Source organism: Papaver somniferum, chromosome 7 (genome assembly GCF_003573695.1).
Source record: "Papaver somniferum cultivar HN1 chromosome 7, ASM357369v1, whole genome shotgun sequence".
Taxonomy (NCBI): Eukaryota; Viridiplantae; Streptophyta; class Magnoliopsida; order Ranunculales; family Papaveraceae; genus Papaver; species Papaver somniferum.
Genome location: NC_039364.1, coordinates 170,521,664 through 170,665,842, shown reverse-complemented (window position 1 = coordinate 170,665,842; position 144,179 = coordinate 170,521,664). Strand labels below are relative to the sequence as shown.

Genomic DNA, 144,179 nt, shown 5'->3' with positions numbered 1-144,179 from the left:
TAGTTGGACGAATTATATCATCCCATGAATGATCATAGAATCGCTAACGCATATGTTAGCGGGCCCACTTCACCCTCACCCGATCGGTTTTCTCACAACAAGGCCGTGGAGCAATGAAACGGTTGATCAAAACCACAACAGGCGTGATGCTTCTAAGGGTCGCGAAAATTACACTAATGTCTTAAATTGATCACAACCATCCAACTTAGCCAGCAGGTTTGGATGGCTTAGATCATACCTAGGACCATCATGGAGGTGCACATATGTTCACCATCAACCCAACGTGGTCCCCGCACGATCGGTCTTTCCAAAGGAGAAGCATAGCTCGCCAAACCGTTTGGCCAAAGTCACGGATACGTGACTGTTTCAAAACCCTAATTAGAGTTTGCGGCGTTGCATATTTGTCGTAGTTCGATCACGACCATCCATCTTCGCCAGCCTGGATGGAGGGTGTAGATATAGACTTAAGAGGTCCCAAGAGTGTCAATATGATCACTTTGGTCCCACCTTTACATGTAGTCGGTCGGCCTAGGCAGACTAGGATTCGGCACCTCGAAACGCGCCCCCCAAAGTGGCATGTCACACATCCTTTAATCCTTTGTGGCAATGGATTTATGTCGCAAATCGATCACGACCACTCATCTTTGCCAGTCAAACTGAGTGGCCTAGATCAAGCCTTCACGGGACGGAGAGGTATAGGCGTGCACAACAACGAGTCGTATCCACGCATGACCGGTCGGTCCCACCAAAATCGGGTCCCATGTCTGGATTCGGTCAAGCCAAAGAGGGATGCTTGCGCACCTCCTAAAACCCTAAAATTCCATCAACGGTCGCGAATATATACCGTAAAGCATCTCGTCCGTCCAACTTTGCCAGCTTGGTCGGACAACCTAGGTTAAAGACTAGGCAACCAATGAAGCATCTCGATGATCATTTTCCGCCACTCTGCCACAGGAGTGATCGACTGGGGGATGGCTCACCCGTGTGGCATCCAAACGATCACTCGAAGATGGTTGGACGTGATGTTGTTTTAAGACGCTTAATCCGCGACTTATTCAGTTCAGCTTTAAAACAATGATGCTTCATACATATTGATTGTTTTCGATGCATTACATGCATCGAGCATACACGATATTTCATAAATATCGATTCCTTAAATTAATTAGTTATTTAACTTAATAGCACCGCATGCTATTTTATGCAGTGGGTCCCACGATCCGCTCATTCGAGACATCAAGCATGTCACAAATTTGGGGATACTTACTGGGGTATTGGTATGGCGGTTTACAATGTGCAGCGTGCAACATGCCATTACAAGAACGTGTCAGGAAAAGGTGGACGGTTAACAGTGATGAGGAAAGTGGGCAAAGGTGTGATCGTGTGACAATCACCACTCCTACACGACCCCACTACTCCATCACTTCACCTCCCCCACTTCCTAAGAGATGAGGGTTGCGCTCAATGACTTGTATAAATAGGTCCTTCACCTATTTCCAAACAACACAGAAAAACCAAGTGTTGTCATCAGTATCCATAAAACACCCAGAACCGATAGCTTCCGCTGTGCAAGCCAGTTCATCATTCTGATACAAGTCATAAACAGCCAACACCTTCACAATCTCAATACCTTCTTCGCTTCCCTCCCTAAGGTCAACCCCATCTCCTTCACTTTGTGACCGAATCAAGTCTGGAATGGCCATTTCTTGGTTTAGGCCAGAATTGTATATATTGATCTCTCGAATCAAAAGCACTCCCGTGTAGTTCATTTGTTTAGGGTTTAGATTCATTTCTCATCCACACACACCCAAAATTACCAAAACCAGCAGAATAGTTGTCACCCATAAACAGTGTTGGTAAGCTTTCGCTTTAGCCAAGTTCATCTTTACCTAGTGATGAAAGTTATGACAGGTTTCAATCACTTTGAAAATTGCTTAACGAAAAATAGTTTGTGAATAACAACTATAGAATATCAATGTCCTCTAAGAATGTTTCAATGATTTAAATGAGAGTTTAGATAATATATACATTGGAGGATATAAGCATTGTTGTGGAAACACATATATGTATAAGTACTTATTCCTTGAACCGAAGTTTGCGAACTTTGTTGATCAAGAGAACCGGAATGGTGGCATGAGCCAAGTCCGCGAACTGGCGGAAGTTCTCGACCCGAGAAATTCTGCTGGAGTTTGTGAACTCTGTCCGGGAACTTAAGTCCGCGAACCCAGTCCGCGAATTGAGTAGGTTATATCTAAAAACGATGTTTGTGAACTTATTCTTATATAAACTAAGAAATGCAAATTGCAAACTGTGGATATATAGTTCATGAACCGATTCGAGTGAATCAAATCGTTTTTGCTTCGATTGTGTCTTGTATAGTTACATAAGATTTCCTTGCAATTGAACAACTCTCTAACTAGTTCATTTGAGTCACTTCAACTAGTTATGGTGAAGAAGAATATGATTGATATGAAAGTGGTCATATGGCTAACCATTTGGTTGATTATTGTTGAACAAACTGTTTGAGGGTGAAAACAGTTTCTGCTGATTTTGGTAATTTCGAGTGTGTGGGTGAGAAACGAGTATAAACCCTAAACAAGGTACTGTAAGGGAGCACTTTGATTCGAGAGATCAATCTGTACAAATTCGGCCTAAACCAAGAAATGGTCGTTCCAGACTTGCTTCGGTCACAAAGTGAAGCAGAAAGGGTTGGTCTTAGGGAGGGAAGCGAAGAGAGTGTTGAGACCAGAATAGTTGATTCTGGAAGAGTAGTTGTTTGACGACTTGTATCAGAAAGTGGAAAGCTAACAGATGGGAAAGCTAACAAGTAATTTCTGAGTGTTGTATTCTCCTGACCCAAACTTGTTCTTTGGTGGTGTTTATGGGTGAAAACTATTCCTGCCGAATTTGGTAATTTGGGGTGTGTGGATGAGGAATGAATCTAAACCCTAAACAAATGCACTGCACGGGAGTGCTTTGTGATTCGAGAAATCAATCTGTATAATTCTGTCCTAAACCAAGAAATGGCCGTTCCAGACTTGTTTCGGTCACAAAGTGAAGAAGATGAGGTTGATCTTAGGGAAGGAAGCGAAGAAGGTGTTGAGATTGTGAAGGTGTTGGCTATGTATGAATTGTATCAGAAAGCTGAACTGGCTTGCAGAATGTAAGCTATCAGTTCCGGTGTTTGAATAAGGTTGTATCAACACTTGCTTCTGTTGTCTTGTCTTGTCGAAATAGGGAGGAGAACCTATTTATACAAGTCATTGTGCCTTATTCACGTATCTCGTGGGAAGTGGAGAAAGTGGAGTGATGGAGTAGTGGAGTTGCGAATGTTAGTGTTACACGATCAGTCTTGCCCACTTCTCCCATCATCACTAACCGCCCATGACTTCCTGACACGTTCTTGTGATGGCGCGTTGTGCGCTGTACACTGTAAACCGCCAGACCAATAACCCAGTATGTATCCCCCAGTTTGTGACATGATTGATGTCTCGAGTGTGTGGATCGTGGGACCCACAGAAGGTAGCATGTAATGCTAGGTTAAATAACTAATTTATTTGGAATTTGATACTTGTAAAATATCACGTGAATTCTATGCATGTATTGCATCGAATATATTCAGCATGTATGAAGCATCGCTGTTTTAAGGCTTAATGGAGTAAGTCACGATTAAGCGTCTTAAAATAGATGTGTGTCTAGCCATCTTCAAGTGATCATTTGGGGCTGTACAGGTAAGTCCTGACTTGACCCGATCACTTGGTGTGGTAGAGTGGCGGATGGTAATCACCACAACACCTCATTGACCAGTTAACTCCTGAACAGGGTTGTATAACCAAGCAGGTGAAGTTGAACGGACGATATGATCTTTGAGACACTCATCTGTGACCGTTAGTGGAATTAGGGTTTATGAAGAGGTGCGCAAGCATCACTCTTCAGCTTCGTCGAAACCAAGCTTGGGACGCAATTTTGGTCGGGCCGATCGTGCATGCATGTAGACGACATGCCGGTGTAGGCTCCCTTACCTCATTGTCTCGTGAAAGTGTGATCTAAGCCACTCAATTTGTCCGGCGAAGTTGAGTGGCTGAGATCAATTTGCGACAGAAATCCGGTGCCGCAAAAGACGCGCGTCATGCCAACTTCGGGCGCGCGTTTCGAGACGTCCAAACTTGGTTGGTCTTGGCCGATTAGTCTGGTATACAGACGGCGGGCTGGTGTACATGTTCATACCTTAATACCCCATAGAAACGTGATCTGAGCCACTCAATTTGTCCGTCAAAGTTGAGTGGTCGAAATTAGTTTGCAATTGGGAGGTGTGACCACGCCTAGCTTGGGCGTGCGAATTGAGACGACCAGGCATGATATGCCTTGGAAGATCGGATGTGGAGATAGGTGGGCCCATAGTGATCGTGTTGATACTCACTGGACCTGCTTAATCGACTCCTAGACCCTTCGTTTGGTCAGGTGAAAATGGACGCTCGTGATCGAAAACCCTAATTAGGGTTTTGCCAGCCATGCGTCATGCCTTGTTTGGGCGCACGAATTGGGACGACCATCCATGTTTGGTCCTGACTGATGGGTCATGTATGTAGGCGGGCCCATGGTGTTTGTGTTGACATGCTCTGGGCCCTTTGAATCTACATCTACGCCCTCCATTTATGCCTGCGAAGATGGATGGTTGAGACTGATTTGCGACACATGTAATGTGCTGCAAACCCTAATTTAGGGTTTCTCGTCCACGCTGCTTTGGCTGGACGAATTGGCAAGCCATGCTACCCTTTTGGGGAGGCCGACCATGCGGGGTCTGCATTGGTCCGGTGTTGAACATTCCAATACCTGCTTGAGGGTTATGGGTTCGATCTAAGCCATTCAATCATGCTGGTGAAGTTGGATGGTCGTGATTGTTTCTGAGACTGATATGGACAGTCCAGATGTTCAATCGGGATAGTATAACACACCGAGAGATGTATACTCAATCGGGATAGTATAACACACCGAGAGCGGCAGCCTGTACGGGTATTTCGTATACGCTTCATTGTTAACGCTTGGAGATTCGTGTTGCTCTGCTGAGAGCAACACTCAGTCGTCATGCCGCACCAATAATGAGAGTTCAGCGGGAAATACAAGTCTAATCGTGTATTGATTAATAATGGGATTGTTGCTACATGCTCCAACCTGGATGAATTAGTAAAGTGAAGAAGTATTCATCACTTATCAGTGGCTCTATCCTTTGCAGGATGTCAGCGCATAATTTTGGCTTTTACAATTTTATCCCTGAACTAAAATCCACCATCAACATTAAGTCCCCTGCCTAGCGCATAATGGTTGCATTATTGTGGGGTAGTCATGAGATGGTGACAGTTAAAGATAAAACTTATGATACAAAGTTAGATGTTACCAGGAGAGACGGGTCGTCCTGTCCTTGGAGCATGTCAGATTCAAGAGGCGTCCAGGCAAGCGTTCCCCTAGCATGATGTCGGTCTTTCCTGCTTTTATCGACCTTGCTATGCCTGCTTCGGTCGAGGGGCTATTGCGCCTGCTTGAACGAACGTGAGCTTGATGTGCCTAATCGACGGACTGCTGCGCCTGCTTTGTTCGTGGGAGTACGCCAGGTGTGTGACGACGCCCTTGGTGGGACATGTAATCCTGAACGGATGTGGACCCCACCATGTATATGCTTCTACCAAACGTCACCATGTTGCACCTGTTTGATAGGCATGTGGGCCCGCCTACTTCGCTCAACCGTGGGACTCATCATGCGCCTGCTTGATAGAACGTGGGCTTGTTGTGCCTGCTTCGGTTAAACGTGGGTCCACTGTGTGCGCCTATTTTATCGGCCTTATGTCCTTATCAATACCATCCTTGTGACTTGAGCAATACCAGCCTTGTGGCTTGATCAATACCAGCCTTGTTTACTGACGTGATATCAGTATTGCTTGCATGACTGGATATTAGCCTTGCAATCTCGACTAATACCAGCTTCGCGGACTTGAGCAACACCGGCCTCGTTTGATGACGTGGCCCAATACCATCCTTGCTTGTTTTTCCCGTACGGTTTATGTGCTTGATCAATGTGGGACCCACCGCGTGCCTGCTTCGACAAGACACCAAACCTGTTGCCTCACCCAACACCAGACTTGTCTCTTGACTAACACCGGCCTTGCCTTGACGAACACCGGCCTTGCTATCTTGTTTCACTCGAACACCGACCTTGTCCCATACACCAGCTTTGTTACTTCTACCAACACCGGCCTTGCTGCTGTGACCAACACCGGTCTTACTGACTAACACCGGTCTTGCTAATTAACATCGGTCTTCCCTTTGCTCGAACGTGGGACCCAGGCGTGCTTTCTTTTCCTAAACGTGAACCTTGTATGTTCGAACGTGGTGTGGGTCCCATTGAGAGCGTTGAAGAAGCTCTTGACTGATGGCGGAGGAATTTCATGCTGAGCCTCTGTCCCCAAGCGTGGTCTAAGTGTCTCTATTTTGTATGCCCGATGGGTCTTTTGTACGTAATGATCGTTGATATGGTGAAGCTCTGGATGGTATCAATCAACGAGCAACAACAGTTCTTGGCAGCAGCTGTGATCAGAAGAGACTGGCAGGGAGAGACGTGATAGCACGAACTTGGAAGTCTTCATATGGTGGTAGAGCTCGTCTCATTGTTAGAGGGATAAACTAGAACTGATGGATTACTTGACGTTTCTTCATGAAATAGAGAAGAGGGAGACAGTCCCCTGCCCACGAGTATCCAGAGCTTTCGACTTGATAGGTGTTGTCACACTAGATTCATGAGGTTGTCTTTGAGATGGGAAGTGGTAAGCAGTCCCAGTCATACTCCTTTGGTAACGCAACTACTTCTTCTACGGGAGAGCGTCTCTCATTGATGTAGTTACCATCGATCAAATATGGAACATCTTGGACGTTGTTTCACCATTACGGCAGTCGCGCATATGGTACTAGAGTTGGAGTTGGCGATTTTGGACGCGCATGATATTGTATCTCGGTGGCTTTCCTCTTGATGCTTTGAAGATGCTTACGAAAGGCTGAAGGTTGTATTTCCTGTTCGTGGGATGTATGCTTCCACGAACATCATGAGGCTCTTCATTACTGGCAGGCCTGGTTCTTTCTAGAAGGGCAGATGCTGTCGTAGATGAGCGTTCAACAGCTTCACGAAGTCCAGAGGATGACCAAAAGCGCAAATTCTCCAACATAGCACGATAGACATGCACCATCGTCTGATAGAGTGATTCGCCCGGATCTTGATAAACATGACGCGCGGACATCGTTATCTTCTTGAGACTGCTCCTTTGAGGTGTCGGCTTCAGTGGATCTGAAGATGTCCCATGCTCTCTCTTGTCTGGGATGACATAATAGGCGAACCCTTTGTGATGATTCAGAGATGACAATATTCGTTGAATCCTCCGAAACGCTTCCTGTTGTAGTGCGGTCCAGACGAAAGTTGCTCATTTCTTCAGCAAGGGGTGAATGAAGGAAAAGTTCACCTTGCCCATGAAATTTTGGAGCTCCTTCACGGTTCATGGCAGCGACATTGTGAAGATATCTTGAGTCTTGGATTTGACTACTATATCATCCACATAGTCTTTGACTTGTTGCGTCATGCTCATGCATCCTTATCTGATTATAGCCGTTGTAACCATCCATGAAGGAGAACATGTCGTGTCTGCTGGTGGCGTCTACTAACATGTCGATGTTAGGCAGGGGAAAGTCTTCCTTGGGGCAGCATTCATTCAAGTCTTTGGAATCATGCAACACCTGATCTCGCGCCTGAATTTCCTTGGAGATTGTTTGACCGGTTTGGATCGGAGATTGTACACGAGGTTGAGATGGTGGAGATCAGCCTAGGAGATTCCTCATCGTCGAGCTCATCATTTGTGGAGTTGGTACCATCTTGCAGCTGTCGTGAAGCGTCTAGCACTTCTTCTTGTGGCTTGTCGTTATTGTAGCATCCTGTTGGGAGGAGAGAAGAATTGAGACGCCTTGTCAGCAAGGATACATCATGGGGCCTAGCCTGATGCAAGTCGGTCCTCCTCCTGGATTGACGCCCACGTGGGGAGTGGGATGTAATGGACTTCGTCTGGTCCTTCCCACGGAGCTTCCCTCGGTTTGAACAGTTCCACTCCGCATATTCATGCGTAAGGAGACAATGATGTAGGAATACAAACGACTTATTTATTCAACATGGTCTTCAGGCATTGGTGATACGTTAAAGGGACGATCATGTATGTGCTGGTCTGGTTTCCTTCAAAGTCTTTCATTGTGGTAGGATGCCATACGATCTTGCCTGAGCGAACCTTGGCCGTCCTGAGAGTCTTGAGAGTAATCACATTCGAATACGTCCCCGTGTCGATGAGGGCCCTCTTGAACTCTGAATCCTTGATGCGTGCAGTAACATGTAGGGCCCGGTTGTGACCTTCTTCTGGTTAATTGCAGCAAAACATCTCTGCCCGCTGATTCTTCGAGAGGTGTAAAAGTTCGCATAAACTTTCCACTAGAGAAACCGCTTCCTGATCCACCATCCTCTGGCTCATAGTGAGACTATTGACTCGAGGAGGATCGTTGTGAGGATCAGTCCCCAGTGTAGGAATCTCCATGAAAGGACCGTTCATATCTGATGTCGCTTCTTTGATCATGTCCATGTAGGTCCGCGCCGCTGAAGTGTCTTCTCCGGGTGCGTTGAATGCGTTCCTTGTTGGCTTCATGGGATGTCGCGGCTCTTATGGCAATCGATCAGTTAATGTCTTAAGAAAAGTGAGTACCGCTTTCTGAGTTGCAGCCATATCCGTTTGAGTCTTAGAAAGGACTTCCTGCCTATCCATGCGATGGTATTGGGAGATGGTCCTCCTCTTTCTCCTCCAGCTCCTCGTTCTGATGAAGGGGTGGAAGTTGTTGCTATGGTGACCGCCGGAGGCGTTACACTTTGAGGAGATGTCGGGATTTGCGGCTGCTCTGGATCTGGTGATGGGAGGTGTTACACTTACTGGAACATCTCCTGCTCCGCTGGTGCTGGTAGTAGAGGAAGCAATTCCACGAGATACATTGATGGTATTGACTGGATGCACGGTGACACCTGAGATATCAACACTGAGAGTGTTGTCAACGCTAGTCCCGTCAGGATTGGTTGCTGATCCAGACCTAAGTTCAACCATTTCGAAATTGATAAGATTGAATTGGATTTGAAAATTGATTTTGCAACCGAGAGATTAATCCCACTGTGGTCGCCAATTGTTTATGGGTGAAAACTATTCCTGCCGAATTTGGTAATTTGGGGGTGTATGGATGAGGAATGAATCTAAACCCTAAACAAATGCACTGCATGGGAGTGCTTTATGATTCGAGAAATAAATCTGTACAATTCTGGCCTAAACCAAGAAATGGCCGTTCCAGACTTGCTTCGGTCACAAAGTGAAGGAGATGGGGTTGATCTTAGGGAGGGAAGCGAAGAAGGTGTTGAGATTGTGAAGGTGTTGGCTTTGTATGACTTGTATCAGAAAGCTGAACTGGCTTGCAGAATGTAAGCTATCAGTTCCGGTGTTTGAATACGGTTGTATCAACACTTGCTTCTGTTGTCTTGTCTTATCGAAATAGGGAGGAGAGCCTATTTATACAAGTCATTGTGCCTTACTCACGTATCTCGTGGGAAGTGGAGAAAGTGGAGTGATGGAGTATTGGAGTTGCGAATGTTAGTGTTACACGATCAGTCTTGCCCACTTCTCCCATCATCACTAACCGCCCATGACTTCCTGACGCGTTCTTGTGATGGCGCGTTGTGCGCTGCACGCTGTAAACCGCCAGACCAATAACCCAGTATGTATCCCCCAGTTTGTGACATGATTGATGTCTCGAGTGTGTGGATCGTGGGACCCACAGAAGGTAGCATGTAATGCTAGGTTAAATAACTAATTTATTTGGAATTGGATACTTGTAAAATATCACGTGAATTCTATGCATGTATTGCATCGAATATATTCAGCATGTATGAAGCATCGCTGTTTTAAGGCTTAATGGAGTAAGTCACGATTAAGCGTCTTAAAATAGATGTGTGTCTAGCCATCTTCAAGTGATCGTTTGGGGCTATACAGGTAAGTCCTGACTTGACCGATCACTTGGTGTGGTAGAGTGGCGGATGGTAATCACCACAACACCTCATTGACCAGTTAACTCCTGAACAGGGTTGTATAACCAAGCAGGTGAAGTTGAACGGACGAGATGATATTTGAGACACTCATCTGCGACCGTTAGTGGAATTAGGGTTTATGAAGAGGTGCGCAAGCATCACTCTTCAACTTAGTCGAAACCAAGCTTGAGACACAATTTTGGCCGTGCCGATCGTGCATGCGTGTAGAAGGCATGCCGGTGTAGGCGCCCTTACCTCATTTTCTCGTGAAAGTGTGATCTAAGCCACTCAATTTGACCGGAGAAGTTGAGTGGTTGAGATCAATTTGCGACAGAAATCCGGTGCCGCAAAATCCGTGCGTCATGCCAACTTCGAGCGCGCGTTTCGAGACGGCCAAGCTTGGTTGGTCTTGGCCTATTAGTCTGGTATACAGACGGCGGGCTGGTGTACACGTCCATACCTTAATACCCCATAGAAACGTGATCTGAGCCACTCAATTTGTCCGGCAAAGTTGAATGGTCGAGATTAGTTTCCAATTGGGAGGTGTGACCACGCCTAGTTTGGGAGTGCGAATCGAGACGACCATGCATGATATGCCTTGGCCGATCGGGTGTGGAGATAGGTGGGCCCACAGTGATCGTGTTGATACTCACTGGACCTGTTTAGTCGACTCCTAGACCCTTCGTTCGATCAGGTGAAAATGGACGCTCGTGATCGAAAACCCTAATTAGCGTTTTGCTAGTCGTGCGTCATGCCTTGTTTGGGCGCACGAATTGGGACGACCATCCATGTTTGGTCCTGACCGATCGGTTATGTATGTAGGCGGGCACACGGTGTTTGTGTTGACATGCTCTGGGCCCTTTGAATCTACATCTACACCCTCCATCTATGCCTGCGAAGATGGATGGTTGAGACTGATTTGCGACACATGTAATGTGCTGCAAACCCTAATTTAGGGTTTCTCGTCCACGCTACTTTGGCTGGACTAATTAACAAGCCATGCTACCCTTTTTGGGAGGCCGACCATGCGGGGTCCGCATTGGTCCGGTGTTGAACATTCCAATACCTGCTTGAGGGTTATGAATTCGATCTAAGCCATCCAATCATGCTGGTGAAGTTGGATGGTCGTGATTGTTTCTGAGACTGATATGGAAAGTCCAGATGTTCAATCGGGCTAGTATAACACACCGAGAGATGTATGCTCAATCGGGGTAGTATAACACACCGAGAGCGGCAGCCTGTACGGGTATTTCGTATACGCTTCATTATTAACTCTTGGAGATTCGTGTTTCTCTGCTGAGAGCAACACTCAGTCGTCATGTCGCACCAATAATGAGAGTTCAGCGGGAAATACAAGGCTAATCGTGTATTGATTGAGAATGCTATAAATTCACAAGGTATATGGGATTGTTGTTACATGCTCCAACCTGGATGAATTAGTAAAGTGAAGAAGTATTCATCACTTATCAGTGGCTCTATCCTTTGCAGGATGTCAGCGCATAATTTCGGCTTTTACAATTTTAGCTCTGAACTAAAATCCACATCAACAGGTGGAAATAGGTGAGACCTATCTATACAAGTCGCAACGAAACGTACCCTGGTCTCGTAAGAAGTGGAAACGGTTGAGTAAATGGAAGGAAGCGGTAACGGGTAACGCCTGGAATTGATGTTTCCATAATGAATGAAACGTTTCACCATTACTCCTTGTATTTACTAACCGCCTCACTCTTATGACACTTTCTTGTAACGGGAGTAGTGTACGTCGCACGCTGTAAACCGCCAGACCAATACACTGATGAGCATCCCCTAGTTTGTGACATGTTTTGATGTCTCGAGTGTTTTCGCGGAAAACGTGTAACATGTTGCTATTGTTTGGCAAGTTAAGGTTGAGAGGCTTGCCAGTTCGGTGGTGACCTTCGACGGTCGAGATTTTGCATCTTGAGAGGAAGATTAGCCGTTGATTGTTGCAACCTTCCGTTTGGCAGCCAGCGGCATGGAGCCATGGCTGACATGGCTTTGGCGTGGCCAAATTAGGGCTTTGGAACCGTGGTCAAGAGTTGGCACCGTATCCAAGAGATTTCCACAAGTCGTTTGGTGGAAAGTTTGTATGGATAAGATCTGCATCTCAGGAGGAAGGATAGCCGTCGATTGTTTCAACCTTCCATTTGGCATCCAGCAGAATGTTTGCATGGCCGGCATGGCTTTGGCTCGAAGTGGAGCCGCTGGCAGCGTGCGGCTTGCAAGGGAGCCGCAAGCAGTGTGTGTCTTTCAAGGGAGATGTTGGAGGCTTGCGGATTGCAAGGGATCCGCTGGAAGCTTGGAAGGGAGCCGCTGGAAGTGTGCGGCTTTGTCTAAATTAGGGTTTGACATGCCGAAACCCTAATTAGCGCCCTTTACTAGAATCTCCGTAGAATTCGCGTACGGACTCGGATTTTGACGGTCCTCCCCTCCATTTCGATCGTAAAAGAATTCTATATCTCCCTTCGCGGGAATATTTAGGTTTTGAGCTCGTTTAGGGGGTTAAAACTGCCCGACAGTAAAACTCAGGAAGAATTCAGGAAGGATGGCAGCACGTCCAAAGTTAGGTTTTGGTGGCACAAGCCAAAGAATTTGGCGTTGTGGCCGAAAAAGTCGCCACAAGTCTTTTAGCTCGGTGGCGTACTTGGACGGCTGAGATTTGCATCTCAGAAGGAAGGGTAGCCGTTGATTATTGCAACCTTCCGTTTTGGCAGCCAGCGGCATGGTGGCATGGCCGGCATGGCTTTGGCATGTTTTAGGCGCGGCCAAAATTAGGCTTTTGCCATAAAATGTGATGTTTTGCCTTGGTCTGGAAGTTTCCATGCGTTAGGTGGCGAACTTGTACAGCTGAGATTTGCATCTCAGAAGGAAGGGTAGCCATTGATTGTTGTAACCCTCCGTTTGGCAGCCAACGGCATGGTGGTAGGGCCGGCATGGCTTTGGCATTATTTAGGCGCGGCCAAAATTATGGTTTTGGCATAAATCGTGATGTTTTGCCTTGGGACGGAAGTTTCCATGCGTTAGGTGGCGAACTTGTACGGCTGAGATTTGCATCTCAGAAGGAAGGGTAGCCGTTGATTGTTGCAACCCTCCGTTTGGCATCCAACGACATGGTGGTAGGGCCGACATGGCTTTGGCATGATGGTGCGGCTGGCATGGTTGGCATGCCTTGGCGTGGAGATGTGGCTGGCATGGCATGCCTTTAGCACAGTGGTGCGGCTGGCATGGTTGGCATGCTTTGGCGCGGAGATGTGGATGGCATGGCATGCCTTTGGCACAGTGGTGCGGCTGGCATGGTTGGCATGCCTTGGCGCGGAGATGTGGCTGGCATGGCATGCCTTTGGCACAATGGTGCGGCTGGCATACCTTGGCGCGGAGATGTGGCTGGCATGCATGCCTTTGGCACAGTGGTGCGACTGGCATGGTTGGCATGCCTTGGTGCGGAGATGTGGTTGGCATGGCATGCCTTTGGCATAGCGGTGCGGCTGGCATGGTTGGCATGCCTTGGCGCGGAGATGTGGCTGGCATGGCATGCCTTTGGCACAGTGGTGCGGATGGCATGGTTGGCATGCCTTGGCGCGGAGATGTGGCTGGCATGGCATGCCTTTGGCACAGTGGTGCGGCTGGCATGGTTGGCATGCCTTGGCGCGCAGATGTGGATGGCATGGCATGCCTTTGTCACAGTGGTGCGGCTGGCATGGTTGGCATGCCTTGGCACGGAGATGTGGCTGGCATGGCATGCATTTGGCACAGTGGTGCGGCTGGCATGGTTGGCATGCCTTGGCGCGGAGATGTGGCTGGCATGGCATGCCTTTGGCACAGTGACGTGGGAATTAGGGTTTGGCATGTCGAAACCATAATTAGCATTAAAAAAAAGGTACCCTAGTAAATTTCTCACAGACGTATTGAAGGGTCAATAAATGCGCTTAGTGGAGACATTATTACTCAAGTTATGTTTCTTTTTAGAGTGACGTCACTGTTTGACTAAGGTTTTACGATTTTAACCCTAAGTTAAAAACCACCATCAACATTAAGTCCCCTGCTTAGCTTGGAACAGGGGCATTGTTGCGAGGTAAGCATAAGATGGTGACAGACAAGGACAACATCGAAACGGCAAGTCATGAAAGATTTTCAGGAAGATCCATCTAACCTTTTTTCGGGAATTAAGGAGAATCCGTGATTCTTGCATTTGGCGTATTTGCGTAAATTCTTCTCGTGGCGCTGAGGGTTAGGCCACGGAGTGGTAGAGGCGATTGCTGGCCGGGATGCAGACTGTTGGCATCGGTTTGGAATGGTTGTGCATCATCTGGGCTAGGCTTGAAAACGCATAACGGAGCCACTAGCATAGACTTGGCGTGAAGGGGAGCCATTAGCATTGGTCGGCTTGGACTTGGAGCCGTTAGCATTGGATTGGCTTGGAACGAGCCGTTAGCATTGGTCGGATTGGACTTGGAGCCGTTAGCATTGGATCGTCTTGGAAAGGACGTCGTCTTGGCACGGTGTTGTCTTGGTGTGGCACGGATTGTTGGCACTGTGAAGCTTGCCCTTGCGGTCCCGGTTGCCTCTTTTCATGCGTAGCTCAAATAGGAAATCCTTTCCTTATTCGAGTTCCAAAAGTGCCACGCCTATATAAAAGGGGTTAGCTCTCCTTTTTATCTCGTATCTTTGTTCTCACGCCCTGGTGTTAGCGGCAGCAATAAAGCGGGCAAGCATATTCTAGGTATGTACTCCAGCGTTTCTCTTTCAATCTCTTGTAGCTGGCATGAGCGAAGATGATGCTAGCCAATACTAAGGGTTCTTTTTCGGGAGGCAAAGAGAATTCGTGACTCTTGCGTTGCGGCTTTGCGTAAATTCGGCTCGTAAAACTTCGACAGTGATGATGTTGAAATCAGAAATAACATGGTTGAGGGGAGTGAAAGTGTCCCGTGCTGGTAGTCCCCGTGTGTAGCTTACTTTCATTTAATCGTCTTGGACCCGCGTCCACGTGATTTGATACTAGCTTATTGTACTCTTCTAGATGTGACACTGGGATGCTCAGAATATCATATGGACGAAATATTATGGATAACGAAGAGGTAGAAATGAGAGAGTTATGTTGTTTATCGTGGCTCCCTCTGTTTCTTCAAGAAAATGTTTCAGCCGCATCTCCGGAGTTATCTCATGAATCTTTGATGGTCGCCGGGATGGACTGAGATGAGCAGTCCCCAGAACGGAGTCTGTTAACAATGGATTATCACAAGATGTCTTTAGATCTAACAACAATTCTAAAGATCCTGTCGATACTTCGATCTAGTTTGAGTGAATCTTATATCAGAAGATAAGATTTTCAAGAATAAACAAACTAGGTGCAATCAAAGTTTCAAAAACCGTTAGTCAATCAAATCAATCGCAAACTAATAACACTGCAATTATCTAGTTTCCCACCAACGGTACTGATAGACGCATTTTTATGTGTCTATTTTTTTGATCTCTATTATGTGTATTGTTAGTACTCGATTTTGTACTTATTTGTTTGTTTATGTATTTGTAGGTGGTTTTGGTGAAATAATCTTTTATGGAGAAATCCGCTCGAAAAGCTACTAAGGGCACCCCAGAAATGCGTCGGAGGGACCCTCGGAATGTGTTAGAAACGCCCAGAAAACTTGTTAAAAACACCCTAGGAATTTGCTAAAGTAACCCTAAAAACTGCTAAGGGACATCCTAATTACTAAGGGGCACTCTAATTGCTAAATGGACACCGGAATTGGTTAAGGGGCAATCATCTTCAACATTTCAAATATTGAATTCGGCGAGAAAATCTATTATCAAAACAACAAAACTAGGGTTTGGGATTTGAAGGCGTTTTAGAGTGATTAAATAGCTGTAATTGTTTGGGTATCTTCCTTTGGGATAAACAGGGATGGTAAGTTGTTGGTTTCGATTAGAATTGGTTGTAATCATAGATTTGGATAGATTATCATTCTTAGTCCATTAGGATATGTTCATTATGGCACTGGCCTTCAGACATATATGGGAAACACTGTTCATCTTAGTCAACATCAAAACCATCTACGTTTTTCTCTAAAATCCATCTTCTTAATCTATCCATGTGATTTGTTGACTCCGGATATGATATCCATTGTGATACTATCTGAGTAGAGCTCTGTCATTTATATATGAATTTTAGTATACTTGAGTGCAAACTCGTGTACAACAATTGGAATTTCGTATCAGGTTACTTCCTCCTGTAGTCAATGAGAGTATGCCAACCAAGGAGATTCTTTAGTTCCTTTCAAGGTTCTGCGTAGATAGTTAGGGTCTGGAGTAAAGGTTTTATGGGTACACCTCTTGTAAACCCTCCCGAGACTATAACTCGGCCACTAGGGACACCTAGGGGTTTAAAGGCTTGTTGCACATGCTAAGTGTAACTGCGATGCCTGCGACAGTGAGTCGGGATTTCATTTTCTAGATTAGATTTGCTCGGGACTAGCAAATAATAAGTTTGGGGGTATTTGATAGACGCATTTATGTGTCTATTTTGATCTCTATTATGTGTATTGTTAGTACTCGATTTTGTACTTATTTGTTTAACCTTCTCCGGGAATATGTGCTTGGACCTGTGAAGAGATTGGGTGAGATTAAAGTGCAGGAGTTCATTGGGCTAAGCCTGTTAGGACAAAACATGACTGGTAAGTCCTTTGGAATGGAGAAAATATGAAGGAATACGTGGATAGGACAAAACAGAGGTGAAACATATATTCACGGGATTGTCTTTGGTTTAATAGTTGAGTCTGCGTGTGTATATCTTCTTTACCCGAGTTGTACTAAATACAGAGACGTGCATCATCGTGTTTGTGGTGTGTGAGATGTTAACAGAAGCGTAAAAAAAAGATAAAAAGGAAATTATTCCTCGTGGAGAATATTTGTGATTAATTAAGAAGATACGGAAATTAAACAAGGGATTTCTCGCATGTTGGGTATAGAGAGCTGCAGGGGAAGAATCAGAGGTTGTAGGAAATTCTTATGTTGCTGCAGCATCCAAGAACACGAAGGACTTGGACGTCTTGTGTCAGTCGCAGAATCAACTACACAGACAACTGTTGTTCTCTAAGCAGTCTTATATTCTCTGTTTCCATTGTAACAGTCAATCAACAACTCTTATAAACGTTGTTGTTGAGTTGTTTTTACTATTATCATATATTTCTTCAAATAAAAACACCTTTTGAGCCATGTTACTATATTTTGAGAGTGTTTTCACCATGAAGAGCTAAACCCCATCACTGGGATGACGGAGGAAGCCAATTCTCATCACTGTGGTAACTTTATTTAATTCTTTTTTATGACTTTTGCATTAATATAAATTGAATTATGATTTTAAATTAATTAGTTGTCATTTAGTTTGATGAGTTATGCTTAGCTTTAGTGTTTTTATAACCCATGCTTACCATTTACAATTAATGTTTTATAAAATCTACCTTGGCAAAGATTTAGAGTCAATAGTTATTATTTTTGGAGCTACAATTGTCAAAGAATTAGTAATTGAACCATAAGAACATGAGTTTGGTGGAACCTTGAGTCCTAGTAACTCTTAATCTTGTTACCTTCTTTTGCATATTTTTGCTAGTTTTAATATTTTCTTTTATTAAGTCTAAAATCAAAATCTTTAAAAAGTCCGAGCGAACAAAACTCTACATACCACTGTAAAAACTACATTAGTTTTTAGCGCCGCCTACACGGACTTGCCTTTAGGTAAGGTTTTAGATTTTTATTTTTATTTAGTTTTAGTTTTTATTTGATTTTGCTGTGGGTATAGTCTTGTCTTTTTTGTGCAGGTTATATTTCGCATTTATTGTGGATTTGCCTGCCAAAAAGGTAAGTAGCGTACTCAAGATTTTATTTTTGTAAATAAGGTAGTATTATTTTTTAGTTTTTATTTATTTGTACATAATTATTTCATTTTTTTCTTTGTAAATATTTTATTTCATTATTTTTTTTATTTTTATTAATTAAAAAAAAAATACATGTGCACACACCAATTGCATTTTCGTCTGGCACCGATTTTAGGAAACCACGTGGTCTAGTACGGTGAACCCTCTGGGCATTATCATCCGAAAAACCACAAACCTTAGCCTCTTACCATTGACCAGTCTCTGACTGTTGGTATATATTCCTAAAGGTAACCCAAGCTTACCTAAATTAGTGAACCCCAGCATTTGCATGTGCACAATGTTTTGGTTACCACTAGTGGTTCTACTTGTGTATGCGCCATTGGAAACGGGTAGGATATAGACTTGAGGATAACGACCTTTTTAATTTGAGTCCAACCCGTTACACAGATTTATGTGGTACTTCTATTTTTGCCGATATGGTTAATGAAAATAATGATGAGGTCCCGGTAAAAACCCTTAGGGATCGTTTGAACCCGTCTAGAGTAATGCGTGACCCAGGTGTAGTTATACCAGCTTATACGGTTCAATTTGATATTAGACCTGAGACTATTGGAAGGATTCGTACTTTTAGGGGGTTAGAGAATGAGAACCCGTATACCCACGTAAGAGACTTTGAAATTATTTGCGACACAATGAACTATCTGCATGTCTCCAAAGATGTGCTTAGGTTACGTTTGTTTCACTTCTCTCTCGATGAGAAATCCAAAGAGTGGTATCATTCTATCCCTTCTAAAAAAATTACCACATGGGATGGTCTTGTAGAGGTATTTGTTAAAAAATTCTACCCACACCATAAGACTGCTGATGCTCGGCAGTCTATCCAAACCTTCAAGCAAAAATTAGGTGAAAAACTTCATGATTATGTAGAAAGGTTTAGTGAATTGTTATACCAGTGCCCACATAACGGCTTTGAAAAAGCCCACTTGGTCCAAATTTTATATGAGGGCCTTGATGGTGAAACCCATATGCAGGTAGAAACAAATAGTGGTGGAGAATTCACCCATCAGGACCCAAATGCTTGTTTTTACGAGTTCATTGAGTTAGCTGAGAAAACTAGGCAATGGGCCTCAATGAGAGAACCAGAAATACCTAGAAATCATATCCATAGGGTCGATAGAGTTGATTATGGGTCTGATATTCTTAGGAGTCTAGAGGCCTTAGAAATGAATCAAAGGTCACAACATGCTAGATACGAAGAGCAAGCCCATGCTCTTTATAACAACTCTAGGTTTGAAAACCCTCAGAGATTTGATCCATATTCAGATACCTATAACCCTGGTTGGAGGAACCACCCTAATGTTTCTTGGCCTAAGGGCCATAGTCAAGGTCAGACTAGTAGTTCTCAGACTCTCTCGGGTTATGGGTATACTAAGAATCATTTAGGGCCAGTTCAGTATCAGAACCTGTCGGATAAAAAAATCATGAGCATAGAAGAGTCTCTCACCATCGTATCTCATAACAGTGCAGAGTTTAAGCAAACGGTAGAGAAAGGTTTACAGGAAAACTCTCGGGCTATTTCAGAGCTAAAAAATCAGGTTAGTATAATTACGGAGTTTTTGAGCGAAAGAGAAAAGGGAAAATCCCCCAATCAACCACTACCCAATCCCAGAGAAATTCATGAAGTATCCACTAGAGAAAAAGAGTTCAATCATGTGAACTCTATAACAACCCTTAGAAGTGTTAAAAAGGTAGACAACAAGGTAGCCATGACTGATAGTGGACATAATGTAGTTCCACCCTCTACTTCCGAAGAAGAGCCCATAGCTGAAGAGACTGATAAAGTCTCTAAAGAGTCCAATGTGGTCCCCGATGGGTCTCACTTTGTTCCTAGAGCATATCCACAGGTGTTAGCTCCAACCAAGAGGGAATCAACTTTCAACGAAATAATGGAAATATTTAAACAAATAAACATTAGCATTCCATTACTGGAAGCAACAGGCAAATGCCTGCTTATGCCAAGTTCCTTAAGGATATTTGTACTCGAAAACGTAAGCTTAATGTCCATAAGAAAGCCTTTTTAGCTGGTCAGGTAAGTTCAATCCTTTTGAACCAAACATCCCCCAAGTATAAAGACCCTGCATTCCCCACCATATCTTGTACGATTGGCAATCATATGGTTGATAAGGCATTACTTGACTTAGGAGCTAGTGTTAACTTACTCCCGTACCATGTGTACACCCAGCTAGGTCTTGGTGAGTTGAAACCGACAAAAATGACACTACAATTAGCTGATAGGTCTGTCAAAGTCCCACGTGGTGTCATAGAGGATGTACTGATTGAGGTTGATAAATTTATTTATCCAGTGGATTTTGTTGTTCTAGACACTCAACCTGTTCAGGACCCTAGTGCTCAAATATCAGTGATTTTAGGTCGCCCATTTTTAGCTACATCTAATGCTATCATCAATTATAGGACCGGACTTATGAACATATCCTTTGGTAATATGACTACTGAACTAAATGTATTTAATGTTACTAGACAATCTTCTAATGATTTAGAGGAAGTGAATACGATTAGCATTTTAGGTCAGGATCTAGTTCAGGATAATTGGGACGACACTTTATTGGATGATTCTTTGGATGAATTTGATGAGATTCTCTTAAGTCAGTTAGGTGACCAAACTATTGAACTAGAAGAAGCTCTCGAGTACTTTAAAGACTCTACAAACCCTGACCTTACGGAGAGTAGTGTTGACCCTAAGTTTGGGGGTAATGATCTAAAAGAAGCTCTTGAGTAATTCAAAGACTCCAAGGATCCGGAAATTCAATCAATAGTTAGGAGTTTATCAGAGAATACTGACTACCCTAAGTTTGGGAGTAGTGATGGTCAAGTATCCCCATTAGAAGTCCCTAACTTGGGACTCGAGCCTAGTATACCCGAGGTATTACTTGAGTTTCCCCTGATTCCTCAACCTGATCCTCCTGATACTGTCCAGGAGGAAATCCAGCTATTAGAGCCCTGTAGTGCGAAATAATGTATTTGTCAAGACACCCACATGAAGCCCAAGTGGGCGCCACAGATGAACCTTGTTGTCTTGCAAGAAATTTTAGATCAGGTTGTGCTCCGACTGTTCATTTTTCTAACCCGGTGCAGTTGTTTCATAATTGTGGCAGTTTTATTTGGTTTTGTTGATCCACAGTTGTTTCGACTATTGATATATGATTTGAAAGGTAATTAGCCATTTTGTGGTATTTGACGTCTAGTTGAAGACTTCAAACTTAGCACTTCTTGGGAGGTAACACATGCCCATGCAACAAGGTAATATCTTTCCTTAACTCCTTTGCTTCAAATGGTAACTGTTTCTCCTTGTTCATGTTTTAATTTTATCTTTAGAACATTGAGGACAACGTTAGATTTAAGTTTGAGGGTATGGGAGAAACTTTTTGTTAGTTGCAATAAATAAACTTCAGAGCTGATGCTTATTAAAGATGACACTAACCAATCTAAGTGGATGGAAGCATCTTGGTTGTAGGAGTTGAGGAACCAATCTGAGTAGATGGAAACATCTAAAGAGTAAAAGCACAGAGCTCAGGTGTTAGAAATAACATGGTAGTTTCGCCATATCTCGTTGAGTCCTTATCACTTCTGTTTTTATTTTGATTTCTTTTTAAAAATATGTTTCTCTAAGTGATTAGGTGGGGCTCACGAATCAAATTGTTATCACTGCTAGGGTGAAATAGAGTGCTCGAGATACCATTAAAAAAAAACAGACCACCAGACCAACCGGAATAAATTCAATAAAGTCGACCACTGGTACCCTTGTATATGCCAGTTGTGTTGACCTAGAGTTAGGATTATCGACCACTAGTTCCCTTGTATATGCCAATTGTGTTGATATTAGTCAGACTAGTATCTCAGTCTATTAGGATAGGTTCATTTTGGCAGTGACCTTCAGACAGATATGGGAAACACCGTTCATCTTAGTCAACATCAAAACCATCTACGTTTTTCTCTAAAATCCATCTTCTTAATCTATCCATGTGATCTGTTGACTCCGGATATGATGTCCATAGTGAGACTATCTGAGTAGAGCTCTGTCACTTATATATGAATTTTAGTATACTTGAGTGAAAACTCGTGTACAATAATTGGAATTTCGTATCAGGGTACTTCCTCCTGTAGTCAATAAGAGTATGTCAACCAAGGAGATTCTTTAGTGCCTTTCAAGGTTCTGCGTAGATAGTTAGGGTCTAGAGTAAAGGTTTTGTGGGTACACCTCTTGTAAACCCTCCCGAGACTATGACTCGGTCACTAGGGCCACCTAGGGGTTTAAAGGCTTGTTGCACATGCTAAGTGTAACCGCGATGCCTGCGGCAATGAGTCAGGATTTCATTTTCTATATTAGATTTGCTCGGGACTAGCAAATAATAAGTTTGGGGGTATTTGATAGACGCATTTATGTGTCTATTTTGATCTCTATTATGTGTATTTGGGGAAAATCTATTATCAAAACAACAAAACTAGGGTTTGGGATTTGAAGGCGTTTTAGAGTGATTAAATAGCTGTAATTGTTTGGGTATCTTCCTTTGGGCTAAACAAGGATGGTAAGGCTGTTGGTTTCGATTAGAATTGGTTGTAATCATAGATTTGGATAGATTATCATTCTCGGGTTTAACCTTCTCCGGGAATATTTGCTTGGACCTTTGAAGAGATTGGGTAAGATTAAAGTGCAGGAGTTCATTGGGCTAAGCCTGTTAGGACCAAACAGGACTGGTAATTCCTGTGGAATGGAGAAAATATGAAGGAATACGTGGATATGACAAAACAGAGGTGAAATAGATATTCACGGGATTGTCTTTGGTTTAATGGTTGTACTCAATATAGAGACGTGCATGATCGTGTTTGTGGTGTGTGAGTTGTTAACAGAAGCGTAAAAAAAAGATAAAAAGGAAATTATTTCTCGTGGAGAATATTTGTGGTTAATGAAGAATATACGGAAATTAGACAAGGGATTTCCCGCATGTTGGGTATATAAAGGCTTTTCGGATGTCAGAGAATGGGTCGAGAGTTTGGGGAAGTTTAGACAGCTGCCGAGGAACAATATGAGGTTGCAGGAAATTCTTCTGCTGCTGCAGTAGCCAAGAACACGAAGAAGTTGGATGTCTTGTGTCAGTCGCAGAAGCAGACGCAGAATCAACTACACAGACAACTGTTGTTCTCTAAGCAGTCTTATATTTTCTGTTTCCATTGTAACAGTCAATCAACAACTCTTATAAACGTTGCAGTTGAGTTGTTTTTACTATTATCATATATTTCTTCAAAAAACACCTTTTGAGCCGTGTTTCTATCTTTTGAGAGTGTTTTCACCATGAAGAGCTAAACCCCACCACTGGGATGACGGAGGAAGCCAATTCTCATCATTGTGGTAACTTTATTTAATTCTTTTTTATGACTTTTGCATTAATATAAATTGAATTACGATTTTAAATTAATTAGTTGTCATTTAGTTTGATGGGTTATGCTTAGTTTTAGTGTTTTCATAACCCGTGCTTACCATTTACAACTAATGTTTTCTAAAATCTACCTTGGTAAAGATTTAGAGTCAATAGTTATTATTTTTGGAGCTACAATTGTCAAAGAATTAATAATTGAACCATAAGAACATGAGTTTGGTGGAATCCTGAGTCCCAGTAACTCTTAATATTGTTACCTTCTTTTGCATATTTTTGTTATTTTTAATATTTTCTTTTATTAAGTCTAAAATCAAAATCTTTAAAAAGTCCTAGCGAACGGTACTCTACTTACCACTGTAAAAACTGCATCAGGTACTTGTAGAGCTTCTTGATCCCACAGAAGTCTTTAAACGAGTGGTCGTAAGAGATTTCACCTAATTAGGATACTTTCCTCTCCAAATAGACGACTCCACCAGAAACAACAAGAAATGAAGTTTGCCTGGATCTTAGGATTGTTTGCTAGAAATGCAAACTTTGGTATTTATAGACCAAGGATGTTTGGACACCAATGAATTTCCAAAAACGAAAATATTCTCAAGATATGCAATGAATGGCAACATTCGGTTTTCGTAATTCCAATAAGTGCTTGTCCAATATTTCCGAATTCTCTCAGTAGAAAATCTCCAATAAGTAAACGCACATTACTAATTTTCATTCTTTAGAGATATGCATTTAATTGTTGGTAATTAAAGCATATAAAACCTGAAAAAGCGGGGGTACAACAACCACACCCAATATTTCGCTTAGCAATCTGTATGGACAAACTCCAATATACTTTTTTGAGAATCAACTAGACAGTCAGACTCAATCTAGATAAAAATTATATCAAAGAGTTTATATCTCAATCTCTCGATTTGATATATACTCAAGCAAATAGAAATCTGCGAGTCTTTATCAAATACTAGAGAGATAACTTGGATGGTGCCAAAGACCAATATCCAAGTGCCAATCCATTTAAATCAACAACCAAAAGGTCGGATATTCTTATTGATTGAATGGTGCACGTCGTTTACACAACAAATTAATTACTTCTTTCCACACAATTAACTGGTAATATAATGGCAAGGAGTTCGTTCCCACGAAGAGCAGGGAGTTTCTAGTTGTTAAAAGTAACCAAAAGGAGGGTTTTTAGATTTTTAAATTAAAGTAACTAATAAAAGAAAATAATAATACTTTGTTGTAAATAATAATAAAGAAGATGATTAGGGAATCATTCGCCGTCACTGAACCGAAGCTTAATTAAATACAAATTTATTTCTTGTTGAAATTATACTGTTTCCAATCGTAGAATAGCAATAAGCTCTGCTATCCCCCGGATTCCCACTGCCACTGGATACGGAAGCGCTCGACTACCAGATTCTATTCAACTAACCCACCAAGAATAAGCTCTCAAGGTGTAAATTAGTCGAATGCTTTACACTCTGTGAATCTGGTTGATCCTAGCATCAGACACATAAGTTCGGCCCTCTTACTAGTGTTATCTTTACACACAATTGTTTTACAAAATCCCTCTGTCAGCTCTTGCGATTTACTACTGTGTAAAGAGTTGATATGACAATTACACGTATCACATAACCCTAAACTAGTAGAAGAAATATTGATTGGTTAATTTAATTGATCATTTTAAATAATCCCTCAATGTTTTTAGACAATAAAAATAATAAAGATAATCAACAATAACATAAAATTTGAAATAAACGTGATTAAATAAAATAATGATTCATTGTTCAAGACTTTGAAATTATCCCTAATCAATTAAAAATTTAGCCACTCATAATTAAACAGTACTAGCAAATAAATAAAGAAGAACTTAAACTAAAAGCTCATAGTGGAAACCAGCTCTCTCCGTTTCTATCTTTCTCGCTCGCATAAAATGATAAAGGAAGAAGTCCCGAAGGAAGAAGTGTCCCATTGCTTTTTATAGCCTTTGAATCCCTCCGACAACGATCCACAAAACCCGTAGTGGGAAAGGATTAAAGACTATAGCCGCCCCTGTCATCTCCTTCGCGTGCGTAGTATCACTTCACGGAAACCCCACACTTGATAACTGTATGAAATCAGTGGCACATCTTATCTGTTCTGGGAAGGTAAATACTTCTGCTACGAAGTTGCGTGGAGCAATTTAATAAAATGTACATCCCTTCTCATTGGATCAAAATGTAGTGGGACCCGGGTAAGTTGATGTGTCTTCTTTCGGTGCTAGCTTTTCATCCAACTTGATGATCCTTGTTACGCCAGATTATCACTTTCAAAAGCTATCAACTGAGAAAAGTCAGAACTTGTCTTCTTCCAGTCGGCTCCACCACACTTCTTTTCATTGAACACGTCCTTCCTTGTTCACAGCTCCATTATCGTTACAGCCCCATTTACCTCCAACAGAAACTCCTATCGAACACTGCTCCTCAACAGATCATAGTCATTGCTGGGAGTGGCAGCAGCAATAGTCCATCGCCAAACTTCATCGTCTTCGTGACTTTCTCGAACAGCAGCCACTCCATCGGACATCAATAATGGCAGCAAGCCATAACAATCATTCACCATCGACTGTCGTCTGTTCACAACATCATTGTTCATCACTTCCCTGCCATGATCATCAACCCGAGCTCCAATGGTAGCAACATCTCCCTGAACTTCATATCGAGCTCCATCATCACCGATAATGGTAGCAGCTTCATCACTGGATCGAGCACCATCTCTGCTAAGCTCGATTTCATCTCTATATTCTTCCACCGATGATGATCATAACCCATCTCTCATCGAGCTCTCCATTATCATCACTGTCGAGCTCCTTAACAGTCATCAATGGCAGCAGCAGCATTAATCACGATATTGGCAGCACCGGAATAATCGAGTCTCTGAATTGAAACTCATCACCAAGCTCGGTTCAATGGCAGCAACCAATAATTCTCTGCCAAACTCGAGTATGATTTGATCAATCAAAATCAGGATAGTACCCATGCTTTCTATCGTCCCCAGGAACCTAGTGATGTATTCAAATTCGAATATCATTGATGATCAAATCCATCACCATCGTGATCATCATGATGACCACCATTAAGAACAGCTCATGTTCTTCATGTTCATAATAAGGATGAAGAAGATGTGCCCTGAGTAATTAATAAGGTGCCTTTAGTATTATTCATATTTTGGAAGCCCCCTATTGTAAAAGACTCGACTGCCTCTAGCAGTTGCTTTGAGATTGACTGCCCCTTAACATGAAGGTGTCCCTTAACATTCGGGTGGGATGCCAATAGCACTTTTCTTATAAATTGACCATCTTGACCTTTAGTCTTATGAGTTCTTGTTTTGCTCGTAACTTCTTCATACGAATTCAGAATGACTCCGTTCTTTCGCCATTGCCTTTGTCTTCTCGTCCTCTACACTTGGTCGTTGGCCCTTCTCCACTTATAGCTAGCTTCTTTTATTGCAAATTCACTTCTTTTGGATGATTCATCTAATAAAACACAAATAAGAGAAAAGAAGCGTAACATACAAAAATTTGCAAGAAAACCAACAAATACTAGCATGGAATTGACACCAATTATATGTGAAATATGCACTTATCATTGAACAACGCACAATCTGTGATATTTCAATTACATAACAAAATATAATGCGGAAAAGAAATAACACAGACACCAGAAATTTGTTAACGAGGAAACCGCAAATGCAGAAAAACCCCGGGACCTAGTCCATATTGAACACACACTTTATTAAGCCGCTACAGACATTAGCCTACTCCAAATTAACTTCGGTCTGGACTGTAGTTGAACCCCAATCAATCTCACACTGATCCAAGGTACAGTTATGCTCTTACGTCTCTGATCCCAGCAGGATGCTACGTACTTGATTCCCTTAGCTGATCTCACCCACAACTAAGAGTTGATACGACCCAAAGTCGAAGACTTTAATAACAAAATCTGTATCATACAGAAAAGTCTACGATAATAGATAAATCCGTCTCCCACGAATATACCTACGAGTTTTGTTCGGTCTTTTGATAAATCAAGGTGAACAGGAACCAATTGATAAACCAAACTTATATTCCCGAAGAACAACCTAGTATTATCAATCACCTCACAATAATCTTAATCGACGCAGCGAAAAAAGATATTGTGGAATCACAAACGATGAGACGAAGTGTTTGTGATTACTTTTATATCTTGCTTATCGGAGATATCAATCTCAAGCCAATTATACAATTGTACTCGTACGATAGAAACAACAAGATCAGATCACACAACTACAAGAAAGTAGTGTCGGTTTGGCTTCACAATCCCAATGAAGTCTTTAAGTCGTTAACCTGGTTTAGAAGAAGAAACCAAAGGTTAAAGGAGAATCGACTCTAGCTTAGCACAACTAGTATCACACAGAAGGTGTGGGGATTAGGTTTCCCAGTTGCTAGAGTTCTCCCTTATATATTCTTTCAAATCAGGGTTTGCAATCAATGTTAACTTGGTAACAAAGCATTCAATATTCACCGTTAGATGAAAACCTGATTTAGATTCAAGCTAATATCTTTCAACCATTAGATCGAAAACTAGCTTGTTACACGCAAATGAAATGCACGCTTCTAGGCTGTGTAACCGTACCCAAATTTGTACATTTGTTGGTTCAACAATAGTCAACCAAATGGTTAGCCATATGATCACTTTCATATTAACCATATTCTTCTTCACCATAACTAGTTCAAGTGACTCAAATGAACTAGTTAGAGAGTTGTTCAATTGCAAGGAAAACTTATGTAACTACACAAGACATAATCGAATCAAAAACGATTTGATTCACTCGAATCAGTTCATGAACTATATAGCCACGGTTTCCAATTTGCATTCCTTAGTTTATATAAGAATAAGTTCACAAACATCGTTTTTAGATATAACCTACTCAAGTTCGCGGACTGGGTTCGCGGACTAGGCGAGATAAACTCGGCTCGAAATAGCAAATGTGTATAATCTAAGTCTATATAGCAAAACGACTTTTGTCTCAAGATATGAGGTAAATAGACTTTTGAGTGATAGATAAGTTCAAGTGTCCACATACCTTTTAGTCGATGAAGATCTACCGGTTCCTTGAGTAGTCCTTCGTCTTGTATGATGATTGCCATGGAGTTCTTGAGCTCAACTACACTTTCGATCCTAGTCCGAGACCTTATCTATAGTAGACTAGAAATCAAGACTTATAGTTTTGATCACTAACATTGACAAACATGCTTGAGATAGCAGCGCATGCGAGTTCGACCGAGCAATGCTCTAACTAGGCCTGTCAATGGAAGAACATCCGTTCGGATATTTAGAATTCTGATATCCGACAGGTTAAGCACTATCGGATATTCGATATCCGATAATATCCTATAGGATATCAAAATCAGATATCGATTCCGATAGTTTAAGCTATCGGATATCGGTTATTTATCCGATAATATCCGATTCTGACAAGAAAAACAACTTTTGTCTGTAAAACATATGCAGAGCAGCAAAGGTGATATTTAAGTTAAATTTCTCATACATACCATCCAAATTGTCTTCAAAAAGTCTTAAAACATTACTCTTAAGTAGTTATGTTTCTAAGTAAGTCTCTTACACACACATACATGAAAAGAAACACAAGCAAATGCTATAGAAAGTAAGATAAGTATCTTTCACTCTCCTCTCCAGGCTCCAGCCTCTGACCCTCTTGACTTCATTCGTCGTTGATTTCCAAATTTTCCATATCTGCATTCAGACAAACACACATAGATTAGATCCAAATTGAAGTGCTAACAATAAATAGAGATTATTAGTATTTCAGAAAAAAACATCCAAGTAGATAGTTTGTTTTGTACTGCTCATCGCTCTCTAAATCAAAATATACTGGTCAAAACCAGCATCCGGGATGCTTTTCTCTTATGTAGTCATAACATATTTCAATAGGAACTAAGAAGAATAACAGATTACAGATGGATCTATGCACTGACAACATTTGATTGTGAACCACCCCTAAAAACGACAGCATTTGATTGAGATTGAGGCAAAGGGGTTGAATTTGAGGTTGCAACTGTCTTTCCCTTGGCTGGTTTTTTTTAACATTTTCGTAAGTGCTTGATGTGTATTCCAGTTCAACCAATTTTCATATCAAACCCAAATTTACTGTATCATGAAGTAACACAACATGCCAAATTCAAACCCTGGCAAAGAAATTGTAAAAAAAAATAGCTTCAGAACAGAAGAACCCTATGTAGTCCAAGCATAAATTGACGAGAATAGGTAGTTATAGTCATAGAGGCAGTTGAATTACCAAATACAAAACCCGTTGGTCGAAAAATCATTGAATACAAAACCATCTCAAAAATAGATCAATCCAATCAAACCCTAAAACTAATAACTATCAATATTTAAGTTAAACCCATCTCAAATCTTTCTCTAATTTCATCCATACATGTAAGTCATATCAAACCTTAATTTTTGATTGCAAGACAGAAACCCTATTTTCATGTGAATCGATGAATCGAACACAAAAATCGAACATAAAAAATAGAAGAGAATCAGTACCTGATTGAGCGGGTGAGTGATTGATAAACAACTGAGTGATTGATTGATCTAGAGAGGCAGAGACAGAGTGGAGACTCGAGAGCGACGAGAGGCGACTGAGAAACTAAGAAGAGAAGAAAAAATGAAAAAAAAGAAATGACTTCTCGAGTCCTCGACTACTACTAGTGTCTAGTGGAGTGAAATAACTAGGGTAGGAGAAAATTACAAGTACGTCCTTACTCCTTAGCATATCGGATATCTAAACAAACGGATATAGGCTAATCTGATTCTGACATGGTAAGAAAGAAATATCCGATAATATATTATATCCGATATCCGATAAAACGGATAAAATCCTATAGGATCTCGAATAATCGGAAACGGATTCCGGATATCGGACAGATATTGACAGGCCTAGCTCTAACAATCTCCCCCTTTGTCAATTTTAGTGACAGAACTATCAATACATATGGAATACAAAAAATAAATAAATTAAATTTTGTAGCTCCTATTCCATACACCTAATCTTCAACATTACTTGAAATCTTCGTCACTTCCAAGTACTCCAATGATCCCAAAGGTTGTAAGTTCAGCATCATCATTGTTGAAAATCCGTAGCTATAACAACGAGAAAACAAGAGTTCTCAATCATTGTTATACAATGTCATAGTATCATTACACAGCGTCAAAGTTCAATTGTATCACAACTTCAAAAACAATACTATGGTTATATGTATCACTCCCCCTTAGTCAATACTCCATCTCACATGGAAACCACTCCCCCTTACATAATGATCCGAAACCATATGTATTTGTAGTGTGAACTACATATTAATTCTCCCCCTTTTTGTCAATAAAATTGGCAAAGGTACAAGAACGGGATCCTAATGAAATTTCCGAAAGAGACATTTCTTGACCAAAAGAAAGCAAAAATATATCATCTTATTTAGATGCAATCATAAAGCCGAAGCTAAATGCATTCATCAAGGAGTTTAAAAAGATACAAGATAACCCCTATAATATTCCACAACCGCACTCCCCACAAAGATTTGGCAATTAAGCATAAGTTCAATTAAGAACTCTCCTCCATAAAATGTCATTCCCGAAAGAACAACAAGAGCGACCTTAATTTCGAAAGAAAAGAAGGATTTCTTTGGACATAACAAATCACATACAAGTATGAACTTGAATCCAAAATATTCAATTAAATTAACCACAAGAGAACCCATGATTAATTTAATCGAAAAATGCTCAAACATAAGTGAACTTATGGAGACTCAAAAATATACAACTAGATTAATCAAAAGAGAACCCATAATTAATCTAATCTAAATACACAACCAAACTAATCACAAGAGTAATCAATTTAATTGGTCGTGCTCGACATAAGAAAACTTACGGAGCAATAACTAAATAACCAAACAAGATGATTAATTTAGTTGAATATGCTCGACATAAAGTACCTCACGGAACAACAACATAGCTAATCATGAGAATAATCAACTTGGTCGTTTTAGTGCTCAACATAAGACACTTTACGGAGCCTCACAGTAATACGTAAAATATGGATCAGGGAAGATCAATACTGTGGAATACACAAGGATTCATTCTATTTTCCGTCACTATTCACATAACGACATTCAATAGACATAATCCTTGCAAACAAAAGATTTTAACCTATCTTTCATCAATAATTGACATAATAGGCTTAACTTTTGTATTTTTCAAAAGTCTATTCATTCTATCAATACATGCATATCGACATACGAAAGACTTTACTTTTGACAAGGTATGGGACAATCATAGTTCACGGACGTAAACACACATATCCCATAACAATATTGCAATATATAAAATCATAAAGATTAATACTGCAAAAATCATTTTCCAAACAAATTTAGAATTTAAACCAATAAATCTAAAAACATGAAGGATGAAAACGTTGGACATAGGTATGTGTAATCACAATAATGGCTATCCCAAACTCTAGTTATTCTTCTAAATAAAACAAGAAAAATAGAATTCTTATCCGAAGACTTACTAGTTGTTTTAGATCTTTCTCAGAGCCTCTACAGAGAATTCCTTCTCATTATTGAAAAACCCATCGATTATGGGATCGTTCAATTCCTCCAAACCTTCAGAAATATCAGTCAACTCACTACGTTCTCTCTTTAGCTCACGCAAGGTGTTCTTCGAAAGAGACAACATTTGTTCATAGTGAGCTATCTCTTCTAAAGACGAAACAATTTGAGATTTTAAATTGTTTCTTCTGTTGATGAAGTCTTTCACCAAACCCCTGAAGTTATCATCAAGATGATAAAAGACAAGAGGTAGTTAGAGGAAGAACCTTCTCCACAATTTGTAGTCTTCACTTTCTTCACCCCTGAGGAAGAGATTCCCTTACAAAGATACACATTGATTGCTTTGACTGCATTTCTGCTTGTGATGTCTCTAGTTACAGGAGCCATGAAACTGTATCTTTTTAGGGAAGAAAGGAAAAAAGTCTACAAATAAAATAAATATACTAGTGAGCGTCTAAACCCTAGAAGAACAAGTCTTCCGTAGTTTAGAGAATCAATATCTATGTTAGGAGAATATTTTCTTAACAACAATAAATACACTACTTGATCCACAAAGACGCAGAGCCCCATTTTCTAAAGTTAAAGATAAGGATGTGAACGTCTCTCGTATTAGATAGAAACATTGTGAGTTGAACGCTCTCCTTGTTTCACATAGTGATTTACCAAGGTTTGTTGTGTAAATAGAATTCCTAACTCTTTTGATTCTGGAAACACAGGTTTTATGGGAGCCACGATGATTATCCAGACTCATCTTTTGCATATTCTTCTGCATTTTAGAGAGATTCTTATTGCTCCTTCTGAATCTCCAGCACGTACTTTGAACATGATTTGTGTGTCCACAAAACAAACAGATCAAGGCTCCTTTGTCTTGTTGAGGTGCCTTCTGTTTAACATAACAGTCAACTTTTATTTTTCCCTGATCAATAGAAGCAACGGGGTTGACAATGCCTGCACACTTGCTTTTAAATCCTAAACCATTAGTGTTTCCAAAGGACTTCTGACCAAATAACATTGCTGAGATTTTGTCAGAGCTTCCAGACAATCTTTGTAGATCATCTTTAAGAGTATTGATCTCTTTCTCATTCAGAGCAATGGTTCTGGCGAGTTTATCATTAATACGGTCTATCTCAAGATTTTTCACCTGGATTAATGATTCTAGTTTCTTCAATAAAGCTTTTAATTGAAGATTTTCTTGAAGAACCTCTTTATTCAAGAATTCGAAAATCTCTGTGTCAAACTCAAACTCTGAATCAGAACTTGAGTATGTGGATTTTTCTGCTGTAAGAGCTGAGGGTTTGTCACATCCATCAATCGTATTCAAACGGTTGACACTAAGGGATCTTTCTTTCACGGAATCATTAGCAGCGGAGACTGACAAAAGATGTTTGTCACGTCTAATGCTTCTTTTTACAAATTCTTTGATCTTTTCTGTTATCAATGGTTTTTCAAACCAGATACCATATGAACAACATTCATCATCCCAAGACAAGGTAGGATTCACTTGTGTCGGAAATAGCATTGAATGCAACAGTTTGAACAAAATTTTGATCAGGAATTCTTACCTTTCTCAAAGGAATATTTTTGGAAAGAGTGTTGAGGTTATTTCCTCCATCGATGGTATACTTCTTAGAAACGTATCTGTTGACTTCAAAAGTAGTTTCTAAGATATCCCGACATCTTTAGACTTAGTGCAAGTAGACACATAGTGTTGAAGGTCTGGGGTAATGGCATGTCTGATAGCATTTAAGCCTTCAGAATTTTGCTTTGCAGCAAGGATTTCTTGCGGACTATAACTACCAACATCCTTAGGTATAGATACATTGCCTTCTGTATTAACCGGAGGATCATAGCCATTAATAACATGTACCCATACTCGAAAATCATGAGCTTGAAGAAAAGCCGCATAGGAGCTTGTTAGAGCATAGCTCGGTCGACCTCGCATGCGTTGCTATATCAAGCATGTTTATCAATTTTAGTGATCAAAACTATGAGTCTTGATTTCTAGTCTACATAGCTAAGTCTCGGACTAGGATAGAAAAGTTTAGTTGAGCTCAAGGACTTCATGGCGATTCATCATACAACGACGAAGATATACTCAAGGAACCGTGGAACTTCATCAACAAAAAGGTATGTGGAGACTTGAACTTATCTATCACTCAAAAGTATATCTATTCTATCTCCTACTTCTTATGAGACAAAAAGTCGTATGCTATATAGACTGGATCATACACATTTGACATTTCGAGTTGAGTATTCACTAATTATCTTTTTCTCGAAACCGTGTGTTGGTAAATCGTTTCGCTTTGATCAAGTTTATCTTCACCTAGTGACGAAAGTCATGAAAAGTTATAATTACTTTGAGAATTGCTCTGACGTGAAACGGTCTGTGAATAATGGCTATATAACGTCCTCTGAGAATGTCTCAATGATTGAAATGAAAGTTTAGATTACATAACCATGTATTCCTTAATCCGAAGTTTTCGAACTTTGTTGATTGAGAGAAACCGGAGGAATTGGCTTTGCCAAGCCCGCGAACCCAGTCCGCGAACTGACGGAAGTTCTCTTGCCGAAAATTTCTGCTGGGATTTTTGAAAAACTCGTTTGCATGTTTAGTCGCGAACTGGCGGAAGTCTCTTTGCCGAGATTGTCTGCTGAGTTTGGAAAACTCTGCCGGTTGTCTTAAGTCCGCGAACTTGTTTGTGAGCTTAAGTGGTTATGATCTAAAGATGTGCTCTGAACATGAAACTTAAATTACTAAGGAATGCTTTATGCAAACCGTGGCTATAAAGTTCATGATCCGATTCATCGAATCAAATCATCTTTGTTTCAATTGTGTCTTTTGTAGATACATAAGATCTCATAGCAATTGAACAACTCTCTAACTAGTTCATTTAAGTCAATTGAACTAGTTATGGTGAAGAAGAACTAGGTTAATATGAAATACTCATATGGTTAACCTTTTGGGTTACTATGTTGAACCAACATACACGTACACGTTTGGGCACGGTTTTCACAAACCCAGTAAACGTCTACCCAAGTGTGTGTGACAAGCTAAGTTTTCGATCTAACGGTTGAGAAATATTAGCTTGAATCTAAATTAAGTTTTCATCTAACGGTGAATATGGATTGCTTTGTAACTAAGGCAAAACCCTGATTTGAAGACTATATATAGGAGACATCTAGCATTGTGAAAAACTAATCCCCACACGTCTGTGTGATACTAGTGCGCTCTCTAGAGTCGATTCTCCTTTAACCTTTGGTTTTCTTCTCTAAAACCAGGTTAACGACTTAAAGACTTCATTGGGATTGTGAAGCCAGACCGATACTACTTTTATCGTAGTTGTGTGATCAGATCTTGCATTTTCTATCGTACGAGTACAATCTATTGATTGGCTTGAGATCGTGAGAGTTCTCCGATAGGAAAGAGAAGGAGTCATATACATCTTCGTCTCACTGTTTGTGATTCCTCGACAAACCGCTTGTGTAGTCAAGAAGGATTGTTGAGAGGTGATTGATTAATCTAGGCTGTTCTTCGGGAATATAAGACCGGATTATCAATTAGTTCATGTTCACCTTGATTTTATATCTTAAGACGGAACAAAACCTAGGGTTTTTCTGTGGGAGACAGATTTATCCTTTGATAGACTTTTCTGTGTGAGAAAGATTTGTTTATTATCAAGTTTGCGATTTTAGGTTGCAGCAACTCTTAGTTGTGGGTGAGATCAGCTAAGGGAATCAAGTGCGCAGTGTCTGGGATCAGAGGCGTAGGAGTACAACTGTACCATGAATTAGTGGGAGACTGATTGGGGTTCAACTATAGTCCAGTCCGAAGTCAGCTTGGAGTAGGCTAGTGTCTGTAGCGGCTTAATACAGTGTGTATTCAATCTGGACTAGGTCCCGGGGTTTTTCCGTATTTGCGGTTTCCTCGTTAACAAAACTTCTGGTGTCTGTGTTATTTGTTTTCCGCATTATATTTTATATAATTGAAATAATACAGGTTGTGCGTTAAGATCATCAATTGGAAATCCAACCTTTGGTTGTTGATTGATATTGACTGATCCTTGGATATTGGTCTTTGGTACCGTCCAAGTTATTCATTGTGTTTGATTAAGGACTCGCTATTGTTTTAGCTTGAGTAAATCAAAACAAGTGAGAGATATTGACTCCTTGAGATACTTTAATCTAGATTGAGTCTGACTGTCTAGTTGATTCTCTGGAAAAGTATTCGGAGTTAGTCCATACAAATTTCTAAGCGAAATATTGGGTGGTGTTGTTAGACCCCCGCCTTTTCAATTGGTATCAAAGCAGGTCAACACGTTTAAGACCTAATAAGTTCGTGTTTGTAGCGATCTGACTCTATGGACATAGGTGCTATCTCTATTAACGTACCACCAGTCTTCGATGGCTCCAATTACTTATGATAGAAAATTGCTATGCGAGCATTTCTTCAATCGCGTGATTTTCAATCATGGGTATATGTGTTTAATGGCTATGATGCTCTCGTTGTGGCAGTTGGTGATGTAAACGTTCCCAAACCTATTGGTGAATACACCGTTGTTGAGATAACTGCTGCAAAGCAAAATTCCCACAGTTTGAATGCTATCATACATGACATTACCCCAAATCTTCAGCATCATGTGAAAAACTGCACTAGATCTAAAGATGCTTAGGATATCTTAGAAACCGTATTTGAAGGCAACTCCAGTGAAAAGGATTCTAGGCTTCAACACCTTAATTCCGATTGGGAGAACCTTCGTATGGCAGATGAAGAAACATTTGATGAGTTTAATCACAAAGTGTCTGAAATTACTAATGCATCTTTTGCATTGGGTAAGACTATTCCTGAAAAGGACATTGTGATGAAAATTCTCAGATCGCTGCCATATAGATACGAGTCTAAGAAGCATGTCATCGTTGAGGGGAATAACCTCGATAAACTTTCCAGAAACACCTTGGTTGGAAAGCTTAAGATCTTTGACCATGAGCATACATCCAAAGTCGGTAACGATGTTGCCTTTAAAGCACAAAAGAACACTAAATTACATGTCAAAGGTAAGAGTGTTCATGTCTCTGAAGATGATCAGTCTGAGGATGAGTTTTCGGATGAAGATCTTGACAAATCAGTCTCCTTGATCACAAGACAGTTTAGGGATCTTCTGTTGAAGAGAAGTAAACGGTTTTCAAGAGACAAACCTAAGTCATCAGACAAACCTCACGGTCGCGTACCTCCCAAAAACAGGGATGCTGACGAGGATGATGACGAGGACATGCCTCGGTGCTTTAAGTGTAAGGGTTTTGGCCATTTTGCTAACGAATGCCCAAATCGTAGAAAATACACTGGGAACAAAGGTCTAGCTGTAACACTTGATGAAATGTCTGAAACCTATGATTCCGATGAAGATAGGAAATCAAGTGTAGGTCTTCTTTGTGAAAACTTCGATTTTGATACTTGTAGTAATACATATATCAACCTCAATGGATTCAGAGAAGAAGGAAACCCAATCAAGCTGGAAGATTCACTGAATCTGATAACTGGAAACCCTATCAGTAATGTTTCAGGATCAATAGTATGTCTAGCTGCTTGCACATCTCAGATGCCTGAATACTATCCAAGATTGACGTGCTTGTTTTGTTCGATGAAGGGACACGAACTATCAAGGTGTTACAAATACAAGCACCAAATAAAGCACGCCAGCAAACTTCAACGAAGAGCAGATCGATTAGCAAGGAAGATGAAACTTGCTCAGAAGACCGCCGAGGTATGTAGGATCTTATCTTCGTCTAAGAAGTTGGTTTCCAAGGATAGAATAAGATCATTTGAAAAGAAAATATGGTCAAATCATTTTGATAGACAGAGATCAGAGGATTCCTCCCATGAGGAAAAAGATGGAAAAATCGTTGTTCATCGCAATACAACTTGATTGTGTTGTTGGGAAAATCTTGTCTCATGTGCCTGTTCGAAAAGAGACAAGATTGAGTGTTGATCCAGGCTTCAGAAAAGTTTTTCCTTCTTTTCTTAGATTTGTTATTTTTTGTCTATCAAATAAAAGAAAAGGTTATTATCGACAATTCTACTCTTTATAGGGTTTTAGAGTTGGGCGTATACGAACCTGTCAATAGGTTTCGAACCCTACATTCCTTTTTCCTTTTGACATCCTTTATAAGACTGCTTGTTGAGTTAAGTGATCCCATCACACAAATCCAGTTTTCCATAACTGTTCTCAAAGCACTATGTCGTCAGATGGAAAGGATGTCAACATGATTGTTAAGTCTTCAATCAAGGAAAAAGAGAAATCTCTTGTTTCTAAGTCCCTGAAAAGAAAAAGAAGGAATACAAGAAAACCCAGGGATGTTCCTTCTAACTCTTAGAAGTTTTCTGATGTTCTCGATGAGTTAAAGGAAATAAGAAGGGAGATTTATAAAATAATAAAGACGTTCGTGTCTAAATCTTGGGAATTCAGAGGACCCTAATTCGACCTCTTCAGCCAAGACAGTTCGTAGGTATTAACACTTATCTCCGTGAACCTTATGTCCCGATGGTTGTCGATAACAAGGAGTTCGGGATTATAAATAATTTCTCAAAGGAATTGTTGCCTAGTATGTCTTCTTTTTGGATTAGTTGGAAGAATAACTAGTGCTTTGAATAGCGAAGATTGTGACTACACATAGCTATTTTTGTTTTCATCTTCTTATGTTATTTTTTAGGTTTATTGGTTTTTAAATTCTAAAAATATTTGGAGGATGAAATGATTGCAGTATTAATCTGTTTTGAAGTATTGCAATATTTTTATGGGATATGTATTTTTTGCGTCCGTGAACTTGAAGGTCCCATATTGTGTCAAAAGTAAAGTCGTTCATAAATTGATATTCGTATTGATGAAAGGACGAATGGACTTTTGACAATTACAAAAGTTATGCCTATGCAGTCATTTATTTGATGGAAAATAGGATGAAATCTTTTGTTTGACAAGGATAAAGTCTATTATGTCGTTATGCAAATAGTGATGGAAAATAGAATAGATCCTTGTATGTTATCCACGGTATTGATCTTCATTGATCAATTTTGTTATGTTTTACCGTGAAGGCTCCATTGTGTATCTTATGTTGAGCACCTTACAACTATGTCGATTAATATTGGCCTTGTTGGTTGTTCCATGAGATGCTATATGTTGAGCATTCTTGAACTAAATTAATCATCTTGATTGGTTATTTAGTTATTTGCTCCGAAAGTCTTCTTTTGTCGAGCAAAATCCTTTGACAATTAAATTGATTGCTTCGGTGATTAGTTTGGTTGTGTATTCCAATTAGATTAATTATAGGTTCTCTTGTAATTAATCTAGTTGAGTTTTTCATATATTCCACAAGTTCTTATGTTGAGTATATGAACGGCTATACTAATCATGTTCTATTGGTTGATGTAGTCGTATATTCCGTAAGGTTTTCCTTATGTTGAGTATTTGAACGATTAAGGTAGTCATCTCCGTGTGGTTATCTTAGTCGTAGCTCCGTGAGTTTTCTTATGTTGAGCACAATCAATTAAATTGATCACTTTTGTGGTTTGATTTAGTTGCGTATTCCGATTAAATTAATCATGGGTTTACTTGTGATTAATTTGGTTGAGTTTTGGATATAGAAAATCATTTCCATGGTTTTTGGTGTCCAATTAAAAAATCCTTCTTTTCTTTCGAAATTAAGGTCGCTCTTGTTGTTCTTTCGGGAATGACATCAAATGGGGGAGAGTTCTTTTGAACTTGTGCTTAATGGTAATATCTTGCGGGGTGTGCGGCTGTGGAATTTTATAGGGGTTATCTTGTATCTTAAAACTCCTTGATGAATGCATTTAGCTTCGGCTTTATGATTGCATCTAAATTAAGTTGGTATGTATTTTTTTTTAGTCTATGAAATGTCTCTTGTGGAAATTTCATTATGATCCCGTTCTTTTACCTTTGCCAATTTTATTGACAAAAAGGGGGAGAAATAATGTAGTTCACACTACAAATACATATGGTTTTCGGATCATTGTGTAAGGGGGAGTGGTTTCCATGATCGAGATGGAGTATTGACTAAGGGGGAGTGATACATATCACCATAGTATTGTTGTTAAAGTCGTGATGCAATTGGACTTTGATGTTACATAATGATACTATGACCTGTATAATAATGATCGAGAATCTCGATTTCTCTCATTGTTATAGCTACGGAAACGGTGCTACTATCTTCAACAACGGTGGTGCTAAAACTTACAACCTTTGGGATCATTGGAGTACTTGGAAGGACGAAGATTTCAAGGAACGTTGAAGATTAGACTATGGAATAGGAGCCACTAAAGTTTATCTTTTTTGTATTCCATATGTATTAATAGTTTTGTCACTAAAATTGACAAAGGGGGAGATTGTTAGAGCATAGCTCGGTCGACCTCGCATGCGTTGCTATATCAAGCATGTTTGTCAATGTTAGTGATCAAAACTATGAGTCTTGATTTCTAGTCTACATAGCTAAGTCTCGGACTAGGATAGAAAAGTGTAGTTGAGCTCAAGGACTTCATGGCGATTCATCATACAACGACGAAGATCTACTCAAGGAACCGTGGAACTTCATCAACAAAAAGGTATGTGGAGACTTGAACTTATCTATCACTCAAAAGTCTATCTATTCTATCTCCTACTTCTTATGAGACAAAAAGTCGTATGCTATATAGACTGGATCATACACATTTGACATTTCGAGCTGAGTATTCACTACTTATCTTTTTCTCGAAATCGTGTGTTGGTAAAGCGTTTCGCTTTGATCAAGTTTATCTTCACCTAGTGACGAAAGTCATGAAAAGTTTCAATTACTTTGAGAATTGCTCTGACGTGAAACGGTCTGTGAATAACGGCTATATAACGTCCTCTGAGAATGTCTCAATGATTGGAATGAGAGTTTAGATTACATAACCATGTATTCCTTAATCCGAAGTTTTCGAACTTTGTTGATTGAGAGAAACCGGAGGAATTGGCTTTGCCAAGTCCGCGAACTGACAGAAGTTCTCTTACCGAGAATTTCTGCTGGGATTTTCCAAAAACTCGTTTGCGTGTTTAGTCCACGAAATGGCGCAAGTCCCTTTCCCGAGATTTTCTGCTAAGTTTGGAAAACTCTGCCGGTTGCCTTAAGTCCGCGAACTTGTTTGTGAGCTTAAGTGGTTATGATCTAAAGATGTGCTCTGAACATGAAACTTAAATTACTAAGGAATGCTTTATGCAAACCGTGGCTATAAAGTTCATGAGCCGATTCATCGAATCGAATCATCTTTGTTTCAATTGTGTCTTGTGTAGTTACATAAGATCTCATAGCAATTGAACAACTCTCTAACTAGTTCATTTGAGTCAATTGAACTAGTTATGGTGAAGAAGAACTAGGTTAATATGAAATGCTCATATGGTTAACCTTTTGGGTTACTATGTTGAACCAACATAGACGTACACGTTTGGGCACGGTTTTCACAAACCCAATAAACGTCTACTCAAGTGTGTGTGACAAGCTAAGTTTTCGATCTAACGGTTAAGAAATATTAGCTTGAATCTAAATCAGGTTTTCATCTAACGGTGAATATGGATTGATTTGTAACTAAGGAAAAACCCTGATTTGAAGACTATATATAGGAGACATCTAGCATTGTGCAAAACTAATCTCCACACGTCTGTGTGATACTAGTGCGCTCGCTAGAGTCGATTCTCCTTTAACCTTTGGTTTTCTTCTCTAAAACCAGGTTAACGACTTAAAGACTTCATTGGGATTGTGAAGCCAGACCGATACTGTCTAGTTGATTCTCTAGCAAAGTATTTCGGAGTTAGTCCATACAGATTGCTAAGCGAAATATTGGGTGGTGTTGTTAGACCCCCGCTTTTTCACAGCTTTCCACCATGGGTAGTTTGAACCATCGAAGACTGGTGGTACGTTAATTGAGATAACACCTCTGTCCATAGAGTCATATCGCTAAAAACACAGACTTGTGAGGTCTTGAACGTGTTTTCCTGCTCTGATACCAATTGAAAAGCGGGGGTACAACAACCACACCCAATATTTCGCTTACCAATCTGTATGGACAAACTCCAATATACTTTCTAGAGAATCAACTAGACAGTCAGACTCAATCTAGATTAAAAGTATATAAAAGAGTTTATATCTCAATCTCTCGATTTGATACATACTCAAGCAAATAGAAATTTGCGAGTCTTTATCAGATACTAGAGAGATAACTTGGATGGTACCAAACACCAATATCCAAGTGTCAATCAATTTAAATCAACAACCAAAAGGTCGGATATTCTAATTGATTGAACAACGCACAACCAGTGATATTTCAATTATATAACAAAATATAATGCGGAAAAGAAATAACACAGACACCAGAATCTTGTTAACGAGGAAACCGCAAATGCAGAAAAACCTTAGGACCTAGTCCAGATTGAACACACACTGTATTAAGCCGCTACAGACACTAGCCTACTCCAAATTAACTTCGGTCTGGACTGTAGTTGAACCCCCAATAAATCTCACACTGATCCAAGGTACAGTTATGCTCCTACGTCTCTGATCCCAGCAGGATGCTACGTACTTGATTCCCTTAGCTGATCTCACCCACAAATAAGAGTTGCTACGACCCAAAGTCGAAGACTTTAATAAACAAATCTGTATCACACAGAAAAGTCTACGGTAATAGATAAATCCGTCTCCCATGAATATACCTACGAGTTTTGTTCCGTCTTTTGATAAATCAAGGTGAACAGGAACCAATTTATAAACCAGACTTATATTCCCGAAGAACAGCCTAGTGTTATCAATCACCTCAAAATAATCTTAATCGATGCAGCGAAAAAAGATATTGTGGAATCACAAACGATGAGATGAAGTGTTTGTGATTACTTTTATATCTTGCCTATCGGAGATATCAATCTCAAGCCAATTATTACAATTATACTCGTACGATAGAAACAGCAAGATCAGATCACACAACTACAAGAAAGTAGTATCGGTCTGGCTTCACAATCCCAATGAAGTCTTTAAGTCGTTAACCTGGTTTAGAAGAAGAAACCAAAGGTTAAAGGAAAATCGACTCTAGATTAGCACAACTAGTATCACACAGAAAGTGTGGGGATTAGGTTTCCCAGTTGCTAGAGTTCTCCCTTATATAGTCTTTCAAATCAGGGTTTGGAATCAATGTTAGCTTGGTAACAAAGCATTCAATATTCGCCGTTAGATGAAAACCTAATTTAGATTCAAGCTAATATCATTCAACCGTTAGATCTAAAACTAGCTTGTTACACACAAATGAAATGCACGTTTCTAGGCTTTTGTAACCGTACCCAAACTTGTACATTTGTTGGTTCAATAATAGTCAACCAAATGGTTAGCCATATGATCACTTTCATATCAACCATATTCTTCTTCACCATAACTAGTTCAAGTGACTCAAATGAACTAGTTAGAGAGTTGTTCAATTGCAAGGAAATCTTATGTAACTACACAAGACACAATCGAAGCAAAAACGATTTGATTCACTTGAATCGGTTCATGAACTATATAGCCACGGTTTGCAATTTGCATTCCTTAGTTTATATAAGAATAAGTTCACAAACATCGTTTTTAGATATAACCTACTCAAGTTCGTGGACTGGGTTCGCGGACTTAAGTTCCCGGACGGAGTTCACAAACTCCAGCAGAAATTCTCGGGACGAGAACTTCCGCCAGTTTGCGGACTAGGCTCACGCCACCATGCCGGTTCTCTTGATCAACAAAGTTCACAAACTTCGGTTCAAGGAATAAGGACTTATACATATATGTGTTTCCACAACAATGCTTATATCCTCCAATGGTTATATAATCTAAACTCTCATTTCAATCATTGAAACATTCTTAGAGGACGTTGATATTCTATAGTTGTTATTCACAAACTATTTTTCTTCAAAGTAAGAAATTTTCAAAGTGATTGAAACTTTCCATGACTTTCGTCACTAGGTAAAGATGAACTTGGCTATAGCGAAAGCTTACCAACACATATTTCGAGAAATATATAGGCGAGATAAACTCGGCTCGAAATAGCAAATATTTATAATCTAAGTCTATATAGCAAAACGACTTTTATCTCAAGATATGAGATAAATAGACTTTTGAGTGATACATAAGTTCAAGTATCCACATACCTTTTAGTCGATGAAGATCCACCGATTCCTTGAGTAGTCCTTCGTCTTGTATGATGATTTCCATGGAGTTATTGAGCTCAACTACACTTTCTATCCTAGTCCGAGACCTTAGCTATAGTAGACTAGAAATCAAGACTTATAGTTTTGATCACTAACATTGACAAACATGCTTGAAATAGCAACGCATGCGAGTTCGACCGAGCAATGCTCTAACAAAACCAAAAACCTTAATGAAAAGATTCTCAATTTATTTAAGAACAGGATCACCTTGAGTACTAAGGAATATCTTTGAAGAATAAATGATAAGAGTTATTGTTCGTGTTCAAAGTATGTTGACATCTTTTCACTGCAAACCCTTATTTCATATTTACATGGATTTGCATTCTTGGAATCGATTATACCACACTTCCAAACAAGTTTTGAATTGGTTCACATGTATTCCAAGACTACTATGTGATTGATCAAATACCAAATCACATACATGGGTTCAATCGGTTATACTAATCACTAGGATCAGTTATACCTAAATATGAAAATACTTGTGATCGGTCACACCAGTTATCAGGATCGGTTACACCAGTTACAAGGATCGATTACAAATACTCATGATCGGTCACACCAATTACTAGGATCGATCATACCATCACATGGTGATTACTTAGGATCGGTTACACCAATTAATGAAAACCAATCATACCAAATCATAAGTCAGGCATTGTGATTAGTTATACCAAGATACATAACATAAGTTAAGATCGGTTCTACCATCTCACACATATTGGTCATCCAAAGATTTACAATGAATAGCCGGACCAATAAGCCTAATGATTTCCTTTGCGATTCATAAAACAAGTTCATGAATGTACTCCCTTTAAAAAAATGTAAAACATCGTTTCCTGGGATGAAATCTTCACCATAACCCATTCACATAATCACAACAATATATACAAGATTATGTCGATGTCATATCTATGAAGTTCGAAAGATAAGCGTTATACTTCGTAGTTTAATTCCCTAATACTATGATCATGTCATATCACTAGAGTATTCTAATAATATGTACAGTATATACAACATCGCAGTTATGTTTTCAATATAGGACGACTTGAAAGATACGTTATGAATGAAACAGTTCAAGTCAATATTATTAACCTTAAGTAGAAGGATGATATCGTCGTTGTAGTTCGCTACTTCTTCACATTCTTCAGGTCTTCGGAGTAATAATTGTATATCTCAACATTCCTAGACTTTCTAGTCTAACCTAAACGAAGTTGACTCTGGTATTTAATCAAGCGACTCTAGATGAGTTTTGATACTAGAATATGACAACCAAACTTGACATACCAACGCTTGGTGAGTTCAACCGTGCTATGCTCTAACAATCTCCCCCTTTGTCAATTATAGTGACAAAACTCTTATTACACATGGATAAAAAAATTACAAAAGAATTCATATTACATACGCTTGATTCCAAGTTTCAACAGCACAATAACCTGCATATATTCAATCAATAAATGCCATTATTGACATTTGAATAACAAAAGCTTTTACTCCCCCTAAAGGTAAGCTAGGTAAATATTCAATCCAAATATCTTTGTTATTCCCCTTTTGTAGTAAGAATTACTACACAACAATATGATATGTTTCTCCCCCTTAGTCAATGCTTTACGCTTTCGTTCGCTATAATGATGTAGTTTTTACAGTGGTAAGAATAGTGGTTCGTTGAAAGACTTGTGAAGATTCGATTTTAGATTCAAATTCAAATGGAAAACTAGAAAACTCAAATTGAAGTTGTTATCAAGATTAAAAAAGCACCAAGACTCAGGATTCCACCATTGACCAATAAAGTGACTCAATCTAATCGATATTCATGCAATTCTTTGCGTTTAAAGTGATTCTAACTTATTGCCTCTAGTAGATTTTCGAAGTAACAATTGTAAACATCAAGCATGAAACATCAAAAGTTTAAAACTAAGCATGCTCCATCAAAACGAATCACAATCATTCAATAAAAATCAATTTTCCAATATTAGTTCCATGCAAATAATCACAAAAGAAATTGCAAAAATTAATTAAAATAGAAATATACCACTTTTCATGGAACAATGGCTTCCTCCTCGCCTCGGCTAAGGGGTTTAGATACTCATATTAATCACTTGCTCAAAATACATGTTTATAGCCCAAAAGTTAATTAAAAGGATGAAAAGGTCTAAAGCAGTTGGGTTTGTAACAGATATAATTGTATAAAACTCGTTGTTATAGAGAAGCCTTAACAGAGCTGGTACGAAATTTAAATAATTGTTGGAAAAATTGTTACAAAGGCTTTGAATTTGAAAGAATAGGTCACGGATTCTGCGACCTTCTTCTTCTGTTGTTTTCTGGTTCTTCTTCTACCTCTCGCCTGTATCTCTGCAACTTAATTGTTTTCTCTCTGCGATGCTCCTAAACCTCCCCAAAGTGTACGTAACCCATTCTGTGACTCCCTAGCATCATATATATACACCGAACTCGATTAAATCTCCACAGAATATTTTTTTTTCTTCTTCCAAAAGTCACGGGATTTCCTTCTCTGCCTGACTTGTTTATGCGGCCTGTAAGTTGTAGAACTTGCCAAAACTGAAAGATACGAATCCCATAGAGTAAATCCTTTCTTCTCAGCACCTAACTTCCAAAAATATAGCCAAGAAACTTCCACACAAAACCACTCCCCTGTCTTACCGTGAACTCTGCTTCTCTGCATTGTCGACAACACAACCCAATTTTATCGACACAAACACACGTACCATCTCGACTACGTTCTAACAGGTCCGGCCCAAGGAAGAACATCGATTGAATCTCCACTGGAGTATCCCAAAAGAGCCCAAACATCGTGATAAGCTATCCTCTCCTGTTCAGCCCAAACTCCAGGTAGCGTCCTTTATTTTCGAATCTAGAAGACCTACCAACCCTGTTTAGTCGTAACAAGGTGGTACCAATCCAAGGCAGCCATTGAATCTGCCTAAAACTCCAGTGAATCTTGCCTGTAAATCACGCTGCAAAACTGAATTTTCGAATTCAGTTTTCCCGCCAAAATCTTTGAATAAGAAAGGGTCGCCCCCTATCCAGAGTGGGGGTGCGAATAGCAACTGCCTTGGGGGTGTCCTGGGGGTGCCCCTTATCCAAATTGTGGGTGCCAATAACAATTCCTCCGGGTGCTTTTTACAACTTTTCGAGCCGATTTTCCAAAAATGTTTATTGTCCAAAAATACCTACACAAACATAAAACACCATAATAAGTACAAAAATGAGCACTATCAATATATAGAATCGAGACAAATCGGACACAAAAATGTGTCCATCAAATACCCCCAAACTTATTATTTGCTAGTCCTCGAGCAAAAATAAAATAAAAATAAAATCCTAACTCACTGTCGCAGGCATCGTCGATTGCATTTAGCGTATGCAATAAGCCTTTAAACCCCTAGGTGGCCCTAGTGGCCGGGTTATAGTCTCGGGAGGGTTTACCAGAGGTGTACCTACAAAACCTTTATACTTCAGACCCTAGCTATCTACGCAGAACCATGGAAGGCACTAAAGAATCTCCTTGGTTGGCATATTTTTTGACTAAAGGAGGAAGTACCCTGATGCGAAATTCCAATTGTTGTGCATGAGTTTGCACTCAAGTATACTAAAATTCATATATAAGTGACAGAACTCTACTCAGATAGTCGCACAATGGACATCAATATCCGGAGTCAAACTAATCACATGGATAGATCAAGAAGATGGATATAGAGAAAAACATAGATGGTTTTGATGTTGACTAGGTGAATGGTGTTTCTCATATCTGTCTGAAGACCACTGCCAAAATGAACTTATCCTAATGGACTGAGATACTGGTCTGACTAATATCAACACAACTGGCATATACAAGGGTACTGGTGGTCGACTTTATTGAATTTATTCCGGTTGGTCTGATGGTCTGGTCTCAATTTCTTTTCTTTTTCTTTTTTTCTTTTTTTTCTTTTTTCAAATTTTTTCAACTTTTTTTTTTTTTGGATATCTTAATCACTCTATTTCACCCTAGCAGTGGTAACAACTTGAATGGTGAGCCCCACCTAATCACTTAGAGAAACATATTTTAAAAAGAAAACAAAATAAAAACAGAAGGTGAAAAGGACTCAACGAGATTTGGCGGAACTACCGTGTTATTTCTAACACCTGAGCTCTGTGCTTTTATGAATAGACTCTTTAGATGTTTCTATCTAATCATATTGGTTCCTCAACTCCTACAATTAAGATGCTTCCATCCACTTAGATTGGTTAGTGCTATCCTTAATAAGCATAAATTTGTAGGCTCTGGAGTTTATTTATTGCAACTAAAAAGTTTCTCCCGTACCCCCAAACTTAAATCTAACATTGTCCTCAATAATCTAAAGATAAAATTAAAAGCATGAACAAGGAGAAATTGTTACCATTTGAAGCAAAAGAGATAAGGAAAGATATTACCGTGTTGCATGAGCATGGGTTACCTCCCAAGAAGTGCTAAGTTTAAAGTCTTCAGCCGGACATAAGAAATAATTAATCACCTCATAGAATCATATATCAATAACCGGAACAATTGTGGATCATCAAAACCAAATAGAGCTGACACAAGTAAAAGGAAACAACAATTGACCAAAAGAATGAACAAGTCGAGCACAACCTTATCCAGTATTTTGTTTAAGATCACTATATCTAGTTGTGGTTCGGGTTCAGGCTCTATAAATGGGTTTAGGTAAACCTCTTTGGGCTGAATTTCCTAAGTGAAAAGATCCGATTCATGCTGTAGAATCTGGTCAACTAAGAACTTTGAAGCACACAATAATAACCTGAATAATTGGAGATCCTCAAAGTCAATCAGAGTTGACTCCCACAGTTGACCATAATGAAATCCGTGGCCATTCTTAATCAAATGTGTCGGTTCTAATCTCCTAAAACAATTAGGCTTAGTTTTAAAACTTAGTAACCGACATATTTCAAACTCATATGTTCCCACAATTGGAAGAAAAATATTTGGTGGGAAAACAAAGTCAATTTGGTTATCATAGCTTGGATAAACCACATCAACCAGAGGATGGGTTTCTAATAACTGAACTTCTCTATGAAGATACTCTTTTGAAATGGTAGAGGCATATATTCCAAGTCCACCCCCAAACTTAGAATTGTAGGTGTCTCTAAATAGACTAGTCACAATATTCCTAATTTCTAGACCATTAGGTTCCTGAAAAAGGTTCATTGCTTTCTCTAAATTATAATCAGGTGGTTCATCCTCTAAATGCACCTGATGCATACACACTGTAGGACTTATGTCCTTAATATCCTCTATGGTCCACCATAAAGCTTCCTTATTGTCTTGAAGCACGGTCACTGGCCTACTCTCCTGATCACTATCCAAATCAGAAGCTATAATAACAGGGAAAGTCTCAGATGGGCCTAAAAATGCATATTCAGGGTCCAACTTAGGAGGCTCTTCTAAACAAGGGATTGAGGTAGACTCGGAAACTAGTAATGGTTCGAACCTAGCTTTTCATCTATCAGTATCTAACACAAGAATAGAATCCAACAGAGGATTTACTTGTTCAATGTTGCTATCATCGTCAAAATCCAGGCTAAAATGGGACATACAACTGTCTAATGGATCTTCCGATAAGATGTTTGGTAATGACTCCTGAACTGAGGTTCCTATCATGTTTACCTCTTCAATGCACGTGTCATCTAGCTCAGAATATAGCTTATTGACATTAAAAATATTCAACTCAATAGTCATATTACCAAAAGATAAATTCATGATACCATTTCGACAGTTTATGATCGCATTAGACGTAGCTAAAAATGGGCGACCTAAAATCGCAGGTATCTGGTTCTCTGGGTCAGGGATAGGTTGGGTATCTAAGACCACGAAATCCACTGGATAAATAAACTTGTCAACCTCAATAAGAACATCCTCTATAACACCTCGAGAAATTTTAACAGACCTATCATCTAACTGCAGTGTTATCTTGGTTCACCAAGTCCTAGCTGTAAGTACACATGGTACGGAAGTAAGTTTACACTAGCTCCTAAGTCGAGTAAAGATTTTTCTACCCTGTGTTTTTCTATCTGCAAGCAATGGTAGGCGCACCTGGGTCTTTATACTTAGGAGTTGTGGGGTTCTGAATGATCGAACTTATTTGACTAGCTAAAAAGGCTTTTTTAGGGACACTAAGCTTTCGCTTTCGCGTACACATATTCTTAAGGAACTTGGCATAAGCCGGCAGCTTCCTAATTGCTTCTAATAACGGAAGGTTTATGGTAACTTTCTTAAAAACCTTCATTATGTCATTAAAGTTGGATTCACTCTTTGTTGGTACTAGTAACTGTGGAAATGGGGATCTAGGCATAAAATAGTGCCTCTCAGGAACCGAATTGGCATCATCAGAGATTTTATCAGTGCCCTCAGCTATGGATGGCACTGAGGGGTGTACTACAGTATGCTCACTATCGGGCATGGTTACCTGATTGTCTACTACTCTGCCACTCCTAAGGGTTCTAACTGAATTCAACTGATGTGATGGTTTTGCACCTACTTCATGAACTCCTCTAGGGTTGGGTAGTGTTTGACTAGGGAACCTACCTTTTTCTCTCAAGGACTCATTTATCAGACTAACCTGCGTTTTTAACTCGGCAATGGCTTGACTATTTTCTTTCCCTATCCTGTTACTAGCTTCTACGCTTTGTGAAAGTGATTGGTGCATCTTTTCGGTGTTTCGAATAAACGAGCTGAGAGTTTCCTCTAGACTTAAAATTTTCTTATCGGACTGATTCTAAAACTGAGTTGGTCCTGAAGGATTCTTAGTATAGCCAAACCTGGGGGAATATTAGAATTACTAAACTGACCTTGACTCTGGTCCTTAGACCATGAGAGGTTCGGATGGTTTCTCCAACCAGGATTATAGGTTTCTGAATATGGGTCAAATTTCTGACGGTTCTCAAATCTAGTGTTATTATTATAAAGAGCATTGGCTTGCTCTTCAATAGTCTGGCCTTCCCAGAAAGGCTCTACTCTACCACTAGTGTGACCCAATTCTAAAGCTTCTAACCTTTTAGCTATTACTGAAATTTTGGCATCTGATTCATAGCCTCCTTCTACCCTATTAACGTTTCCTCTGCCTAGAAGAATTTTTTTCTGGGGTTCCTTATTACTTTCCCATTGTTGGGTCTTTCGGCGATTTCATTCAAAAATGTCATCGCCGCATCAACTGTCTGGTTTTCAAACCCAACTGTACACGTAGCTTCCACTATGGTTGTAGTGGAATAATCTAAAGCCTCATAAAGGATCTGAACTAACCTAACCTTTTCCAAACCATGATGAGGACATTGGGCTAATAGATCATTGAACCTTTCCAAATACCTATACAAAGATTCTCCCTCTTGTTGAGAAAACGTGCAGATTTGCGTCCTAATAGACGATGTTTTGTGTCTAGGGAAAAACTTGTTCAAAAAGGCAGATGTAAGTTGTTCATATGTTTCGATTGACCCGGAAGCCAAACTATATAGCCACGATTTAGCTTTATCGTTCAGGGAAAAAGGGAATAATCTAAGTTTCAAAGCATCATCATCAAGGTTTCTAATATTTAGGGTACTACAAATTTCCTCAAAGTCCCTAACATGGAAATAGGGGTTTTCATTTTTTTTCCCTAAAAAGATTGGGAGCATCTGCAAGGTACCTGGTTCAAGTTCATAATTTGCTTCTGTTTCAGCTAACCTAATACACGAGGGACGAGTAGTCCTAGTCGGATTCAACAAGGATTTCAAAGTTGCCATTTCTGGCTCTATAGGGATTCTCTCCTCAGTAAAATACGGACGTTCAAAACTAGATTTTTCAAAAATCGGACTTTCTAAATTAAGGTAATCGAGATTCTTAGAACTAACAAATCGACCTATAGGGTCTCTTCTACGTTCAGGCATACAAAAGAATTTATTTTGTAAATTGGGAGGGTAAGCAATCACAAATCAAGTCCGACTCAACCAAATCAAACCTATTGATTTATAGCAAACAAAAAGCATGATGGCTCCATTTAGATTGTTTCTAGACCAGCTTCCACTCTTCCAAGAGGCGGCTAGGTATAATTTTAGCAAATCTCGTAGGATGATCCGAATAAAGTAAGTCGAAGAGAAGTAGGAGAAGCTCTTGGGAGATTTGATACCCCCACCTCTGTGGAAACGCTTCCCTGGGTTACAAGGCGTCTCTAATCGACTTCCAGTAATCTTCCTGAACTTTGAGATAGGATAACAAGATACCCAATACGATCCTTTTGAACGATTTTCCTATAATCTCGTTACCTTATTGGTCTCGTTCTAGTAAAAATTTTAAGGCTTAGGTTCGCGTAGGTTACGTGTTCCTAAGGCGGGCAAGAAGAGAACGGTGATGAAATCCGAACCCTTATCTTGTATGGCCAGGCCTTGCCCTTTACTAGAAAAATAAATGTCTGTATTCAGTACTCAACATATATGCATACGAAGGAGTCCAGTAACTCGCTGACAGGGGATTCGCGAGTGTTTAGAATCTTACCTCCCGTTCCAAACAGGGGATGAATCGGTTGTAGTCGACTCGGGCCACTGACTCCTATGTCAGTATACAAACCCAAGGTGCAGAGACAATATCGTAATTGTCCTCCTTCTCTGCAAACAGTTTATATTTAAAAGTACCCTTCCGTAGGGTAAAAATAAAAATAATGTCCAAAGTCCAAAAGTCCAAAGTTCAAAAAAAAAAGAAAAATTACAAAAATAATAAACCCTAATACAGTTTTTTTTTCTAAAAATAAACAAAACCTAAAAAATAATAACTAAAATAAAATTGTCTTCTTTTCCGTTATTTTCGCCTTAATCTTTATCTCCAAGTCTTTATGAAATCACCAAACTCCTTGGATCAATTTTCGTTATGATCCAAAACCTGTAGACAAAAGATAAATACCCAAAAACGTAAAAAAGAACAAAAATAATAAAAACTAAAAAAAATAAAGAATAAAAATAAAACTAAACCTAAAAAGAAAAATAAATCTAAAACCCTAAAAACAAGTCCCCCGGCAACGGCGCCAAAAATTGATGTAGTTTTTACAGTGGTAATGTGACTACTCGTTTTCCCGTAGTCTACGTAATGTATACAGCTCTGAGGATCTGATACTAAGTAGTATTGATACCTCCGTTGAACCGACATTTCCAAGTAATAAATGATATTTAAGATCACAATAACAACGAAGAACACAAGTATAATGTAAAAGCTTCTAAGTTATCATGAGACACAAGAGATTTACGTGGTTCGACATTTGTCTACATCCACGGGGTAATGAGTGCTTGTTTTTGTATTAAGTTGTGGTGGCTACAAAGATCTTAAATGTTTTCCAAAGTAATAGAGAGAACTCAAATGGAAGTAAATACTTAAGTTCTAAACATTAAAGAGGTATAAGCTTAAGACTAGATCTTCTCTCCCAGATATTGAATGCCCTTAGTTTGTTGGTGAAGCTTGATATTTATAGCCCCTCTTGCTCCAGGTATATCTTTGCTGCCTCTGGGTCCATCATCTGCTGATATACCTTTCGTACCAATAGTACCTTTGTCCACCGCGTACTTTCTCCAGTTATATTTCGCCACCTCAGCTGGCCCATGTTCCTTCGGGAACTACCCAACTTTAGTACAGGTTGTACCTTCGTTCTCCGTCAGCTTCCGCCGATCGGGTTCTGCCACGCTTTCTCTCTCCACGTGCCTAGATTCATGCGTGTAGATAAGAGATTTGAGCATTTAATGCTGATTGGTTGCGTCATCTACCTTTTTCCCTTCGCCAGCTGACTCTATATAGACTAGCCTTTTTCCTTCCTTATCTTGACCGTTCACGCTTCTTTTTTGGGATGAGATAAAGTAGATCTGCGGAGGTATCCCTTGTTACTCAGGCTTCTCTGTTTAGCGAAGGCTACACAGTTAGGTATATATGCGGCCACTAAGATCGTGACACGTGCTCCACAGAATATTGGTATTCACAGTTTGCCCCTTTTCTTTCATATTCTACCGTTTGGTAGAAGTGGAAGAAAACTTCCGTTACGCCGCCAATTTTGCACGTACCGATTGGGTGGTCCCTACATGTTCTTTCATGCAATAAATTCCCCTTGAATTTCGGGACATCCGAATTTTTGGATTTTCCAGCCGCCTATAAGAGGGGAACAAAGAGAATGGAATTTTATTAACTCCCTTTCCTCTTCTTCTTCGAACTGTCGCTCTCTATCCCTTTTATTGAGATACTTTTTTGCTTCTAACTGCTCCCCTTTTTCCTTCGATTCTTCGCGTGCTTTGGCTCCACTGTGTCGATCATACAAGTAAGTGATACCCGTATTTTCCATGCTTGCCCCTGTTGTATCGTTGTCGGACTAGGAGATTTATTGATGTTACTTATTATGCTTGCATGTGAGAATTCCTGCTTTCTTTTGCTTGTTTACGCTGTATGGGAACTTGGGTTTTGTTCCATTTCGATTTTTGATGATGGTTTCGGTATGATAGTTCTTTGCCTGCAACTTTGATCATGTGATCAAAGGTTTTTGATTTTCCCCCATGACTGTCCCCTTTGGTTGGTTAAGTGAAACCCATGCCCAAAGTTCTTCGGTTTTTTGCCCTCAATTCACTTTTGAATGAATTGAAATCTTCTTCTGCCATTGTTGATGGAGATGTTCTTCCTGATGGTGTTAGGCATCATGAGGATTCCAAAGAAACCTACGCGTAAGGGTCCAAAGATATCTTCGTCGACTGATCCTCCTCCGCGAATGGATCATCCTGATGTTACGCCATCTCCTCCTCCTGAGGATTCTGAGGTGCCTGCTGGTACTGAGGTGGCTACGGTCGCTGAGGAGGAATTTGTTATCGAGGATCTTCCACCTCCTCCTCCTCCTCCTCACTATGAGCTTCAGAGGCTCCAACTGCGTGACAAGGACAACTTTGCTCATTTGTCTATTGATGAGATTACCAAGTCTTTTCGCCTTCATAAATTCAATATTTTCTTCGTCAATGGCACTGATGTTATCACCGAGTCTCACATTCGGGATTTCCCTTATGATGAGAATAATCTTTTGATTAGCGTTGGCCAATTGGCCGCATGTATGCTTCTTCCTTTTTATAGTAGAAATGATCATTTCTATTATGACGTCTTGTCCACCAGGGATGACCCGGCAAACAAAACCCAGGTCCGAGGAATTTACCAGTATACTGGTAATTACTGGCGTGCCCTTCACGAAAGCTGGTATCGTAGCAAGGGAAAGACTACTTTGAAGTCTTATGACCCCTTTACTGAAGGGAGATTTAAGCAGGAGGACTATACCCCTGCCAACTTCAATGCTACGTATGTTGATGCTATTAAAAAAAAGCAGCCTTCTTCCTTGGAGTGTTGGTCGTCGTCGTATTCATGTTACTTCTAGGCAGATTAGGGAGGGTAATAGCCTTCGCTTGCTGGAGGAGATTGATAAGACTGGTTTGACTACCATCCCTTATTCTGCTAGGCTGCCTTTGCCAAAGTCTGACCGTATTCGTCTTGATCATGATGATCGTTGGGCTCGTACTCCTCTTCGTGTGGTTGGTCCTTGGGCTTATGGTTTCACCACTGCGGACCCCTCAGTCCCTCGTTCAGCTCGTTCTTTGCATGAGAAGTATGATGGGTATCAGCCTTGGATTTTTAATCCTGCTGCTTCTCACGAGGTACCTTTGTTGTTAATATCTTTGTCTGCTTAGATATCTTTATCTGCTTTGATATCTTTGTTCTGATGGTCTTCTTTTGCAGTCTGCCACTGCTTCTTCTGCTGGGACTGCTCCAGTCTCTGCTGGTAATTCTGTGGCCACAAGGACTAGGAAGAGAAATGATTTGGTTGAAACGCCTGCGGAGGTAAGGATCATTATCTAACTTTGTGCTTGTAAGTTCGTTAGTACCTTTCCCCCGATTCTTAGCTGACGCATGTGTTTCTTTACAGTCTTCCCAGAGAAAGGGTAAGTTGAAGACCGTGATTGATCTTGATGTTTTGGATGATGATCCCGCCAGTTTGATGTTGCTGCTAAGTTTAAAGCTGAGGCGCTTCATCAATCTAACGATCATCTTAGCGCTCAGATTAGGGAGCTTCATCAGAAATCGGCTTCGGACCTAGCGGCGCAAGCTTCCCAAATGGAGGCGCAGTTCAAGCATTCTGCTATTGACTATATTAACAATGCTTTTGCGGAGGCTGAGCTCCAAGCTGAGGGTGTTGTCTTCCCTCGCCTTCCTTACCCTTGATTGTCCTATGCTGACCTTGTTTCAACCGAACTCCTTTGATGTATTGTGCCCCCAGCTGAGGGGCCTTTGTTGTCTCCTTTCCTTGAAACAATGTTTCGTTATTTTCTGAACCTTCGTCATCTGCAACTTTGAGATGTGTTAGTTTTATTTTGGCAGTACTTATTTTAGTACCTTTATTATTATATATATATATATACATATTATGTCTAATTGTTTGCTTATTCGAGTCATCACAAGGTGCTAAGGTGTTTTTAACCTTTGGTGGAACATTCATCATCCTACCCAAGTATCCTTTGGCCAGAAGGTACCGTGGTGGCGAGGGCTCATACGTGGGTAATAATTTTCCTGTAACCCTACGCGTTCAACGTGATTGCTGCTTTACTTCGACAAGGTATCTCTCTTTGTGGGATATATTTCTTATTATTTGCCTTTCATTGGGATTCATTTTCCCTTAGGATCCGAGATTGACATATGTGCAGTTATGTCGTGCCTTGCCTCATCATCAATTCTGACAGAGGGTGTCTTTTCTAACCCAATTTGTATTTAATCAACACGCACTCTTTCTTAGCAAAAAGTTTCTTTCATTGGTTAATTTGGTTTGTAATACCTTTGATCAGGGATAGAACATGGCGGGCTATTGCCTCTTCCCTTCTTCTCCTGAGTGATAACCATTCTCTTACGGGTAATACTTCTTTAGGTACATTGCATTCCAAGGGTATTACAATACATTGCATTCCAAGGGTGTTGCAATACTTCCCCTTTGATATTTCTTAAGTAGTATGAACCCTTTTCCGCAATATCGTGTATAATGTAGGGTCCGTCCCATGTCGGAGCTAGCTTCCCCCACTCTTTCTTTCTTTTATATGGTGGTATTTGACGTAGTACGTATTCTTCGACCACAAAGTTTCTAGGAATTACCCGTTTGTTGTATTCACGAGCCAGCCTTCGTTGGTAGTTTACCATCCTTTGCAGAGCTACTTCCCGCCTTTCTTCAATGTCATCAAGCTTTTCCAGCATAAGATATGTTGTCAGATTCTTTTCCCATGCCTCTGTCTTCGTTGTTGGCAGTATTATCTCCGTTGGGATGACTGCTTCGGCTCCGTAGGTTAGTAAGAACGGAGTTTCTCCCGTGGCTTCCCTTCTAGTAGTACTGTAGGCCCAAAGGACATTGTGCAGCTGCTCGCACCATCTTTTTTTGAATGCCCCCAGCTTCTTTTTTAAGTTCATTGCTATCGTCTTATTAATGGCCTCCGCTTGTCCATTGCTCTTAGGATATATCGGAGTAGACTTGTTTTTCTGAATATTGAAGGTGTTGAAGAGCATGTCTATGTTCTTTATTTCCAACTGTTTGCCATTGTCAGAGACTATGACGGCTGGTATCCCGAACCTGCAGATGATTTGCTCGAACAAGAATTTAAAGACATTTGTGTCCCTGATCCTTGACAAAGCCCTTGCTTCCACCCATTTGGTGAAATAATCCGTAGCTACGATAAGGTATATTCTTTTTGATGTCCCCTCTATCAAGGGTCCAACAATGTCAACTCCCCATTTGTAGAATGGCCACGGGCTGATGACCGAGTTAAGCCCTGTCGCTGGCGCTTTAATCTTCCTAGCATAGCGTTGGCATCTTTCACAACGCCTTGCTACATTCTTCGCATCTTCGTCCATGCTTAGCCAATAGTATCCTTGCATTTTGGCTTTGATTGCCAAAGACCTTCTTCCGCTATGATTGCCAGCTTCTCCGCTGTGTATATCATGCAATATCCTTTTACCTTCGGTTTGTGAGAGACATCGCATCAAAGGTCCAATAAATGACCTACTATACAGTATCCCGTCTCGTAGATTGTACATTGCTGCCTTTGATTCGAGTTTTCGAGCTTCTTTGACGTCTGCGGGTAAGGTACCTTTATCAAGGTACTGGTGAATTGGGATTCTCCAATCGTCCTCAGCTTCGTCTTTTTTGATTTCATCTGACGTGGGTAGATCTTTATCAGACTCACCAACTTCGTTATCTGGCTCTCCCATCGCTTCATCTTCTTTTTCTTTTTCTTTTTCTGCTTCCCTCATGGCCCTTGTTTGGACGGCTAAGGTTTCTTCAGTAATGGAGGTTAGTCCTTCTATCGAAGGTTCGTAAATTCTCCCAATTTGGACTGAGGTAGTGTTTCTGTCTCTCAGCATTGATGATATAAATGCCAAGGCATCTGCGTGTCTGTTATCTTTTCGGCAGAATGTCTGAATGTGACCTTGTTGATCTTTGACGCATGCTCCTGTGCTAGCTTTAGATACGAAGATAGTATCGGATCCAGAGTTTGGTATTTGAGATCTATTTTTCTAATGACTAATTGTGAATCACTAGTCAAATGGACATCTGATAAGCCCAGCTCCTGTGCTAAGCGTAGGCCGTGTATGACTGCGTCATACTCCGTGATGTTGTTAGTGTATTGTTCGAATTCTAACCTGAATGCATAGATGAGTCGGTCTCCAGTAGGGGTTGTTATCACGATCCCTATACCTGCGCCTTCTCCGTGCTATCGAGGATTTGACTTATTTGAGCCTTCGTGAAAACTCGGATGGTGTGTGCATCGAAATATATTCTTAGCTTTTGTGTTTCCACTACTAAGGCATATATGAGTTGTTCCACCTTGGTGTAGTTACGCTCCGCTGCACTGAGTGTCTTGCTGATGTAGTATACGGGCTTTTCTCCTTGCCCTTGGTCTTGTATCAACACTTGCTCTCACAACGTAGCTTGTTACTTCTAGGTATAGTGTGAGTATCTCCTCTGGCTCCGGTTTCTGCAAGATGGGTACTGATACTAAGTACTCTTTGATCTTGCGAAAAGCTTGTTCGCACTCTTCGGTCCATGTGAACCTGCTTCCTTTCCTTAGTGTGTCAAAAAATGCTTTGCATTTATCTGATGATCTTGATATGAATCTTCCCATGGAAGCTAAAATTCCATTTAACTTTTGCACTCCTTTTAGGGTTTGCGGAGATGGCATCTCCATTATTGCTCTGGCCCTTTCCGGGTCTGCTTCGATTCCTCGCTTGGTGACCAAGTAACCTAAGAATTTTCCTGAGGTAACTCCGAACGTACATTTTTCCGGGTTCACCTTCATGTGGTAGCTCCTCATGGCTTCAAATATCTCCCTTAGGTCCGAGAGATGTTTTTTTTTGCTTCTTTGCTCTTGACGAGCATGTCATCTACGTAGACCTCCAGTATTTTGCATATCCATGGCTTGAAGATTTTTTCTACTAATCGTTGGTATGTTGCCCCCACGTTTTTTAGTCCAAAAGGCATCCTTGTATAGAAATACAGGACTCGTGGGGTAAAGAACGCAGTATGCTCCTGATCTTCTTCCGCAAGGGATATTTGGTTATAGCCTGAGTATCCATCCATGAAGGATAGCCTTTGGTAGCCTTCGGTTGCATTGACCAGCTGGTCAATATTTGGCAGTGGGTAGCTGTCCTTGGGGAACGCCTTGTTGAGATTGCTAAAGTCGATGCAAATACGTACACCTCCGTTCTTCTTAGGAACAATGACCATGTTTGATATCCAAGTGGGATATTTGACTTCTCATATGAATCCAGCTGCAAGTAACTTTTGCAACTCTTTTTCCACCCCTTCGTGGTAGATGTCTTCCACTTTACGTATGCGTTGTTTGAACGGTGGTATCTCCGGTCTGAGCCGAAGGTGGTGTGAGACCAAATTCGGATCGATTCCCGACATGTCTTCCATTGACCATGCGAAGACATCTGCGTCTTCTTTTAGTAGCCTTTGTAGTTGCATCTCATCTTCTTCATCAAGCAAAGTTCCGATGTTGAGCATCTTTGGTTCTGCCTCCGTCCCGATGTTGATTTTCTTTGTTGGTTCTACCGGTGAGCAGATTTGAGGAGTGCTTTTCTGTAATTGTCATTTGGCGGAGACATCTGCGCCTGGAGTGGCGGAGGTGCTTGTCTCCGGGTCTGAGACGGCTTTGGGTGCTGAGGAGGCTGCATCATGTACTTCCTTTGTATTTGCCTTACGTATCTTTCTTTCATGTTGTTGAGTAGCAGTTCTTTCTTCGTTGAGTCTGATTTCCGCTAGATTGCATAGCCTTGCGTCTTGCTGGTCGCCTTTGATTTCCATTTCATCCATAGGTGTAGGAAAGCGTAGGTACTGGTGATACGTCGAAGTTGTTCCTCGCAGTCGATGGACCCATAGTCTGCCCATGATTACGTTGTAGGGCGAAGGTCTGTCCACCACACAGAAGCGTGTACTGGTTACTAAGGGTCCTGCGTGTACCTGCAAGACGATTTCTCCCTTCGGTCTTGAGACTGCTCCATTAAAACCATATATTGTGCAAGTGGCAGAATCCATTTGTTCTGATGTCAAACCTATGCGTGGGTAGGGTTTGTAAAATAACACATTTAACGAACTTCCCCCATCCACAAGGACCTTCATAACGTTCCATCCATGTATTGGAAGAGTGATCACTAGTGGATCGTTGTGCATTTCAACCTCCTGACTGACGTCCTTTGTTGAAAAGGTTAATGGTGTGGCCATCCAGTCCTCCCAATTGCTAGTGGGTGGTCCACTTAGCTTGAACACTTCATGGGATTCAATCTTCTTTCTGTTTCGAGCTAACTCGAGGATATCTTCGAGAATTTATTCTTGACCTCCGCTGGAGAAGGTGATCATGTTGATGTATTTGCCATCCTGAGGTAGTTCTACCCTCTTTTTTTGGGATCCCCTCAGTCTCCGTTGGCTGCAGTTGTACGTACTCCATGAATCTTCGTCGATGAATCTTTGGATCACGTTGCGCTGGTGGTAGCATGTATCAGTAGTATGTCTGTAGTATTGGTGGTACGCACAATACTCCTTAGACTCCTTTTTCTTTTCTGGCTGCTTTCCCATAGTATTAGGGTAAGGAAAGCTTGGATTTGCTCCCTCCTTGCTTAGGATGTGAGAGAAAGTTGTGTTTAACTTCGTATAGACCTTATCCATAAATTCTTCTCTTCTTTTGCGTCGTTTTCCATCTCCATGCTTGGATCGCTTGTCTCGAGAATTGGTTCTGCCCCAGGCTTCGTTTTATCGCTTAGATACCTCCGGAATTGGTTCCAGAGAGTTAGTTCGTTGCGGAGCCGTTGTTGCCTTTGCTTGTGCCCTGGGGTTGTCCTTCTGGATTTCTTCGAGTCTGATGTAACGGTCCTGGACAACCCTGAGCTCGCCTTAATCGAGGGCTCTGTTGTGAAGCTCCACGAAGATGGCTGAGGTTCTATCAAGTCCGTACTTATAGCAATTTATGCTAATTTCTGGATTGACTTTTCCAATTGCTTGGCATGTCTTTTGCCACCTGTCTGTGTACTGCATCAGCGTCTCCGGGGACCGATAGCTAAAGCAAATAGCCTATCTAACCCCGCCTTTGTTGATTTGTTGTACATGTATGTCTCCAAAAACACCGTAGATAATTGCTCGAAGGAGTCAATTGAGTTTGCTGGTAAGTTGTCATACCAGGCCAGTGCTGATCCCGTCAAGCTTGCTGGGAAGTACCTACAAAGTACCACCTCGTTTCTTTCCCAATGGGCAAGGACACGAGTGTAATACCGTGGGCTGGGATCTGAGGTACCGTTGTATGCTTGGAACGTAGGTACCGGGCATTTGGAGGGATGGTTTCCCTCAAAATGCGAAAGGATAGTGGTGACGTGGTTGCCTCCTGTAGTACTTCTTCTAGTCTTGGGCCTGCGTGGCCAGTTTTTAGGCCTTGGATCTCCTTCTGCATTTTCTCCATTTGCTCTATGACCATGTTCACATTGTGAGCATCTTTGGAAAATTCTTCGTCGTAGTAGGTTTTAGAGGGATTGTATGTTGAATCTGTTTCATCTGGATCATGGTGCGCTCTCCTTGCTCCCTTAGGCTGATTCTCCTTTGGTGGGTTGAGATCCACCCTTCGTCTTCCTGAGATAGCCCCATTTTCACGCCTCGGTTGTGGAGGGTGAGTTTGGGAACCTTCGACTTGTATGTCTAACATACCTTTGAGGTTCTGGTTCTCTTGGGCCATCTCGTGCATTGCATCTTCGTTTTTCTTATTGCGGAGTAACAAAGCTGTTATTTGTGCCGCCATTTGGTCTTCGTTGTGGGTTCCACCCCCCTGAGGAGTGCTGTCTGCTGGATCTTCAGAGTTTTCCACTCCTTCCTATATAATTGGCCCGTCTAGATCTATCTGATTTGGAGTTAGGTTTCCCAACCCTCGCCCCGTAGGAGCTAAGGTTCTGGATAATCCTGCGTTGGACGCAAGTGGCTTCGTAGTTGTAGCATGCTCCAGTAATGGCATGTCATAGATTGGTTGACCTCCTGATGTTTGCCCCATCCCTTCAGCAGGAATAGGCGATTTGTTAGCAACTGTTTTTCTTGCTATTTTTCTTTGTCCGTCTTCCGCTTCATTCCTTTGGTTTGCTTGAGATGGCTTTTGGGATCTCCCTCTTGTGATAGCTGGTCGTGAGCTTGTTGGTACATCAGTTGGTTTCTGCATGCCTTCGTCTTTGGTTATCATGCGGTTACACAAAAATCGAAGAAGTCTGCTACTTGGGTACCTTCGTTAAAAGTAGCTATTAATGCTCTGACACAGAAGACTATTAAGCAGCTTTTTCAGAAAAATGACTGAAATAATGTTTTTGACAGACGGGTATTAAATTCTTATGACATCCTTGGAAAATACAACCTTCAAATGTCGAAAACCAATGAAAAAGGGGGGTGTCAGATCTTGCAAAAAACAAGGCTATTAAATGCGTTGGAAGATCTTTTATCCTTAAACTTTTACTTAGATTCCTCTGTCAGTCAAAGGTTCTCAGATCTAAGATGCGCTTTGTTTAAGAAAGGTTGTTTTAGTATAAAACAAACATTTTAGCGTTTTGTGAGTATGTTTTTTGAAAGATTTGTTGTGGATCTGTAATGAGGCACATTTTTTAGAGGCTATGAACTCAAAAACATACACAAATAATGGATGAACGAATCACTAGAGAGTGAGATTCATAGGTGAAACAACGATCCCTTCGTTTCAGAAGATGTATAAGTAAAATGTAAAATTGTGCCTAAACTCAGGTTCGTGAGCAAAACACGGTGAGCGCTAAACTGTGACTACTCGTTTTTCCGTAGTCTACATAATGCATACAGCTCTGAGGATCTGATACTAAGTAGTATTGATACCTCCGTTGAACCGATATTTCCAAGTAATAAACGATATCTAAGATCATAATAACAACGAAGAACACAAGTATAATGTAAAAGCTTCTAAATTATCATGAGACACAAGAGATTTACGTGGTTCAACATTTGTCTACATCCACGGGGTAATGAGTGCTTGTTTTTGTATTAAGTTGTGGTGGTTACAAAGATCTTAAATGCTTCCCAAAGTAATAGAGAGAACTCAAGTGGAAGTAAATACTTAAGTTCTAAAAATTAAAGAGGTATAAGCTTAAGACTAGATCTTCTCTTCTAGATATCGAATGCCCTTAGTTTGTTGGTGAAGCTTGATATTTATAGCCCCTCTTACTCCAGGTATATCTTTGCTGCCTCTGGGTCCATCATCTGCTGATATACCTTTCATACTGATGGTACCTTCGTCCACCGCGTACTTTCTCCAGTTATATTTCGCCACCTCAGCTGGCCCATGTTCCTTTAGGAACTATCCAACCTTAGTACAGGTTGTACCTTCGTTCACCGCCAACTTTCGCCAATCGGGTTCTGCCATGCTTTCTCTCTCCACATGCCTAGATTCATGTGCGTCGATAAGAGATTTGAGCATTTAATGCTGATTGGATGCGTCATCTACCTCTGTCCCCTCTCCAGCTGACTCTATATAGACTAGGCTTTTTCCTTCCTTATCTTGACCGTTCACGCCTTCTTTCTTGGGATGAGATAAAGTAGATCTGCGGAGGTATCCCTTATTACTCAGGCTTCGCTATTTAGCGAAGGCTACACAGTTAGGTATATATGCGGCCACTAAGATCGTGACACGTGCTCCACAGAATATTGGTATTCACAGGTAAGAATAGTGGTTCGTTGAAAGACTTGTGAAGATTCGATTTTAGATTCAAATTCAAATAGAAAACTAGAAAACTCAAATTGAAGTTGTTATCAAGATTAAAAAGCACCAAGACTCAGGATTCCACCATTGACCAATAAAGTAACTCAATCTAATCAAATTCATGCAATTCTTTGTGTTTAAAGTGATTCTAATTTATTGCCTCTAGTAGATTTTCGAAGTAACAATTTTAAACATCAAGCATGAAATATCAAAAGTTTAAAACTAAGCATGATCCATCAAAACGAATTACAATCATTCAATAAAAATCAATTTTCCAATATTAGTTCCATGAAAATAATCATAAAAGAAATTGCAAAAATTAAAATAGAAATATACTACTTTTCATAGAATATTGGCTTCCTCCTCGCCTCGGCTAAGGGGTTTAGCTCCTCATTGAAAAAGCGAGGGTCTAACTACACCACCCAATATTTCGCTTAGCAATCTGTATGGACTAACTCCGAAACACTTACTAGAGAATCAACTAGACAGTCAGACTCAATCTAGATAAAAGTATCTCAAGGAGTTAATATCTCTCTCTTGTTTTGATTTACTCAAGAGTCTATAATCAAACACAAGGAATAACTTGGACGGTACCAAAGACCAATGTCCAAGGATCAATCAACAACCAAAGTTCGAATTTCCAATTGATTGATTCAAACGCACAACCTGTATTATTTCAATTATATAAACAAATATAATGCGGAAATAGAAATAACACAGACACCAGAAATTTTGTTAACGAGGAAACCGCAAATGCAGAAAAACCCCGGGACCTAATCCAGATTGAATACACACTGTATTAAGCCTCTACAGGCACTAGCCTACTCCAAGCTAACTTCGGACTGGACTATAGTTGAACCCCAATCAGTCTCCCACTGATCCAAGGTACAGTTGTACTCCCTACGCCTCTGATCCCAGCAGGATACTGCGCACTTGATTCCCTTAGCTGATCTCACTCACAACTAAGAGTTGCTATGACCCAAAATCGCAGGCTTTAACAATAAACAAATCTGTCTCACACAAACAAGTCTATCAAAGGATCAATCTGTCTCACACAGAAAAACCCTAAAAGTTTTTGTTCCGTCTTTTGATAATAATCAAGGTGAACAGGAACCAATTGATAATCCGGTCTTATATTCCCGAAGAACATCCTAGATTAATCAATCACCTCACAACCATCTTAATCGTATGGTAGAGAAACAAGATGTTGCGTAATCACAAACAATGAGACGAAGGTGTTTGTGATTACTTTTTATATCTTGCCTATCGTAGAACTCTCACGATCTCTAGCCAATCAATACGATTGTACTATTACAATAGAAGATGCAAGATCAGATCACACAACTACGATAAAATTAGTATCGGTCTGGCTTCACAATCCCAATGAAGTCTTTAAGTCGTTAACCTGGTTTTAGAAGAAGAAAACCTAAGGTTAAAGGAGAAACGACTCTAGCACGCAAACTAGTATCACACGTAAGGTGTGGGGATTACTTTTGCACAATACTAGATGTCTCCTTTATATAGCCTTTCAAATCAGGGTTTTTCCTTAGTTACAAAGCAATCAATATTCACCATTAGATGAAAATCCGATTTATATTCAAGCTAATATTTCTCAACCGTTAGATCGAAAACTTAGCTTGTCATACACAAATGACTGTACGCTTCTAGGTTTGTTAACCGCACCCAAACGTGTACATTTTTGGTTCAACAATAGTCTACCCAAAGAGGTTAACTATATGAGCGTTTCATACCAACCATGTTCTTTTTCTCCATAACTAGTTCAATTGACTCAAATGAACTAGTGAAGAGAGTTGTTCAATTGCAAGGAAATCTTATGTAACTACACAAGACACAATTGAAGCAAAGATGATTTGATTCACTCGAATCGGTTCATGAACTTTAATAGCCACGGTTTGCAAATGCATTCCTTAGTCTTTTAAGATTAAGTTCAGAAATCATCTTTAGATATATAACCTTCTCAAGTTCGCAGACTAGGTTCGCGGACTTAAGACACCGGATAGAGTTTACAAACTCCAGCATAAATTCTCGGGTTCGAGGACTACGCCGGTTCGCGGACTGGGTTCGCGGACTTGGCTCACGCAAGTAGTTTGTCAACTCCAACAGAAATTCTCTGGTTCGAGAACTTCGGCAGTTCGCGGACTTGGCACTTGCCATTCTTCTGGTTCTCTTGATCAACAAAGTTCGAAAACTTCGGTTCAAGGAATCCATTGGTTATGTAATCTAAACTCTCATTCCAATCATTGAAACATTCTTAGAGGATGTTATATAGTTGTTACACTATTTCTCGTCAAAGCAATTTTCAAAGTGATTGAAACATTCATGACTTTCGTCACTAGGTAAAGATAAACTTGGTCGAAGCGAAAAGCTTACCAACACATATTTCGAGATATAGATAGGCGAGATATACTCGGCTCGAAATACCAAATGTGTATGATCTAGTCTATATATATATCATACGACTTTTATCTCAAAGAGTAGGAGATAGAATAAATAGACTTTTGAGTGACAGATAAGTTCAAGTCTCCATATACCTTTTTGTCGAGAAGTTCCACCGGTTCTTTGAGTAGATCTTCTACTTGTATGATGAATCTCCGTGAAGTCCTTGAGCTCAACTACACTTACTATCCTAGTCCGAGACTTAGCTATAAGAGACTAGAAATCAAGACTTATAGTTTTGATCACTAACATTGACAAACATGCTTGAGATACAAACGCATGCGAGTTTGACCGAGCAGTGATCTAACACTCATATTAATCACTTGCTCAAAATACATGTTTATAGGCCAAAAGTTGATTAAAAGGATGAAAAGGTCTAAAGCAGTTGAGTTTGTAACAGATATAATTGTTACAAAACTCGTTGTTACAGAGAAGCCTTAACAGAGCTGTTACGAAATTTGAATAATTGTTGGAAAAATTGTTTCAAAGGCTTTGAATTTGAAAGAATAGGTCACGGATTCTGCGACCTTCTTCTGTTGTTTTCTGGTTCTTCTTATACATGTCGCATGTGTCTCTGCAACTTAATTGTTTTCTCTCTGCAATGCTCCTAAACCTCCCAAAAGTGAACGTAACCCCTTCTGTGACTCCCTAGCATCATATATATACACCGAACTCGATTAAATCTCCACGGAATATTTTTTTTTTCTTCTTCCAAAATTCACGGGATTTTCTTCTCTGCCTGACTTGTTATGCGGCATGTAAGTTGTAGAACTTCCCAAAACTGAAAGATACGAATCCCGTAGAGTAAATCCTTCCTTCTCAGCACCTAACTTCCAAAAATATAGCCAAGAAACTTCCACACAAAACCACTCCCCTGTTTTATCGTGAACTCTGCTTCTCTGCATTGTCGACAACACAACCCAATTTTATCGACACAAACACACGTACCATCTCGACTACGTTCTAACAGGTACGGTCCAAGGAAGAACATCGATTGAATCTCCACTGGAGTATCGCAAAAGAGCCCAAACATCTTGATAAGCTATCCTCTCCTGTTCAGCCCAAACTCCATGTAGCGTCCTTTATTTTCGAATCTAGAAGACTTACCAACCCTGTTTAGTCGTAACAAGGTGGTACCAATCCAAGGAAGCCATTGAATCTGCCTAAAACTCCAGCGAATCTTGCCTGTAAATCACGCTGCAAAACTGAATTTTCGAATTCAGTTTTCCCGCCAAAATCTGTGAAGAAGAAATGGTCGCCCCCTATCCAGAGTGGGGGTGCGAATAGCAACTGTCCTGGGGGTGCCCCTTATCCAAACTGTGGGTGTTAATAACAATTCCTCCGGGTGCATATTCTTACATCCATAGGTGGTTACATATTCTCAACTCTACATTTGAATCATTGAAACATTCTTCTATAATGTTATAACAGTCGTTAGACATAAGGAATCGACTATCGTCATCAAAGCTATTTTCAAGATTGAAACGTCATCATGACTTTCCTCACGGGTAAAAATGAAGATGGTTAAAGCAAAAGATTACCAACACGTATTTCGAGAAAAAGATAGGCTAGTAAACTCGGCTCGAAATAACAAATGTGTATGTATGAAAACTATCATACTTATACGACTTTTGTCTCAAAAGTAGGAGATAGAGTAGATAGACTTTTGAGTGACAAGATGAGTTCAAGTCTCCACATACCTTTTGGTCGGATGAAGTTCCACTGGTTCCTTGAGTAGTTCTTCGTCTTTTCAAGATAATCGCCATGGAGTCTGGAGCTCAACTATTCCTAACTATCTTAGACCGAGACTTAGTCATAAGTATACTAGAAATCAAGACATATAGTTTTGATCACTAATATTGACAAACATGCTTGAGATAGCAACGCATGCGAGTTGGACCGAGCAATGCTCTAACAATCTCCCCCTTTGTCAATTTTAGTGACAAAACTATCAATACATATGGATTACAAAAACAAATGAAATAAATTTTGTAGCTCCTATTCCACATGCCTAATTTTCAACATTACTCGAAATCTTCGTCACTTCCAAGTACTCCAATGATCCCAAAGATTGTAAGTTCAGCATCATCGTTGTTGAAAACCCGTATCTATAACAACGAGAAAACAAGAGTTCTCAATCATTATTATACAGTGTCATAGTATCATTATATAGTATCAAAGTTCAATTGCATCACAACTTCGAAAACAATACTATGGTGATATGTACACTCCCCCTTAGTCAATACTCCATCTCACATGGAAACCACTCCCCCTTACATAATGATTCAAAAACCATAGATATTTGTAGTGTGAACTACATATTAATTCTCCCCCTTTTTGTCAATAGAATTGGCAAAGGTACGAAAACGGGATCCTAATGAAATTTCCGAAAGAGACATTTCATGACCAAAAGAAAGCACATATCATCTTATTTGGATGCAATCATATAGCCGAAGCTAAATGCATTCATCAAGGAGTTTATAAAGATACAAGATAACCCTTATATTATTACATAGTCGCACTCCCCACAAAGATTTGGCAATTAAGCACAAATTCAATTAAGAACTCTCCCTCATAATATGTCATTCCCGAAAGAACAACAAGAGCGACCTTAATTTCAAAAGAAAAGAAGGATTTCTTTGGACATAACAAATCACATACAAGTATGAATTTGAATCCAAAATACTCAATTAAATTAACCACAAGAGAACCCATGATTAATTTAATCGTAAATGCTCAACATAAGTGAACTTATGGAGACTCAAAAATATACAATTAGATTAATCACAAGAGAACCTATAATTAATATAATCGGAATACACAACCAAATTAACCATAAAAGTAATCAATTTAATTGGTCATACTCGACATAAGAGAACTTACGGAGCAACAACTAAATAACCGAACGAGAATGATTAATTTAGTTGAACATGCTCGACATAAAGTACCTCACGGAGCAACAACTAAGCTAAAAATAACTCAGTCGATTGTGCTCAACATAAGACACCTTATGGAACAACAAAGTATGTACACAAATTGTAGACCGGAGGTCGACCAAATACTGTGGAATAATCAAGGATTCATTCTATTTTCCATCACCATTTGCACAATGACATGCAATAGACATAATCCTTGTAAACAAAAGATTTTAACCTATTTTCTATCAATAAAGACATAATAGGCTTAACTTTTGTTTGTCAAAAGTTCATCGATCTTGTATCAATACATGCATATCGAGATATAAACGAGATAACTTTTGACAGTATATGGGACAATAATAGTTCATGGACGCAAACACACATATCCCATAACATATTGCAATATATAAAACCATAAAGATTAATACTGCAAAAATCAATCTTTGTCCTTAGAAGGTAGAATCAATCTTTTTCGCACGGATTTACACCAAGAGTGGTTACCAAAAGCGTATAAAAAGATTTTCTTAACAAAGAAGAACATACAAAGTCATTAAAGACCATGCATCATAGTTCACATAAGATGATTGTGAACATTTAAGAATCCCATAGCAATGCGTACTACTGCCCATTCTTGAATTTCCTTCTTTGTGATTCACCAACATCATTCTTGTAAAAGCTACAAATGATATTAGAACAAAATTACTCCAAGAATCCAAGTGCCCAAGTCCAGTAGAACAAGTGCGACGAAACGGAGCAAAACACTCAAAAACAAGAAACGAGACAAAGACAAACCTCAACAAATTCACATTTAGGATTTCTAATAACCATTTTAAAGATAATTCAAAGAGGAAGAGAATGCAAAAATAATGAGGTCATTCCGAGTTCGGACGAAGAAGTTACGGCCAAAACAAATTTACCGAGTATCGACAAATATAATTGCGGAGAAGTAAAGTAAATCACACAACAAGATTTTGTTAAAGAGGAAACCACAAATGCAAAACCCCGGAACCTAATCCAGTATTGAATATACTCAGAATTAAGCCGCAATATAAAATCTAAACCAACTTCGTATAGTTGAGACCAAACAGACTACCCCTAGCTACTTAGTCCCTCAGTATCCCTGCGCCTTTGACTTCTAGAGTCACATACGTGAATAACAAGTCCTTTGTATCGTATTCCAAATAGCAAAGGAAGAATTTGTTTAGTAAATAATTACCGAAAAACAGAAAAATTAATTGGCAGTTAAAGAAGAGCGGCACATATTTGCCACCCCTGTTTTTCCTATTTGCCACTTTCATCAAAATTCTAAAATAATTTTACTTTTCAATTCTATTTTTTCCTATTTGCCACTTACATAAGTCAATAAAGTTTGACTATAACTATCACCACTCTAATTTGTTTTCTTCTCCGTGAATCTAATTTGTATTCATTAAAACATTAAAAAATATAAACCCTAAATTAGAATTCTGATCAATTAGTACTTAATTACTCTTATCATTTATTTTTTCTGACTCCTAATTGTTTGCTTCACAACAAGACCACAAGTGATTCATATTACTGATGCTAATACAAAACCCAACACAACTTTCATGAAGCCAATATACCATGAGCATTTAAATATTCCAAGAGTTCATTAAAATTGAAAATGATTCATTGATATTTCTCTCATCTTCCCTATGAGCCAGTTTCATATAAATCAAACCAGTTTTTTCTTTCTTCACCATGTAATTAAAACCTAGATGTACCACTCAAATCTAGAACGATATTCTTCTTTAGGCAAATTTCGTAGGGAAAGGTATTCAAATTAACTACATACTAGTTAGTTGAATCCATCCTCAAAACAAAATTCCTAAATAATGACCAAACACGGTAGTGATCAGTCATGTAACGTCTAACAAAGTTATCAAATCCTAACCTACTTCCATGTTAAAATCTATACTAACAAAGCAAATTTAATTGGTTTTTATTTTCCTCTTATTTGTGATGCGTCTAAACTGACAAAGCGAATCAAAGTTAAGATACATCTCTTTCAACTGGTTTTGATGGGAGAGATGGAACAAAAGACGGTGGGTGAGATGGAGCAGAAGAAGGTGACGGTGAGAGATTGATTCGTCTAAAATAAAAAGAAAAAAATCGTAATTTGGAGGTTTTAAAATTCAAGTTATTGAGGTGGTTCCATTTTTGGATGTAAACAAAAAAGTCAAAGGAGCAGTATTTAGGATATGTGAAAAAATATATGGACGGCGAATAGGATAAGTAGGGGTGGCAACCAATCAGAATGACAAATAGGAAAAGCGAGGTGGCAAATGGGTGAAATCGTAAATAATTACCGGAAAACAGAAAAAGTAATGGGCAGTTAAGAAAAGCGGCACATATTTGGAAGGAACGCTCGGGTTAGTGGGCCGTAATGGGTAAACCAATACATTTCTTTTATTCGTCCCATAGTGGGATAAAAATGGGCTAATTTGGGTTGGTAATCTACACCTTCGTTAAAGGAAGTTGACGAATCGAAACTCCGAAAATCATATCTAATTTCTTTTTCATTATTGTACACGTGGTAGACGTAAAATTTGGCGCCAAACTCGTTCCCGCGAACCAAATAAACGCGCCAAAAACGTACATCTGCACCGTTAAAAACCTCACGGTGATGCAAAACCTAACATTTCATTTGTTATCATTTTTCCATCTCCACTCTTAGCTCACACACACACACTCTCTCTCTTTCTCTAGCCATGGCTGCTGCAAAAATCTTAAAGAGAAAAAGATTTCAAGCTTTAAATCCTCTCTCTTCCGCGGAACCACAGAAGAAAACCCATCAAAAAATTGAAGAAGATGAAGAATACGATGATACTCATTGTGAAGAATGTGGATCTGGCGATAACGCCAACGAGCTTCTTCTCTGTGATAAATGTGATTTAGGTTTTCATTTATATTGTCTCCGACCTATATTAGTTTCAGTCCCTAAAGATTCTTGGTACTGCGCAGCTTGCACCCAAGACAAAAAGCTCAAAAGTATGTTAATTGATTCTAGGGTTCTTATTTCATTTTTATTTTTACATTTTTCCCCCAATTTTTTTTCTTCAATCGGAGTTAATGGGATTTAATTTGTTTTTTTATACAGAATTTCCTCTTGTTCAGACTAAAATAGTTGATTTCTTCCGGATTCAAAGATCTTCAGATTTGACTCAGAAGCCGTGTAAGGGTAAGGATAATTAGGGTTTAGTTAACCTGACCCGTTTTTTTTTTATTCCCTTTCTTCAATTTTTAATTTTCAATGTTTTTCATTTTATTTTTTACAGACATTAGAAAGAGACGGAAGAGTCTAGTTATGTCTAAGAAGAAGAGGAAGCTTTTGGCTTTCAATCCAACGGAGGATCCTGAAAGGAGATTGGAGCAAATGGCTTCGTTGGCTACAGCATTGACGACAACTGGTACCAAATTCAGTAATTATCTCACATATGTGGACGGATTAGCTCCTAGATCAGCAAATAACCCTACTCTCGAGGATGGAGGAATGCAGGTAAAACAAATTCTTATTTTCTTTTTATTATTTTTGGGGCACATTCAAAGCTGGTGAAGGTTAAATTCGCAATGACACTCCAATATGGGTCTGCCTTATTGATATTGATTGGTGCATCCTAGATTAGATAGAATTTCTCACCCACTGAACCAATTAAGGATTTATTTACTTTCTAGTCCAGATTGCAGGTAACATCCTGCCCAACTTAATACAGTATTGAGTTGGTGCATTCGCAGCTTAATACAGTATTGATTGGTGCATCCTAGATTAGATAGAATTTCTCACCCACTGAACCAATTAAGGATTTATGTACTTTCTAGTCCAGATTGCAGGTAACATCCTGCCCAACTTAATACCGTATTGAGTTGGTGCATTCGTAGCTTAATACAGTATTGATTGGTGCATCCTAGATTAGATAGAATTTCTCACCCACTGAACCAATTAAGGATTTATTTACTTTCTGGTCCAGATTGCAGGTAACATCCTGCCCAACTTACCATCACTAGAATAACCACGATGACAAAAATGATGTCTTATGGTTCTGGTAGGTGACATCCTGCCCAAATTACTGATGCTAGGAAACCAATGTAAGAAAAACAATGACTTACTATCCACACTTATGAGGCAGTGTAATTTCACGCACCTCCTTAGTTAGATAAAACGTTGGTTAAGCTTGGCAGAAAAGGGCTTCCGTTTGTTATTTGACTAACTACTTTCTTTTGTATGAATGTATCTGCATTTTAGGTTTTGCCAAAAGAAGATATTGACACCCTAAACTTGTGCAAGAGCATGATGGAAAGAGGAGAATGGCCTCCTCTTTTAGTTGTCTTTGATCCACAAGAAGGGTGAGCTATTTCTTCAAACCCAAATTTCTCTCTTTTGCGACTGATGATCATATGTAGACTCATTGTGTTTGATTGATCAAACAGGTTCACTGTAGAAGCAGATAAGCCTATCAAGGATTTGACTATAATTACTGAGTATACTGGCGATGTTGATTTCTTAAAGAACCGTGAACATGATGATGGTGATAGTATGATGACCCTAATTTCTGCATCTGATACTTCACAAAGCCTTGTTATATGTCCTGATAAGCGTGGAAACATTGCTCGATATATCAATGGCATCAACAATCACAGCCCGTAAGATTTCTTTCTCATTTTTAATCAAGTTTCTTGTTCACCGATATAAGCTTCAACTTTCTTAGCCACCTTTGTTTTTGGTTTGCATCACATTTACTATGAAAATTACTGCCCATGATCACATACCTCACCTTAAGAATTACTAGATACTTAAATGGTTAGGGTAGTTAATGTCATATAGTGAACAGCTAGTAGATCGAGGATGCTTATTATGAGTACACGATTGAACTTTAAAACCCTGTTAGATAACTCTTAAAAAAATGTTGACTGTGGGCCTAAAATTTGAATACTAGACCTTATTATAGACAAAAGGAGAGGCATTTCAAATTTCTAGCCCAAATTCAGTTTTTTGCCTCGTAAATGAATGGGCTGCAGTCATGCACCTTTCGCAACTAGACTAAACCTGTATATTTTTATGAAACAGGGAAGGAAGGAAGAAGCAGAATCTTAAATGTGTAAGATTTAACGTCAATGGCGAATGTCGTGTCCTACTGATTGCAAATAGAGATATAAAGAAGGGTGAACGATTATACTACGATTATAATGGACTAGAACAAGAGTACCCAACTGAACACTTTGTCTAATTTATCTTATTTTACTTGCTAAACCTGGAAAAATTGTGATACTCCTATAAGTTGTGTTGTTACCCATTTTATTGAAATCTAACATAATCTGTTGAAGCTCATATTGGGCTCTGACGACAAATGTACAAGAACACAAATTTTCAAGAAATGAGAAGAGAGAATTTAGAGGGTACTAATAATTTGTGTGTTGATTTTCCCTATATTGTGCTTCTTAACTTCCCCATATCATCAATTCTAGCCTGTCAAAAGATCTGGAAGAGGAAGCAGGAGATTTGTTTTTGTTGGTCATGCATTTGGACCATCCTACTCTAGTTCATGAAGCTATTGGTAGTAAAATGGTCCATTCCTGGAAAAGACCACCAGAGGACCACAATCAGCTCATGATTCATATTTTTGATAAGTTGTGGTCCACTTTAGTTCATAGCTAGGTCAGGCAAAAGTTGTGGTCCACTTTAGCATATTTTTGATAAGCTATTGGTACTCAGGGTATCCTTTATCATCATTTTGTGCTGTTCTTTAAAAACAATCTTGTTCTAATTTTATCAAGTTCTCTATTAGCAATATCTACTGATGATGAACTTTTAGTACCAATTTCAGACAACATTATTAAGTTTAGCTTAACTAAAATTTCCTCCTGTAGTAATGGTAAGCTAGCTAAATTATGTTCCAGTGAAATTATGATTAGTTTGAAGTTTGAACAACAAGGTGTCGGCTGTATAATACTGTTGTAACGGGTGGGGTCGGAACTGTTGGAAAAAATTGGGTTTCACAAAGGATGAATGAATCAGAGAAGAAAGTGTTGCACTCCAAAACTTTCAAGGCTTGTATAAATTTCTTTTAGACAAATATTTCTACCCTCCCAATAACAATTGGCGATTACAACAGGTATGCGAAATATTGCCTTCAGGATACAATGAAAGCCCTGCAACGAAAACTGAATTCAAGGTTTGTACCCTTAATTCAATCAAGAACACACAAAGAGATTTCTGATTTCTGATGATGCTTTTTGAAATAGAGAAAACAGATTGATTTTTCTTATATGTTAAACGAAACTGGGAGAAGCTATTTATAAAGGGTTTTGCACCTGTTGGGAATAGGTTTTTATTCGCCAACAGGTTTCTATTCACGAAACGTCAGGTTCCTTCATCAACAGACATCAATGGTGTCTTTTGGATTCGAAATTTTCGAACAGGCTTTTATCGACCAAATAAAACCGTCAGTTCAAAAAATTCTTCCGGGGGGCGATGCCCCCCAGGACCCCCCTTTGGTTAGCGGCGTTGAAAATATTGCAACAGGAACCATATTTTTACCGTGAAAAGTTCTAATGAATGCAAAAGTAGCGATAGTTAACCGTCATACCGGTGAAGCTCATGATCCATCAACCTCAAGTTGAAGATTCATTTTAGCTGTTCACCTTTGTGGTCCGTATTGCTTAAAAAGATGAAGCGAGGCCCATCTCAAATGCATGAAAACAAGACGAATATGATCTATTTAGCAAAAAAGGATAACAAGGCTAACGGATTGGTCTACAACTATTGAACAAACGGATAATGCACATGTTGTAGCCTGCCTGCTTTTCAGCCAAAATCTTGGAAGCGGCTACTCTATTCCATAGACTTAATCGGTTGTGACTCTTGGTTAATCTAACGTTGTAAATATTCAGTGAAGGACACGGTTTTCTTGCAGACCTGAAGAGCTATTTCTCTCTATTTATTTTTTAGGCTTAATAACTTTTCTATAGCCATGGATTATGCCGGTACTCCATGTTGTTAATCGTTTATTGATTTTGATTCTGTTTTGAGGATTGAGAGATTTTGGTTTGAGATTCTAAGGGATGATTGATTTGCTTCCCTCGGCTGGGGGATACCCTATGCATTTAAAAATGTAGATGTTTCAGAGCAGTTCATGCAGTAATTCCTCCAAAATTTGTATGGATATGGGTTTATTCTAATACAGTATTTGTGCATGTGGTAGTTAGCATATATAGAGGATGTTTTCTTTCTTCATTTTTAATTTAATTATCCACCATCAATATCCTTCTCTTGATTGTGATGGAATATATGTTTCACATTTCACATCGAACCAAATCATCCTTTTTAATAGTCCATCACAAATGTCGCCATGGACAGTGGTACCATGTACCAAGCCTCATAACAATATCATCATCATCTACGTATTGCAACTTTGGGAGGGAGACTTCATTTTCAACTTTGGGTCCTTATTCCAAAGTAGATTTCGGAAAATCTAGGAGACTCTATGTCAATTTGTCAAAAGGACCGATTGATTAACGGTTACAGCTTAATTACAAGCTTCCGGACACAGTCTCATGAACATTTTGGTGAACGATAATGTTTTACAAGTAAAAATAAGAGTTGTCGCTGGAATACAAAGGGCTCTTAAGTCTTGAATTATGCTCGATCTAACTAATTTATTCATAAAATTGGTTACAAAGACCAAAATCAATAATTTCTGGATGAAAAAGACATTTAGATTTTGATACTGTTTAAATGGACAAAAATATAAAAATAGTCAGGATGTAAACAGTTTCATCCTACCAATTTTCAAATATTTTTTCTTATTTTTAATTTACATCAGGATGCATCCAGTTTTATCCTTATTATTTTAAGTTAAAGTCAGGATGAATCCAGTTTCACCCTTATTATTTTTTTTGGTGTCCATTCCACCGATAATAATTTTTACTCGTCCATTTGAACCATGTCTTAAAAACATTTGGACAATTGGCCCCATTTTTCGTAATTTATTTAGATCCAGTACTAGTATCACCAAAAGAATTGCTTAGAATCAAACAACGAGTAAATAAAATACTAAAACTTCTGGCAAAATTTTGTTATTGTCTACTCTCTAATAGCAAGATAACAGCCACTCTCTTTATTGATTGATGAATTGGAGTATTATGATCAAAAGTTGACAAAACTCACGTGTGCCAACCCATAAGTAATTAATCAGGGAGATGGATGATACTACGGATCTATTAAAACAACTCATACATAAAAGAGGTTTTTTGATTGAAAAAGATAAATTATTATAATACTATTTGATTATGTACATTCCTCAACTTTTTAGCCTAATAATTTGGTAGGTATACATGCATAAATACATTCTACACAACCCATACATTTTTAATTTAATTGATATAAAATATACTCCCTCCATTCTTAAATAATAGGCTGGTTTCTATAAATAAATGCTTGAAAAAAATAGACTGATTTCTTAATTGGGAAAGTCAAATGTTACTTTAGTTTTTTTGGACCACTTTTCTCTTAAATGACAAGTGTTTACAAACCATTTCACTTTACTTCTTTTGGTGATAAGTGTCATGGGGACCATTTCACTTCACTTCTTTTATTGACAAGTGTCATGAGGACCACTTTCAATGATTGATTCTCTTAATTTCTTTAATTTTCTCTAAAATCAAAACCAGCCTATTAAAAAAGAACGAAGGGAGTAGTTCGCAAGGAAAATTGAGATTTGGAGGAGAAAAATCAACCAGTTGAAATACGGTTGAACTAGTCAGGAATTTTGATTTGTTACGCAGGAGGCCAAAAAAGTGGCTAATACTCCCGCACACAACACGTAGCTACTAAAACATACCCCGTCATATAATCATATGCTTCGCTGCGGCCTTAGCTCTTTGGTGTTGCTGGTTTTTATTCGTTGTTTTCTGTTTGGATATTCAAAAGAATTTAAATATTATGTAGGAATGTAGAGTCTTATAAGAGGAACATATCATCAAAATATTACACTTAAATTCGTTGTCGTTTGGGTTTTGCGGAGAAAATGATGCAAATCTTGTCTGACATTGTCCATCTAAGAGTGTCCACGGATCCTACCTCTTCTTTAAGTTCATTATCTAGATAAATTTAGCAGTTTGCTCCTGCTTTACTATCATTCATTATCTACTGTGACCGATAACTTTAGGAATTCACACACCGTTATGCAATTGCCAATTGATGTCAGACGCAATAAAAGATTTGTTGGAGTCTTGCAACAATAGAAGAAACGTCAGATGTATCAAACAATGAATATAAAGAACCGTATCAAACAACTCTACCACGAACAAATTGATGAGGGCAGAATCACAGGTTCAACAAGCTGTCATTAACACATTAGTTCGCGGGTATACTCTAAAGTAATGCTAAACCCCAAAGTGCGAAGATGTGTCCAGGATAAGACTTCCCGATATAACTTGTATTAGCACAATACAAGTTACCCACTCTTAAACTCAGCAACGGGGATGGAACTAAAACGCCGCACGAAAATAAAAGCAAGAAGATGAAGAAAAGTAGACCTAGAGATGGTCGCTGCTTGTGTTTTTTGAAAAGAGATTTTCGAGTTGTATTTATAGGAAAATTAACTTGCAAATCAAGTTAGGTTTAGGTTTTTTCTTATAAAACGAGTTTTGTTTCTTGTAAAACAATTAAACACAAAAAATCAATTTTTTCCATAAATAAAACTTAAATAAATTATTTATCAAGTTAAAAACTTGCAAAAAATAATTTCAAGTAGACACAGACTTGGTGCTTGGTATACGCGCATGGGCATGGGTCGAAACATGCATTTTTCGCCCCACCCGCTCCACCCACATTGTTTTACAACATATCCATGAGAACATGGTAATATAGTGGAGCACCTCTTTAGTTTTCCACAATGTGGGACTAAAGGTTCCATTTCATTCACTCAAAAATGAGTGAGTATCGTTAGACCCTTAGGTCATGAGATCAAACCACACCAACACCAAAAAATCATTTATTAAATAACTCATTTTCTCCAACAATCCCCCACATGAATGAAATCTCGGTAAAAAAAAACGAAAAATCAGAGTACGGAAAATACCATTTAGGAAAAGGTGTCCATGAGGTCTTGAACCTTGCTTAGTGAGAAGTTACCGGAACTACTAGCTAGACAGTGAACTATGTCTTGAACTGCTAGCGTTTGGTGTAATTCTAATAACATCCATGCATGATATCCTCCAAGTGTTGCTAAGTTCGTGCCATTTTGTCCATTTTGGCCCTGGACATATCATGTTTCTCAAAATGCTTTAGAGAATCGACTCCATTCTCATTGGAAGCGACCCACTTCCTCATTCAGATAGGTGAGTTCCATGAAGAGTGTTTACTGCTACACCCCACTTCAATCTTAAATTGAAAAACTCATTAAGACTTAATTAAAAGTCATCCTCCACATGTAGTCACACTATCACATCAACACCATAGGGAAGGGACAGAGAATGAAATTCTCTGATAGTGTTTACCTTTACCCACCATAAATTAGTTGTCTCATTCGAAACCTTGTTATTGGAATCTCCAGTCAGCAAGGTTGAGTATCCTTCATGGAAAGTTTAATTATTTGAGCCTAAGCCCCATCCCCTTCGATGCTTTACTAACTATCTCCTTGGGAAAACCTTTCGTCAAAGGGTCCGCGATACTCTCCTTGGACCTTGTCCAATCTATGGAAATAACACCTGTGGAGATTAGTAATTTCAAAGAATCATGTCTTCTACGCATATGTATAGACTTTCCATTGTAGAAGCTATTCTTAGCTCTACCTATTGCAGATTTGCTGTCACAATGTATAGATATAGCTGGCACAGGCCTATGCCAGAGAGGAATATCTTCTAAAAAGTTTCTTATCCATTCGGCCTCCTCTCCTTCTTTATCTAACGCAATAACCTCCGACTCCATAGTTGAGCGAGCTATACATGTATGTTTGGAACTCTTCCAAGATACAGACGCACCTGCTAGAGTGAATACATATCCACTCGTAGACTTAGACTCCTCTGAGTCTGCTATCCAGTTCGCATCGCAAAATCCCTCAAGGACGGCCGGATACCCTTCGTAATTCAAACAAAAGGTCATTGTGTACTTCAAGTACTTTAGCACTCTATTAAGTGCATCCCAATGCTTCTGCCCTGGATTACAAGTATACCTGCTTAACCTACTCACAGCATAAGCAATGTCTGGTCTCGTACAATTCATCAAATACATCAGACTTCCTATGACTCTCGAGTATTCAAGTTGGTTAACACCTACACCCTTATTCTTCATGAGTTTGCAAGAAGAATCATATGGAGTGCAAACAGGTTTACAGTCAAACTGATTATATTTATTAAGTATGGATTCAACATAATGAAACTGACTCAGACTATAGCCATTAGAAGTTTTTCTAATCTTCATCCCTAATATGACATCAGCGGGGCCTAATTCTTTTATGTCAAAGTTCTCATTCAACATTTTCTTAGTGGTATTAATAACATCCATGTTTGTACCTAGTATAAGCATATCATCAACATACAAGCATACAATCACACAGGCGTCCTTGACAAGTTTAGTATAAACACACTTATCAGATTCATTAATTCTAAAACCACTAGAAATCATCACATGATCAAATTTCTCATGCCACTGTTTAGGTGCTTGTTTCAATCCATACAAAGATTTCTTCAGTTTACAAACCTTCTTCTCACAACCTTTAACTACAAAGCCTTCGGGTTGTTCCATATAAATTTCTTCATCTAATTCACCATTCAAAAACGCTGTCTTTACATCCATTTGATGTATCTGTAGGTTATGGACAGAAGCTATAGCAATTAACATCCTAATGGAGCTAATTCTACTTACTGGTGAATATGTATCAAAGAAGTCTATACCTTCTATCTGTTTATAGCCTTTCGCTACCAACCTAGCCTTGTATTTTTCAATAGTTCCATTTATATTACGTTTTCTCTTGAAAATCCATTTACAACCTATGGCCTTAGACCCTGGAGGTAAATCTACAAGTTCAAAAGTACCGTTTTCTCGAATGGAATCCATTTCACTAATTGAAGCTTCTTTCCACCACGGAGCTTCAGGACAAGTCATGGCTTCTTTATAAGTCTGAGGATCAGACTCGGCTAGGTATGTAATGCAACCAGGATAGGTTTTCTTAGTTTTAACCCTTTTACCTCTTCTAGGTTCTATTTCTGGTTCATTCCTCTAAAGGTAATGACTGACTGGATGATGGAAATTCTAGGGGATCATCTAAACATCTCTTTCGAGAATCACGTTTCATAGGAAAAACATTCTCAAAGAACTCAGCATCCCTAGACTCCATGATAGTATTCAACCCTATGTCAGAAATTTCAGAACTCACAACCATAAACCTATGAGCACTAGAATGCTCAGGATACCCTATAAAAACACAATCAACGGTTTTGGGTCCTATCTTATTTGTCTTAGGAGGAGGGATGGCCACCTTTGCCAAGCACCCCACACTTTGAAGTAATCATAAGATGGTTGTTTACCTTTCCATAACTCATATGGAGTTTTATCTGATCCTTTAAAGGGTACTCTGTTCAGGATGTAATTGGCTGAGAGGATAGCCTCCCCCCATAAAATCGAAGGTAATCCTGAACTAATCAACATGGCATTCATCATATACTTAAGGGTACGGTTCTTACGTTCAGCTACACCATTGGATTGAGGTGAATAAGGGGTTGTAGTTTCATGTATTATGCCATGTTCTTCACAAAAATCTCCAATAGGAATTAGATACTCACCACCATGGTCAGACCTAAAAGTTTTAATGGTAGCATTCAATTGGTTTTCAACTTCACGTTTATATATCTTAAAGGCTTCTAAGGAATCGTCCTTCCCTCTAAGCAAATAAACCTGACAGTACCTCGTATAATCATCTATAAAAGTGACAAACCATTTCTTACCACCTCTAGTTTGAACTGACTTCATGTCAACTACGTCTGAATGAATCAATTCTAAGGGTTTAGTGTTTCTCTGGACATTCTTCCTGAATGATTTCTTAGCAAGCTTAGATTCTACGCAAATCTCACACTTATGACTTTTATCTAAAGTGAATTTGGGTATGCATCCTACGCTAGCCAGTTTATGCATTGATTTGTAATTTACATGACCAAGTCTACCATGCCAAACATTCGATGACACACACATGTAAGCAGAAGAATCATTCAATTTCACTTCAGGACAGGTTACATTAAGTTTGTAAAGACCCCAGTCTTATAACCCTTACCCACATAATCATTGCCCTTAGTTACTATAAGTTTTCCAGACTCAATTGAAACTTTAAAACCCTTATCATCTAAAACAGAACAAGAAACAAGATTTTTGCAGATGTCTGGAACATGAAGAACTTCATTCAATATGAGAGTCTTGCCAGATGTGAGCTTCAGACCGACCTTTCCTTTTCCTGCAACCTCTGATGCAGATGAGTTACCCATATAGAGTTTCTCGCCTTCCCCTACCCTCTGGTAGGAGGTGAACAGGTCTTTGTTCCCACAAACATGCTTGGTAGCTCCAGAGTCTACCCACCATTCCATCGCATTGGTCACCAAATTAACTTCAGACACTACAGCAGAAAACTCATCCTTGTTCTTTTCAACCAAGTTAGCATTATCCTTCTTGTCCTTACGATGTCTACAGTGAACTGCCATATGGCCAGTAACTCCACACGCATAACAAGCACCCTTAATTTTAGTAATGCTAGACTCTGGTTTTCGAAACATACCTTTCTTAGGAGGACCACGCTTAGAGTTACGATTGTTACTCTCACCTTTTCCAGCTTTGGAAGATCTATGTTCAGTCATATGAGCTTTATTACTCATGTCCCTTGCAGAAGACACGTTCTTATCTTTGGAGCACAGCAACTCTTCCACTTGAATCTTCTTCCTTAATTCAACCATGTTGATCTCGCCAGTTTCATGTCTTAGCTTTTTCTTGTACTCAGATCAAGAACTTGGTAACTTCTCAATTACCGCAGATACTTGAACGTCTCATCAATGGCCATACCTTCAGCAAGAATCTCATTAATAATCTGGTGAAATTCGAGGAATTGATCAACAACAGGCTTATCATTCGTCATCTTGAAGTCCATAAACTTCGCCACCAGAAATTTCTTGCTCCCTGCAGTCTCCGCTTGATACTTTGCTTCTAACGCAGTCCACAAATCATAAGCACTGAAATTTTCTTTAGCATTGTAAAAATCATACATCGTATCTTCCAAACCATTCATGATATGATTTTTCGCCAGAAAATTACACCGCTTGTTATACTCGATCACCTCAGTTAAAGCTTCAGCATTCATCAATTCATCATGTGGAACAAGTACATAATCCAGTTCATGATGGCTTAGATAAAACAATATCTTGGATTGCGATCTCTTGAAATCCTTTCCATTAAACTTCTGTGGTCTTTCAACGTCGTTCTTTCCCATTGTTACAAGGAATAGTAATGTGTTAAGATTGTTGGAGTCTTGCAACAATAGAAGAAACGTCAGATGTATCAAACAATAAATATAAAGAACCGTATCAAACAACTCTACCACGAACAAATTGATGAGGGCAGAATCACAGGTTCAACAAGCTGTCCTTAACACATTAGTTCGCGGGTATACTCTAAAGTAATGCTAAACCCCAACGTGCGAAGATGTGTCCAGGTTAAGACTGCCCGATATAACTTGTATTAGCACAATACAAGTTACCCACTCTTAAACTCAGCAACGGGGATGGAAGTAAAACACCGCACGAAAATAAAAGCAAGAAGATGAAGAAAAGTAGACCTAGAGATGGTCGCTGCTTGTGTGTTTTGAAAAGAGATTTTCGAGTTGTATTTATAGGAAAATTAACTTGCAAATCAAGTTAGGTTTAGGTTTTTTCTTATAAAACGAGTTTTGTTTCTTGTAAAACAATTAAACACAAAAAAGTAATTTTTTCCATAAATAAAACTCTTAAACAAATTATTTATCAAGTTAAAAACTTGCAAAAAATAATTTCAAGTAGACACGGACTTGGTGCTTGGTACAAGCGCATGGGCATGGGTCGAAACATGTATTTTTCGCCCCACTCGCTCCACCCACATTGTTTTACAACATATCCATGAGAACATGGTAATATAGTGGAACACCTCTTTAGTTTTCCACAATGTGGGACTAAAGGTTCCATTTCATTCACTCAAAAATGAGTGAGTATCCTTAGACCCTTAGGTCATGAGATCAAACCACACCAAGACCAAAAAATCATTTATTAAATAACTCATTTTCTCCAACAAGATTATGATTCAACAAACAATACCACAGATTCGTCCTCTCAACACCAACCAAATGATATTCTTTGATCAGGTGTTTGCATTTTTATTTATTTTTTCGTGTGCTTAGTTCCTTGCGATTATTGGCATGACAAGCATCCAAATACTCTATATTTGGATAACGGAAGGGAATCCTTCCTTATATGTGATCACATTGGAGGTAAAAATGCAAATGTCGTGTTTTCTTTCTTTCTAATCTCTCCATTTGTAAACCACATTTTACAAATTGGAGCGAATGTCCGATACCCAAGCCCAACGCTCCTCGTAATAAATGTGGAACATACGCGTTTTTTCTTTAACAATCTTGCAATCCAATTAAACCTCCTTCCACCTCCCTCCCTGTCTATCGTTGAATCTATCCATGTAACAGACATCCATCAGAGTTAAAGAAGCAACGCCAACGTATAATCCTCAAGATATAATCATCATATAAATAATAAAACCCTACACCCATGCCTTAAAGGAGATAGGGTCTGTAAAGTGAGGGTTTGTCCAAAAAAAACAAACAAGATATAGGTGGAGTGAGACTCCTAGCTTTCAAAACATCCCATGATGACATATGGGATGATACATGATGATCATGTACACTAAAAGTTTGTCAACTATATTATGAAAATTTGGTCTGTTAATTTTAAAGGAAAAAGTGTTATTATTGTGTTGGTGGATTATATATCAAAAGCTAGAATCTAAGCTATAATGGGAGACTTTATAGAAAGATTTGTTGATTGATGACCAGACAAACAACATTTGAAACCATGGGATTATATGTTTGCTTAGTAAGTAAAGCAACAATACTTATCACCTTCCCTGTACCTCTCCATCCCTCAAAACACCAATAACTCAAGTACTATGATCTCCCATTTTCATTGTAGGGAAGGGATATGGAGGATTTCTCTACAAAACTGATCAGATTTGAACACCTTTGTAGGGAAGGGAAATCGTACGTACGCTTACTGAGTACCTGTTTGTTTTTTCACTTTACGAGTACTCAATACTCGTATTTTTTTTCTGGTTTTTAAACTTTTACCTTAAAGCTTCCCTTTTTGACTCTTTTTTTTTTTTTTACTAAAACTCGTTTTTTTACCTATTTGATATATATTTTTTATGTGTACACATATATCTCACTATCAGACACGTGTATATAAAAAGGTACGTGGAAAGCATGCAGGCCAAAACATCAAAACATGATGCGTCACGAAACACCGAATAAACCCTGAGGAGTTACTTTATCTCATCCCCAAAAGAGGAGCTAAGATCAACGGTGGAGAGAAAGTTAGCTGACACGGACTGACAGGGGCAGAAGACACTTGTCTGACACGAGCAGACCCCTCAACTACCCACATTAAACACTCTGAGCAGTGTACGTGTCGACCAACCTGTGGAACGAGCGAGGATGCCTCTGCGGGATCAAGGGGCAAACGCAGACCTCCGCATGATGGACGCAAGGACACAAGAAGACAAGGTTCCAACGGTCTTCAGAGATGGGTCCCACGTTCTAACCTTATAAATACCCAATCTCCACCAAGAGGAAAGGGGATCGAAAATATCAGGAAGGGAAGGAGAGAGAGAGAGAGAGAAATAGTAAGGGTAAGTTAATCCCTTAGAGGAGAGAAACATGTAAACCCCAAAAGTTATTCAACTATTCGTGTAACCGTGAAGAACATAGTAAAACAACAAACCCCGTGGATGTAGGCCTTAGTGCTGAACCACGTAAACCTTGGTCTTATTTACATTTCAGCACTTTACATTCATTTAGCTCCGCGCATGTTTGCTTATATGTTTTGATTTCCTTAATACTTATATCCCATGCACAAACGCCACGCATGGAGTTGTTGGATGAGGCCATGATAAACCCGAAGGTTTTGAGCCAATGAATCAACACCAGGGTACCATCATCATAATATCTTTAGATGTTAATGATTGATTGTGAGCGTTCGGACCCCCTCGTGGTTCTTGTGCTCACAATTTGGCGCTAGAAACAGGGACTTCGTCCCGGTAAAAGATTTATCTTGTCCTGTGATTTCATTTTAATTTGGCATATGATTGCTCTGATTTTATCAGCTCGGACCGTATAGATCATTCGTCAACTGTATTATGTTCAAAAACCCACCTTTGGTCTTCGATAAGAGTTATTGTTCTAAGCGGGTTATTGTTCTAATCCATCGGATTTACAATCTTCGTAGTTTTTATACTAAGGATCGCCTTTAGTAAAACTCTAACCCGTATTTTATAGCCTGCGGGTATTAATTCCCTCTTGAAAAATTGTATTTCGCCAACTAACCCGCTTCACGCGGATATTCCCGTTTCTGTTGTTTGAAATAACTTATGCAGAGAGAACGTGTTGTGAGTAAAGAAGGCAAGTTTACGCGATATTTCATTATCAACAAAAGGGCACGTGATGGAAAAGACGCAGGAAGCAGGAAAATCCAAAGCTTTGTCAAAAGAAACACCCAGGAAAACCCCGATCATCACCCGAAGCAAGCAGAAAGGAGATAAAGCTAAAATGACCAATCGAAGGCAAGATACTGCAGAAATCACTTCACCCTTGAACGCTAATTCAGTTGCAGCGGCGGCTCTCAGAGCGGCAACGATAAAGTACGGGGAGGCTGCGGTAGTCCCGATGGCTGCGGAGGCTAGCAATACCTTCGCCATGAGTCAACTTAATCAACCAAGAGAAAGGGTGGATGAATCCAGAACATTCCAACCCGCGCGCCTTCTAACCTTCGGAATGCCGCTAACAAATAATCAGAATCAAACCATACCGGCGGCTCTGGCACCGCAGAGGGGTGCTCACTCCAATTTGGAAACACCAGCAACCGAAGCTGAACCCCTGCCACCTTTAGTACAGACCATGGAGGAGGGCGGCACCACGGCTGTAGCGGCACGCGCTGGGACTCCCAATCAGGGGTCCAACCAATCACACCGACTAATGGCTGAGCTTGAGGAACTGAGGAAGAACCAGCAGGTTTACGCAGAAGCTGTAGCTCTGTTGGCCAGAGAAAATCAAGATTTAAAGGAGCGGATTGCTCTAAGCACGAAGACCAGCCAACAACTTGATGAAGCAAGCTCCAAAGCACCAGAGCCAAACCAAGACTGTAGAGTCGTCCTAGCGGCTAATGAAGACGCGACAAGGAGACGTAGCGTATCCGACCCGGATTATGACGATGGAGAGTCAGACGGTAATGAGCTGAAGAATTTAGAGCACCAACGCGCAATGGAGGAACTACGAGATGAGATGATGGCAGAGATCAGGCAATTAAAAAATAAACAAGGTGGGGGAAGGTTAGAAGAGGTCATGAGAGAAGCTAACTCCACGCCCTTAAAGCATCGCTTGGCCAACACCCCTATTCCACTGAAATGCCCTGTCCCGACGTTCGAATGCTATGATGGATCCAGCGACCCTGCTGCACATGTTCGGTACTACAACCGTGTCTTAGCTAGATGGGGTCAGAACGACGCCGTACTCTGTAGATACTTCCCGTCAAGCTTGAAGGGATCGGCGTTATCATGGTTTGATAATCTGCCACCAAACTCCATCCACTCATACGACCAACTCGCAGAGAAATTCTTAAGAACATACATGTACAACAAGACTGTAAACACCGGGATGGATAAGCTCTTTTCACTAGCAATTGGCTACAAGGAAACCACGAGGGAGTACACAAACAGATGGCATAAGATCTTCCAAGCCATAGGGAGCGTGGACCCAGTGGTAAGCATCAACTGCTATAAATGGGTCTTAGACCGAATGAGTCCCCTATTTGTTGAAATTCACGGGAGCGTGCCCAAGACAGAAGGAGATCTCCGAATAATTATCGAGAAACACGCTCGACTTGAAGAAATTCAACGGGAAAACCCGAGGGCATATCCGTAGAGGTCTCACCGCACCAATTCAGCGGAACAAACCAATGGGGCCAAAATGGGTTGCTCAGATGAGAGACCTCACGAAGATAGGAAGGAACGGAGGGATGAACGAAGAACAAGCGACCGAAAATTCGAAGATCAAGTTTACACGAAACTCAACGCTAGCTATGCTCGTATCCTACGAGAGATCAAAGGGAGGGAAAACCTAGAGTGGCCATGGTCTAAGGGAAAGCATCCCCCGAGATCCGAGAAGTCTAAAGATTACTGTGAGTATCACTGTTTCAACGGACACCAGACCGAAAAATGCAAGAACCTTAAAATAATGATCCAAAAATTAATTGATGCGGGAGAGCTCAAACATTACATACGAAAGGATGTTACCGAGGACAGATCTAAACGAACCAAACCAGTCCAACTTCCGGAAGAAAACCGAACAATCAACACCATCTCGTGTTCCGAAGCCACAGGACCCTCACTCACAGCGCAGATTGGAAAAAGGTTACGGAAGCAATTCGAAGACCGCTGCGAGTTATATAAGGTCGATGGGATAGCGGTGGACGAACACGAAGAATGGATGGAATCTCCTATCATCTTCGATGCCGAGGATATCGAAGAAGATATGGAAGACCATAACGATCCCTTGGTCCTAACATTACCAGTAGCTGGATGTAACCTCAAAAAGATCCTCATAGACGGGGGAAGCTCTGTAAATGTCCTATTCTATGATGCATTCAAACGGATGAAGCTCCATGATGAACAATTGATGACCTCTTATCACACCATCTACGGATTCAATGGAGCAGCCACGAAGCCCTTGGGAGACATCGTGTTACAGGTTAACGCAGGGCCCATGAAACTGGATACCAGATTCAATGTGGTGGACACCCCTTCCCCCTACAACGCCATTATTGGACGACAATGGGTACACAAGATCAAAGGAGTTGCGGCAACATACCACCAATACCTCAGATTTCCAACACCTGAGGGAATAATGGAGATCAAGGGAGATCGAATCGCTACGCGAGAGTGCCAGGCCACTCAGGATCATATCAACAATGAGCAAGAAGAGCAGCGAAAATCCGAAGAGTAAGAAATCAAGAAACCGCGAAAGAGAAGCCGTAGACCTATTCCTTAAGGAAACTACAGGAAAAGGCTTGACGAAAGATGGTAATGTCCAAGGCTCGGAAACAAGTACCTCAACAACCAGCGAAGAGCAGAAACACGCTAAATAGCAATTAAAGAGCGCCCCAGTCCTCGGAAACCCGAAGCCTGTGTTCACACCAGTAGAACCCGTAAAGGAAATCAACATAGGAACGGAAGAAGACCCGAAGATGGTCAAAATGGGACCATCATGGACGAAGGAAGAGAACATTCCTTAACCAAATTACTTAAGGAATATGCGGATGTGTTCGCCTGGAAGTTAGGAGATATGCCGGGGATTGACCCAAAAGTAATCCAACATGAACTACGCATCAAACCGGGCACACCCCCGTTCAGGCAGAAAATACGAAAAGTGGCTCCAGAATATCATGAGGCGGTAGAAACAGAACTTCGGAAGCTACTAGATGCAGGATTTATCAAGGAAGTCAAGTACCCTACCTGGATCTCCAACATGGTCATTGTTCCTAAGAAAAATGGAGGGGTTAGAATATGCATCGACTTTACTAATCTCAACAAGGCATGTCCAAAGGACAGCTATCCCCTGCCGAGCATAGATCAACTGGTTGAAGCAGTTGAAGGTACGAAGAGCTCGTTCATGGACGGATATTCTGGTTACAACCAAGTAGCCCTGGCAGAAGAAGATCAGCCACACACAGCGTTCTATACCCCACATGGCCTTTATTGCTATACCAGAATGCCTTTCGGGCTCCGAAACGCAGGGGCAACATACCAAAGGATGGTCGATGCTATCTTCAAGCCATGGATTGGAGGAACCCTAGAAGTCTACGTGGACGACATGCTCGTCAAAAGCAAGCTGCGTAAAAATCACCACCAGGACCTGAGGAATATCTTCGAAGCAATGAATGAGACAGCATCACATGAAAGTGAATCCGGAGAAATGTACTTTCGGTGTCACCTCGGGGAAGTTCCTCGGGTATCTGGTGACGAAAAGGGGCATCGAGGTAGACCCAGAAGATTCAAGCCATAGTAGAGATGCCGTCCCCAAAGAATCTGAAGGAAGTGCAGAAGCTCAATGGGTCCATAGCAGCGTTGGGCAGATTTATTGCACGGTCTTCGGACAAATGCAAACATTTCTTCAATATTCTTAAAAAAGGGAGCAGGTTCGAATGGACCGCGAATGCGAGGAAGCATTCCAAAAAATCAAAGAACATCTAGCTTCAATCCCGATCCTGCAGAAGCCAGACCCTGATGAAGTTTTGGCACTGTACATAGCAGCAACGGAGGACGCAGTCAGCGCGGTATTAGTCAAAACCAATACAAAGGTAGAACAGCCTATCTATTACGTCAGCAAGACACTCAATTCCGCGGAAAGAAATTATACTAAGATTGAACAACTCATCCTCGCACTGGTATGGGCTACCCAAAAACTGAGAACCTACTTCCTAACTCACCTCGTCAGGGTACCATGCAAAGCACCATTGGAAGCAGTCCTCAAAAGCACGGGAAAAGTGGGCCGAATAGCCAAATGGAACACCCATCTGGACCAATTCAACATCATTCATGAAATTCAACATTCTCAGAAGTCCCAAGTCTGGCAGATTTCTTAGCAGACCTCCCCCTGACAACGACGAAGAGATTAAGGGAATACCAGAAGCCGAGGAAGAAATCAAGGATCCAATGGATATCCTCGAACCTGCGAGTCATAGACAATGGGAAGTCTTTGTCGACGGATCTAAAAATAAGGAAGGAGCAGGAATAGGTATTGTCATTATCACCCCAACTGGAGAAAGGATTATACAGGCACTTAGATTGGAATTCAAAGAGCATACCAACAACATTGTTGAATACGAAGCTGTCGTACATGCCCTACGTATAATAATAGAGATGGGGGTAACCGATGTAAGGCTGACAAGTGATTCGCAGCTTGTCATACGGCAAATAGGGCTCGAGTATAATGTGTACGATGACACCCTTTCAGCTTACATGGCCTTGGTCCAAACATTGGCATCACAAATCCCGAACATTAAGTTCCGGCACTTATGCAGAAGGGACCTCAGGCACGCGGATGCCCTAGCATATATCATCCATGCTGAGGGATAAAAATGCCGAAGGTATTAAAATAGCAAGGGTATACGAGCCTTCGATTGCATCTCAATTCTCCTTCGCTACCAATCAAGATGATGGAAGAAAATATCGAAGACCAGGTAGGAGAAGACATCCATAATGACTTTGATGAAGAGGACATCCTGTCAAGAGCAAATCAAGACGAAGACTTCAGCAACGAAGATGACTGGAGGGTGACAATACATGCCTTTCTCGAAAAAGGAAGCTTACCTGCGGATCGGAAACAAGCTAGGAAGATGCTCTCCAAAGTGGGAAGATATGATCTTCGGGAGGGGGTCCTGTATAGAAATCCTTCCTTGGACCATTACTACGCTGCTTGTCCCGGAAAGAGGGGCATCGAATTCTAAATGATATCCATTATGGTGACGCGGGGAATCATAGCGGCATGAGATCACTAGCTGACAAGCAAAAACGCAAGGATATTACTGGCCGACATGATACAAGATGCGCGAGGATGTCCCGACGATGTGAAGAATGTCAGCGCTTCGCGAAAAAAATCCACGCGCCGGCAACAATGTTAAACTCTGTCGATAGCCCGTGGCCATTTGCAAAATGGGGCGTAGACATCGTCGGGCCTTTCATCGAAGGATCAGGGAAGAGACGATTTTTGATAGTAGCCACGGACTACTTCAGTAAATGGGTGGAGGCTAAGGCCTTGGCCAGGATCAGAGACGCGGATGTGTTCACTTTCATATTCCAGAACATCATTTGCAGATTTGGTATACCTGCTGAAATTGTATCTGATAACGGCAAGCAATTACAGGGAAAAAATATAGACATGCTCTTCGACACTTCAAAATAAGAAAGAACAAGTCCACCCCCTTATACCCTCAAAGCAACGGACAAGCGGAAGCTACCAACAAGACCCTCGCCCTTATACTCAAAAAACAATTAGACGAGCATAAGGGAAGATGGTGCGAACAACTGCACAATGTCTTATGGGCATACAGGACAACACGAAGATCCGCTACCGGGGAATCCCCGTTTCTTCTAACTTATGGAGCTGAAGCAGTCATACCTACGGAAATCCTCATGCCAACCACGAAGACCGAAGCTTGGGAGAAAAACCTCACAACAGATATGATGTTAGAAAGGTTGGACGACTTGGAAGGAAGAAGGGAAGTAGCATTGCAAAAGATGGAAAATTATCAACGAAGACTAGCAAGGGAGTACAACAAAAAGGTAAAGCTACGGAATTTTGTAGAGGGACAGTATGTGTTGAGAACAATCCCACGGTATCAGCAAGAAAAGAAATGGGGAAAGTTAGCACCTACATGGGGAGGACCTTTTATGATCCACGACATTGCGGGTAACGGTTCCTACTACCTTCGTAATCTAAAAGGCGAGGTCCTCCGGCATCCTTGGAATGCTAAATGGCTCAAACCATACTTCCCATAGAAGCAACGCAGATTTGAATCTGCTTGGAGTGTACCAGAAGAAGAAGGGAGCCTGACCGCTCCACATGTTTCTATCTCTGGAAGAGGAATTGCAGACCTCAACTTATCAATCAAACAAGCTTTCAAATTATCAAGTCAGTGGAATCTACCTACAATATTGGGGAAAGTAGTTAATCTACAATCTCTCAGGGCTCCCCCATCAGTGTCCATAAGTGTAGGACCAGGGGGAAGGCACCCAGCAGAAAGAGATACCCAACCAATCTTAAGGCAACGGGTCGACGGAATGGGTGCGTAAATATTTTAATCCCATATCCTAGAACGTTCCCCGGCCCCCACCGTCTGGGAATCCTCTGGCCCAGGATTCGCCAGCGGGGTGACAGGTCTCAAGACGATCACGAAGGTACCTTCCTTCAGTATCGCACTCAAAAACACTTAAAAACTTTTGTTTTGATTTTTCACAAATACTTAAAATAAAAAAAACAACATTGTAGGTATATCAAGAAGAGGATTCATTTCATAAAGGGTGATTACAAGAAGTGAAAGGCCAAAGTCAAGGATACACAATCAAAAAATATTCCTTTTACAGGATCATCAGCAAAAAATATCCTTGTTACATGATTACAAAAAGTATAATGATGCCGCGGATCCTACAAAACGCTGCGATCTCTACCTAGTGGCGGCCCCATCGGCAGGATTATTCCGAAGACTTGATGGGACGCTCCCACCAGAAGAGGGCCCGAGGAGCTGGGCAAGGCAGAAGGAACGGGACGACGAGGATAGTTCTTCACGAGACCATGTTCATTCCTTAGGCCAAGTTCTATCCTCTCCAGCATCTTGTTCGTCTCCTCAGCCAATTGACAACGAGCCTTGTGTTTAATAACTGTTGTCCGCTGTTGGGCTTGGGATAATAACGAAGATAGCCGATTCACTTCTCTAGAAGCAGCACCAACGGCCTCCTCGCGGGTTGCTGCTAAATTCTTGAAGTGATTGGTCTGTTCTTCCTGCTGCGCTAAGGAAGATTGAGCCTTTTCAAGTTTTTCATTTGTGACGCGAAGGCGTCCCTCGAGCTCTGAAAAAGACAACACCACGGAGTTAGCGTAGAAAAAAACAAGGTCACACTCGATGAAATGGGATTATACCTTCGACACAAGCCGAAGCCTCTTCATACTCATTAACAACCGCATCTCGCGCTTCATCAAGATGATCATATTCCGCGGATAATTTCTTATAGTCTAGTTGAAGGTTGGTGAGAGTAAATTGACAGGCATCTAATTCTACCTGCTTCATCGAGTCCATATGACGAAGGTGGTCGACCTCTTTATTTATCTCTGAGACCCCTTTGCTGAGTCTGTACATGCACACTTCGAGATTCCTCTCAGACTCAGTGACGAGCTACGTCGGCACGAGACGCGGAAAGAGCATTGCTGAGAGCGTAGACTTCAGCACGAGCATCATCTCTTTCTCTGGCAAGACAGAGCATATTATCCTGGACCCCTGAAAGAGGAATGGATCGAGCCGTCTGTAATTCTTCTTCCAAGCTGAATCCTAGATTCCAACAAGGAAGTACGCTCACGGGCTTCCCGCAGATTATCACGGGTCCACAGCAGTGTGCCATTAAATAAAGCACGATCATGGTTGTACAGATTTTGCATGTCGACCATCTGAACATGCCGCGCGCGCCATACCTCAGCCCGAGCATCCCATTTCTTAGCTTCACTCTTAATTTTCTCAACCAAATCTCTAATACGAGATTTTTGCCGACTCTTTCGTTTCGAAGCCATATCAGCTCGGGGACGCCACCCACTGGAGATAGGGTGGGGAGACTCAGACAGAACAACTAAGAGATAAAAGAATGACGACATACGGCGAGGGAAAAGAACCAAACCTGTGAAAGTGGAAACTTGGCTACGAGTTTGCTCTAACTCAGCGCGCACTGCAACAAGTTCTGAACGAAGATCAGCCTCTGCTTCACCCAGCTTTTCTTTCTCCTTAAGGCTTTTCTTCAGCTCTTCTATTTCCACCTCAGCCGCAGATAATTCCTTTTCTCGTGACGAAGCTTAGCCTCGAGCTTCAGAGATTTCGCTTTGAAGAACTGATACAGCACGTGGTTACAATGCTCGCTCCTCATCATCTACACATCAAGATGACAAAACATTATTTCACCGAAGCGTTGATCGTCACGTAGAAGTATGTACGAAAATTTACCTCCAGCACACGCTGCTGCGGAAAGCCATATTGATACCCGTCGGCGATGGCCATCATATCGGCAACGGAAGTAGGAGGCTCCGGCACGAGGGTAGCTTCGGGAACAGTCAACCTTTTTCCCCAGGCTTCAGACACCTGCGCCTTAGAAGACATCTCCATCATGCGACGGGTATACGCGGTTGATTCCTTTTCCCCAGCAACAACAGGAGCGGGATGAGAGACAAACAGAAGATTTTTTCCTTAAACCAATCCATGATGGCGTCCTCACCCTCAGACGTCGGCGACTGGGGAAGACTATCGGCAGGCGCGTCAACGACAGATTTTCCTTCTCTGACACGCCCCTCAGCACAATGTTGGCATGCTCCTGCGCCTACATGCACAGCAGGCTCCTCCGCACCAACATCTTCTACAGTAGCATCCCCATTACCATCACCACCAAGAACATCCCAATCATCATTGGGGGAAAGTAAAGAGAAGTCCTCGGGAAAATCGAGGGCTTCGTCAAAGAACTCCCCCGTGGAATACATCCGATCAAAAGAAAATTCTTGAGAAGTGGGAAGGGTATCCGCGACATCACCAGCAGGGACGGAAACATCCCCGATGACAACGTCATCAGCCACCACAGCTTTGTTCCTTCCTTCATCACCAGCGTGACCAGCGAAGACCTCTCTTCGACATTGATAGGGGAGGTACCAGTACGTTCCTCCCCATCTGTAATCTCGTCCTCAGCAAACTCTTCGTTCACTGGACTAGTAACTTCTTCTTGGGCCTCAACCTCGCCCATCACCGTAGTAGAAGACTGCTTCGGCCTAATCTTTTTCTTCTTCAATACCTGAAACCAACACCACAAAAAGAATTATTTTTCCCGTCTGATGGAAGTTCTAAAAAAGAAGCGCAGCTAGAATCTGCGTACCTGAGCAGCTGAGATATTCTTCGGTGGGAGTATAGCACCGGAACCATCCTCCTCGTCTCCCTCTACGACGTCCAGGGCATAAGGAAAATTCATGCCCGCAAAGTTCAGACGCCAGGGGCAGAAATCTCCATAGCGAACAGGAGGAGATTCGCGCGGCTTACTATTCTCGGTAGGCCGCCAACCGCGGGGACCAGGAATCCAACCGTAAGCCCACGGACCAACTATCTCGATAACGGTGGCGTGCCACTCGTAGTCATGATCGCGCTTGATCCTCTCTCGCGCGGGGAAGAGTTTCCGACGACTGGACGCCTCCGTGCCAGGAACATACTTCAGCTTGGCATCGCTGACCTCATTTAACAGACGAATCTCGCCTCGAGGAGCAGGGAGATTCCGAAGGCTGACACTCCACGGCTTGCGATTCCTACTATTGACGTAATCACCGAAGGAGTTATTGAAATTCTCAGGAGTATACCATTCCTTCTCCATGGGATTGGGGACGTAACAAGTCATCGACGTTTCCCCCTTACTCCGCAGATAGCATTCCTTCAGGGCGCGGAGATAATTCCCCGATAGTTGGGATACGGAACGGCTGTGAGTATTGGTGGAAGAACCCTCACGACTAGCGAGCACGTCGTAGTAGAAGGAATCACCTGATTTGTACAACGGCAGCATCAGACCAGCTCGAATGCCCCAACCGTCGTTAACAAATGAAATTCATCGAACTCATACTTGGAGATAAGCTCATACGTAATATCATCCTCAGGGGCATAGAAACGAACCCCGAAGGCTTGAAGCTCATGCTTTTCCTTGAATATTTCAAGATCGATATGCTTGAAGGTTACTTTTTTCCTGCTAACAGAGACACTGCGTATCAAGGGAGCAGCCTCATCCTCCTCGGCGGGGCCGGATGAACTAACGAACGCTTCCGAAGCTTTTCTCTTCACGGGGGGATTCTTTGAAGATTCAACCCTAGGAGCTACCCTTCGTATTCTTCCCTTTAAAAGTTGGAGAAGACCGTAGATGATGCTCGGGCACTAACGAACGTAGAGGAGGAATGTCAAAAGCAACAGCGCGGGGCGGAGCCTGCGTACTCCTAGTATCATCACGAGGACGAGCCTGAGCGATCAAAGACTCTTCGAGAACCAGACGGAATTATCGGAGGAATCTCTTCCCTAGAGGACGAGGCTTTCGCTCCAGAAGAAACTCGACTCCGACGAACATCATCTTGAGACTCTCGACGCGGAGGAGATCTCGATAACCCAGAATCAGGAGTCTGATAAGTAGGCCGCGGACGGTCAGACATGGCTGCGGAAAGAATAAAATCAAGAACAAGTTACACACAATAAAAACATACCAAAATCAAAAAACACATCCATAGCAATACAACCACGATAACGTAGCAACCCTAAAATTAGTATACATGCTCAAATTTCACCCTCGAAGTAATGGCTTCCTTAATTTAAGATGAAGAACAGGGGCAAACTAGTATGCAAGCATCAGAAGAAGTTCTTCATCACAAACAAGGAACAACAGTAGCAGAAAATTCACAAATCAACACAGCATAAAACATGGAAATAAAGAAAAGAAAAACTTACCGGCAAAAACAGCAGCAGTAGAAGAAACAAACAGGAGAGCGGGCGTGTTAATGCTAAGGTGGAGAGAATTTAAGATCACAGGGCAATGAAGACTGACAGAAATTTAAGATCACAGTGCAATGAAGACTGACAGAGAATTTAAGGTCACAGGTTCAATGAAGACAGACAAAATTTAAAGGAAGAATGAAAACTGAGAGAGTGTTTAGGAAGAATGAAATTAAATTTTCTTTCTATCCTTAAAATACCCGAAAGAAAGAGAAGGAAATTAAGGGAGGAATGGGAAACGTGCCCGTTACATAAGCAGTTAATGCACGAATAAAAGACGTGCCCAAGTATCTAGGAGAAGTTATTAGGAGTGAGAAGAATATGCGACGATAGTTTTTCTTCAAGGCACCCATTAGTCATTCAAGCCCGAAGAAAAGGGGCAAATTGTGTACACATATATCTCACTATCAGACACGTGTATATAAAAAGGTACGTGGAAAGCATGCAGGCCAAAACATCAAAACATGATGCGTCACGAAACACCAAATAAACCCCGAGGAGTTACTTTATCTCATCCCCAAAAGGAAGCTAAGATCAACGGTGGAGAGAAAGTTAGCTGACACGGACTGACAGGGGCAGAAGACACTTGTCTGACACGAGCAGACCCCTCAACTACCCACATTAAACACTCTGAGCAGTGTACGTGTCGACCAACCTGTGGAACGAGCGAGGATGCCTCTGCGGGATCAAGGGGAAACGCAGACCTCCGCGTGATGGACGCAAGGACACAAGAAGATAAGGTTCCAACGGTCTTCAGAGATGGGTCCCACGTTCTAACCTTATAAATACCCAATCTCCACCAAGAGGAAAGGGGATCGAAAAATCAGGAAGGAAGAGAGAGAGAGAGAGAGAGAGAGAGAAATAGTAAGGTAAGTTAATCCCTTAGAGGAGAGAAACATGTAAACCCAAAAGTCATTCAACTATTCGTGTAACCGTGAAGAACATAGTAAAACAACAAACCCCGTGGATGTAGGCCTTAGTGCTGAACCACGTAAACCTTAGTCTTATTTACATTTCAGCACTTTACATTCATTTAGCTCCGCGCATGTTTGCTTATATGTTTTGATTTCCTTAATACTTATATCCCATGCACAAACGCCACGCATGGAGTTGTTGGATGAGGCCATGATAAACCCGAAGGTTTTGAGCCAATGAATCAACACCAGGGTACCATCATCATAATCTCTTTAGATGTTAATGATTGATTGTGAGCGTTCGGACCCCCTCGTGGTTCGTGTGCTCACATTTTACTCTAAAATATTTTTTTACCTGATAAATATTTTCCCATGAAAAGAAACGAAAAAATAAATTTACACGTATTGAGTACCCGTTTGGCACTATTTATACATGTACTGAGTACGCGTCTAGTGTAGGGAAGGGATGAGGAACACCATAGCAAGATTGTCTTTCAAGTGCCATCCCTTCCCTACATTTGAGGGATAGGGAAGGGATGAGGCCAACGGCAACCATAGTGTTTATTTTACTTAGGATTACATCCTTTATGACTTTGCTAGCTACGGTAGTTTAGATACGCACCTAACTAAACTTAACTGCTTCTTGAACTAAAATATCAGGGAGAGTACTAATCAAGGTTTAAAACACCAATGGCTATATCTTATGGTCAACGAGTACTTCTTCATTTTCTGATTTAAGGAAGAGCAGTGTTGTTCCGTGCGGCTGTGCGGGACTTAGGGCTGCACATGGGCGGGTATGGGTGGGTATAAGCTAAAACCAACCTCGCACCCACAGACTGCGGGTTTTTTTTTTCATAACCAACCCCGCACCCACAAACAGCGGGCGGGTTTTGTTACCCGCCCGCTACGGGTTGGGCGGGTATGGGTTTAAACGGGTTTAAACCCGCTTTATATTCAAGTATTTAGAGTAACTTCTATTCTCCTTGATTAAGTGAGGAAAAAAATCCAAAACCCCCAAAATATTCATATCTAGGAAGTTCACAGATGAAGATTAAGTGTTGAATCTGTTGATTTTTCGATTGTTGTCGATTTCTGGTGAAGATTCGAAGTTGTTGTTGTCGATTTCTGGTGAAGATTTCTGGTAATTGTCGTTCGTAGGTGAAGAAGAAGAACTGAGGAGGAAGAAGAGGAAAGGCCGAACAGAGAGAAGAGTGTAGAAAGTGAATGAGGGTTATCAGTTATCCTATCTACTAGTATTAGGGTTTCATAATGGACGACTAGGATTAGTTTTATCTAATGATATATAATCTGCGGGTTTTTTGGGCGGGTATGGGCGGGTATTAGCTTAAACCAACCTCGCACCCACAGACAGCGGGTTTTTTTTTTTCATAACCAACCCCGCACCCACAACGGGCGGGTATGGATTAAAAACCCACGGATTTAGCGGGTACGGGTGGGTTTGGGTATCGTGGGCGGGTCTTGTGCAGCCCTAGCGGGACTGCTCAATATGCAAACAACTTATCTGCCGTTATATTATCTGTCCTACTGTCGGATTAGATTGTTTTTTATTTTTCTTTAGAAAATAAAGCTGGCCGATTTTGGATATTAGAAAGAGGCCCCTTTAGTTACAAAATAAAACAAAAACAACCCCTTTCTTCTTTATAGTTATCTTGTTTATTCATGTTTACAAAGAATGAACCTAACAGTAAAGAAATCCTACAATCTTGAATCATGAGGTATGGAGACCAGATTATATTTATGATTAACACTGATCAGAAAACACTCTTTTTGAATACGATTGTACTTAAGTTTTACATCCATTTTTGGTACAAGCAAATGATGAAGATCTAAAAGATGTTCGTCCTATAACTCAAGGCTGCAACTGTTTATATCCATCTTTGGCACAAGTAACACTTCAAATCCTACATCTTTGTACATTAATTTAAAGCAGCAAAACATGAAAAATTTGAAGTTATTTATAATCTTACATTTGTATGTATGAAACACTAGAATCCACACTTGTATATCAGGGACTCAAATCCTATTCCCTCTCAACTCTCATCCTAACTTTAGCTTGAAGGCTACCTTGAACATATACGAAACTATGTTGAGAACCAGGTTTCAACCCCTTGAGCCATTTTACAGATCTATAAAAAAACAAGATGATCAACCAAAATGGAAAAAGAAAATCAAATCTTGAGACTAAATTAACGAAATCAGATACAAACCTATTCGACCAAACTAAAATTTGAGCTGAAAAATTAAAAAAAAAAAAGAAGAAGAAAAAACCCCATCCGATTGAGCTAATTTCAACTCTTAAAGATTTCTCTAATCTGAGGAAAACAACTGTAACTTCGTATCTTCACATAGATAATGTGAAAGGAATCAAGGATGTAGGATGAATTTTTTGTTTCAAAAGGGTCTAAAATCTACAGAAAATGGGCTATATAGCCAAAAATATAGTTCTTCCGGGTCAAATGGGCGGGTAAGAATTGGGTCTGGGTGAGATGGATAGTTAAAGAAAGAGACCATTATACCCCTCTTCTCCATTATCTTTTCCCATTTCCCATTACAAACGATACTCATTCTTCTTCCCATCAAAACCAGATCCAAATTTTTTCCGAGTTCTCCATCATCGTCATCGGCAAACAAGACCATCATCATCACCACCAAAAACTCTAACACCACCATATGGTTATTACTCCTTCTCTTTCTCCGCCACCACCATCATGAACTATGACCACAACTACCACCACCACCATCGACAATAACTACAACCACCACCATCTACAACAAGTACAGCCAACACCACCACCTTCCTCCACCATTTTCAGGGTCTTTAAGAATGATTCACTTCCACAAAACACCGAATCTTGATATTCGACATCCACCACCACCCAATAAACCCTAGTTAGTTTCATCTTCACGAATCAACATCACCACCAAAAACCCTGTCCAATTAATTGCTTAATCATCACCACAAACAGGGTAATTACCATTTCTATCTATTAATTTTAGGTTTTCTTTGATTTATTTTTTCATGATTTTGAAATTGGTTTCATCTGCTTCTTAATTTCACCATAATCTTCTCACATGCTTAATTTTAAGGCAATTTTGCACATTACCCATTTAAAATTGGACGAAACTGAAATCATACATTTAAGTTCTATTAAATCTGGTCAAAGTTTTTGTAAACCTGAAATTTGTTGTGAAATTGGTGTGTATGCTGTGAAGTTGTATTGAGTTGTTATTGGTGAACCATGTTACTATAAAATAGGATGAAATTAGTTTCATCCAGGTTTAATCTACAGTTTCAGTAGGTTTAAACTCGGATGAAACTACTTTCATCCAGGTTTAATATGTGATATATTGGTGTACCTAATTCTAATGATTAGGATGAAACTGAATTTGGTTCCATCCACATTTACACTAGGATGAAACTGGTTTCATCCCGTTTTAAGTTGAGTTAAATTGAACTGGTTCCATCCTTTCTTAGATTGAATAGAATTTTGTTTTCATCCATGTTTGAACCAGGATGAAACCAGTTTCATCCAATTCAACAGTGGATTGAATTTGGTTTCACCCATGTTTAAACTAGGATGGTAATAGTTTCATCTAATGTTACGTTGGCTTGAATTTAGCTTCACCTATGTCTAATATAGGATGAAACTGGTTTCATTGTGTGTTAGATCGGGTTGAGTTTAGTTTCACTCATTTTTAAACTCAGATGAAACTGGTTTCATCCAGTTTTATGTTTGGTGGAATTTGTTTCCGTACAAGTTTAAACTAGGATGAAACTGGTTTCATCCTTTCTTAGATTGAATAAAAATTTTTTTTCATCCATGTTTGAACCAGGATGAAACCAGTTTCATCTAATACAACAGTGGATTGAATTTGGTTTCACCCATGTTTAAACTAGGATGGTAATAGTTTCATTTAATGTTACGTTGGCTTGAATTTAGCTTCACCTATGTCTAATATAGGATGAAACTGGTTTCATTGTGTGTTAGATCGGGTTGAGTTTAGTTTCACTCATTTTTAAACTCAGGTGAAACTGGTTTCATCCAGTTTTATGTTTGGTGGAATTTGGTTTCGCCATGTAAGTGGGCATGAATGTTATGGTACTATTGGTGGATACATCCCTGAAGGGGACATGGGTTGGAGTTAGTGTGTGGGGGAGGATAAGGAGTTAACCATGTGGGATGTGGTACTTGAAATGTTATTCGTGGCGCAAGGGAATGTTAAAGCTCTTGCTTCTGGAGATATTCACGGATACACCATTTCATGGCTATAAATGACATATTCTTGAGCAGGCTTGGAAGAAGATGGCCGAAACAATAACTTGGAGGCGCATTTGTAAGTAAATGATCGATTTAGTTTTTAAATTTGCGTATGGCTGGAAAGGTTGGGATACTTACTCGCTATGCGAAATTTTTTGTTGTGTAGGCTCCCAAGCCATCATCAGGTCTACACAAATCCATGGAATGTCTTCCCTTGATTCTTATCCTGCGAAACAGGTTGAAGTACGCCCTTACATACCGTGAGGTTATTGCTATTTTGATGCAAAGGCACATTCTTGTTGATGGAAAAGTGCAGACAGACAAGACCTATCCATCTGGATTCATGGGTATGTGTGTATAATATCCTCCTTTATCTGTTTCTTCCGTTTAGTCTCATTTTTCTTTACATGTTTCCATGGAGGAATGCTATCTATGAAAAAAAAATGACATTAGTTAATTGGCTCCTTGCCTAGTAGTTCTCTTGAATCAAGACATTTTTAACTTTTGAGCATATCTCCAAAGGATTGTTCTTAACCTTCTTCCTACCTACAACATTTTGATGGGCATAGAAAATGTGCACCTCTTTAGGAGATAATTCATTATTGTGGAAGTTGTTTTATATGCTTTCTTACTGAGCCCCATATGTTTGTTTCATGTCCCTTAATGTATGCTGGTTACCATGTCTTGACCTTAGAAGTATGTGAAACCCTGATATTGCTTCTTTGTCAACCTTAATAGATGTTGTTTCGATTCCCAAGACGAACGAAAACTTTCTTCTCCTGTATGACACCAAGGGTCACACAGTTTCCGACTCATGACATAACAAAACTATGTTTTTTGCTCTGTTTTGCTGTATTTTGTTTTTTTTTTTGTTGTACTCTGTTTGTTTTTTTGCTCTGTTTTAGGTACTCTGTTTTTAGTCTGTTTTACGTACTCTGTTTTTTGATATGTTTTACGTACTCTGTTTTGCTTGCAATTAATTCGTAAAACATAACAATTAATTCTGTTTTTTTTTTTTGTACTCTGTTTTTTTGCAGATTACTCTGTTCTTCCCCAACCTAGTAAACATTTGAAGAAGATAAGGACATATTGGTCTGTTCCAATTAATTCATAAAATATATTCTGGGTGAAATAACCAAATTAGTTATTTAAACAGTATATTTCTGATTTTTGGCTATATAAACAGTATCTAAACCTAGAAATCTATTTCACCCAGAAATTCTTGCTTTTGGTCTTTTTGACCAATTTTGTGTAAAATCTAATACGCGAACTTGACCATCTGTATGAAATAAAAGCAAACTTAATCTGACGCTTGGGCAAATAATCTAACGGCAGATAAGCTGTTTGCTTATCGAGCAGTCCCACGCAGCTGCGTGGGATAGCGTTGCTCTTTAAGGAATGAGGGTCGGAGTCGAATTTATGGACTTGCGTGGTCAAGTACACAAAAAACAGTGGATAAGACAGTCGGTTACCGACTATAATCGTTCAAGCACAAGTCCGAGAGTGCGGGCTCTTTTGTCTTGGAGGACCTAGAGTTTTGCTAAACTCACAAGCAACCCTCATCCGACAGTTGTTTTTTCTTCATGATGAAAGTTGGACAGTTAACAGTTATTGCAAGTAAGACCATGTCTTCTTGCAATGTAATTAGATCATCAGCATTTAGTAGCCTAATCCATTTTGCTAAGCTAGCTGACGTTTAATAAACTTTAGCAAGTGTAGACGAAGATGTTTAAGATAACAAGAAAACCCCTAACTAATCATCCGATATATAGAAGAAGAAATTGCAAATCATTAATTCTACAAATATAAAGAATGCGGGTATCATAATTAGTAAGGGTGTCATTTGAGTGACCCAACGGTCATAATCAGTTTTGATTTTTTTTTTGTCTTATATGAAATATAATACCACCTTGCTAGGAATGGTATAGTCTTTAATAAACATGTTGTTTAAATATTAGATATCAGATCACTGAAATATTATTAATTGAAACTAGGGATGACAATGGAGCGGAGACCTTTAATCTTACTTGCTCCCCGTTCCAAAAAAAATAAAACACATTACCTATTCATTAACCACAAAAATCAGATAGAGACAGATTGCTCTTGGGTTGCCCACAATATTATAAGAAATATTTAAAATTCTGTCGCAATCTCGTATAGTGTTATCGTAAACCTACAGTAAAGTTTAATTATACCGATTGTAAAACTACCGAGTACAAAGTTTTTCGTTTCCAATTGTTTACAGTTCTTGGTTACTATCCAATAAGCTTGATTATAGATGTGGACTGAAAGAAAATATGATTAATATTGTAAGATCGATCTTCAATAATATAATTTGTATGAGTGAATTAAAGAAATCCCTTATTGCACCGAATCCTTAGAATCAATAATAAATAAAATTTATAATGACATTTTTGTTGTGACACTAAGAAATAAAGAAGGAAACACAAAGTAGAGGGAAAGAAGGAGAGAGATTTCTATTCATGTACATGTGTTTACAAAGGTTTGAGACTCTATTTATAGAGTTTACATACTTGGTGCCCAAGTAATGGGATCCCACTAAAGTGGGCATCTACCTAATAAACTTCCGTTTATAACACTCCCCCTAGATGGCCACTGTATCTAAGCAATTGCCTCATTAAAACCTTGTCAGGAAAATCCAAAGGGACAAAACCTGGCCGAAGGGAAAAGAGTACAAATATGAGAATATTTAGAACAGAGTTGGACAAGCATATGTTGCCTCATTAAAACCTTGACAAGGAAAAATCCAGTGGGACAAAACCTTGACGAAGGAAAAAGAGTACAACGTGATAGTCCAGTAAAATACCTTTTACTATGATGCTCCCCCTGATAAGTACTTCAGCTAAATCTTGGCTTGCAAATCTTCGAGTCGACACTTCCCAATTTCGATAAATGAATTTCTTGAATGCTGGAGATATCAATGCTTTGGTGAGAAATATGCCAGTTGATGAAGTCATCCTTTGTGTTAGTCTTCTAATAGTAGTGTTCTCGAGTCTTCATGTTTATTTCAATACAGTAAGTAATTTTGTCTTGGATTGCTAATTTCTTGGAGATGATTTGCAGAAATAGTGGATGTAGTTTCTTCAACAAAGTGCCAAGATATGAATACCTTATCATACGTGAACAAAAATCGTATTTGTGAGAAGGAAATCCAAATTCTTAGGAGATGATTAAGTTGATTTGGCTTAATCAAATGTAGGCATCCACTAAACAACCAAAATTGATACAACTCCCCCTTGGATGACCATCATGTTGAATTAAATTGCCTCACTAAAACCTTGCTAGTAAAACCCAATGGGAAAAAATTTGGACGAAGGAAAAAGAGCATAAATACCAACATTAAAAGAAATTGAAACGTCAGAGATGTTGCCTCATTAAAAACTTGTCAGGAAAACCACATGATACAAAACCTGAAAACGAAGGCAAAAGAGTACAACTTTTGACGATTCATGGATGCTAGCTCAACAATATGAGTTTTATAGAAAATAAGCACCAAAATCATAACTATAGTCTACATCATAGACAATTTTTAAGCAAGCATAATATTCAAACTGCAGATTTTAAGAAATAAACGGAAAATAGAATTTATGCTGCTAAAGCATGTCTTTTTGTGTTTCTAAGGACTCCCCCGGAGACCTATAACGTTCAAATCATCAACTAATTAATACGGATTTTTGGTTTTGTACCAAACTTCTAAAAACACATAAATGATTGTTAAACCTGATATAATTGAATCAGGTGGCTGCCTGAATCCTCTAAGGATTACAAATTGAATATGTTCTCCCACCACATATGAGCCCTTCAAGGACCACCATGCCAAATGTGTCTTATAAAAAGAACAATTATTGAACCAATCCTAGGGTCTGAGCAAAAATAAAACCCTTAAATTATTTTTACAACGAACATATTTCTCGTATAATGCATTATGACTACACCAACCTGTAATTGATAGGATCGGCACATTTACGGTGTTAAGTCTTGGATCCAAAATTGCGTTAATCGAGAAATCAATCCAATCTAATTTGGAATGTATGCCAACCAATCACATTTGTCGATATTCCTCAGAAGAGGAGTTCACAACCACCATCGTGTATTTCAGTATCTACTGTAAACGAATATTCGACAATATTTAGCTTATCACGATCCCACGAAATTCTCAAGTGTATTCATGTCTTGAAAAATATTCACAGTATTACTGGTACCAGTACCCGCGGAAATTATAATCTCCTTATCTTCCAGTGAGGAGACATTAATTATGAGAATGTGGATCTTGTTTTGATAGACTCAATTGGAGCACTATCTGTAGCATCTTATAAAATGCTACAATTTTTTTAAATGTGACTGGATTTGCCTTACCAAGAGACATAAGCTTATGGAAAAGCTAAATGAGATAATTTCACGCCTATTATTACTGGCAGCCATTTTCGATTTGATCATGATGGGAGAGAAATTTGTATAATTTTTAAGTTAACAAACACCAACATTAGGTAGTGTATAGTCCCCCCCGATATGGCGGAAATATGTTTTTCATCTCATATACGAAAACTTCAAGTTTCATAATGTATTATCTGATTAATTCGAGACATATATTCATTATGAAATATGTCTTTCGACATTAAAAAAAATGTAGTCTTAATAGACATATACATTTACCATCAGACCACGAATTTCTTTTGGCACAAAAATAAAATAAAATAAAAATGATATGTCAAAACCAAAAGCATTAAAGATATGCAAACAAATCTTCGATAACTTCGTGACCTTAAGGGCCAGCGAGAATTTGATTTAGAAAATACAGACAATTTCTTTATCAAAAGAAAATCAAACAAAGATCAATATAGTCACTACAAGGACTAATAACATCGGCTAAAAAGCCGGGTGCGCACCCATTGATCTTTTATGTCCTGCCGTATCTCAACATCAAGTTAAACGGTCCCAATTTGGGAGATTCATATTATGAAGAAAAAAAAACTGCTTAATATCCCTCAGGAATGCAATTTCATATTTCGCTGGTATTTGGAATTGTGTATATCATGATAACGACATCTCATTCATTTAGGATCTATAGAGAAACCAATTTCAATTAGTATATATGATTATTCTTTTAAAAAAATGTAGATATCATTATCGTTATCGATTTTGGAAAAAATATATATCCATTTTTGGTTGAAAATGGCAAAAAATTAAGAGAATATGCCAATTTATTTTCTCACATCTTATAAAAATTATAAAGAAAAACCAATACCAATTGGTTTATACGGTACAACCAAAATTGCATCGACAAAAAAAGGAAAAAATGTCGTAATAGTCATCGCTTATGGAAAATCCACTCTATGTTGAAGATGGTTTCTTATAGATATATTAGGTATTACCGGGGCCTACGGCATCGGGAAACCCAGAGTCACCGACTTGACTACTTCCTTTCACGATTTGGTGTATCCTTCACTGCGGCCAATTTCATATACTGGAACAACTTTTTGATGATGAATCTGTAATCGTGTCCCAGAGAATCCTCCCTTCATCGTCTCTTTATGGAAAAAACTGTGTACCTAAGTAATGCATACTCCCTAAGCTTAAGAACCAATCTAAAATGTTGGTACATGTCTTACTTTGGAGTACTGTAATGGTTCACTCTTAATAAGCCATTGCAAGATGAGTCATTGAGTCATAACTGATCGATATTTGGACAGAAGACTCACATACATCGGAAACATGAGATATTTACGCTAAAAAGTTTAGGGTTATTGGTTAACGGTTAACCTAGATAGTTACATGTAGTTATGTTAAGATTGGATATAGTCGGGTCCTGGTGTGGTCAGGACGTTAAACGGATAGGTTAAGTTTTAAGAATCTTGAGGTTAAGTGGTTTGGTATAGTCGGGCCGAGGTAACATCTCTGCCGTCCAAATTCGAAGAATCTTGACCGTCGTTTGTCCATCATAGGCACCACCTTTTCTTAGAACATTGATAGAAACCATATAAATCACATGATCCATGTTTAACAAACAAAGATACCAAATTTTATTTGCCGTAGGTTTTTCAACCATGCATGTGATTAGTGTAAACGTAACCAAATTGCGATAACACCAATTTTGATGATTACAGTTTCACTGGATGAATAGAAACTGTAAACCATCATTTGATGGATTTGTTTTTCATTCTCTATGTAAAAAGTTGATGGATTTGTTTTTTCTTTCTCTGTGTGAAAAGATTAGAGAAGAAAGGAAATCAAACTTTTTGACAAAATTGATCACCCGCATCCCATAAATATCGATTATGTCGTTTGGGACTAATCAATGGATTTTAATTCCACCCATAAGAAATTTTTTTGAGAATAACCATATCATATTCTCATAGTTAGGGTTGGATAGTTATATCCGATGAATAATCAACTATGACATCGATAGCAAAAAAGAAAGAAAAAAAAAAGAAAAAAAAGAAGGAAACAACCGTTAGTATTTAATGGGCTGCGACAGTAGACATGCTTTGGTCTAACCAAAGATGATTAGATAGTCTGCATAAGAAACAAAACGATAAAAAGATCAGTAATGGAAAAGTCATGCCACATACATCTCCAAAACAAAGATATTAAAACCAATCAATAGAAAACAAAAGTAATATATAGCTTATATATGATTGTGTAAACTGCTTCCACGACTTTTCAATCGGAGCTATTGCTGTTTTCTTTGTTCTTTTTCAGTTTCCAAAGATGATCGCTAAATCGGTAGATGATAACGTGTTGTGAAACTAGGAAATAGAGAAGGAAACACAAAGTGGAGGGAAAGAAGGAGAGAGATTTCTATTCATGTACATGTGTTTACAAAGGTTTGTGACTCTATTTATACAATTTACATACTTGGTGTCCCACTAAAATAGGCATCTACCTAATAAACTTCCGTTTATAACAATTTTCATAATAAAAGTCTAAACCCTAAATATGAAAGTACGGGGCGGCGACCTTAAATCCCACCCGCACATCACTAATTTCGGGGGTTATCCGTTCCCCATCCCGTTCCCCATTGATGCAAATAAAACCTTACCCAATAAAAGCGGGTGCGTGTGTGGATGGTTTGGGTTAAAACAAAATTAGAAAAGTTGTAGTTAAACAACACTTATTATATGATTGAAAGTTAATATGGCTTTCAACTTACTTTTCATTTCTCTCTGAAAACCCCTTTTAAGTCTTAGATGATAAATTAAAATGTTTTTATTCTTTTGTTGGTGTCTTTTGACATATTTTTTTGTCATTCGAAATCATTTTTACCTGCGATTTGGGATGGTTTTTATTCTTTTAAGAGCGATTTTATGTTGGACTCGTTGGTGATGATCTCTTTAAAACCTTAATGCATGGTTCGTTCGTGACATGTTATTCTTGGTTCAAGGACATCGACGATCCAACATGGGATTTAGAACATCCGATTTCATTTGAATCTACAAGATTATGGACTTTATTTATATTAATTAGGAGCATTATAATAAAATAAGGAGACAATTAGAGTAAATAGTTGGAGTTCATTGTAGTTTATACCATCAATCTTCGCTACTAGGTTTTTTCTGGATATCTTTGCCGTCTATGGCTTTTTATTGTCGCGATTTTGTTTGTAATGGATATCTTCACTTGTAGTATGGCTTTTATCTTGTATTTTGGTATTTTTTCTATTCTTATAAGCGATCATGTAATCATTATTTTGATTAGAGTAAACTCAAATGTTGATTGACGAAAAAAGTTTTTTTTTTTTTTTTTTGCATGCAAACTACTCAGTATGTACAATTATTTTTTAAAAAAAAAATTCAAACTATGTTGACAAGATAATAACATATGAACCAAACACATTTCATTCATTAAACGTGATTCAAAGTAGAATGTACACTATATAAGCGATCACCATAAAAACGTCATTCTAAACCACTATCGCATTTAATTCACTTCAATTGGTTCATCGAGCTTTGAATTCTCAAACTCTTTTAAAACATTCTAAAAGTGCATGTTATCCTTGTCATAATTTCACCCCATTCATATAGTGACTCATCTCGAACCTCTCCCTATAAGTACCTGCACACCAGATGTAATACCCGCATTTTTTTCATGACGCATGCTCAAAGATGCTTCATCCATCGGGCCAGAACTGGTTATGCACCACTATGGTGATATTTCCGAAACTCGTTGTCGTGAAAGAAGGTGAGCTTGTTACATGTCCATCCTCTCCCATTTTTCTGGTTGTAAAAATGTCAATAAGACATATATGAGGAAGGGGTGTTGGTTGAAGGTGCATTAAGCGAAGATGCCTCCTTAAGTTATAGAGCTTGGACGATAAGGCATATATGATGCCAAAGCATTATTTATGACGTGTTCCTTACTCGAGAGAGATTCATGACGCGTAAGCATCCTCGTTGCTGCAGTGCTAAACCAAGTATGCATCACAATGGTGCAAATTGAAAGGAAAGGTGTGTTGTGATATTTCGCGTTGCCCGAGCTAGAAAACTCATACTTGCAAATTAAGTGGCCTAATGATGCAAAGTCTTGTGCATCACTTGTGAAGGACCCTTTGAAATATACAGATTACGCGTTGCTTGGCTTTGGGCTTGTAAAACAAGCTGGATTAGTTACTTGTCTCGACGATGATGAATTATGGTCCGTGCTTGATCCCTTCAAGGTACATACAAAGGTACGTAGGTAGACACAATGAGTTGCAGCATCAGTGGTCCAACACTTTGTCACTCATATCATCTAATTGTGAGGTAATTACGACATTATAGTGTTAGAGCACTGCTCGGTCAAACTCGCATGCGTTGCTATCTCAAGCATGTTTGTCAATGTTAGTGATCAAAACTATAAGTCTTGATTTCTAGTCTCTTATAGCTAAGTCTCGGACTAGGATAGTAAGTGTAGTTGAGCTCAAGGACTTCATGGCGATTCATCATACAAGTAGAGATCTACTCAAGGAACCGGTGGAACTTCTCGACAAAAAGGTATGTGGAGACTTGAACTTATCTGTCACTCAAAAGTCTATCTATTTTATCTCCTGCTCTTTGAGACAAAAGTCGTATGCTATATATATAGACTAGATCATACACATTTGGTATTTCGAGCCGAGTATACCTCGCCTATCTATATCTCTAAATATGTGTTGGTAAGCTCTTCGCTTCGACCAAGTTTATCTTTACCTAGTGACGAAAGTCATGAATGTTTCAATCACTTTGAAACTTGCTTTGAAGAGAAATAGTGTATCAACTATATAACGTCCTCTAAGAATGTTTCAATGATTGGAATGAGAGTTTAGATTACATAACCAATGGATTCCTTGAACCGAAATTTTCGAACTTTGTTGATCAAGAGAACCGGAAGTATGGAAAGTGCCAAGTCCTCGAACTGCCGAAGTTCTCAAACCCGAGAATTTCTGTTGGAGTTGACAAACTACTTGCGTGAGCCAAGTCCGCGAACCCAGTCCGCGAACCAGCGAAGTTCTCGAACCCGAGAATTTTTGCTGGAGTTTGTAAAATCTATCCGGTGTCTTAAGTCCGCGAACTTAGTCTGCGAACTTGAGAAGGTTATATATCTAAAGATGATTTCTAAACTTAATTTTAATCTTAAACCGTGGCTATTAAAGTTCATGAACCGATTCTAATGAATCAAATCATCTTTGCTTCAATTGTGTCTTGTGTAGTTACATAAGATTTCCTTGCAATTGAACAACTCTCTTAACTAGTTCATTTGAGTCAATTGAACTAGTTATGGTGAAGATGAACATGGTTGGTATGAAACGCTCATATGGTTAGCCTCTTTGGGTAGACTATTATTGAACCAACAATGTACACGTTTGGGTGCGGTTAACAAACCTATAAGCGTACAATCATTTGTGTATGACAAGCTAAGTTTTCGATCTAACGGTTGAGAAATATTAGCTTGAATCTAAATCAGGTTTTCATCTAACGGTGAATATTGATTGCTTTGTAACTAAGGAAAAACCCTGATTTGAAAGGCTATATATAGGAGACATCTAGTATTGTGCAAAACTAATCCTTACACCTTACGTGCGATACTAGTTTGCATACTAGAGTCGTTTCTCCTTTAACCTTGAGTTTTCTTCTTCTAAAACCAGGTTAACGACTTAAAGACTTCATTGGGATTGTGAAGCCAGACCGATACTACTTTTATCGTAGTTGTGTGATCTGATCTTGTATCTTCTATAGTAACAGTACAATCATATTGATTGGCTTGAGATTGTTTGATTTCTCCGATAGGCAAGATATAAAAATTAATCACAAACATCTTCGTCTCATCGTTTGTGATTCCGCAACATCTTGTTTCGCTACCATACGATTAAGATTGTTGTTAGGTGATTGATTAATCTAGGCTGTTCTTCGGGAATATAAGACCGGATTATCAATTGGTTCCTGTTCGCCTTGATTATTATCAAAAGACGGAACAAAAACTTTAGGGTTTTTCTGTGGGAGACAGATTGATCCTTTGATAGACTTGTATGTGTGAGACATATTTGTTTATTGTTAAAGCCTGCGATTTTGGGTCGTAACAACTCTTAGTTGTGGGTGAGATCAGCTAAGGGAATCAAGTGCGCAGTATCCTGCAGGGATTAGAGGCAAAGGAGTACAGCTGTACCTTGGATCAGTGGGAGACTGATTGGATTTCAACTATAGTCGAGTCCAAAGTTAGCTTGGAGTAGGCTAGTGTCTGTAGCGGCTTAACACAGTGTGTATTCAATCTGGACTAGGTCCCGAGGTTTTTCTGCATCTGCGGTTTCCTCGCTAACAAAATTTCTGGTGTCTGTGTTATTTCAGTTTCCGCATTATATTGTTTATCTTTATAATTGAAATAATACATGTTGTGCGTTTAGATCATCAATTAGATTAATCCAACCTTGGTTTTTTATTATCATTGATTGGTCCTTGGACATTGGTCTTTGGTACCGTCCAAGTTATTCTTTGTGTTTGATTAAGACTCGCTGATTTCTATTATCTTGAGTAAATCAAAACAAGAGAGAGAGATAATAACTCCTTGAGATACTTTTACCTAGATTGAGTCTGACTGTCTAGTTGATTCTCTAGAAAGTGTGTCGGAGTTAGTCCATACAGATTGCTAAGCGAAATATTGGGTGGTGTTGTGATAGACACATTTTTGTGTCTATATTGTCCTTAATTTTCTGTATTGTTGGTACTCCATTTTGTACTTATTATGGTGTTTTTATGTTTGTGTAGGTGTTTTTGGAGAAATACACTTGTGTGGAAAAAGTTGCTCAAAAAGTGCTATTTGGACCCCCGGAGAAAAGTACTAAAGGCACCCTCAGTTTGGATAAGGGGACCCCCCAGATCACCCCTCAATGCAGCTACTATTCGCACCCCTACTCTGGTTAGGGGGCGACCCTTTCTTCTTCATTTGAATTTGCTTTTGGCGGGAAAATATTGCAGCACACGGCCAGATTTAGGGTTCGAGTTTTGATCATGTTCTAGAGAGATTCAAGGGCCAAAACTCTGTGGGTTTGTTTTTTTGAGCTTAACAGACGTGGTATGATATTCGAAATCAATCCAGTTGGACCATATAATCGGTGAGAAGGAAACAGAGCTGCGTTCATGGGAAAGTTGTTATGAAACTACGAGATTTTCTTGATTCGGTTTGGGGAATCCTGGTGAGACTCGATTGAATATTTAACATGATTTGGGCCTGTTAAACTCAAACAGGACTGGTAAGTCCTTCAGTTTTGAAAAGGCTCGGTTGAATACATGGATTTGGTTAAAACAGAGAACACAAGATATTCACAGGATAGCATGACTGGCCGTAAGTTTGAGATGAGGATTTCTCGAGTTCGGAGGACTTGGGACACTTTATGGAGCGTGCAAGAAGGTTTTCTGCGTGTTTGGAGTGAGTTAGCCGCAATCAGGTGCATGGGAAGATAAATCAGGAAGAAAATATTCCCGAGTTTATGGCTTGACAGAGAGAAGATTTGGAGCAGTTATGAGAAGATATTTTGTCGTTGTCGAGTATAAAAAGGTTGGCTGGGATTCAAAGAAGACTTATGGAGAGTTAGGGGATGAAAAAGGGTGAGGAATAGAGTTGCAGAGCTTGTCTCTGCTGCTGCCATTGAAGGAGAGAACGAAGAACATAAGACCCTAAAGGACTATCGTTCATCTACAGTGACAACGACACAACACTGGAGGGTCGTAGTGCTACAGTGACAGTGACAGTTATCATTTATCGTTCTCTGTAACAGTTTGGTTTGTAACAATTATATTTGTTACAAACCCGGTTTTAATCATTTTCTCCCATTTTCATCATTTGTTGAGCAATAAATTATCCTTTGAGCGTGTCTACAATATGAGGAGATAAAACCCAACATTGGGACAACGGAGGAAGCTGGATTTCACCATTGGGGTAACTTAATTGATTGTTTATTTACTATTTGCTTTGATTTTTAATAAATTATAATTTCTATTAATTACTCATGACTTTGTTTGATGGAGCATGCTTAGTTCTAGGTAATTTTGATGCGCCATGCTTATGACCTACATGTAACATTTTATTAAATCTACTTTAGCAAAGAATAGAGTTGATATTTCCTTTGTGTTGAGCTATAAATGTCTACAATTAATTTCTGAACCCCATGAACATGAAAAACAGTGAAATCCTGAGTCCCAATAAATTCTTCATCCCGTGACATTTTTTTCTATATATTTTTCTTTTATTTTAATTTATTAATTCTTAAAATGAATCTCATCAAGTCCGAGTGAATGACAACTCTATTTACCACTATAAAAATTCGATCACTTTTTGGCGCCGCCGACGGGGACTTGTGTATAGATTTGTTTTTAGGTTTTTTTTTATTATTTTTGCTCTTTTTTACGCGTTTTGGTATTTCTTGTTTGCTTTCAGATTTGGAGCTGAGCTAAAGCAAAAGAGAGAAAGTGCTGAAAAGAAAAGCGAAGCTAAAGAAGGAAACAAAGAAGGAATCCAAAAGGAGTGAAGAAGAAGATTTTGTATATTATTATTTTATTTTTTTTAGAAACTGTAATTAAGGTTTTTATTTTTGTAATATTTTATTTTTGGACATTTTTTTTCTTTTCTTTCGGACTTTGAACATTGGACTTTATTTTTAAAACCCTAAGGAAGGGTTGGTTTAAATATAAACTGTACAGGGAAGGACGACAATTACGATACTGTCTCGGCCCCTCGGGTTCGTACACTGACATTGGAGTCGGTGGCCCGAGTCGATCGCAACGGTTCATCCCCCGTATGGAACGGGAGGTAAGAATTCTAAACACCCGTGAATCCCCCTGTCAGCGGGTTTACTGGATGATTTTGTATGCATATATGTTGAGGACCTGAAATCGGATTTAATTTTCTAGTAAAGGGCAAGGCCTGGCCAAATCAAGATAAGGACTCGGATTTCGTCACCGTTTCCTTCTTGCCCGCCTTAGGAACACGTAACCTACGCGAACCTAAGCTTAAAATACTGACTAGAACGAGACCGATAGGGTAACGAGCTTAATAGGAAAGTCATTCGAAAAATATTGGTTACTCTTTTAAGCATACTTCGAAGTTCATGATGGTTTCTATGAGTTGAATGCGTGACTGCGCCGCCTTGTAATACCGGTGAGGCCTTGGGTATCAAAGCTCCACTGAGCTTCCCTCGCCTCAATTCAACTTACTTTAACTCGGATTGATTCCAGAAAGGTTTGCTCAGATTGTAACGAATTCCTTTTCGAAAGAATATAAGCTGGTCTAGAAACAATCTAAGGGAGCCATCATGCTTTTTGTTTGCTAGATAAAATAGGCTTGTTGTGGTCGAGTCATCCTTCTTTGTGCTTGTTTAGAATTTCCCTGCAGTTAGGATGTCAAACTGGTACAACCAATACAATGATTATCCAACCGAGCAACATGGACATTACTCTTTTTATAATCATAGTGTGAATAATGGTTGGGCACGCCAGCCTTTTCAAGGTTTTGGGTCATACCATGGTGAGCCCAATTACTATCCGCATGCACATCAGTCTTACGAGCAAGAAGATTATAGTACTAGTTCTTCGTCTTTAGAGGATACAATCAAACTTTTGAAAAGTAGTCATTTTTATGATCCTTCAGTTCATATTCCTTCTCTAGAAGAGTCTCTCAGGAATTTAGCTGAGTCATCACGTAAGTTAGCTGAGTCGACACGTAGACTTGAGTTAGATACGAACAAAAGTATTGCTCGAAATGACTTGAATTTCCAATGTTGTGTATCCAATAATACCATTGAAAATGAGTTTAGTTATTTACATAATCAAGATATCGAGGTTAGATTTGGTGACACTCCTTGTGTAGATGAGGTTCAGCCATTTTCATGTTATTATAATGATGATTATGATGTGGACAATGTTGATGAAGAATCTGAAGTATTTAGGCATGGTGATGAGGAATTTTTTACTCCTAATGAACTTTATGGTGATAGTGTTATTTCTGGTTCAAATCCCGATAATTTTAATGATTATTCACCTATTCAAAAGGACGAGGATTTGATTAGAGATACCACTTCTTTACATGATGTAGTATTTCCTTTTGATTACGAAGTCGATAATGGTCTAGAGGAACGAGTTTATTCTGAGAATACCGTTTTAGAGTCTAGCGATTTAGAAACAATGGTCTTAGACGAAGAAAATGAACTCGCAGAGCTATTAAATATGAGTGAGGATGCGTCACTTGAGTATAACCTAGAAGAAGCAATTGACTATTTTCAGGATTCCAACGATCTAGAAATTAGGGAAATTGTAGCTAGTCTATCTAGAAATACCCAAAAATCTAAGTTTGGGAGTGATTATCATTCTCCTTATGCCATACCTTTAGCTCTTACAAAGATCCCTCACTTGGGATTTGAAATTCATGCATCAACCATCTTACAAGATTATCTTCATACTCTTTTTCCTGAACCTAGTTGTGTCCGTAAGAGAGCTCAGTTGTTAGAAACCCATCCTCTAGTTGATGTGGTTAACCCAGGCTATGATACCAAGATTAAATTTGTTTTCCCACCAAAAACTTTTCCTCCAATTGTGGGAACATACGATTTTCAGATGTGTCGGTTATTAAGTTTCGAGACTAAACCTAATTACTTTAGGAGAATAGAGTCGACACATTTGCTTAAGGATGACCACCTCTTTCTTTGTGGTCAGCTGTGTGAGTCAAACCTGATTGACTTTAAGGATCCGCAGTTATTTAGGTTATTATTATTGCTTCTAAGTTTTTACTTGAGTTTTTCCAGACTCTAATACCTGACGGTTAACAAACGTAGAAGCGTACAGTCATTTGTGTATGACAAGCTATGTTTTCGATCTAACGGTTGAGAAATATTATCTTGAATCTTAATCAGGTTTTCATCTGACGGTGAATATTGATTTCTTTGTAACTAAGGCAAAACCCTGATTTGAAAGGTTATATATAGGAGACATCTAGTATTGTGCAAAACTAATCCCCACACCTTACGTGTGATACTAGTTTGCATACTAGAGTCATTTCTCCTTTAACCTTGGTGTAGATGGGGCAAAACGATTTGCTGGTTTTTACGGAATTGAGGAGACGACCGTACGGAGGAGACTCCTTGAACCGAGCGAAATGTTCAACCTCACACAGATGCACTGCAAGAAGGGAGTGCTTTGAATTCGAGAGATAAATCTGTAGTACTCCGGCCTAAACCAAGACAATGGCCGTTCCAGAGTAAATTCGGTCACAAGAGAGGATGAGTCGATCTGTAGGAGGGAAGCTGAGAAATGTGTGGAATCAATGGTAATCAAAGATTGTAGGTGTGTTGTGAATTATAAATAAGATAAGTTCTGAAAGATTGAAGTTGCTCAGTTGAGAGTAATTGCTCAATTGATGAGGTGTTGATCTCGTGTTGTCTGTGAGACGTGAGATTCTTGTATCTTCAATCATGATTTTAGAGACTTATTTATACTGCTGGAATTGTAGACACCATCATCCTATGAAGTGTGACAGTTGATGGAATCAAAGAGTGGGGAAATGGAAATCGTGTTTGAAACCAGTTGCTCATCGTGCGGAGACTAGGTTGATTTTCCATCCACTACTTTGTTAACTCCTTCAACTGATTGCACGACCTGCTCACATTCCATCGTGTGTATGAACACACGTGTTGTAGACCGCCAGACCAAAACCCTAGTTAATATACCCCTACGTGACACGATTGACGTCTCTTGGTTAATTAGTCAGTTGTTGACTTCATGACTTTATGGGACGATGAGTCCATGTATTTGCTGAGTTGAACATGATTTTGCAAAATGTTCTGAAACTCATTAATTGAACGTGTCTGTTGAGACAGAGGTATAATTGTCACGTTGATAGTTGAGGCGAGCAAGTATTGCTCATTCGATGAATTGTTGAATATTGATAGTTGAACCAATATTCCTTGATTTGATCAAATATTGCTTATCTGAGTAAGTGTTGCTCGTCTGATGAATTATTGGTAGCGTGACAAAAATAAAATATTAATTAGAATACTGGTAGTTGAACCGAGCATAACTAATAAGAATACTGATCATGAGATCATCGTAAAGTTATTAGTGTTCGAATCTGGAATTATGATCCTTGGACTCAGAAACCCTAATTTTATCAATTGATGGTTTATTTCAAAATCATCCATGGAATGAAGGAGGGATCGGCTATATGGGATATGGATCGACCATGTATCGCCCGTATGCTCATGTGAGCAAATACCAAGGTCTCTTAAAGAGTTGGTGATTTGTTGATGAAGGAATGATTAAATGCTGGTTTAATCATTTATTCGAAAAATGCTCCTCTGAGCCTTAGGTGATAAAACCTAATTAATTCTGAAGAGGTGAGGGACCGACCAAGGGGTCATGAAACTGGCCTTGGGTCATCACGGGATCGACTGACGATCACTCCATGAAATTCCAAAATTATTTGGAAGAGTTTTGGACCTAATACGTGCAATTGCGCAAATTAGGTCAAATCGTGAAAATACGTGGGATCGGCTTCTTACAAGCCAAAGAGCCAACCTTAGTCGGTCAAGGTAACATGCTCACGTCGCCAACACGTCCGTGGCTCAGTCCTGAGAATTTTGATATTTTCTGGCGTGCGTTTGAGCAACCATTCGAGAAAATATGACAAAATCAGGGTTTTGCTGAAACTGAGGAAACTTCATGAGATGAAGGAAAATAATTATAAAATGAAGGAATGTCGAAGCGTGGGACCGCTGAGGCCAAGGAATGGTCTGCCGGCCAGTGACCACGGTCCCGTGGTGCTTTTCCTAATTTTATATTATTTTTCATGAATTTATGAAAATATCATGAAATAAAGGAATTTGTTGAAATTAAGGAGTTTCCTTGAAGTGAAAGAGTTTCCATGGGATCAAGGAAGAAAATAATATTAAAAAAATAAAAAAATAAGGGTGTATGGGACCGGCCGAGGCATGGCCGGCCGGCTGGGCCCCGGTCCCGTGCATTTTCCCTAATTTTATGTATTTTTTCCATGATTTGAAGGAATTTTCATAATTTGAGAGAAATACCATGAAATCAAGGAATTTCATGGGATCAAGGAAACCTTAAAATAATAATAATAAAATAAAGGGACGTGTGGGACCGGCTAGGGCATGGCCGGACGGCTTGGGCCCGGTCCCGCGGGCTTTCCTAATTTTATATTATATTTTTCATGGATTTATGAAAATACGATGAGATTAAGGAGTTTTCATGAGATTAGGAAAATAATAATAAAATAATGAGGAACCATGAGGTATGGGGACGGCCGGGATCAAGGCATGGCCGGTTGGCCAATAATCACGGCCCCACTATGTTTTTCCCAATTTTATATTATTTCCTTGGTGCGAAGGAAACACCATGAAACTGAGGAGTTTCCTCAAAACGAAGGATATTTATTCAAATGAAAGGATTTTCATAAGATCAAGGAAAATAAAAAAAAATATGATAATTATTTATTATCATATTTAATTATTTATTATTTTCCTTCCTATTTTGCATAGGTTCATCGTTTCGTCGTATTTTGAAATACTCGTTCGTGCGGTGATTGTTAATGCATCATCGTTGAGTACACTTACACCATTTGATTCGAGGCTTACTCGGAGGTAGCTCAGACGCCCGTGCGTTGAATATTAATTACTAACCCATGGAATTCTGCTGGGAAGAACCATAGATTGAAGTAACGAAATATTGCGAAAATATTTGAATATTTTCGGAAATTCAGTGGATGAATCCAAGAATTTAGGAATAATTAACTTATGGCTCTATACTAGCAGAGAAAGCTGTCTAGGAGCATTAATTATTCTGACATGAGCTTGCTGGAGCTTCATATCCTTTATATAGTCAGGGAAAACTGTTGTTTGTATCTTGAAGACGTTATCGCTCTATACTAGCAGAGCAAGCTGTCTAGGAGCCGTCAATCTCGTGATTCTATATAGAAATAATTACTGAAATGTTCAGTGTTCATGAGATATGTTGTTGTCCAGCCGAGAGACTACATATCTGCATGTACTCCGAGAGAAAGTATTCTCAGTCAGAGGATTCGATGAGAGACCCGTGTCTCAATACTCACATCTGATTGCTGGATCAGGAGTTCGTATAATTATAGGTTTACGATTTTAGCGTTTGTCGAAAATCCACCATCTACATTAAGTCCCCTGCTTAGTGAGGAAAGCTGTGTTCCTCAGTCAGCATTGAATGGTGATTTTCCGGTCATAAACAGTACAAGTAATTGAACTTAGTCGTAAGTTAAGACGTTACTGGATTTCGATAGTACGAGCAAACCATGACTTGAATGAAGATCCCAGTGGCATGATAGATCATGGTTTGATGAGCATAAATTGGTGTTGAACCGCTGATTTGGACGACAGGACCTTGGTCGTTTAGGATTCGCGGGCCGGGCCCAATAAGGAAATCCTTATGGAATTAGGTTTTGGGAAATAAAATTTGATATAAATGGGAATTAATCCCTTTATTTCTTTTTATATTTTCCACGACCAGCACCCTCATCACCTCTCCACCACCAACAGGAGGAGAAAATTTTCACGTCGGTCGCCGGAGCACCGACCGCCGCCGCCACCGTCCGGCCGACGCCGACCAGGTAATTATTTTTTTTTGCTGATGTTATGAGTTTCGTGAATTCATCATGTTTGAGTTATATACACATGTGCATGTATGTGAGTAGGATTTTTTGTCGAAAAACCCTTGTTTTTTGAAAACGTATGTTCGTTTGATCGTTAGTTTTGAAAACTAATAATAATCCCTGATTTAGGAGAGATTTTTTTTATGTGTATACCTAGGTCCAGTGATAAAACTTAGTTTATGAGCTTTCATGTGAACCAAGGTTTTATCGTAAAAGGAGTGATTTTTCACAAAAAATCGAAATAAACCCTCGTTTTAAAGAATGACGATAGTACGAAGGAAAAAGTTTTTTTTTTTTTTTTTTTTTTTATGTGGACTTGTGTCCAGTGATAAAATTTTGTTTCTGAGCTTTCATGTAAATCAAAACTTTATCCTATAATGTGTGAGCTTTCACAAAATTGAAATAAACCTTCGTTTTAAAGATGGATGACGATAGTACGAAGGAAAAGTTTTTTTTTTATATAAAATCATGGTCTGTCCATGAAAAATATATTTGCATACAAAAACTTGGCATGCTTTCACGGAAAAGAGTGTACTTTTTTTTTGTGTGAGTTGTTACTCACTAAAAATAAAACGTGAGTTATTATTTCATGTTTTGTAAACATATATTTTCAAAACTGATTTTTTAAATAATGTTCAAAGTAAACAATTATTTATGATGAAATAATGTTTTAGTTTTCATATTCCATGGTAAATGTTCAGGCAATGGAGATGTTCATGATTTTATGAAAAATCTGAGTTTCGTTCGTCTTTTGTAGGTTTCGAAGAAACGAACGATTTTGAGGTGTTAACTCTAGCATTACTATCACTATCGTTAGTGGAAGCGTAAAAGGTAAGAGTTAAGAATTACCATTAGATGCTTGTACTTCCTTGATTTATATCTGGGCGACATACTGAAGTAGAATGTAGTGTGAACTTTACAGCTACTTAGCAAAGATGTCCAACTCCCAAGCTAACGAAACTCCAAGGAACGAAATGTGTATTGATGATGATACCTCCAGAGATGAGACATGCATGGATGAGACTTCCATTGGAGAAGAAGAGGATGAAGCCTCTGGAATTAAGAATGTCCCGAATATAGATGATGCATTTTTTGCGGAGGTTGAGCAGGAAATTGAGAATCATCTTAAATCTCCAGTGTATCGTCTTCTGATAAATCCCAAAAATGTTACTCAGAAGAAATTGGTGACTCCTAAGACAGTGATCCGGTTTTGTCTTGAACGAGGGATCTTCCTTGCATCAATCATAGAGTTTAAGATTTCTTGACGACCTTTAGAAAAGTTCTCTGGATGGGCGAGACATATGCTGGGTTTCCCTCATGTCAGGGTTATGCTCGATCAGGCGCAAGTGACGAGAGCTATTCAGGATTCTGGAGACTTATTCATTTTCCATGATGCGAGAGGTATTGTGTCTCTACTTGCTCGTTGGTGTATTCCCACTCACACCTTTATATGCAGATGGGGAGAGTTTACAGTTACCTTAGAGGACGTGGCTGCTTTGATGCATCTCCCAATCACGGGAAATCTCCCTGGGGATCTTTCAGATGAGGAGGCTGCGGTTTCTAATATTTTGGCAGCTGCAATGGAGGAAGTGAATAAGGCATCTGGAAGTAAAGGGTGCTATGCTCATTGGTTGACACGCTGGTGGCCAAAGGACGAGATTTCTGATAAACCCATCGACGGTATGTTACCCGTTGCTGCTTTCTTATGTTTATGGCTGTTGAGAGACATATTTGGAGACAGTGGAAACTTGTTGAAGCCCTTCGTGATACCCTTTGCTATCAAGATGGATCAAGGTGAGCAACTCCCAATAGGCAGCTTGTTCCTGGGTTCTTTGTATTCTAACTTAGACTCCTTGGTTATAGACTCCAGTGTATCGAATGGCTTTATGAAGATTGAGTGCTATGTCAATACGATGTTTCTTCAAGCTTTGATGTGGGAACACTTCAAGAATTATGCGCCTATTCCACGTAATATTTTGCAAGGACCAAATGTTGATGCTCGTCACATTTTCTCTAAAAAAGATAACGCCAGGATCATGCGTTGGTCTACAAAGAAGCCTCGGTCTAAAGCACGCCTCATTGATGTGTTAGATGATGAATATGAGTTCAACTTCCGCCCGTGGGTGTCAGTTCCTGCTTATGTTTCCCAGCCAACAACTTTCAATACTGGAGATAGTGTGATGCTGATGTCTGGTGCAAATCTGAGTGATGCGAAAGATCTTTCATGTTGAGTTGCACCCCTGGTCATTTGATATCGGCTATATACGGAGGACTCTCAGTGGAGGAATATAATATTGACAGAGCATCTCGACAAATGGGTATGGATCAGTGTATTCCAACTTTTCGAAGGAGGAAGCTATCAGTTGAACAACTTAGAACCCATTTAGACCATACTCATGTGGAAGGAAGTAATTATTGGTTCCTTGCTCCGAGAGATTTGCATATGTAACTCCAGGTTATATAGACTTTTGGTATCAACAACTTCAGCGATTGTGTGATTCCGTGATGGCTGGTCAGCCTCCAGTGAAGGATCCTCCTTCTACTGAGATGATTTCTGGACGACCAAGATTGAAGTATCTCTCTGGTGATAAACGAAAATCGTCTCCAGGGTCTTCTTAGGTATGTTTCTTCGTATAATCTTCATGAAGTTATAAGAACTGTATTCTAATTATGTTACTGAATTTTAACACAGGACGGTCGTAATGTAAGACCTCGAATCCGTGTAGATTTCTCAGAAACTGAAGCGATTGTTCACGGTGTAGAAGGAAGGAACAAAAGTTATAAGCTGTTACCTAATACCATAAATTCCCCAGTTGGTTCTTTGGTGAGTTCTCGGTATTTTCCTTATTGTGACTTTTTTCTCGCCCATATTATTAGGATCATGAAACCAATGTTGTTATTCTATTGCAGAGTTTTACTCCATCAAGTATCGATGGTCTTCGGTTTCCTGCAACAATTCCTGATCTGAGCAATGAAGAAGAAGCCGTAAGTATCCCTTCGCATATTCAATTATGATGCTTTTTAGATAAAATGTTGATTGTTGAGGATCTGTCCAGGAGGATGTTTTCATGGAGACAGAGAGTGTTGATGCTCAACCATCCTCTGAGAATAGAGACGAAGGCACTTCCAAAGAATCAGAGCCGAATAGAAGTAATGAGCCCCTTGTCGTTAACACGGATAATCCCAGTTCCTCGAACACTTCGGAGACTCCCCAAGTAAGTACATGTCTTGAATCCTCTTCATAGAAGTATGAAAGTTCTGATTTGTGAATGAAAGAATGAGAATCCATGTGTATACACGAAAAACTTAGTCGAAATTCGTCGTCAGAAAATTCAGAACTCAGTTTTTTAGCAAAAACGCCATAAAACCCTTATCTGGAGTCGGATTTTCATGATATGCATATGCATATTCAATCCCGAAAAATTTCCAAGATTTAACATAGAAGATTTTTAAGTTTTGAGCACGTTCAGGGCCTGAAAAAGGCGAACTAATAAACTTCCAGGAGACTTTCAGAACTTTTTCAGATGGTATGATGCTCAATGTTTTAGCCACATCTCCTTGCTTGTTCATCGGATTGTTATGAAATTTTGAAATGTTGTGGAGGACATCCATACGAAGAGAATGGTATATAAATCATCTTCAGATTCCTTGTAGATTGCTCCCAGTTTGTCTTATAGTACAGGGAAGAGTACAGTTTCTTCAGACGAGGTTACCGTAAAATGTATCTTCATGAATTTCATGTTATTTGCTCGTGTCTTGGGTGTATAATGATGAAATTTGATGATGTTGCATTTCTTGTATACTATATTTTATAATATCACTTGGTTTCATGCTCAAATGACTCTAACCTCATGTAATCTTCGTATTAGGTGTCAAATACCGAAGTTGAGGATATTGAATCCAACGAGGATAACTTGAACTGTACCGGAGTTATTGATGAAGAAACAACCATCCCTGCACTTCAAGTCTATGAGAAGGTTGTCACTGAAGTTGTGGAAACCCAGATTGTTGCTGCTTCAGTGATAGAAAAAACTGAAACACTGGTAGAGAATATTGTTGCCCTGATTGTAGAAGCTGCCCCAGTAATTGAGAACCGTATAGTGGTGAATGAATATCCAAGTGCAGGAGTTTCTTTTGATCCTCCATTTGATGCTTCACTCCCGTATCATGAACTAGTTGGTGGATTCAGCATTCCCATTGGATATGCAGGTTTGTATGAGAAAATATGGAAGAAGTTTGGTCACATGATTGTTGATAAGAACCCTGGACGTGCTTATGCCTTAGCAATGCAAGTAGGTATTATCTTGCGTGTCGTGAGTGATATATGCACTAGGGACAGAAATATTGTGACTCCATATATACTCTTTGATTGGGAGTTTAATTTGGAGAATTCAGAAAGACTTGGCTTCAATGTGAAGTGGCTTCGTAAGCAAATGAACGCTATCAAGGACTCATGTGAGAACAACATACCCTTTCCCAATGATGCTGTGATGGAGAAAGAAGACAAGATTGCCAGGCTGACCGAAGAGTTGAACAAGGAGAAGGCGGCTTTGCAGGCCTTGAAGGATGTAGAGGAGCGAAAATCCTTTTTTGCTGATTTTCTTTGAATTCATTTTTCACGATCTCTTGAACTTCTGAACTTCTGAGAGATGTGAGGTTTTGTTTGGGTTTTGATATTAGCTGGTTTTGGATTGGTAGATGGTTAAGGATTTTCTTTTGGATTTGATAGAGATTTTTCTTTTAAGAAATATGAATTGAATTTTGATAAATTGCTGAATTCAAATACTGATTGCAAGTATTTCAAACGTTTTGGAGGAATTGAAATACAATGAAAGAAAATCCTAAATGCCAAATCCAGATGTCATGGATGCTTCAAACGCCCATTACCTCAGATGTTTGATAATTTCAGACAAACGCCTTAAGCCAATTCTCGTGAATTACTGGTAGGGTTCTGCTGTCTGTGTTGATCAGTTTGTAGTATCCCCCGGTTATGGACTTAGCAACCATAAATGGTCCTTCCCAATTGGAGTTCCTTGTAGAATGAAGACCACACTGAGCTGCTTTGAGAACCAGGTCCCCTTCACAGAATTTGTTAGGTTTGGTCGTCCGCGCTTTGAATATCTTCTGTTGATTCGGAATTCCTCGTGTGGTGGGATTCCGTGGTTGTGGCACATATGGACACTCGTGCAGGAAGGAGCATCCCTCGTAATGGTTAGCCACATCTTCAGCAATGAATCTTTTGATAGGATGATCAACTTGAAGAGATTCTGGACTCAACCATTGGGTGAAATATTGCTAAGGCGAGATTATCCACTCATAGCATCTTGCGATTGCTAAATTGTTTGTGGGGTGAATCCCTTGAACCAGATAAGCATATTTGAAAACTGATGATATGGGCACATGAGAAGGAATAAGACTTGCGTGAGTGCGAAATCTCTTGACGAAAGTGTTTGGATGTTCCTCAGGCCTTTATGTAAGTTCTGTCAAGGCTTTGACCTCCTCCAGATACTCGAATGGTGAGATATCTTCTTTTTCTTCCTATGAGTCAGAGGTTCCTTCAGCGGAGAGATGTGTGATTGAAGGTGTCAGCGTCACCTTCCCATCATGAATCCATGTGCGTACAAGAATCATGTCATATCCTAGATCTTCTCGGATTATATAAAACTTGGTCTCAGTGCAGACCAAATTTTCTTTGACTTTGAGCACGAGGTAGTCGTACGCGTCTCTGGAAACTCCTTCGTGATCTCTGATTTCCATGAGGGCATGAGTAGCTTCTTGTCGAGTAATGCCAGCGGATCTGAGAGTTTTCAGAGGGATGATGTTGACGGCAGTGCCGACATCAACAAATGCTATCTTGAACTCGTTTCTTTTGATGTGCACTGTGGTGAGCAGTCCCCAGTCATACATTTCTTTGTCCGTTGCTGGAGGCTTGGTGAATGTCTCTTGAATCAGTAGACGCTTTCCTGACACGATGTGGTTTAATGCAGCAAACATGTCTTTCCTTTGAGCTTTTGATAAGTATAGCAATTCACAGATGTGCTCAATTAAGGATTGATCTGCCTCTTTGACGGGAGGTTCAAAAAGAGTGAAGGTTCTGACGGGAAGGGGATCTCTGTGTACTCCTTCATTCCCCAAGTTGAGTTCTCCCGATTCGACCTTTTCCTTAAATATACGCTTCAAAGTTTTGCAATCACTTGTGGGATGGCTGACAAATCTATGAAAGCGACAATAGCGAGGATTTTCCATGGCCTCTTCAGTTGGTTCCTTCTTGACATATGGCAACTTGATTGCACCGTCTTGAATCCAGGCGTCCAGCAATTCGATAACTTCTTCAATGGAGCAGGGGAAATCAGGTGCTTCTGGATCTTCCATGTGTTGAGGAGGAGCTTGCACATTATCCTTCTTTTGCGCCTTTGAAGGGGTTGGGGAAGTATGCTTACGTTGTGGTTCAGCTTTCCGTTTGATCCCTTTCGCAACAGCATTGGTGGAAGTTTGAAGGTTGTATTGTTTGTTGATCAAACGTCTGTTGCTGCCCCTGGCCTCTCGTGGTTCTTCAGCTTTTGCAGTCTTAGTTCTTTCTAGTATAGCAGGTGCAGTAGTTGCCGACCTCTTGGCTGCTTCATGGAGTTCTGAGAAATTCTGGAACCTGAGATTCTCCAATAAGGCTCTGTAGACTGGAATCATTCCATTGATGCATAGGTACACAAGTTATTGTTCTGTGACATTCGGATCATGGAAATCCAAAGCTTGAACTCTGAACTTCTTCACGTAGTCTTTAGGATGTTCGGTGTTCTTTTGAAACATCCTTCCAAGATCAGAGAGAGTAACTTGCTCTGAAACGAAGAAGTACTTCCTATAGAAAGCATTAACCATTTCTCCCCAACTGTTGATAGTTTCTAGTGCGATGTTGTTGTACCAGGTGTATGCTCTGCCTTTCAAGGATTTTGAAAATTCTTTGAGGCGAACAACATGGTTATGCTCATGTTCACCCAAAGCTTCCAGGAACCGAGAAACATGTTCTCGAGCATTGCCGGTTCCATCGTACAAAGTAAAAGTTGGAGATATGTGATCTTTGGGAAGAGAAATCCTTTGAGTAGAGACAGGGTATGGAGGTTGGTGACGATGGACATGCGGGGTCTTGTCCTTTCCACGATTCTCCAGAAGGCGTTTCAAATCCTCCCAAGTGATGAAGTTTGACGACTCCTTCGCTGACAGATCATCTGCAGCTTTGCGGACTTCTTCATCATCCACTGTATGAATCAGGATTACCTCAGGATCAGCGTCCGAGGATTTTCCCTTCTCTTTTCCCTTTTCTTGAGTTTTCTCTGACATCTAGTCAGCGAAAGTCTTCAGATAATTAAACATCTCTTTCTGTGTAGCAGCCATATCGGTTTGATTCTAAACAAGGGTCTCTTGCACTTTGATGAGATCAGCAATGGTAGATGGTGGGTTTCCTCTGATTTTCTCAGGGTGTCGGCCGAGCATAGGATGACCTTCCGTGTTAGCATGAGGAGGAGTAATATCATCACCGCCGGTGTTAGAGGCCGGAATTGTTTCCGGGATATCCTCATTGTTGTTGTTGCTGGTGTTACCATTGTTTGTGTTAGGATCTGCGATCGTACGTGACCTAAGATCAACCATCTCGTGAAAGCTTGAGATTGCAACCGAGATATTAATCTCCCACTGTGGTCGCCAATATGTAGATGGGGCAAAACGATTTGCTGGTTTTTACGGAATTGAGGAGACGACCGTACGGCGGAGACTCCTTGAACCGAACGAAATGTTCAACCTCACACAGATGCACTGCAAGAAGGGAGTGCTTTGAATTCGAGATATCAATCTGTAGTACTCCGGCCTAAACCAAGACAATGGCCGTTCCAGAGTAAATTTGGTCACAAGAGAGTATGAGTCGATCTGTAGGAGGGAAGCTGAGAAATGTGTGGAACCAATGGTAATCAAAGATTGTAGGTGTGTTGTGAATTCTAAATAAGATAAGTTCTGAATGATTGAAGTTGCTCAGTTGAGAGCAATTGCTCAATTGATGAGGTGTTGATCTCGTGTTGTCTGTGAGACGTGAGATTCTTGTATCTTCAATCATGATTTTAGAGACTCATTTATATTGCTGAAATTATAGACAATATCATCCCATGAAGTGTGACAGTTGATGGAATCAAAGAGTGGGGACATGGAAATCGTGTTTGAAACCAGTTGCTCATCGTGCGGAGACTTGGTTGATTTTCCATCCACTACTTTGTTAACTCCTTCAACTGATTGCACGACTTGCTCACATTCCATCGTGTGTATGAACACACGTGCCGTAGACCGCCAGACCAAAACCCTAGTTAATATCCACCCATGTGACACGATTGACGTCTCGTGGTTAATTAGTCAGTTGTTGACTTCATGACTTTATGGGACGATGAGTCCATGTATTTGCTGAGTTGAACATGATTTTACAAAATGTTCCGAAACTCATGAATTGAACGTGTCTGTTGAGACAGAGGTATAATTCTCACATTGATAGTTGAGGCGAGCAAGTATTGCTCATTCGATGAATTGTTGAATATTGATAGTTGAACCAATATTCCTTGATTTGAGCAAATATTGCTTATCTAAGAAAGTGTTGCTCGTCTGATGAATTATTGGTGGCGTGACCAAAATAAAATATTAATTAGAATACTAGTAGTTGAACCGAGCATAATTAATAAGAATACTGATCATGAGATCGTCGTAAAGTTATTAGTGTTCGAATCTGGAATTATGATCCTTGGACTCAGAAACCCTAATTTGATCAATTGATGACCAATTGATGGTTTATTTCAAAATCAACCATGGAATGAAGGAGGGATCGGCTACATGGGATCATGGATCGACCATGTAGCGCCCATATGCTCATGTGAGCAAATACCAAGTCTCTTGAAGAGTTGGTGATTTGTTGATGAAAGAATGATTAAATGCTGGTTCAATTTATTCGAAAAATGCTCGTCTGAGCCTTAGGTGATAAAACCTAATTAATTATGAAGAGGTGAGGGACCGACCAAGGGGTCATGAAACCGCCTGGGATCACGGGATCGACTGACGATCACTCCATGAAATTCCAAAATTATTTGGAAGAGTTTTGGACCTAATACGTGCAATTGCGCAAATTAGGTCAAATCGTGAAAATACGTGGGACCGGCTCTTGCAAGCCAAAGAGCCAACCTTGGTCGGTCAAGGTAACATGTTCACGTCCGTGTCTCAGTCCTGAGAATTTTGATATTTTCTGGCGTGCGTTTGAGCAACCATTGAGAAAATATGACAAAATCAGGGTTTTGCTGAAACTGAGGAAACTTCATGAGATGAAGGAAAATAATTATAAAATGAAGGAATATGAAGCGTGGGACCGCTGAGGCCAAGGCATGGCCGGCCAGTGACCACGGTCCCGTGGTGCTTTTCCTAATTTTATATTATTTTTCATGAATTTATGAAAATATCATGAAATAAAGGAATTTGTTGAAATTAAGGAGTTTCCTTGAAGTGAAAGAGTTTCCATGGGATCAAGGAAGCAAATAATATTAAAATAATAAAATAAGGGCTGTGGGCCGGCGAGGCATGGCGGCCGCTGGGCCCGGCGGTCGTGCGTTTCCCTAATTTTATGTATTTTTTCCATGATTTGAAGGAATTTTCATAATTTGAGAGAAATACCATGAAATCAAGGAATTTCATGGGATCAAGGAAACCTTAAAATAATAATAATAAAATAAAGGGCGTGTGGGACCGCTAGGGCATGGCGGCCGGCTGGGCCCGGTCCCACGGTTTCCCTAATTTTATATTATATTTTTCATGGTTTATGAAAATACCATGAGATTAAGGAGTTTTCATGAGATTAGGAAATAATAATAAAATAATGAGGAACCATGAGGTGTGGGCCGGCGGGATCAAGGCATGGCCGGTTGGCCAATAATCACGGCCCCACAATGTTTTTTCCAATTTTATATTATTTCCTTGGTGCGAAGGAAACACCATGAAACTGAGGAGTTTCCTCAAAACGAAGGATATTTGTTCAAATGAAAGGATTTTCATAAGATCAAGGAAAATAACAAAAAATATGAAAAATATAAAACTGGCGTGGGATTGGCCACGGCACGGCCGCCGGCCGGTGAGCCCAATCCCTAGCCTTGGTCAATATTTAATTATTTATTATTTTCCTTCCTATTTTGCATAGGTTCATCGTTTCGTCGTATTTTGAAATACTCGTTCGTGCGGTGATTGTTATGCATCATCGTTGAGTACACTTACACCTTTGACGGGGCTTACTGAGGTAGCTCAGACGCCCGTGCGTTGAATATTTATTACTAACCCATGGAATTCTGCTGGGAAGAACCATAGATTGAAGTAACGAAATATTGCGAAAATATTTGAATATTTTCGGAAATTCAGTGGATGAATCCAAGAATTTAGGAATAATTAACTTATGGCTCTATACTAGCAGAGCAAGCTGTCTAGGAGCATTAATTATTCTGACATGAGCTTGCTGGAGCTTCATATCCTTTATATAGTCAGGGAAAACTGTTGTTTGTATCCTGAAGACGTTATCGCTCTATACTAGCAGAGCAAGCTGTCTAGGAGCCGTCAATCTCGTGATTCTATATAGAAATAATTACTGAAATGTTCAGTGTTCATGAGATATGTCGTTGTCCAGCCGAGAGACTACATATCTGCATGTGCTCCGAGAGAAAGTATTCTCAGTCAGAGGATTCGATGAAAGACCCGTGTCTCAATACTCACATATGATTGCTGGATCAGGAGTTCGTATAATTATGGGTTTACGATTTTAGCCTTTGTCGAAAATCCACCATCTACACTTGGGTTTTCTTCTTCTAAAACCAGGTTAACGACTTAAAGACTTCATTGGGATTGTGAAGCCAGACCGATACTACTTTTATTGTAGTTGTGTGATCTGATCTTGAATCTTCTATCGTAACAGTACAATCATATTGATTGGCATGAGATTGTTTGATTTCTTCGATAGGCAAGATTGACGTCTCGTGGTATGTTATTCAATTGATGACTTCGTGGTTTGATCGGACGATGAGTCCATGTAGTTGCTGAGTTGAACATGATGTTCTGAAACTCATGGATTGAACATGTCATGAGACAGAAGTATAGTTCTTACGATGAAGTGAGCAAATATTGCTCATTCGATGGATCGTTGACTATTGATTGTTGAACCAATATTCCTTGGTTTGAGCAAATATTTATCATCTGAGCAAGTGTTGCTCATGTGATGAATTGTTGAATATTTGATCGTCTGAGCATGTGTTGCTCATCTGATGGATTATTGGCAGCGTACCAAAAATATTAATTAGAATATTGGTCGTTGAACCGAGCATAATTAATAAAATTAATGACCATGAGGTCGTCGTAAAATTATTAAGGTTGGAATCTGGAATGATGATCCTTGGATTCAGAAACCCTAATTTGATCAATTGATGATCAATTCATGGTTCGTCAGAAGTTTAACCATGGGACGAAGGAGGGAGCGACTACATGAGACCATGGATCAACCATGTAGTGTCCATATGCTCACGTGAGCAAATACAAAGAACTCCTGAAGAGTTGACGATTTGTTGGTGAAAGAATGATTAAATGCTGGTTTAATCATTTATTCGAAAATGCTCATCTGAGCCTTAGGTGAGAAAACCTAATTAATTATGACTGAGTGAGGGACCGACCATGGTGATAGGCGCAATATTTGCACTAGTTAGGTACTTAAATGCTTTGCTTTCTTGGTAGTTTTTGTATCATTATGCTTTGATTTTGTTTGCTTTTGAGTTCCTTAGGTGTTTGAGGCTATCTTAACCAAAAGGAAGTGGAACTAGCTCAAATCCGAAGTTTATTCGCATCAAATTGAAGAGGACGAAAAGACGAAGGCAATGACGAAAGAATGGAGTCAAACCGACGTCGTATGAAGAATCTGGAAGCGGTTGAAGCAAGTGAAAGTTGCCGCAAAAGTGAGACAACACAGAATTGTTAAAGGCGGACGCCACTTCTACTCAAGGCAGCCACATAGCATAACGGGAACTGTCAGTTTCATGAGACTGACAGATGAATGGAACGGATAAAATGCACCTGCAATTTCTATCAGGTACGCCAGTGCTATTGAACTGGTGATGAAGTTAACGGCTTCCGGAGATCGGCGGAGTTTTGCTACTACTGTTGTTTTCACCTGAGAAGAACGATTGTTGGCAGTGGTGGTGATGGCATGCTGTTGTCGTGAAGGAAGACACTGCAGGTTGTTTCGATAACTCGAGCTAATGGATATGTGGTTGAGATTGAGATCCAGAGTTGAACAAGGAACTGAGTTTTGGATTGATGTCATTGTTGGTAGTAACTGAATAATGGCGAGTATGATGGTAAAGATTCAATGATTGTTTGATCGGTGTTTGTCAGGGATCAAAAGGGGTTCTTCTGAAGCCAACAAGGGAATAAGATGAGATGACGCCGTTGATTGAGTCCTGAACTGCCTGAGGCTTTTGTCACGAGTTTTGGAACCGAGAATACAGGGAAGAATGAATGAAATTAATGTGGGTTGTGTGTGAATCGGAATACTGTGCAGGGAAGGAGATTAAAGGGCCATAGAAATCGATGGGAACTTCATGTCTGTATCAGCAGAAAAAACGCGCATTGAGTGCTTGACGAAATTCCTGAACGGACAGAGGTGGCGATGCTGGAAGTTAGGGAAGAGATGCAGTTCGAAAATGGGATGGAGTTAGCTCGAGAGAAGACATGGGTATCGATGGAGTTGTCTGTGGTCATTGTTGTGATGCACTGATGGTTTATGAAGATGTTTTCTGCCACTTGCAATGAATGGCGATGAAGATTAAAGGTTTGCGGAGATGGAGAAAGGTCGAGAGCATATGAGCTTAGCTCGACTGCTCGAGTTTAATGGATGGATTGAATTGGTAATGGTGATACAGACTGAAATGGAGCTGAGCTGTTGTGACTGATGGCAGTGGTGAAGTTGAGCTCGCGTTAATGGAAGGTGGAACAGCTGTGTATATACGTGGCAGCGACAAAAGAATAATACTGTTGGCTGGTGATATATGTTGCTTCAGATGATTGAGATGGCCATTGGAAGTGATTAGAGAAGAAAGAGCTGAGCTCGTGGTTTGGCAGTATAATGACGAGATGGAGAAATGCTCGGGATTAATGGAAGGTGGCTCGTTCAAGCTTCCAGGAAGACGGTGATTGAATGAACCTTGGTAGTCGATGGTGATTGAGCAGTAATGATGAGCTGCAGATGACGCTATGGAGATGGTAAAACACGAGTCGATGATAATGGGTTTTGAGTAAACTTGAGAAGAACACGAGCTTGTTGTGGTATTTATCATCGGCAGGCTGCAGTCGTAGACGATGAAGCTATGATGGATGGCTTAGAGAGATGGCAGTGATGACGGCGTTTACATCCGCCATTGGTCGGAGATGGAACTGTTATTAAGCTCGGAAATGAATGGAGAAGATTCGCTTGCATGGCAGTTGGTGATCGATGAAGACTGGTCGTAGATGGAAAGAGCTCGATAATGGCAAGATTTTGAACTGTGGTCGGAGCTGGGGAGATTAATGTGGAGCTCAAGTGATGGAGGACACGAAAGCTTGTTACTGCGGGAGAACGAGAAGTGGAGGAATAGAGTTTGAGTTCTCAAGGAGTCTGGTGGTAGTGAAGAAAATCAAAGGAGAGTTAGGCTGTTAGACTGCTGAATATGACAATCCATTTGCAAAATAGGCTGGGCTTCCACAGCTGCTGTGCCACCCATTCAGGCTATACTAAGCATTCCTTTTGTCGACCAGCCTTAGGACGTGTGTTTTTGGCCAGAGTTTGGCAAGTCACCTTGCACGGGGTGTGATGCACGGACACAATTTTAAGGAGGTGAACTTTCCTATTTTTATTAGGTTTCCTAGTTTCTTCAAGAAGAGGTTACAAAACTCTATATATAGGGAAGCCTAGAAACAATTTAGGGGAGCTTCTTCTCTACTTTTAGCCTAGGGTTTAGATAGATGGAAACTTTTATTTTTCTTCTTGTGATGAACTCCTATGCCATGAGTACCTAGATATTATTATTGGTTAAGGAATAAGTTGGATTTCCAAATATGGGTTTTCATTCAATAAATTAGTTTTGTCTCACAATTATCGATTATGATTCACTAAAAATATCGCATGTATGATTGATTGTTAGTTTCATCAAGTTACAAAGTGGTAAAACTCGTAATCATATCTATTGTTAGTTTAGGGTTTATTATACGTAAACGTGATACACCTTGAATACAAGTAGCATAATTGTGATTATTTCTTGTAGTGATACATCCTAGTAGTCACATGTGAGTCATAACCTTTGTTAAATCGGATTAGTGCTTTTACACGTTCGATTGCTTTGATTGGCCTGATTTCATAAAAATTAATGCATCTAGGGAATTAAACTTGATTAGTGCTTTTACACGTTAGGTTGTTCTCTTAGGTAGAATTCATATTCGCATCTTTAAATGTGTTTGTTGATGATAAGAGGAAATTAGCGGGATATTCTTGCGATCAAGGTATCCTAGGGCTTTTGATAAAAGTTGAGATTAAATATCAATTCTAGTTATTATTGAAAAACATGTTTGTGGATGAAAACAATATCCTTGACCAATCCTTTCACATATTTGAATTGTGTTCTTCGCTTTATTTGTTTTGTTTGCTTTTATTTTACTTTTAGATTATAAAAATCAGAAAATCCCCCCATTGTTTTATATAGGAAACCGGAACATATTGACAACCCAAGACCTCTCTGTGGGAACGAACTCTTTCTTATCACATACTATATTTATATCTAGTTGAGTGAGAAAGTGAAATTATATTTGCACGGCTAACAACCGGTCACATGGGTCATGAAACCAGCCTTGGGTAGTCACGTGACCGCCTGATGATCACTTCATGAAAATCCAAAGTGTTTGGAAGAGTCTTGGACCTAATACGTACAATTGTGCAAATTAGGTCAAAACTGTAAAACTTGATGAGACCGGCTTCTGTAAGCCAAAGAGCCAATCTTGATCGGTCAAGATAGCGTGCTCGTGTCCCCAAGGCGTCCTGTCTCAGTCCTAAGAATTTTTATATTTTCTGGCGTGCAATTGAGCATCCATTCGAGAAAATATGCCAAAATTAGGGTTTCGACGAAACTGAGGAAAACACCATGAGATGATGGAAAATAATTATAAAATAAGGAATGAGGAGGCGTGGGACCGCCGAGGCCAAGGCATGGTCGACCGGTCGTGGCCACGGTCACGTGGTGCCTTTTCCTTAATTTTATAATATTTTGATGATCTTATGAAAAATTCATGAATTTTGAGAAATTTGATGAATTTAGGGAGTTTCCATGAATTGAAGGAGTTTTCATGAGTTCAGGGAAGCAAAAAATATTAAAATAATAAAAACAAGGGCGTGTGGGGCCGTGAGAGGCATGGACGGCCGGCTAGGGCTTGGTCCAACAAGTTTTCATAATTTTTAATATATTTTTTTTAGGTATTTTTCCATGATTTGAAGGGATTTTCCTAATTTGAGAGAAATACCATGAAATCAAGGAGTTTCATGGGATGAAGGAAATCCTAAAAATAATAATAATAAAATACATGGGCGTGTGGGACCAGTTGAGGCATGGCCGGTCGGCTGGGGCCCGGTCCCACGTGTTTTCCTAATTTTATATTATTATTTTTTATGTATTTTGAAAATACCATGATTTGAAGGAATTTTCATGAAATCAGGGAAATAATAATAATAATAATAAAATAATAAGGAACCGTGGGGTGTGGGGCCGGCTGGGACCAAGACATGGCCGGTTGGCCAATGCTCACGCCCCACACTCCTTTCCTTAATTTTATATTATTTGTTATGGATTTATGGAAGTACCATGAAACCGAGGAGCTTCCTCGAGACGAAGGAGATTTGATCAGATGAGAGAATTTTCTTCAAATCATGGAAAATAATAAAAATGTATTAAAAATATAAAACTGGCATGGAACTGACCACGGCACGATCGGTAGGTCGTGTGTCCGTGTTCCCAGCACCTTGGTCAATATTTTTAATTATTTATTATTTTCTTCCCTATTTTGCATAGGTTCATCGTTTCGTTGTATTTTGAAATACTCATTCGTGCGGTGACTGTTAGTGTATCGTCGTTGAATACACTTTCACCATTTGAATCGGGGCTTACTTAGAGGTAGCTCAGACGCCCGGTTTTTGATTATTTATTACTAATTGTGGAATTCAGTGGAGAATAATTCACAAAACTGAGTAATAAGATGTTTATTATTAATTCATAGGATCTGCTGAGGATTCGACTACGAATTCAGAATAATAAAGTGAGCATTACCATTCCATGGGATCGTAGATTCGATCATAGAACCGAGTAATTAAGATTTATCTATTACCATTTATGAGACCAGTTGTGGTTTCGATCATGAAATCGGAGTAATGAGATAATATAGTTATTGTTGTTCTATGAGATCAAGTCGTGGATTCGATCATAGAATCATAACAATTGTTTATTGCCATTCCATGGGACCAGTCGTGGATTCGACCATGGAATATGAGCGATTGTTATTGTCATTCCATGGGTCCAGTCGTGGATTCGACCATGGAATAGGAGCAATAATAGATTATTCTGGGAATTCAGTAGTGAATGTCACGACAGAATTAATCTTAATTAGGAATAATTAACTTTGTGGCTCTATACTAGCAGAGCAAGCTGTCTAGGAGCATTAATTATCCCGATATGAGCTTGTCGGTAAGTCACATCCTTTATATAGTCAGGTTAAACTCGTTGTTTGTTCCTGAAGACGTTATCGCTCTATACTAGCAGAGCAAGCTGTCTAGGAGCCATCCTCCTCGTGATATTATATAAAAATAATCACTGAAAGTATTCAGTATTCATGAGATATGTCGTTGTCCAGTTGTGAGACTACATATCTACATGTACTCTGATAGAAAGTACTCTCCGTTGAGAATTCGATGAGAGACCCGTGTCTCAATACTCACGTCTGATTGCTGGATCAGAGCTTCGTATAATTATGAGTTTATGATTTTAGCCCTTGTCTAAAATCCACCATCTACACAGAGTGACGTCACATCTGATGCAAGGTTTTACGATTTTAACCCTAAGCTAAAAACCACCATCAACATTAAGTCCCCTGCTTAGCACGTAACAGTGGCGTTGTTGCGGGGTAAGCATGAGATGGCGACAGGCGAGAACAAAATGGAGAGAGCAACATGTGAAGAGATCGCCGAGGAAATTTAACTAACCTTTAGTGGAAGGCATGAGAAATTCGTGATCCTTGTGCTGGAGGATTTTGCATAGATTCATCTTGGCCATGGGTCGTTGGTACTGCTAGCTTGAAGTAGCGTATGGGAGGCTAGCTGAAGTAGCGGATGGCGTGGCTAGCTTGGACACGGCGTGGACGAGGCTTGGCTTGGACGCAGCTTGGACGTGTCTTGGCTTGGAGTGAGTCGCTAGCGTTGTATGGGCTTGGAATGAGCTGTTAGCATCGGTCGGCTTGGAATGGAGCCGTCAGCATTGGTCGGCTTGGAATGGAGCCGCCAGAATTGGTCGGCTTGGAATGGAGGAAACTGTCTTTGGTCCAGGTGGAAACTGGTTTCGGAACTTCGGATACCAAACGGTGGTGATGTCTCCTGGTAACTTTGTCTAAATTAGGGTTTGGCATGCCGAAACCCTAATTAGCTCCCCTTACTAAAATCGTTGTAGAATTCTCGTACGAACTCGGATTTTGACGGTCTTCCCCTCCATTCTGAATGGAAAAGAATTTCATATCTCCCAGCGAGGGAATATTTAGGTTTTGAGCTCGTTTAGGAGGTGAAAACATCCCGTCAGTAAAACTCAAGAAGAATTCAGGAGGGATGTTGCGGGCACGAGGTAGCGTAGTCGCGCCCAATCATCTATTCCTGTTCATGGATCAAGAAGGAATCTTTGTTCTGTGCAAACTCGACAAACTCCGTCCGCAGGAAAAGAGGTATCGACCCTCTTCTGTTTTTTGTTGCTCGTCTGGATCCGTGTTTTCGTCTGCAGTGTCTATCCAGTGGATTCCAAAATTTACCAAAATCCATTGCATTCCTGGGATGGATGGATGAAATATATACTCGACAATGATTATGTCAGGGCTAATCTTGGAGATTGTGGTTGCGTTGCCGGTCCATCCTTGACTTTAGGTTGTTCAGTGTATGGACCTTCTGATCGCGATGATGATATGATGGGGATGATTGTATGGTAAAAATCTTCTGAAGCCACAGGATGAAATAGATGAGTTGGGGAGACCTTTTGTTGCCGATGTGCTGCTATCAAGTCTTCAAGGACTTTTTTCCAAGAGATATCCTTCGAACCAGCTTCTGAATCTTGGACTATCGTATGGAATGGGATGCGGTAAGCAGTCCCCAGTTATACTCCTGTTGGATCCGATGGCATGGCCGAATATGTGAATGTATCTTTATGGCGTGCTTTTGGAGTCTTCGATGCACATGTACGGATTCATGTTGATAAATTCCCGCGGATCGTAAAACTTCGGCAGTGATGATGTTGAAATCAGAAATAACCAGGTTGAGGGGAGTGAAAGCGTCCCATGCTGGTAGTCCCCATGTGTAGCCTATTGCATCTCCTTAAATCCATGTCCACGGGATTTGATACAAGCTTATTGTACTCTCCTGGATGTGACACTGGGATGCTTAGGATATCACATGGACGAAATATTCTGGATAGCGAAGAGGTAGAAATGAGTGAGTTATGTTGTTTATTGTGGCTCCCTCTGTTTCTTCAAAAAAATGTTTCAGCCGCGTCTCTGGAGTTATCTCATGAGTCTTTGATGGTCGTCGGGATGGACTGCGATGAGCAGTCCTCAGTCTCATTTTTCTTTAGTTTCTGAAGTCGTTTTCCTCTGAGAAGGTTTGGGATCCACCGCGGCCTCGTAAAGTGTTGAAAGCGTCTTCTAGACAGAGAGGTGATGATATTCTTGCGCTACCCCTTGAAGAGTAGATGACCTTGTTGTGGCTATGGCCTTTTGGTTGACTGTGTCTTCTGAGCTTTGAAAGTGAAGGGATTCCATGTAGATCCTCAGTCCCCAAGTATGTTTTACATGTTTCCATCTTGTATGGTCAGTGGGTTGACCATGATAAAGATATCACCATCTCGTGCGTTCGTACCGGTGATTTTGTTACTTCTTCCACGTGAAACTAAAATATGGAGGAGTACAGGTTACCTTTGTAGTGATTGCTGCTGCGGTGAAGCTTTGACTGGTATTAACAAATGAGTGGCAACATTTCTTGGTAGTAGATGCAATCAGAAGAGACTACATTATCGTGGGAACAAAGTAGGTTGGCTGGAATTGTATGGGCATCCATGGAAGTAAAAGGATTGGCTGGATGCGTAAGCGAGAAAATTGTCCATGATCACGAGTTTTGGCGGGATGGATCAAAAGGTGGACATGACTACGAAGATTGGCTGGCTGCGATCATGATCCTTGACATGGTGAGTATGGTGGCACGACCCTTTGCAGGAAGAAGTGGCGGCCACGGTAGGATCCTTGGAAGGAGGGAGCGGCGTTGAAGCGGCTTCGGCTCTTAGAGAGGATGTTGAAACTTAAAGAGCCAAACGCTGAAGCTTCGGCTTCGGATCCTGGAGCATCTTATGGAGAGAACGCTGAAGAGGAGCGGCTGCTAGAGCGAACGTTGAAGCGGAGCCGCTGCTGAAGGACGTTGAAGCGGAACGGTTGCGTCAATCAGCGTGCTGTCGAACTGGACACCCTTCAAGCGAACAGTGGTTAGGAGTCCCCATTTTCATCTATCAATCGTGCTTTCCAGGAGAGGTTGGGGTTTGGGAACAGCTTCTCTGGCTGGAAACAGCTGCTTTTCTGATGCAGTGCGGTTGAGGGCTGAAAATATGTCTTGACGCTGTGCCTTGGGGAAATATAGAATCACATATAAGTGTTTCATCATAGACTGCACGATTTTGTGTGCGAAGTCCCCGGAAATCATGCAGCTCCTGACAGGAAGAGAGTTTTTGTGAACTCAGGAGGATTGTTGATTTTCTTTGCCTCGATTTTGGAGAAGTCGTTCCTGATCTCCACGTGTGATGAAATTGGATTGCTGATTCCCTTATACTTGGATTTCAATGGAAACGCGAGCCTCTTCGTCTATAATCGCGCGTCCTGCTGAAGTGTCTGCACCGGATGTTAAGAGTATTCCTTGCCATCTCCATCTGGGGTTAACGTGACTCTTTTGGTGGACGTTACGTTAGTGTCTTGAGGAAAATAAGCATCTCTTTATGAGTTGTAGCCATGCCTGTATGAGCCTTACGAAATCCCTTCATCTTTCCATCAAATCAACAACGGTAAAAGGAGGTCGTCTTCTTCTGGCTCCTCCAATCTCTCGTCCCGATGGTGGAGTAGCAGCGTCTTTGGTGACAGTTGGAGATATCACACTTGAAGAAACATCGGGGGTAGCGGCAGCGGCTCTTGGCTATGGTGATCGTAGGTGTAGCGCCTGAAGGGACATTTTCCGCGCCGCTGGTGTTAACAGGTGGCGTATTAATGCCACTTTGTTAGGAGGCATGAAGAATCTGTGATCCTTGCATTCGTGGCTTTGCATAAATTTGGTTTGTCCATTGAGTGTTAGCGTCAGCGCTGCAACTTTGGATACTGATCGGTAGCGGTGGCACTGCAACTTGATCCGTGAGACGGTGCTCTAGCTGGCTTTGGAAAGGGGGATGGCGCTGCCCCGGCCGGCTAAGGAATGGCCCATGGCGCTGCTAGCTAGGATGCGAGATGTTGGCGTCGGCTTGACATGGATCCGCTGGTGTTGGTTTTTGAAGTGGAGCCGCTAGCATTGGCTCGGCGTGCGCCATCTTGGTTTGGTGAGCCGTCAATGTCGTTGGCTCGGCTTGGGACGCGGAGCTGTTGGTGCAATCGGCTATGGGCGGAGAAGTTGCGCTGGAAGGTTGCAAGCTGTTAGCGCTGGAAAAGATGCAAGCTGCCGGCGCTGGAAGGACGTAAGTTGTTAGCGCTGGAAAATATGCAAGCTGCCGGCGTTGGAAAGACGCAAGTTGTTTGCGCTGGAAAAGATGCAAGCTGCCGACGTTGGAAGGACGCAAGCTGTTAGCGCCGGAAAAG

General features: G+C 39.9%; 1 protein-coding gene across 1 annotated transcript; it reads left to right on the top strand.

Moving 5' to 3' along the window:
- Positions 1-72,717: 72,717 nt before the first annotated feature.
- On the top strand, positions 72,718-75,459 carry LOC113293160 (histone-lysine N-methyltransferase ATXR6). Its single transcript, XM_026541894.1, has 6 exons — positions 72,718-73,048; positions 73,158-73,238; positions 73,336-73,556; positions 74,301-74,401; positions 74,486-74,698; positions 75,123-75,459. Exons 1-6 carry the CDS (start codon positions 72,769-72,771, stop codon positions 75,280-75,282), a joined length of 1,056 nt encoding a protein of 351 aa, XP_026397679.1. The 5' UTR covers positions 72,718-72,768; the 3' UTR covers positions 75,283-75,459.
- Positions 75,460-144,179: the final 68,720 nt, after the last annotated feature.

What these genes read in the sequence shown, in the direction of transcription:
- LOC113293160 (XM_026541894.1), top strand. Translation starts at nt 72,769, where the DNA reads ATGGCTGCTGCAAAAATCTTAAAGAGAAAAAGATTTCAAGCTTTAAAT. An exon ending in TCGAGGATGGAGGAATGCAG is followed by an intron (nt 73,557 to 74,300) that starts GTAAAACAAATT and finishes TCTGCATTTTAG; the next exon opens with GTTTTGCCAAAAGAAGATAT. An exon ending in GTCTTTGATCCACAAGAAGG is followed by an intron (nt 74,402 to 74,485) that starts GTGAGCTATTTC and finishes TTGATCAAACAG; the next exon opens with GTTCACTGTAGAAGCAGATA.